Raw genomic sequence first — 143,788 nt, forward strand, 5'->3', positions numbered from 1 at the left:
CTCAGTTCAATTAAGAATATTCCCCTCATCCTCTTATTTTGTAGCCCTGTAAGAAAAAGACTATGAAGCCCCTCTGAGTTTCTCCCTCTGGTCCGCAGGGAAGAAGGGGCCACAGACAATCAAATATGGAAGCCAGGACATCCTGGTTACCAGCAGAGAAGGAAAAAGTGCAGCTACAGTCAAAGGTTAGCACATACTTAAAGGGAAGAAAAACTATTAAAAAAATATTGATAATATGCAGCTTAAAAAAGATCACAGCATTTGGCCAGGAAAACTATTAGGTTTTATGAACAAACCACTGTACTTGTCCAGGAAAGTAAAACTGCAAGGATCTCCTTGTTCATTAAGTTTTTAAACTTAGAATACATGGTATGATCACTTGGCTACTAAAAAGGGATAATTTTTGTCAACACTGGAGTACTTCTAGTTTTCCTAAAACTCGTTTGTAAGCTATGGCTTCCCCGGTGGCTCAGTGGTAAAGAATCCGCCTGCAATGCAGGAGATGCAGGTTCAATCCCTGGGTGGGGAAGGCCCGTGGAGAAGGAAATGGCAACCCACTCCAGTATTCTTGCCTGGAGAATCCCATGGACAGAGCAGTCTGGCGGGCTGCAGTCCATGGGGTCCCAAAGAGTCAGACACGACTTAGCACACACAGACACACACACAGTTTATAAGCTGACACTGGTTTTTAATCAAAGTCCACTCACATCTCTGCTCTTTCCCATAATTTTCTGCTCAGAATGACATCTGATCATATTTCCCTTATGTCCAAACGATTCCCTAGAAACAGATGCTAGCATCTGACAACTTCATCATGGAGTGTTAGCTTCTACTGATAAGTAACTCATTACCCTGAAATGTGGTGGCTTAGAACAACATTTATTATCTCACTTTTTTCTGGGTCAGGAGTCCACGTAGAGCTCAGATGGTTCTTCTGCCTCAAGGTCTCTGGTAAGCCTGCAATCGAGATATCTACTGGGGGACTTGCCTGGCGGTCCACTGCTTAAGACTCAGTATCCAATGGAGGGGGCGCCAGCTTGGTCCCTGGTCAGGGAGCTAAGAGTCCACATTCCCAGGGGCAACAACTAGAGAAGTCCTGAGCACCCAACTAAGACTTGAGTCGGTCAGATAAATAAATATAAAATAAATAAACAGCTTCAACCACAAGGTTCTTGGACATTCTGAAGTGTCATTTGCTAAGAGACTGCTTTTGTGAAGATATCTGTGCTAGATTCTTTTTGCATTCTCAAGGAGCTTATCTTTTATAAGAAGAGAACTTTGTCTTTTCAGTTTATGCCCTGCTTCTGTGGGCTTCCCTGGTAGCTCAGACAGTAAAGAATCAGCTTCCAACGCAGGAAACCTGGGTTCGATCCCTGGGTCGGGAAGATCCCCTGGAGAAGGGAATGGCAGCCCACTCCAGTATTCCTGCCTGGAGAATTCCATGGACAGAGGAGCCTGGTGGGCTGCAGTTCATGGGGTTGCGCACAGATTCGGACACGACAGAGTGACTAACACTTTCACTTTCACACTTTCTGTGGAAGCAGAAGTCAGCATTCTCTCAAAGATCCAGATCTTACAGGGCAGAAGTTACCTACTAAAATGATGACCATATGAGGCAAATGGACAACGTACCATCAGAGGGCCAAATTACTGCTTCATGCAAAAATATGTATTGGATGTCTTCTGTTGCCAGATCTGTGTTAATTATTGGACACTGTGCTAGAGGCTAGTTACAATTTTCATAGCAAGCTATTATCTGAGTGAAACTAGGTCAGGGAGACAGAGGAATTAAGTAGAACATTTAGCTCCGAAAGTATCAGACACATGACAGACTGGAATCTTGGCAAAGGTTAACAATGACAGCAAAGTCTCCTATTTGACACAGATGTGGACACTTTTCCTCTCAACACCCAGCAATGAGCACAGAGGAACTGTCTTGGGTTGGGTTGCTAGGAGCCGAGCCTGCGAGAGGTTATCCGCTCAGGAGGTGTATTCAGAGTGACCTTGGGAGAAGGGTCAGGGTTAGTACCGGAAGTGGGACAGAGCAGGAGGAAAAGCTAAGCAAGAATGTATGACTCCTCTGAGATAAGCCCTCAGTGAGGCCCAGGGTGGAGATAGACACAGTCTTGTCCTACCTTGAGGTTATCTATGCCCATGTCACTAGGTCAGGGGCCACGGTCCATATGGGTTTAGCAACACGAATAGCACTCAGACCTTAATGATAGCATCAACCAGTCAGTCCTAAAGGAAATCAGCCCTGAATGTTTATTGGAAGGACTGATGCTGAAGCTGAAACTCCAATACTTTGGCCACCTGATTCGAAGAGCCGACTCACTAGAAGAGACCCTGATGCTGGGAAAGACTGGAGGCAAAAGGAGAAGGGGGAGGCAGAGGATGAGATGGTTGGATGGCATCACCGACTCAATGGGCATGGATTTGAACAAACTCTGGGAGATGGTGAAGGACAGGGAAGCCTGGTGTGCTGCAGTTCATGGGGTTGCAAATAGTCTGCTGTGACTGAGCCACTGAACCACAATGATGGCAGGCTGGGTAGTGAGGCAGGAGCACAGACCTGCGGAGTGTATTCAAGAGAGAACAGGAAGGGAGGAACTGCACCCAGCAGGTGCAGCTCCTCCAGGAAGCACCGCTGCAAATGGGGCAGAAAATGGATTTGCAGCCAGACAAGTACACAGGATCAAGGGGACTTTTCTATAAAAAGCATTATTTATTTGGCTGTCCCAGGTGTTTGCTGCAGCACTGGGTATCTTTGATTTTTCCAGAATCTTTTTTTTTTTTTTTCAGTTGTAGCATGCAAACTCTTAGTTGTGGCATGTGGGATCTAGTTCCCTGACCAGGAACCAAGCTCTGGCCCCCTGAATTGGGAGCACAAAGTCTCAGTCACTGGACACCCAGAGAAGCCCCAAGGAGGTATTTTTTAAATGGAAAAAATGTTTTTTTGTTTGTTTTTTTTTTTTTTTTTTGCTAATGGGGATGATCTAATAGAGAAGAAACACGATGATGCCAAGAGGAAGGATAGTTTGGAGGGCACTGGCAGGTGGGTCCTTTACCACTGAGCCACCAGGGAAGCCCAGGTCACCTCTGCGAACAGAGGAAAAGACAGACTAAATATAAGGGGGTATACTCAACTGAACAGGAGGGCAGGGGCGCCGATGGGAGCCTCCGGAGGTTCTCTTCTGGTTGCTTTCCATTTCCCCTGAACTAAAGGAGGAGAGGAGACAGGACAGGAAAGGGGTTGGAGGTTTGAGGCATGCAAGAAAGTACATGGGATGAGGAGGGGCTTCCCCGGTGGCTCAGCTGGTAAAGAACCCTCCTGCAATGCAGGAGACCTGGGTTTGATCCCTGGGTCGGGAAGATCCGTTGGAGAAGAGAAAGGCTACACACTCCAGTGTTCTGGCCTGGAGCATTCCATGGACTGCAAAGAGTCGGACACGACTGAGTGACTTTCACTTTCACTTTGCTTTCAAGCAACTTGACTGATTCATTTTTGGTTGATGACTTCAGATTGCCTGAAATCATGACTTCTGTTCTTTCCATATCGCAGCATGTCCTTTATTTCTGTTCCATTCGTTTTTTAAAAAAATATATGTATATTAAGTTTTTTTTAAATGTGGACCATTTTTAAAGTCTTCACTGAATTTGTTACATATTGCTTCTGTTGTATGTTTTGGCTTTTTGGCCACAAGGCATGTGGGATCTCAGCCCACACCAACCAGGGATTGAGCTGGCACCCCTTCCACTGGAAGGTGAAGTCAACTACTGGGCCACCAGAGAAGTCTCTAAAATGAGTTTTCTGTCATTCTGTTGGGGTTTGGGAAGGGTGTGCTGTGCTAAGTCGCTTCAGTTGTGTCCAACTCTTTGTGACCGCATGGACTGCAGCCCTCCAGGTTCCTCTGTCCACGGGATCCTCCAGGCAAGAATACTGGAGAGGGTTGCCATTTCCTTCTCCAGGGGGTCTTCCCAGCCCAGGGATTGAACCCAGGTCTCCTATATTGGCAGGCAGGTTCTTTACCACTAAGCCACCAGGGTACTCCTTTGGGAAGGGTATGGAGATTGTTATTTACGTGTTCACTGGGGTCGCAAAGAGCCAAACACGACTTAGCAACTAAACAACTGTGCTTAAAGGAAAAGTCCTATAGTAAGTTCTAACTGGAAATGAGAAGGGAGATTGGGTAGTAGTAATGAAGAAACCTTATTCCCTCTCAATTGGGATAAAGTTTTGCTTTTATTCCAACCTCTAAGTTTTCTAAATAAATGCTCATGAAGGCACACATGGGCAATCCACCCACACACCCTCCCCCAGGCCTGCAGAGCTTCGGTGACCAACCACGGAGGCCCAGGTTTAAAATAAAATGACTGCGGACTCAGTGGTGGTGCCCAGCGTGATAAACAGCTTGTTTAAGCAAAAATAATAATGACTTTCCCCACAGATATAAATGGACTCTACCCATGCATGACTTTGCATTTTAATCCTATCACTATCGAGTGGAACCAACCTTGAGGAAGCCAACTTAAGCCATAGCAAGAAATGTCAGATATTTAAAAATGAGCTGGAGTCCATACTCATCCAAGCAAATAAGACAATCATAGACTTAAAGTTCTAAATGGCCTCTCTTTGTTCTGACCTTCAGATATCATGCAGGTGAATCTTTAAAGCGGTGTTGTCTGCCAAACGCCAGGCTTTCAAAGGCCACTGAAGCTGCCAGTCTTATTCAGGTCCTTCCTGCCTTTCTCCCTGTCTCCCTCGGCAAACACACACCCCATTCAGAAAAACCAGAAAGTGTTGATGAGCCAATAGCATTTGTTTGGGTGCTGCTGCTGATCAGAGAGGTGAAGACTGTTTAAATAAGGCAGGGTTAGTACGAGAAGGCGTCTTGCAGAGATAATTCCCAGGACGTTGGAGAAAAAATAATCCTTAATTTTTTTTTGGTAAAAGACAATGAACTTGAAGAAGAACGTGGATCCTCCAAGTTGAGCTCCAAAGTGGAAGTGACCAAGTAGAATGGATACTAAGACTGTTTTATCCTTCTGTCATTGGTCTACAGGGTCTGCTGCAGTGTTGACACACACATTTTTTGTTGGGATTCTGTACCAGCTGAGCCACAAGGGAAGCCCAAGAATATTGGGGTGGGGAGCCTGTCCCTTCTCCAGGGGATCCTCCCAACCCAGGAATTGGGGTCTCCTGCATTGCAGACAGGTTCTTTACCAGCTGAGCTATGAGGGAAGCCTGGGTAAATAAACAGAATTATTAAAGGAAAATAGTTCAATAACGATCCTGTTCATGTGCTCTGGAATATTATGTAGTGTTTAAAAAACATGCTCAATCTCTACTTTATTGACAGGCTAAAACTCCTAAGACATGTGGTTAAGTCATTTTAAAAAGTAAACAAATAATATATTTGATAAATACAGCAAAACATCTAGAGGTATAAGGAATAAACATAATAGACGTTATCTCTGTGGAAAAAAATACTGAGGGAGACAGTCATCCATGCGTGCTGTGTGCTAAGTCGCTTCAGTCGTGTCCGACTCTTTGCAACCCTGTGGACTGGGGCCTCCCAGGCTCCTCCGTCCATGGGAGGCAAGAACACTGGAGTGGGTTGCCATGCCCTCCTCCAGGGGATCTTCTCAACCCAGGGGTCGAACCTATGTCTCTTACATCTTTTGCGGTGGCCGGCGAGTGCTTTACCATTTGAATATTTTCAACAAGAGTATATTTTTATTATATTCAGTCAGTCAGTTAAGTCGCTCAGTTGTGTCCGACTCTCTGCGCCCCCATGAATCGCAGCACGCCAGGCCTCCCTGTCCATCACCAACTCCCGGAGTTTACTCAAACTCATGCCCATTGAGTCAGTGATGCCATCCAGCCATCTCATCCTCTGTCGTCCCCTTCTCCTCCTGCCCGCAATCCCTCCCAGCATCAGGGTCTTTTCCAATGAGTCAACTCTTCGCATTTGGTGGCCAAAGTATTGGAGTTTCAGGTTCAGCATCAGTCCTTCCGATGAACACCCAGGACTGATCTCCTTTAGGATGGACTGGTTGGGTCTCCTGGGAGTCCAAGGGACTCTCAAGAGTCTTCTCCAACACCATAGTTCAAAAGCATCAATTTTTCGGCGCTCAGCTTTCTTCACAGTCCAACACTCACATTCACACATGACCACTGGAAAAACCATAGCCTTGACCAGACAGACCTTTGTTGGCAAAGTAATGTCTCTGCTTTTTAATATGCTGTCTAGGTTGGTCATAACTTTCCTTCCAAGGAGTAAGCATCTTTTAATTTCATGGCTGCAATCACTATCTGCAGTGATTTTGGAGCCCAAAAAACTTTGCTGGAGCAGCCATGAAGAGATACCCCACGTCCGAGGTAAGAGAAACCCAAGTAAGACAGTAGGTGTTGCGAGAGGGCATCAGAGGGCAGACACACTAAAACCACAATCACAGAAAACAGCCAATCTGACCCCAGGACCACAGCCTTGTCTAATTCAGTGACACTAAGCCATGCCATGTGGGGCCACCCAAGACGGCCGGGTCATGGTGGAGAGGTCTGACAGAAGGTGGTCCACTGGAGAAGGGAATGGCAAACCACTTCAGCATTCTTGCCTTGAGGACCCCGTGAACAGTATGAACAGTATATTTTTATATTAGGTGTGTAGAGAAAAGATAAAGCAAATGTGCCAATTACCAACTGATATTTTTCTCTTGTACACTTATGATAAATTTTCATATTTTACTTATCTTTTAAATGTCCTATTTACATTTCATTTTTAATTTAAAAATTGTAAATTAATCTTTAGTAGTTCATATTTTTCCTACTAAGAATACTATTTTTATTGTACTAGCATACTTATTTTGCTATGATTTCATATAATAAACATGTAAACAAACACACTTAATAAAAATTAACAAAAACTGAACAATAGTATCAATGTTTTTCAACCATTTCTTTACTATATATATTTCCATATGAATATTATACATCTATCAGTATTCATGGTGATTTCATTCTATTTCATTGGATATATATTATATGGATATATATCATCATCTTATAACCCCCCTCTTTTTGAATGTGTATACTGTATTCCTGTTTTTAACTATTACAAACAATTCCAAGAAGTATACATTTGAGCTTGATTGGCTTGCATTTTAAAAAAAAAATTTAGTAGTGCAAATTATTGTCCAGAAAAGTTGCACTATTTTAAACTTGCAGTGAGCAGGAATACATTTTCCCCTACCAGTAAAATAATTGTTGACGTCAGCACTTAAAAAAACCTTCATTATATGGTAAAAAATAGAATCATTTACTGTTTAAATGTATGAGTCTTTATAGTTATTAGTGACAATGTTAATATCTGTCTTTCATTCTTTAGTGAAATTCCTGCCCTTTCCTTAGTGGGATATTCACTTTTGTTATTGACTTATAAGCTCTTTTTATATTTTAAGGCTATTTGGTCTTTACAACATGTGTTGAAATCTTTTTTACCAAGTCATTTAATTTTAAACATTGTCTTAAAACTTTCATCATAAGACTCTTTAAATTCTTATTTATTAAAATTTACAAATATTTCCTCTTACCACTTTTTCCTCAGTCACATTTTGACAGTTTCCCAAAATATACATGTAAGAAAATAAAAATCCTTCAAGCATGAGTACAGTTTCATTTTTAAACTTTAAAATATGTAAAATATGAATAAAAAAGAAAATGTGTGTCTAGGTGCATAAAACAAAAACATTAAGACTTTAATTCACCTTATATTTATTGATTTATTTATATGCAAACAGGTAGGACATGAAATTTATTTTTTCCCAAGTGGTTAGTTAGCTAATCATCCCAGTACCAATAAACAAATATCATTTATTGGCTGTTGCATAATACCACCTTCATTATATCAATAGAATACAATTATAAATAAACATGGACTTGTTTCTGCATTTTTATTCGTTCATTCGTTTATTCATTCAGCCAATCTTGACTGAGCAAATAGTATGTTCTGGGCTCCGCTTAGGCACGAAGAACACGGCATAAGTGAGACGCACAGGAGCCTTGCCTCTGGGAGCTTCTGCTGAAGTCACCGGCACAACAGCGAAGGAACGGTGACCAGCAGGAGGAACATACGGCAGAAGTCAGAGCTTAGCGTGGGAAGAGGGGCGGGAGAGAAAGCTCACTAAGCGCGATCGGACGCGGCCGGGAGGACGGGGGTTCTCAGCACACCGGAAAGCAGCAAAGGGAACATGAACGACGCGCAGAGCCCCAAATGTAGTGAGGAAATAAACCTGTGACCGTCTGGGGGTGGAGAAGCAGCCAGTGCAAAGGCCCCGGGGCAGGACGGGGTGGGGAGGGGAGGCCAAGGCAGCTGGACCGAGATAAACCAGCACCTGTTCAGAGATTTAGAGTGCTGGGGGCCCTTTGCAGCTGTGGATGAAACGGAAAGTGAAAGTCACTCAGTAGAGTCCGACTCTTTGCGACTCCATGGACTATACAGTCCATGGAATTCTCCAGGCCAGAATACTGGAGTGGGTAGCCTTTCCCTTCTCCAGGGGAATCTTCCCAACCCAGAGATGGAACCCAGCTCTCCCGCATTGCGGGCAGGTTCTTTACCAGCTGAGCCACAAGGGAAGCCCAAGAATACTGGGGTGGGTAGCCTATCCCTTCTCCAGCGGATCTTCCCGACCCAGGAATCGAACTGGGGTCTCCTGCATTGCAGGCAGATTCTTTACCAACTGAGTTACTAGGGAAGTGGCTGTGGATGAAAGTTCTGTAGGCAGGAAGTATGCTCTGACTCCCATCACTTAAACAAGTGCCTTGGTAGTTGTGTGGAAAACTGATCACGTGAGCCAGTGACAGGACTAGATTCAAGCTGTGAAGCTGAGCTGGAGCTCACAGGACTTGGTGACTGACTGGACACGCAGGAGAGGAAGAGGAATGGCTGGAACAACTGAGGTGGGACGAACTGGAGACGCATGAAGGTTCCGTAAGGAACATCAGGAATCAGGAGTTTGGTTCTGAACAGGTTCCGGTTGAAATTCTTAGGACCTCTCCAAGTGGAGATATTAAGCAGGTGGCTCGATATACAAGCCTGAACCGCAGGGGAAAAGGTCAGGCTGGAAATACAAGTTTGGGAGGGTCAGGAGCATGCAGGTGGTGTGGTATGCAGGGCCTGTGGGATCTCCAGGGCAGACAAGATAATCAGAGGGTCTGGGGGAAGAGATGGAGAATGCAAAAGAATGGCCAGTGGGGGAGAGGGTGCGGTGTTCTGAGACGGAGCCAGGATGGTGTTTTCAGGAGGACGGCAGGATGTGAGTGGTGACTCAAGGTCAAGACTGCAAATGGACGGTTGGGTTCCCTGAGCTCAGGGCCATTAGTGATGGGGACAAAGCTCTTGCCGTAGAGGAGCAGGGCTTCCAGCTGAAGAGAGCTCGGGGCGGGAGGAATAAGGGTGAAGCTATAAGAGACAGAGGCTGTTCCAGAAGTGTGCATAAAGGCACTCGCATTTTTTTTTTTTCCCATGGAAGTTAATTCAGTACCCTTGCACACTGACGAAGTAACCCAGGAGAAAGAAGAAATTAACCATGCAGGTGAGGGGGATAAAGGCAGGAACAAGAGGAAATAAGGGGCTTTTCCTGCTGGCTCAGACGGTAAAGAATCTGCTTGCAATGCAGGAGACCTGAGTTCGATCCCTGGGTCAGGAAGATCCCCTGGAGAAGGGACTGACTACCCACTCCAGCATTCTTGCTGGGAAACCCCACGGACAGAGGAGCCTGAGGGGTTGCAGTCCACAGGGCTGCAAAGAGTCGGACATGGCTTAGTGACGAACAACAACAGTTCTTGCTTTATTGGCTACTTTTATAAATATTACACTCACTTTTGACGCTTACATTGTTAAGTGATGTCTGATTCTTTGCAGCCCCATGGACAGTAGCCCACCAGGGATTTCTCAGTCCATGGGATTTCTCAGGCAAGAATACCAGAATGGGTTGCCATTTCCTTCTCCAGGGCACCCCCAACCTATGGCTCGATCCCTTGTCTCCTGCATTGCTGGGGGTTTCTTTATCGCTGAGCCGCCAGGGAAACCCCCAAAGAAGGATGTAAATAAATAAAGACTCTACAAAAAGCAAAGAAAGCAGATACTATAAGTGAAAGACTTTTAAAAAATGTTCTAAAACTGGAGACAACAGAAAATAATGTGACAGATAAACATCAGCTGTATAATGCAAACTGGAACCTGTAACATTTCAGTTGGTACAATTACAGGAAGAACTATAAAACCACAGCTCTGCAGAGGAGCTGGGGATCTACCTAGTTCAGCCCTTCATCCCGCAGTTGAGGACAGTGAGGGCTGGAGAGCTGCAAAATCTTACTCAAAATCAAACAGAAGCCTGAGAGTATCTCCCTTCTAGAATGCAGCACTACTTTCATTACATGTTCTTTGAAACATTTATTCGTGAAGGGTATCATGATGATTTTTAAACACGCCTGCACATTCTATGAGTGCTCAGGAAGAGGCCTCTTCCCCTGAAATCTGCACCAACCCTGGTGACTCAATGGTTACAAACAGAATGCAGCAGAAGTGATGGCATGGCTTTGGAAGTCATGTTGAGAAAAGGCGTGGGGAGTTTCTGCCTCGCTTGTTCTCTTGGGTCACTAACACTGGGGGCACCGAGCTGGCACAAGGCCCCACGCTGTGCCCAGGCCACAGGCAGGTGATGTAGCTGAGTTTCCAGATGATGCCTCTGGCCATTGAGTCATGGTCCCCCTTCTGCCTTCTGCCACTGAACCTTCCCAACTGAGCCCCCAGACAACCTGGAGCAGAGACAAGCCACTCCCACTGTTGTTATTCAGTCACTCAATCGTGTCTGACTCTTAACCAACCCCTGGGCTGTAGCACACCAGGCTTCCCTGTCCTTCACCATCTCCTGGAGTGTGCTCAAACTCAATGTCCCTTGAGTCAGTGATGCCATCCAACCCATCTCATCCTCTGAGATGGGTTGGATGGCATCTCCCACTGTACACAGAATCTCTGTGCATAATAAAATGGTTCTTTTAGGCCAAAGTTTTGGGGTGGCTTGTTGCAGCAGCATGAAAATAAATACTATTTTTCCTCCACTACTATGAGTTTTTAAATGGAGAGCAAAGAGGAAAAATCTATTCCTAGTCTATTTTATCTTCGAGTCCAACTAAAGCCAAAAGGCTGTACTTGATTCGAGAAGAGAGATGAAATAAAACTTGGTTCTCAATTTTAACTTTCTGCAGCACAGAGGAACAAATTATAAGGCTAACCCAAGAAGTTTTTCTTTTCTAAATGTCACAAGATTTTCAGATGATAAACACTTGCTTAGCAGCACAGGACTCAAGCAAATATCTTGGCAATTAATCACATGAATACAAGATTTTTTTCCCCCCCTGGGGAGAAATTTTTTGTTGTTGTTGAAGAATAGAGCTGTACTTTAAAAGTATTTGAAAGCAAAAGCAAACCAGAGGCTTCTCTGCTCTTAAGTACAATACGGCTGATTTACTTTCATAATGTAAACATCTTATTTTTTTTTTTCTAATTAAGCAAGTAAACAAAGCAGGATGAGGGCTGGTGTTGGTGTCAAGGGCTCTCGGCAGCCCCTGAAGTGCCTGGTGACAATCTAGCCTGGTAGAGACCCGCGAAACCAAGATACTGTATTAAGTGTTTCTGTCAGTTCCCTATGGCTGCTGTAACCAATTGCCTCAAAATTTGTGGTTGAAAACAACAGAACTGGACTTCCCTGGAGGCTCAGCAAAAAAGAATCCGCCTGCCAATGCAGGAGACACGGGTTCGATCCCTGATGTGGGCAGATCCCACATGCGATGGAGTCACTACAATTATGCACCACAACTATGCAGCCTGTCCTCTAGAGCCTGGGGGCCACAACTCCTGAAGCCTGTGTGCCCTAGACCCTGAGTTCTGCAACAAGAGAAACCCCCGCAATGAGATGCCCCCACTCGCTGCAATGAGAAGAGCCCACACTGCAATTAAGGCTCAGCACAGCCAAAAAATAAAATAAAATAAAATAAACCCAGCATTGTATTGTTTCAGTTACGGAGATTGTTACCTTTACTGCTGTGCTCCAACTCTTTGGAACCCCAACATAGCCCACCAGACTCCTCTGTCCATGCAATTTTCAGGTAATCCTGGAGTGGGTTGCCTGGTTTCCTCCTCCAGGGGATCTTCCTGACCCAGGGACTGAACCCAGGTCTCCTGCGTTGGCAGGCAGAGTCTTTACCTTCGAGCCATCCACAAAACCCACTGTTATGGAGGTTAGAGGTCCTAAATTAAGGGGTTGGAATAGCCATATCCTCTCCAAAGCCTCTAGGGGAGACTGTTTCCCTGCCTTGGAGACAGGCTGGGACTAGAACCCTCTGCTTCAGAGCTGCAGTGTGGGCACCTGGACACATCTCTCCTGGAGCTACAAGGTCCAAAGAAGCTGTCAGTGTCTAAAAATAACCACACGCATGCACAGTCGGGCCAAATTCTGGACAAAAAGATACAGAGTCTATAAAAAGCCCAACTGTCACTTCTGCAGAGCCTGGAGCAAAAGCCAGTGTGTACGTTGCTCAGTCGTGTCTGACTCTTTGTGACCCTAAGAGCTGCGAGGCTCCTCTGTCCATGGAATTCTCCAGGCAAGAATACTGGAGTGGATAGCCTATGTCTTCTCCAGGGGAATCTTCACCACCCAGGAATGGAGCCCAGGTCTACCTCATTGCAGGTGGATTCTTTACCAGCTGAGCCACAAGGAAGCAAAAGCAGAAGGTGGGGGGGGGGGGAAGCAGGAGGTGGGGGGAAGAAGCAGGATACCACACATGCCCTGTGCACACAACACGACTGGAAGGGAGGGAGCCAGAAGGGGAGCCTGTTACTTGTTCTCATTCCCACTGCTGCAGCAAGCGCCCCAGTAAAGCCTTGTCGAAATTTCTTGTCTGTCCTCTGATCAGTTTCCATTGATTAGGAGGCCAAGAACCCTGATTGCCAACACTTCTTCCCGCTCCTGGTGGTAATCCTCAGGGTTGCTTAGTCTGAGGCTTCATCACTGCAGTCTGCCTCAGACCTCACGTGACCTTGTCCTCTGTGTCTGTCACCATCCTCTTCTTATAAGGGCGCCCATCATGTTGGATTCAGGGCCCCCTACTCCAGTTTGATCTCATCTTAACTTGATTATATCTGTAAAGATGCTATTTTCAAATAACATCACATTCACCCATAGGGGGTCGGGGTTAGAGTTTGAATATATGTTTGTGGGGGGACATTCAACACTGGTAACAGTGTCCTAAACAGAAATCTAAATAAAGGGCTGTGATTGTGGGGGAGATGGGATAATTAACTGCAGGGATCCCTGGGCCACTTCTTTTTAAGAAGTCAAGCGCTCAGTTGCTTAGTCGTGTCCAACTCTTTGCGACCCCATGGACTATAGCCCGCCAGTCTCCTCTGTCCATGGGATTTTCCAGGCAAGAATACTAGAGTGGGTTGCCATTTCCTCCTCCCTTTGCAGTCAAGAACCTGGATTTAAATACTGACCAGCTGTGAAGCTGTGCAAAAGCCCTTTCACCTCTCCAGTCTCCCAATACTTATCCGAGAGCAGGGATTAGCCAAGGCAAATGCAGTCACAGACCAGCAACCAGGCGTCACCCAGCGAGGGATGCTGACACTCAGGCCCCACCCTGGACCACCTGAGCCAGAATGTGCATTTAAGCTGGAGCCCCAGATGCTTCCAGTGCGCCTTAACGCTTGAGGAGCACTTAGCACAGTTCCTGAGGCCTGATGATTTGGCAATAAACGCTAATCCCCCCTGCCTATAAACCCCACAAAGGCACTTACACAAAATGGCTGAGTTTGCATTTAATATAATAACTGAAGACTAAAAGAAAGGAGGAGGGTAGGCCATTCTTAAAATGTCTCATTCCAAAAAAAAAAAAAAAAAGGCTAACTAGGAACAGGCTGGTACTGAAACACTAATTTCTGGGACTCTTTGGTATATGTCAACTTTTTTTTTTTTTTTTTTTAAGAAAAGATTGCTCACACTACATGGGGAAAAGAAATCCAGATATGAGTCACAGCTCACTCACATTTTTTTAAGGCTGTATTATCTGAAACAAACAGGTGAATTCCTAGGTTACTGGTATATGATTCTTGTGGGAGTTAAAACAATTAAGTGTAAAAACAAAACAAAAAGCTTGGAACTCATGTCACCATCCCTCAGAATGAGAAAAGAGCTGCATAAACTGAAAGCGTGAAAGTGTTAGTCGCTCAGTCAGGTCCAACTCTGTGCAACCCCATAGACTGTAGCCCACTAGGCTCCTCTGTCCATGGGATTGTCCAGGCAAGAGGACTGGAGTAGGTTGCGATTTCCTTCTCCAGGGGATCTTCCCGACCCAGGAATCAAACCCAGGTTTCCTGCACTGTAAGCAGATTCTTTACTGTCTGACCTACCAGCAAAGCCCTGCACAAACTGAAAGTCAATGAATTTTCTTAGCTCCATCAGAGAATTGAAGTCCTGGGATAAGCCAACACCCTGAAAACTACAGAGAGGTGAGGACCGGGAAAACACGACCACACAGCAGAAGCTCTGGGACCAGGAGCAGGGCTTTTGTGGTTCCCACAGCACACTGCTAGACACTCACGAAGGGCTAACAGATGAAGCAAGAATCCCCCACATTTTCATGGATTTTATCTCCAGCACTCCCATCAGGTTCTCAAGGTGAAGATGGGAGAAAAACCCCCTTGTTTGGCTGGTGGGGGAGGTAAGTAGCCATTTCAAAATATGTCATGACAGAAGTTTAACCAAGGTTTGTCTAACACACATTTGCTCCCATTGATCAGTGCGGACAAAATAGTTCAGCTCATTTAAGAGATAAAGCATGGAAATTTGGAGGGTCTGTGTCTGGCCTTTTCCTAAGTAATCAAGGTACTCCTGTAAGTCTCATTTAGTCTTATGGGGGAGACAGGTTCCCTGCAGTGAGCTTTTTCTCCAAACACAAAGTATGAGAAATCTCTTAATTGTCACTGTTTTCCAGGAGTATGGGATTCAGATAACAGTCAGCACCATTAACAGTAAGGGCTTCCAAGGACAATCTAAGATTCTTTACTATTTCTTCTCTGACTCTTCTTTACGTAGATCTGAGTTTCTGACCCTTATCCTTTTCCTTCTCCCTGATGAACTTTTAAAACTGTTTCTTGCAAGGCAAGTCTACTTTTGCTTCTCTAAGAAGATCTGTATTTCTCTTTTACTTTTGAAGGATAATTGCGCTGGATACAAAATTCTAGGTCACCGTTTTTTTTTTTTTTTTTCTTTCAAAACTCTGAATATGTCACTCCACTGTCTTCTACTTATGCATGGTTTCTGGTAAGAACTCTGATATGATGCTGACCTTTGTTTCTCTCCGTCTAAGTTCATGGAGTGTGCAATGCTGAAACGTTGATAAAGTGGACAACCGACGTGTGTGTGTCCCTCGTTGCTTCAGTGCATCCTCAAAGACAGTTCCCAGTAATTCGAGTGGCTTTGATCCACTTTTCTTTTCCACAAACTGTTGCTGATGGAGTGCCTCCAAGAGAAGCATGTGGGGTGCTCACTAAAAATGCATACTCTTGGGTCCAAGCACTCTGTGAGAATCTCTGGGGAAAGGACACAGGATTTTGTATTAAAAACAAATCTCTAGGTGGTAAACCCATTGCTTCATAGTTACGTATTTTATGTCTCATATAATTATTTAAGAGTGATATTTTATGCTTTCGTATATATTTATATTTCAATCCATCTTAATTTTCTTTGTTATGATGCAAAGGAATTCCTTAGTGACTCAGATGGTAAAGAATCCGCCTGCCATGTGGGAGACCTAGGTTCGATCCCTGGGTTGGGAAGATCTCCTGGAGGAGGGCATGGCAACCCACTCCAGTATTTTTGCCTGGAGAATCCCCATTGACAGAGGAGCCTGGCGGGCTACAGTCCATGAGGTCACAAACAGTAAGAAATGACTGAGTGACTAAGCACAGCACATGATGCAAAACTCTAAATTAAATTAACTGTATTTTTAAGGTTTTTACTTTAATTATGTCAGCAGCATTTATTAATAACCCATCTTTTCCCACTAAATTAAAGCATCACCCTTATGATAGATGGTGGAGTTTCTCACAGTTTTTAAAAAAAGACACATCCCTTTATTCTTTTTGTAAAATATCATGCACTAATCATAAAGAATTCGTGACATGCAGAAAAATAAGTTTAAGTTTTAAAAACCCGGCTGTCTTAGATTGAATAGCATCCCTCCAAAATTCATGTCAACCTGGATTTGTGAACTTACTTGGAAATGGGATCTTTGCAGATTACATTACATTAAGATCAGACCATATAGGATTAGGGTGGGTCCTAATGAAAAGAATTAGTATCTACATAAGAAGGGAACCTGGGCTTCCCAGGTGGTACAGTGGTAAAGAATCGGCCTGCCAATGTAGGAGACACAAGAGACACAGGTTCAACTTCTGGGTCAGAAAGATCCCCTGGAGAAGGAAATAGCAACCCACTCCAGTATGCTTGCCTAGGAAACCCCATGGACAGAGGAGCCTGGTGGGCTACAGGCCATGGAGTCATGAAGAGTTGGACACGACTGAGTACACATGAATAAGAAAAGAACAGATGCACAGTGAATGCCATGTGAAGACAGAGATTGAGATTGAAAAGCCAAAGAAAGAGAGAATACAACTACCAGAAACTAAGACAGAGGCATGGAATATGGTCTTCCTCCAAGCCTCCCAAAGAACCAATCTTGCCGACATCTTGAGTTTGGACAGCTGGACCCTCAGAGCTCCAAGTGATTAAGTTTCTGTTGCTTTGTGCAACCAGTCTGACTGTGGTACTCTAGGAAACCAATATATCAACTACCACGAGATAACTAACTTTAACATCAAATGGCCCTCATTCCAGATGTGTTCAGTTCAGTTGCTCAGTCGAAGATGACTGTTATCCCATGGGCTGCAGCACGCCAGGCTTCGCTATCCTTCACCAACTCCTAGAGCTTACTCAAACTCATGTCCATCGAGTTGGTGATGCCATCCAACCGTCATCCTGTGTTGTCCCCTTCTCCTCCTGCCTTCAGTCAATTCCAGCATCAGGGCCTTTTCTAAGTCAGCACTTCACATCTGGTGGCCAAAGTATTGGAGTTTCAGCATCAGTCCTTCCAACGAATATTCAGAGTTGATTTTCCTTCAGGATTGACTGGTTTGATCTCCTTGCAGTCCAAGGGACTCTTAAGAATCTTCTCCAACACCACAGTTCAAAGCATCAATTCTCTGGCACTCAGCTTCTCTTTATGATCCAAATTTCACATCCATACATGACTACCTGAAAAACCAATAGCTTTGACTAGACGAACCTTTGTCAGCAAAGTAATGTGGCATTTAGCATGATGTACTCTGCATATAAGCTAAACAAGCAGGGTGACAAACAAGCAGGCTAAACAAGCAGGCTGTATAGCCTTGGTGTACTCATTTCCCAATTTGGAACCAGTCCATTGTTCCATGTCCCGTTCTAATTGTTGCTTCTTGATCTGTGTACAGATTTCTCAGGAGGCAGGTAAAGTGGTTTGGTATTCCCATCTGTTTAATTTTCCAGTTTGTTGTGATCCACAACATGCAATAACCTTTGACTAAGTCAAAGGCTTTGGCATAGTCCATAAAGCAGAAGTAAATGTTTTTTTGGAACTCTCTTGCTTTTTCTATGATCCAACAGATATTGGCAATTTGATCTCTGGTTCCTCTGCCTTTTCTAAATCCAGCTTGAATATCTGGAAGTTCTTGGTTCAAGTACTGTTAAAGTCTTGCTTGGAGAATTGTATGTAAGCATGAAGTGTAGTGTGAAAGTGTTAGTCACTCAGTCATGTCCAACTCTTTGTGACCCTATGGACTGTAGCCTGCCAGGCTCCTCTGTCCATGGGATTTTCCAGGCAAGAATACTGGAGTGCATTGCCATTTCCTACTCAAGGGGATCTTCCTAACCCGGGGATTGAACCCGGGTCTCCTACACTGCAGGCAGATTCTTTACTGTCTGAGCCATCAGGCAAGCCCATAATATGTATACACATATTATACATGTAACAGACTGAGAGAAATATTTCCAGTACAAGGTAATTCTGTACACTCTATATTATTAAATGATGGGGAACACATGTACACCCATGGCGGATTCAAGTCAATGTATGGCAAAACCAATACAATGTCGTAAAGTAAAACAAGTAAATTAATTAATTTAAAAAAAAAAGAAAGAAAAAAACTGGATTTGTACTATTAGTCTGCTGATGGTTTTTCCTATTTCTGTGCTAACAGGTTGGTGTTTAATTTTTTTTTTATTACTCCTTTTTTTTTTAAGGGTTTTCTTGATCATTCACAACTGTGTGATCCTCTACACAAAATTAAAAATTAGTTACGTTTAAGTCACCCTCGAGAGAATTTGGGATTCTGTTGTCAGTTGTGCTAATTTTCAAATTTGACTTGGGAAGAACTGGCCTATTTTTGGTACTGACTTCTCATCCAAAGATCTGGCACGTTTTTTTCATTTACTCAAGTCTTGTTTTCACCAAGAGTGATGGATTTATTTCATCACCAGGATCTTCTAACTCCTTAAACTTTATTCCTAACTACTTTACAGTTTTTGATGCCATTGCAGATAAAATAATTTCCTTTTTAATAGGTTATTACTTGTTCAAAAGGAAAACTGCTAATTTTCCCTCTGCTTATCTCTCTCGAGTTTTAAGCCTCTTACTAAACTCAGTTTTGATGGAGACATCTGAGTTTTTGCACTTGGCCTTTGAACCGCTGCATTAACCCCTGGCTTTCCTGTATCCCAGCCTCCTTGCCAGCCAGTGAGCAGCACAACCGCGTCATAAAGTGGGGTGTCTCCAGGGCACAGCACCAGCGAGCTCAGCTCAGAGGAAAGTGGTCTATACCCAGGGTCACTGACACCATTTTGGCCTGCTTGACGAAACCAGCTCCTAAGAAATAACGCCGTCAGTCAGTTCGTACTGAGGCAAAACCAAACGAGCCCAAGATCACATTAGCATCTTACCAGGAAGAAAAGAGCGCTGGAGCAGAGGCCAGGAGGTCGGCCTCCCGCGCGGCGGGCCGGCGGAAAGAGCCGAGCGCGCTCCGAAGTTGCGGCCACGCCTTCCGCAGGGAGCGTCAGGGGGCGGGGCTCGCGCGACGGCGCGTTGCGCGCGGGGCATTGTGGGAGGGGCGGCCGGTGCGGCCGCGGCTGCCATCTTAGCAACTCCTGGCGTTGCGGCCTTGTCGTGGGAGGCGGCCTTCGCGGCGGCCCTCGACCTCACGGAGAGACGAGAGAGTCAGCTCGCTGACCAGCTTTCCTTCCCTCGGCCTCGACAGGCCTGCCGGCCCACGTCCGGAGGCAGAGGCGTGGGTAGCCCGGCACGTGCAGGGCCCGAAGCCAGAGGTTAGTCACAGCGTCGCCCGGAAGGATGGGCCGGTCTCGGAGCCGGAGCTCGTCCCGCTCCAAGCACACCAAGAGCAGCAAGCACAACAAGAAGCGGAGCCGGTCCCGCTCGCGCTCTCGGGACAAGGAGCGCGTGCGGAAGCGCTCCAAGTCCCGGGAAAGTAAACGGAACCGGCGGCGGGAGTCGCGGTCCCGCTCGCGCTCCACGAACACGGCCGTGTCCCGGCGCGAGCGGGACCGGGAGCGCGCCTCGTCCCCGCCCGACCGCATCGACATCTTCGGGCGCACGGTGAGCAAGCGCAGCAGCCTGGACGAGAAGCAGAAGCGAGAGGAGGAGGAGAAGAAGGCAGAGTTCGAGCGGCAGCGGAAAATGTAAGGTTCCGCGCGGGCAGGGGTGGGGGTGCGGGGGGGAGTGGTGAGGGGAGACAGTGACGGGGGGAGTGGTGAGGGGAGAGGGGTGGTGAGGGGAGTGGGGTTGATGAGGGGAGATGGGGTGATGGGGAAGAGGGGATTGGGAGAGTGGTGAGGGGAGTGGGGGTGGTGAGGGAGAGGGTGACGGGGTCAATGGGGGGTGGTGAGGGGAGAGGGGCTGACGGGGGAGTCGGGGGTGGCAGGGGAAGAAGGGGGTGACCGGGTCAGTGGGGGTGATGGGGGTCAGTGAGAGGTAGCGGCGGATGGCGGGGACACTGGGGGTGCCGGTGAGGTGCGGGAGTGTGGGGCGGCGAGGAGGCAGGCGATGGCTTGGTCGGAGTGGGGGGAGGTGAAGGAGGTTAGAAGGGTCGCTGGAACCGGGCCCCGCGGGCCTGCAGCTTCGGCGTCTGGAAAGGCGGGGGGGTCAGGACCTACCCGCGAGTTGGTTGGGAAGGAAGACAGCGGGGACCGGCCTGGGAGGGCTTGGAGGGGAGAGCGCGTTTTGGCGCGAGAGGCGGCGGCGGCGAGTCCCGGAAGTGGGGGGTGCAGTTCCGAGCGGGCGGGGAGCCGCGTCGGCCCCTTGGCTGACGAGGGATGCGGGCCTCTGTCGCGTGGGAGACGTAGGACCCGAATTCTCGGGGATAAAGAAAAACACTCCAAAGCCAGGCGCTGAACTTCGGTGTGTTCCTCCTGTTGAGTGATGTCGTGGTCTCTTTTCCCTTCTTGAGCCTCTTTTTTTTTTTTTTGAGGTGTAAAAGCAAAACGCGCGTAGCTTAAGTGTACAGTAAGTTCCTTTTGCTGTGCTGTGCCAAGTCGCTCAGTCGTGTCCGACTCTGCGACCCCGTGGACTGCAGCCTGCTCGGCTCCTCTGTCCATGGGGATTCTCCAGGCAAGAATACTGGAGTGGGCTGCCATGCCCTCCTCCAGGGGATCTTCCCGACCCAGGGATCAAACCCAGGTCTCCCACATTGCAGGCGAATTCTTACCGCCAGAGCCACCAGGGAATTGCACTGTTGGTTCATTTTGCTGTGTGGTTCTCTGTAGCACGCTTTGGTGCACGCCTGTTGTTTCCCCTTGTGGCGTACTTGCTGTGGAGAAGACAGTAATTGCTTTCACTGTTGCATTGGTCCAGTGTAGAAGAGGCGCCTCTCGAGGGGTGCGCATAGTCCCAAGCCAATGAAATGGCTTGGGATAATATGGTCTAATCATGAAATTTTGCTTTTAAAGTGTAGGGTTTTGTTTCGGTTCAAGACTGTGGTACTCTGATGCTCTGGGTGTTCTTTCCCACCCAGAGTTGCCTTGCTGAGTCGACCTGTTTAACCAGCCGTCTTCCGTGGCTCTTGAGTGCATGTTCTGAAAGTGCCCACATGAGGCAGGACAGTTACTGAATGTTGAATTTTCCTAAGATAAGTTTATCTTGTGTACTGATTGTGCAGAGGTTTTAACTTTCTCTGCAGTGTGGCTTGTTTCTAAAAGCAAATCATTAAGAGGTCAGGGAATAGAAAACTAATATTACCGTGGAAGCATTACCTGAGGAGTTCCTTCGCTCCGTTCCTTTAAAACACGCGCAATGCTTTGATTTTTCCTTAGAAGTATCAGTGATTGTATGAACACCAAGTACACGTAATTGTGTTGGAGGAAATTTCGTTTACATAGAATCCAGTTTTTTGGTCTGGAACAAGATCCTTAATTGTAAAGATGGAGTTCTCAAATAACTATCAACATAATGAGCATTTAAAAAAACTGACGTCTCTGGGATAATATTTACAAGAGAAGCCAAAGGATACCTCCAAAGAGTAATGGTTTGCCATTCACTAGAAAGCTTAAGACGTATAGGAACAGTATTTAGAAGGATTTAGCAAACTTCACACGAATAGCAGAGAAGAAATCCAGAGATGAAATGAGAATTTAGAGCAGTTATATAGTTCCAAGTTGATAGAGGAGGCATACTTCCATTAGCATGTATGAAGGGAGGAGGGGGTAGAACTAGCATCCACCTTACACTGAATTCCTGTGTGTCCTGCCAATAGTCACTCAGTCATATCCGACTCTTTGCGGCCCCATGGATGGTAGGTAGCTCACCGGCTGCTTTGTCCATGAAGTTCTCCAGGCAAGAATACTGGATGGGTTCAGTTCAGTTCAGTCGCTCAGTCGTGTCCGACTCTTTGCAACCCCATGAATCACAGCATGCCAGGCCTCCCTGTCCATCACAAACTCCCAGAGTTTATCCAAACGCATGTCCATTGAGTTGGTGGTTTTATCCAACCATCTCATCCTCTGTCGTCCCCTTCTAATCCTGCCTTCAACCTTTCCCAGCATCAGGGTCTTTTCCAATGAGACAACTCTTCGCATGAGGTGGCCGAAGTATTGGAGTTTCAGTTTCAGCATCAGTCCTTCCAGTGAACACCCAGGACTGATCTCCTTTAGGATGGACAGGTTGGATCTCCTTGCAGTCCCAGGGACTCTCAAGAGTCTTCTCCAACACCACAGTTCAAAAGCATCAATTCTTAGGTGCTCAGCTTTCTTCACAGTCCAACTCTCACATCTGTACATGACCACTGGAAAAACCATAGCCTTAACTAGACAGACCTTTGTTGGCAAAGTAATGTCTCTGCTTTTTAATATGCTATCTAGGTTGGTCATAACTTTGCTTCCAAGGAGTAAGCGTCTTTTAATTTCATGCCTGCAATTACCATCTGCAGTGATTTGGGAGCCCAAAAAAATAAAGTCAGCCACTGTTTCCCCATTTATTTGCCATGAAGTGATGGGACTGGATGCCATGATCTTAGTTTTCTGAATGTTGAGCTTTAAGCCAACTTTTTCACTCTCCTCTTTCACTTTCATCAAGAGGCTTTTTAGTTCCTCTTCACTTTCTGCCATAAGGGTGGTGTCATCTGCATATCTGAGGTTATTGATATTTCTCCTGGCAATCTTGATTCCAGCTTGTGCTTCTTCCAGCTCAGCGTTTCTCATGATATACTCTGCATGTAAGTTAAATAAGCAGGGTGACAATACACAGCCTTGAGGTACTTCTTTTCCTATTTGGAACCAGTCTGTTGTTCCATGTCCAGTTCTTAACTGTTGCTTCCTGACCTGCATATAGGTTTCTCAAGAGGCAGGTCAGGTGGTCTGGTATTCCCATCTCTTTCAGAATTTTCCACAGTTTATTGTTATCCACACTGTCCAAGGCTTTGGCATAGTCAATAAAGCAGAAATAGATGTTTTTCTGCAACTCTCTTGCTCTTTTGATGATCCAGCAGATGTTGCCATTTTGATCTTTGGGTCCTCAGCCTTTTCTAAAACCAGCTTGAGCATCTGGAAGTTCACGGTTCACGTATTGCTGACGCCTGGCTTGGAGAATTTTAAGCAATACTTTACTAGTGTGTGAGATGAGTGCAGTTGTGCGGTAGTTTGAGCATTCTTTGGCATTGCCTTTGGGATTGGAATGAAAACTGACGTTTTCCAGTCCTGTGGCCACTGCTGAGTTTTCTAAATTTGGTGGCCTATTGAGTGCAGCACTTTCACAGCATCATCTTTCAGGATTTGAAATAGCTTAACTGGAATTCCATCACCTCCACTGGCTTTGTTAGTAGTGATCTTCAGCTTTCTAAGGCCCACTTGACTTCACATTCCAGGATGCCTGGCTCTAGGTGAGTGATCACACCATCGTGATTATCTGGGTCGTGAAGATATTTTTTGTACAGTTCTTCTGTGTATTCTTGCCATCTCTTCTTAATATCTTCTGCTTCTGTTAGGTCCATACCATTTCTGTCGTTTATCGAACCCATCTTTGCATGAAATGTTCCCTTGGTATCTGTAATTTTCTTGAAGAGATCTCCAGTCTTTCCCATTCTGTTGTTTTCCTCTATTTCTGCATTGGATGGGTGGCCATTCCCTTTTCCAGGGGATCTTCCTGACCCAGGGATCGAACCTATGTCTCTTGAAGTAGGCACTGCTTAATATGGTCTAATCATGCAGAAGAGGCAAGTGAAAGGTCTAGGTTTCACAGCCGTGGGAATGGGCAGAAGTAGTTGTCTATCTACAAATTGTGTTGGTTAGCTCATTCAGTTAATACTTAGGTAGCATTTGAGAAGTGCCAAGCACTATGCCAAGAGCTGTTATTCTGAGAGATGATTGACCCTCCAGGATCTCAATCTAGCTTGAAGATGGGTAGATGGGTAGGTAGTAATACAGTGTGGTAAATTCCGTGATAGTGATGTGACTGAAAAGAACGCATCCTGGACAGCTCAACACCTTAGTTCTCTTGAAGAATGAGTGGCAGATAAAGATAGGAGACTGTCAGGCTCTCCATATGAGGATACATTCTGACCCAGGGAGGGAGTGCCCCCACCCCTGTCAGAATAAAGGGAGAGGTGCCAATGGTCTTAGTGTGGAGTAAAGAGGTGAATGTGGACTTGAACAAGAAATTCCTTAGGTACTAAAGTCATGGAGTACTGGAAAGGTAGGTAGAGGCTGGGAATCATGGGAAGGGTCTTATAGGCTGAATTACGGACCTTGGATTTCATCATAGAAACCAGAAGGGTTTAAAGCAGGCAAATGGTGTGGGGTTGTTGGTTGGTTTGTTTTTGAACAGATGTTTGTTTTTAAACAGATCGACTGCTGTGTAGGATAAATTGCAGTAAATACATGTAGGAGTAGTGAAGGAGCAGTTGTTGAAATGGACAAAAGGGGCAGATTTAAGAAACATTTAGAGTAAATAAAATTCGATGTGAAACAAAAGGGAAGTAAAGCATTATTCTTGGCTCTTAAGTTTATATTGTGGCCATTGCACCTTAGCTACCAGATGTTTAAGTCATGACACTGTGGGTCAGACTGAGATAAAATGTCAGAAGCCTGGTGGATGGTGGAGGGGGGAAAATAAAGGGAGTTTCCACTTGGCACTTCCAATGTAGGCACTAGATTTTGGATATAGTGAGTTTATCCAAGCTTGATAGTGCGGGACTGAAACCTGAGAACCCTTGAGCGTAGATAGAATGACCCAGGGTGAGTGTGGGGAAGAGCCGTGGTCACAGCGATGTGTGTGTTTACCTTTGGACAGAAGGAAAGGGCATGGTTGGGCAGTGAGTGAAGAAGGAGCAGAAGACACACTGTCGAGTGTACCTTCTTGTGCGAGGTCCAGTGTGAGGTGGAGAGACAGAAAATTAGAATTGATTGGGCTTTAGCAATTAGAAAGTCTCAGATTGGAAACTAGGTTGTTTTGCCATTTACACTCTGAGACCTTGAATAAACTACCTACCTTTGAGCTTGATTTCTTACCTGTAAAATGGAGATACCTGTCTTGTTTATTGTGAAGGTTAGAAATAGTGCATTTGGGGTACCTAGGTGATATTTGTCATGTATGCAGTGAGACTCAATAATGTTGTTTGTAACTTACATACGTGCAACCAGATTGAACCTGGTGAATTTAAGAAGTGACCTTACAAGTCATAATCTTAATACAATAAAAGGCAGACCTTAAAATTAAAAAATTCTTGAAATTTTGAGGTTGATGATTCAGTTAGAAAGAGTTCCTCCTCCTCATGTCCCAGTCATTCAGGGTTGTGCTCTCTCTCCGCTTCTGCACCCTTATCATTTTTCAGGTTTTATTTTGAGATGCTTTATGCCCGATGTAATATCTGTTGGGGAAAGAGAAAGAGTGACTGAAAATGACTTGCAACAAATCAGGATAATAGTGGTATAGTAACTTTAGTGTTCAACTGCATGACATCTTGAGTGCCTTCTAAATGAGAGTATCTGAAGTAAACTGGGGTCTGTCTAGTGATTCTGAGAATACTTAGGAGCTTATTGTGAGAGCAAATTCAATGTGTTGGAACTGCATGTCAGGGTGGGTAGGGCTTTGAGACGAACTTTAGGGAGAAAGGTCAGGCTGATGTTGAAAAGAATTTTATCAGTCTTTAAAGTAATTATTTTGTATCTAAATTTTTGTGCATACCTGTGCCTTCCACATTTGTCTGGAGAAACAGTGCAGCGTAGTAGGTCATTACCTGTGGAGTAGCTAGGTTGAGGGTCACTCCTCAGTCACCTGCTTTGCCTCAGAGGCCATCAGAGATGGACATGATGCTGTGGTGTATAGAGCTTTGGGCAGAGTAGTCAGTATGAATAAATACTGTTTGCTAATGTTATGAAGCAGTTCCTAGAATTAAGCTCCTAGCACTGAGTTTGTGCATTTTAAAGACTTAGAAATCATATTCCTCGATGCTCTGTGCAAAGTCCCACTTGAATTAATGGTGCTGTGTTGCTGGGCCTTTGTTGTTTGTTCTAGTGGTTGCCATTTTAAGGTTGATTGTGATCAGTGTTTTTAAAAGACCTGAGACAATGGAGAAAACTTGGTTTTGATTCACCCCTTTCATGTGTCACAGGTTCTTAACAAGGGGATGAATTTAGCAAAGGACTTTGAGGAAAAAAATTAGAGAAAAGAATCAAGAATGATAACTCCTATGACCAAAGTTTAACAAAGGGATATGCAATAGTTGTAGTGATACGTTTCATAAGATACTAATGATGAAATTGGGTTGTTGTTTTTTTTCTTTTCTTGATAAAGTTTCAGTGCCTCTTTGGAAAGTCAGCCTAATAGCTGCCTTATCAGCAATTATGATAATAAATTTGTTTGTCATCAGTAAAAATGAACTCAATTTTTTAAGAGCTGTCCACCCACCCCACCTTCCTTCAGCCGAGTGGCACAGGAAAGCTACGCTGCACTGCCTTTTATTGAGTTTCGCACTGTGTATCAGGGGCCCAGACATGAGAAGGGCGAGGTAAAGGCGCACAGAGGCACAGCCAGGGGTCCAGGCTATGGCTCCAGCGCAGCGCCTGGCGCCCCGTGGGCGGCTCAGCAGGGGCTTGTCCGCTCCCCTGTGCTTGTGCCATGGAGGTTCTGGATTCACGTGTGTGCAGGGAGGGGCTTTTAACGATTTCAGAGCTGGATCTAGAAATTGATCAACTTTTTCTGATTGCTGAAGTAGCTCTTTTAACCTTGCTAAGAATAATAGCAATTATATTGTTGATAGTCCTTGTAGGGGGCGGCTTTGCACTCGTGCCCTGACCTTGCCTGTCTCCTGGCAGGGCACGGCAGCAAAGCCTAATTACAGTCTGAGGTGGGGGTGCCTGTTCCTCCAGGAACAGAAAGATAAGCAGCCTTGTGAGAAAGTCCACTGGGCGGTTTCCCATCTCCTGGTTTCAGTTAAGCTTGGCAGTTTCCGCTTGCCCTCCCCTCGAGACTGTGAAACTGCTGAGCTGTAGTTAGAGTTGACTCCTTAGCAGCAGCCGTCTCTTGCCTACACTGCTTGTCACAGTGTTTAGCCTGTCACCTGGCCCCTCTGGTTTGGTGTCCATCAGTGGGAGCAGAGACCCAGGGAGCTGATACCGTGCTGGTGTGGCTTTTGCTGTAAGTAATAACACTGAATTTATTTAGGTTCATTTTGTGCTTACTGACCAAATCTGTGGAAATGTGGCCCCGTCAGCCATTGTGCTGTATTGCTGTCATTTAGGGATTGTTTGCTTGTCAGAAACACTAAATATATGTCAAATCTCTTCCACCTTTACCAAACTCCTTAGTTAGTCAGCTTTTTTACTGATAACCTAACTCAAAGCCTTATCCCATTCTTTTCCCTCTTTGCTACTTTGTGTGGAAAGTTTTAATTGGAACTTGGTTTATAGTGTCCTTCTTTTAAGAGTTGAGTTGTACTGTTTTTGAAATTTTAAAATGAAATTTCTTCTTACACATTTATTAATTTTATAAGAGCCAGCTAACAAAAGGTGTGCAGGGTATGTGTATACTTTTAAACTTGGTGTTATGAAAGCTTTCCAGTTTACTAAAATGGAGTACTATAATCCTCATACATCATACAGGTTCAGCAATTGTTAGCCTTGCTTGTTTCTTTCATATTTTCTTTCTCTTGGGATAAAGTAGAGAAACAGCATGTTTATATTTGAAATGTAGTTTTAATTTGTATTGAAGTCACTGCCTGATTTCCTTTAGATATTCTGGTCACTCATTTTTAGTGCTGGAGTAGATGTCTGTTCTCTTTTACTGAGCTGCTGTAGATGAAGGCTTATTGGAACTGCCTTAATACTATATTTTGTTGAAACTAAAAAAAGGAAAAGGAGCATAGTTAGAGTACATGTTAGGCTTTCATGTTTTCCCCCCCAGTTATAATCACTAATAATATAATGTTGGGAAGAGATAGTTAAGAAACAAGCAACAGAATCTTCAGAGTGGTTATTGCAGATATCTGGAACCTAATAGAAATTATGCTTTTTCAAGAAGCTGCTATCTCCCTGGCAGAAATACGTAGAGATTATAAATGCAGAAACATATATGAATCGGAATGTTAGATATGCTGGTGTTGATATGGTATCACTGAATAAATAACAGTAGTTAAGAATGAAAGCACCTTAGTGGGAGTTGAATCACCCCCCAGAATAGTTGACTTGAAGTGGATTAGGATATTTAAAGGTCACTTAGAAACTATGAAGTCTTAACTAAACAGATAAATTGAATGACTTCATACATACATGGGAGTCATCAAAAGATAGAAAGGTTACAGATTTTGTTTAATTTTGTGGTTGTGAGAAAGCTGAAGCATTAATGGATTGACCTCTTAGGATTTAGGTATACTTTCAGAGTTTTTTGCATTCATTTCAGCACAGATTGTCTCAAATAATGCTGTTCAATAGAAATGTAACGTGAGCCAGATTAAAAAGAAACCAGTGAAATTAATTTTAATATATGCTGTATCTTTATTTTTTTCTTTTTACTAATCTTCAGTTCAAATTGGATGCATGTGACTAGTGGATGTCATATTGGAGATCACTGGTATAAAATGTGCGAGGTTTCCAGCATGGTGCCTTGATAAATGTCAGTATCTTCAGCACTGAATTTCACCTTGAGTAAATAAGTTCATATATAATATCTAAATGGGATTAGAATAATTAAGCAATATCATGCTTCATTCAACTTTTTAGAAGAAGTGATGATAAAAATGCATTTCATCCACTTCCCCATATCTGGAGAAGGAAATGGCAACCCACTCCAGTATTCTTGCCTGGAGAATTCCATGGACAGAAGAGCCTGGTGGGCTACAGTCCATGGGGTCGCAAAGAGTTGGACACAACTGAGTGACTAGCACTCCCCATATTTGGTAGAGCTTTGAATTGACAGTCAATTAATAAAAGAAAGAACAGGTTTCATTAAAGGGTAAAAGTTTCGAAGCTAAGTAAGTTTGTGTTTTCTCTAAAAGCTGCAGTACTACTGCTTTCACACTCTGAATCTCTGAATCTGTATTTATTCTGACCTTGCTTGTAAGTAAGGGTGGGGGGGGGGAGGTCTGTAGCTGGTCTGAATTGCTTGCTACATAAGTTTCTCCTAACTTTTCTGTAACTCATCGCTTAGATTAAATGGATTGGCAGATGAGCAAATCGTATATTTATATAATAGTTTGTCCTTTCATTATAAAGCTGATAATGAAAGTAGATTTCCTGTTTCAGATTTACTCTGCGATTCCTAAAGCTAAGGCATTAAGCTCTTTGTATATACTAGTCTTTTTGTATTTACTTTAGAAAGTGACAGAAGAAAAAACCATGATCTTATATTTATTTGAATTTTGGTATCATTTAACCTCTTAATATCTATCTTTTCCTTGTATGTTACATGAGAGTGAGTTGTAAAATCATAGAAATATATAATCGGACTCTGTTTTACAGACTTAGAACTAGTTCTTTTTCAACTCTTGGTTTACTATATTATCAAAATCACCTTTCCCACTTTGTTTGCTAGTCGGCAGCAGGAAATAGAAGAAAAACTCATTGAGGAAGAAACAGCACGAAGAGTGGAAGAGCTGGTGGCCAAACGGGTCGAGGAAGAATTGGAGAAACGGAAGGATGAGATTGAGCGAGAAGTTCTCCGAAGGGTGGAGGAAGCCAAGCGCATCATGGAAAAGCAGTTGCTCGAAGAACTCGAGCGACAGAGACAAGCTGAGCTTGCAGCACAAAAAGCCAGAGAGGTAACGCTCGGTCGTTTGGAAAGTAGAGACAGTCCATGGCAAAACTTTCAGTGTCGGGTGTGCCTCCTGCTCAGTTCAGAAAGAGATGGAATACAGACTCATTCCTTTCTCGTCTAAACTTAACATTGCTGTGAAAGTTAATTTTTTAGCCTATTCAGATGTGCTGACTGATACTTAAAAGTTATTTCCATAAAACTATCCAAGGATACTTTTTGATTGAATGGAACTGGCTTACATATTTGAGAAGTGTTTGAAACTTTTGCCATGGCTGCAGGACTTATTTTCTTCTTTGGGAGGGTGGGGGGAGACAGAGAGTGGTAAAGGAGAAGGTTAATAATCCGCCTGTGGTTATGTGTTCTTTTCTGTTCATCACTCTTACTGCCTAGACTGTGAGAGGCTTTTTGCCTTCGGTCAGATTAAAAAGAGCAGGGCCTAACGTTGAGTGACAGCACCTGCTTTTGATAAATAGGTTTTCTTGCTCTTCTTTTTTTCCTTCTTTTATTCCTTGCCCCCTACCCCAAATCCTGCTTCAACACAATGGACTAATTCTAGCATTCTGATCATAAGGCCCTCCATTTTCCTAATGTGTTTCAAGGATCTTTTTAGGAAAAATGTCCAGATTATTCATCCACTTTTTTAGTACCTACTAACAACTCGTTTTTTCCTCTAGAAAGTTATGAAGGAACAGGTTGTCCTTGTCTGGAGTCAAGCTAAACACACGATTTGTTTTATCAGCAGCTGGAGCAGAAGTTGAAAATGTCTTTCTGTGAGACAGTAATTTGCTACTGAAGCTTTATAGCTTGTTTGCACTGATTACTCCAGGATCCTAAAACTTCCTGAAAGTCACTGAAACACTCGAGGCAAATTACTTTACAGAACTGAGTGTCCCTCAACATAGTTGCATAATAACTGAATTTCATTGATAGAAAATAGAACCTGTAGTTCTATTTTGTTGAACTTCAATGTTTTACTCAAAATAATGTGATTCATTGTCATTTTTAATCTTGGCATTATTGTGGACAAGTTGATTTTACATTAAATCTCTGTTTTCCAGTAAGCTTAGTTTTTCAAATGCATTTTCCCTCATGCTGTCTTTAACTAGATATACCTGTCTATATTTAGTGGATGTTACAGCCTCTGCAATTGAGTATATGAAATTTTGATTAGTGTTTTTCATGACGAAGATACTTTTGGAGTAATGGTGCTGTCTTGTAGCGAGTTATTAATCATAGGAAGATTTTTTTCTCTTCGTTTGCTTTTTGTTTCATATTAACAAATTTTTTTTTTTACACGGACACAACCCTCTTGACAGTCTTCCCAAATATTAAAATCATTTGAATATGTATGCTGTGATCTCAACACTGCCCAAACCATCAAGCAGTCTTCATATAGTTTGCATTATAAAATCTCATTAAATTCTCCAAGAAAAAATAAATTACAGAATTTTATTTCCTGACCATGCACCCTCTGGATTCCTGATTTTCAGTTCAGATTGTAGATGACAAGATAAGCTGCCTTTAGAAATTGTCAACAATTCTGAATGTTAAGTCCATTTTCCCCATGGAAGAAGCCCTTAGTTCCATGAAGTATGGATTACCATTTGTATTTTTCACTAACAGTAAATGTATTTTTCTTATTAATTGTTTGCCTTAGGAATGATGAATTACATTTTTTGTTCCTTCTTACCATAAACATCTGCACTCCTCAGCTCAGCCTTGCTTGTATGTGCTCCTTTATAAATGGTTGAGCTGCTGATGCAGGTTTGCCACGCTCACAGTACAAATCACTTTAAAGAGGAAGCTGGCGCGTGTGGCAGCCGAGGAGCTCACTCTGCAGGACACTGGACCAGACAGTTTACTCAACTTTTAATGCTGATTAAAGGAGGATAGGTAAAGAATGCGTAGGTATACAGATTGGTGAGACAAATGTTCACTTTATTTATCTTTTATGTATTATTTTTTAATTTGGTAAATACTATCCAGTTTTGTAGTTGTCCTTGTTGATTTGTGTGATGTTAAAGTATTAGTAGTAACGGCCAGGAACCTGTCATTAGGGAGGGTGTAGTCGGTTGCTGTTTGGACTGGGAGGGATGATTAAATTTAGTGCTAGAGACAAATGCTAGTGGCTGCACAGTTTACCGTTTGCCAGACAGAAGGTGGCTATACAGCTGCCCTGTTAAGTCAGATCAAAAAAGTTCAGAGGAAGATTAGTAAGTATTTACCAATTAAAAAAACAAACATTTTATCTTTCTAACATCTTAACATGTCCTCCCCTTTAGGAGGAAGAACGTGCAAAACGTGAAGAGCTAGAGCGAATATTAGAAGAGAATAACCGAAAAATTGCAGAAGCACAAGCCAAACTGGTATGTATAAACCATACGTGACAAATAGTCCACAGAGTTCTCAGGACTGTTTTAAGGAATTTGAGGCAGGAGTAGGAATAGTTCACTAGAGTTTAGCTGCTATCTTTAGAGGAATCTCTTTCGGGCAAGCCAGAAATTCTGGTTAATCTGGAGAAAATTCCAGAATTCACAGTGGTTTAGAGCAGATTTTCTAGGGGAAATTGAACTGTCCCTAATTTTTTTCTATCCTAACCTCGTTCCCATTTCTTCTCCACCTACAACACAAAAGCAAAAGTCTGAAGGTATTTACACGCACTAATATGCAATATTTCACTTGGCATAAGTTGCTGTTATCAATTACTAGACAGAATAAGTAGACAGTATTTGATAAAGTGTACCAGGTTAGTAAATGTTCTGTGTTTTTCAAGTTTATAATCTAACAAGGAATAGAGACTTAAATAATTGCATTATGAAATAGGCATATGAAAGGAGATACAATTTTTACATTTCATTAAAGTCAACATAAGAATACCAAAGTAAATTCTTTTAATAGAAAAGCTGATACACATCACTTCTGTTTTTCTTTCCCATTCTGTGTTTTAGTGCTCCAGTTTTTTGTGTTTGTAGCATATACTAGCGTTTAAAAGTAGATAAAGGTTTTGTTGTAGTAGGATTTTCCCACTTAAAAGTGTGAACATATTTTGAAGCATACTCAGTATGAGAAGGCTAGAATTAAAGGAGTATAGATATAAATAAATCAAAAACAAAAAAGGATAGTCAGACATTATAAGGGAAAACTTTCTTATACAGATGGCACATAGGAACTCTACTTCAAAGTAAGAATATAAATCAAGGATGGAAGGACATGTACATAACGATGAATGAGCATTAGTGGTGGTTCCTGCCCAGGAATGAAAACATGGCCCAAGAGGGACTTTTGATTGTAGACAGGATTTGCCTAGTTACAAATGGTTGTGAATAATATAGCCATAGGAAAACATTTGCTACTAAGTTATGCTGTAGACTGTGGGGGAAGCAAGATGTAGGTTCCATTTAAGTGGTTTAGAAAAAAACAAATTCTGTGACTGTGTTTATAAAGGCACAGAAAAAGATCTGGGAGTGTCTAAGCAATTTGAGTTTGGGCAAACTCCGAGAGATAGTGAAGGACAAGGAAGCCTGGCATGCTGCAGTTCATGGGGTTGAAGAGTGGGACAAGCACTTAGAGGTGGATCCTCATGGCCAGGTGGGGGTGAGGGAAGACCGCAACTACTTGTTTATAATGCGTAAGAATGTGACAGTGAAACCACCAGCAGTTGGTCTTAGAGCATGATCTTTTACAAGATAATATACCTCACATAAGAGCCAAACTCGAAATACTCTGAACAACTTACTGAGCTTGACGTAAGGATTCTTGCTTAATGTCACTGTCCTGGTTAAAGTGAAAGCCACAGGGAAAGGGGAAGACTCACTTCTGCTTTACCAAGGAAAAGAAATTAAAATCTGCTTAGGTAGAAAAGACACCATGAATGTGAAGTGGATGAGAAGTTATAGTAAGATGTATCACTGTATGCTGATGAACAAGTATGTGATAATTTTTTTTTTTTAATAATTCCACATAAGGAAATCTCAGTACAAATAGAGAGTGTAAGTTGGAAGTGTGCCTCTTAATTTAGTTTTGCAAGTTGAGCTTTGAATGGTACATGCAGTCTGGTTTGTAAGGCATGAATTTTTGCAGAAGACAGGAGCAGTGTAGTTTAGGTTGAAACACTGAAGCAAAATTACCCAGCAGATGAGGTGGCATTCCTTTTAGAACATGGTGTAAGAGATTGGATAGTAAAGGGGTTTGGGTTGTGGATGGCCTGAAACGCTGGATGCTCACTCTTGAAGTAGGCATATGCTGCAGAAGTCCTGATCCCTCCTGACCCGGGCTATCTGGGTGCCTAGGGACAGCTCAGGGTCCAGTGTTCCTATGGGAGTGTTTACCCACATGAACCATAAATTCAGAGTCTTCTGTTTGTCATTACTGGGAAAGGATGAGCAAACATACTCTGGAGCAGCTTCTCAAGTGGTAGTAAAACTGGCCAGATTTTATTTTTGTCTTCTAAGCCTGGTTTGCCTCAGACCCCTATTTTTACAAAACGACAGTTAAGATGCATTATTAGAAAAATGAGGTCAGAGTGCTGTAGAAGTTGCTGAAATGCTTACTGGCTTCTCTCTTGTGGGTCAGTGACAGCCTGCTCGGTCCTGGGTGCCTGGACCATACTTAGACCAGTGCTGCTCCAGGGCAGCATTAATAGCTTGTGCAGTGACACTGCTGTTAACTGCACATGGCCAGTGACACTTGGGTGAAAAGAAAGGTATCGTACAGGGCAAGAAGCTTGAATTTCCGGAAAGTTGGTAAGAATTTGGACATAATTAGTTCATTTGCTTCTTGGGTTCAGTAAAGTTGCAAGTATAAGTTACTGTTCATGTTGGAAAAGATTAAATTTTACTTATTCTCTTGGTGAACATTTTCTTGCAGGGAAAGTAGAGTATCCTTTGTGTAGGAAGAGACAAAACATATTTTATAAAACATTGAGTTTCTTTAACTTTTGTTTTCTCTCCTCTTCCTTGGAATTTTGAGTACAGTTCTTTAATCTTCATACATATTTACTAAGAAATAGGCTTACTTGGTGGCTCAGTTGTAAGGAACTTGCCTACTAATGTAGGAGACACAGGTTCAACCCCTGGGTCAGGAAGACTCCCTGGAGAAGGAAATGGGAACCCACTCAGTAGTCTTGCTTGGGAAATCCCAGGGATAGAGGAGGCTGGCCGGCTACAGTCCATGGGGTCACAACAAGTCAGGCGTTACTAGGGAATTCTACATGGAATATATTGAAAATCCTCTTAAAATGATAGATATAATGTATAAAGAGCGATATGGAGATAAAAAAAGAGTCAAGTCTCTTAAAAACTTGAATGTATTAATTGTGGAGACAAGGACAGTTCCAAGAAAAGTCAACTAATAATATGGAACTGCCTGGTAAGGAGTATGAATTATGTGAGACAACTGACATAATTGCCCTGAGACCCTTCCTGGAAGAGAGACCCCGCATCTGGACCCTGATGGACAGTTAGAGTGAGGACAAGAGTGTGAGGAAACGAAGTGTAGAGCAGAGGCCTGTGGGGGAGTAGAATTGGAGAAATCTCTTTGGGGGATCTCTTGGAATAATGGGAAGAGCAGTAGTAGTCGTGGTAGTAAAAGCACTTTGTGAGTAGCAAGCTGTGTGATAAGTGATGGGAGAGTAGGTGTAATGGGTTCCATAAAACCCTTCTTAGTAGGGAAGCAAAGAAATGGCCCTCTCTCTGCTCTTTCTCTGACACGACGTGCCCCATTTGAAGGTCTTCTCCTCCTGTCAGTGCCCAGTGCTGCTGGCAGGGATGTGGTCACAGGGACCCTGTGTGCAGAGCGCTGTCCTGGGAGTGGCAATGGGCATGACCATTTCAGTTCAGTTCAGATCAGTCGCTCGGTCCTTTCCAACTCTTTGCAACCTCATGGACTGTATCCCACCAGGCTCCTGTGTCCATGGGCTTCTCCAGGCAAGAATACTGGAATGGGTTGTCATTTCCTTCCCCAGGGATCTTGCCAACCCAGGGATCAAGCCTATGTAATACAGGGAAAGTAGCTAAATACAAAACTTACATACGTACTTTGATTTTCCTAATTTGAAATGTACATTTGCACATTTAATAGAAAAATATGCCAAAGTGCTGAGAATAGATCTAATTGGTAGGCTTGTAAGTGATTTTGTACTTTTCTCCAGTGTCTACATTTTGTCCAAGAAATACATGTCACCATTGTGATCATGTAAGAGTAACTAGTAAAGAAAGTAAACTTAAGCCACACTTTACTTTTTAGTAGGTCCTCGTGACAAAACTACAGAGATAGATCCCAGTAATGTCTGTAATAAGGAACACATTAGCTAAGCGCTGGGCTCTCATATGTGATAATCATGTTAAGTGGTCTAGACTAAGAGTAATTTTTGCTTATTTCGATTCCACATTATCAAGATACTTGATTTTATCTGTTCATAAGGAGACAAAATATTAACCAACATACACACTTGATTTATAAAATCAAATGAAAATTAACCAGAATGTGAATTGACTTGGCTTGGCTTTTTGGCAGATTGGGTTCAGTTCTTGGGTTAGTATTGGCAGTGCACAACTATCATCAAATATTTGCAAGGCTGTTAGCACAATGAGATGGCGAATTTTAATTTTCTTCAATGTTAAAATAATACTTAAAAACTGTGTGAAAGTCTTCTTTGCACTGTTTTTTAGTTACGTGTCTGGGAAGAGCCCAGATACTGTTCTGGAATGTATATGAATCTTACGTATTCAGAAAGGGAAAAAAACTAAATGAAGGTGATAGGTGTTGGCATGGAATAAAATGTTCTAGGAGGTTATGTCAGTAGGAAAAATGACACTCAATCGGTTCCCTAAAATTGTAGATCTATCGTATATTTCCTGTCTTTAATGTTGAAATAGTTTTCTCCTTTTCCCCTTATCGGAAAGGGAGATTTAAGACAGTTGGTATCTCACCAGTTTGAGAGATTTAAAAAATAGTACCATTGTTTACTATATATGAAATGTATCCATATTCTTAAAGTAAACCGAATCTTAATTTGCAGTTAGGAGAGACTCTAAAACAGAGTTTTTAGAAAGGTGCAGGGAAGCGCTTTTTTAAAGCATGTGTGTGTATGTATTGAATATAGTTGGCTCTCAGTGTTTCAGGTGCCCAGCAAGGTGCTTCAGTTACACATGTACACATGTATTAGTTTTGAAATTATTTCCATCACAGGTTATTATAAGATATTGACTATCTTTCTCTATGCTATACAGTAATAAACCTTTGTTGCTTGTTGCATATCTATTTTTTAATTAGAAATCTAGCATTCCATTCATACTAAGACAAGTGGAATCACAGTGTCATAATTTTTTAGGCAAAAAGTCAAAAGTTTTCTAAAATACATATTATGCGTACTATGTATGTATACAAAAACTTTTTAACTATACTTGATAAAGGCTTGCTTGAAAAAGAACACAGAAAAAAGAAGAGAGATGGAGAAATTTGAGAACAAACTAAATGAAATGGGAGTGCTGAATATGAAATAGAAAAATAGAAACAAACTAGATAAAAGTAAAAGATCATCATATAGTCCAGTTGTTTAAACGTGACTGCTCATTAGAAACATATCTGGAGCTCTGGAGAAAAGGCAATACCTGAGCATTTGTATTTTTCAAAAAAATTTCAAGATAATTCTGATATACATGTGGATTTTAAAAAATGTTTACAGCTTTTTCTATTAGATCCTAGTTTTGATGATACGGAGTTCTGTTATTTTTCTGTTGACCAATCATGATACAGTGGTATTGAGTAATAGTTAAAAATGTTTTTATCAGTAGCCAGACCCCCCCCCCCCAAATAAAGATAATTACAATTACAAGCCACAGTGGAAACATGCTTAATAAATATAAAATAATCACATACAATTTGGGGTGTCAGGCAGAGTGATGTGGTAAGTGGAAGTGTGTGCATGCACATGTCTTCATCCCCTCAATCAGTTAGTGTCTTTTGGTTGGTGCATTTAATCTGTTTACGTTTAACATAGCTATTGATATATGTGATCCTGTTAACAATTTCTTAATTGTTTGAGGTTTATTTTCTGTGTGTCTTTTCCTTTGTGTTTCTTTCCCAGAGAAGTTCCTTTAGCATTCATTGTAAAACTGGTTTGGTGATGAATTCTCTCAACTTTTGCTTGTCTGGAAAGCTTTCTATTTCTCTATCAAATCTGAACAAGAGTCATGCAGGGTTGTGTACTCTTAGTTGTAGGTTCTTCCCTTTCATCACTTTAAATACATCATGCTATTCCCTTCTGTCTTGTAGAGTTTCTGTTGAGAAATCAGCTGATAGCCTGATGGGAGTTCCCTTCTATGTTGTCATTTTTCCCTTGTTGCTTTTAATATTTTATCTCTGTCTTTTAATTTTTGTCAGTTTGATTACTGTGTGTCTCAGTGTGAGACACCTCCTTGAGTTTATCTTTCCTGGGACTCTGTGCTTCCTGGACTTGGTTGACTTTCCTTTCCCATGTTCAGGAAATTTTTAGCTATTGTCTCTTCACATATTTTCTTAAGCCCTTTCTCTCTCCCATCTCCTTCTTGGGACCCTTGTAATGCAAATGTTGGTGCATTTAATTGTCCTCAGGTTGTCCCAAAGGTCTCTTAGGCCATCTTCATTTCTTTCATTCTTTTTTCTATATTCTGTTCTGCAACAGTGATTTCCACCATTCTGTCCTCCATTTATCCGTTCTGCCTCAGTTATTCTGCTGTTAATTCTTTCTAGTGTATTATTCGTCTCTATTTGTTCTTTAGTTCTTGTAGGTCTTTGGTAAACGTTTCTTGCATCTTCTCAATCTTTGGCTCCATTCTTTTTCTGAGATCCTAGATCATCTTCACTGTCATCATTCTGAATTCTTTTTCGGGAAGGTTGCCTGTCTCCACTTCATTAGTTGTTTTTCTGGGATTTTATCTTTTCCCTTCATCTGGGACATAACTTTCTGCTTTGTCATCCTGATTAACTTTCTGTAATACAGTTTTTGTTTTAGCCGTCGTGAAACTGTGCTTCTTGCTGCTTCTGTCTGCCTTCTGATGGAGGAAGCTAAGGGGCTTGTGTAAGCTTCCTGATGGGAAGAATGGGTAGTGGGAAAACTGGGTCTTGCTCTGGTGGGCAGGGCCTTGCTCAGTAAAGCTTTAATCTGATTATCTGCTGCTGGGGGGGTGGGGTGTCACACTCTGTCCCTGGTAGTTGTTTGGCCTGAGCTCACCCAACCCTGAGGTCTCCAGGGCTCTATGGTAGGGTTAATGGCAGACTCCCAGAAGGTTTACACTACTGGGGTCCTTCCAGTGCCCCTGTCCCTGTGGTGAGCCCCTGGTGACCCACGCCTCCACAGGAGACCCTCCAACAGGGCCTCCAGTAGCAGGTAGCTTTGGTTCAGTCTCGTGTAGGGTCACTGTACCTCTTCTCTAGGTGTTGGTGTGTGCAGAGTTTTGTTTGTGCTCTCCAAGACTGGAGTCTCTGTTTCCCACAGTCTCCTGGGAGGCCTATGACCAAATCCTGTTGACGCTCAAGGCCAGATTCCCTGGGGATTCCCAGTCCCTTTGTTGGATCCCAGGCTGGGAACCCTGTTCAGAACCTTCACAACAGTGGGAGATCGTCTTTGGTATTATTGCTCTCCAGTCTGGATCATCCACCTGGCAAGGGGTTTGATTTTATGGTGATTGCACCCCTCCTGCCATCTCACTGCGGCGTCTTTGTCTTTAGATGTGGGGTGTCTTTTGTTGGTGGGCTCCAGTGTCCTGTTGATGGTTGTTGTACAGCTAAAGTTTTGTTGCTCTCGAAGATGAGTGCACTTCCTTTTACTCTGCCATCTTGAACCAAAAGCACTTTTTAATGTTTGTATTGTAGATTGAAAAATACCTCCAACCCCCTAAAAAAAGATATCCATGTTCTAATCCCCAGAACTTGGGAATGTTATCTTATATGACAGATGAAGAGTTTTACAGATATAAGTTCAGGGTCTTGAAGTGGAAAGTCTATCCTGAATTATTACTATGCCCTGAATGCCTTGAGGCATTCACCAACTCATCACTGAATCCATGGACTTGAGTTTGAGGAAACTCTGGGAGTTGGTGATGGACAGGGAGGCCTGGTGTGCTGCAGTCCATGGGGTTGCAAAGAGTCAGACACAGCTGAGCGACTGAGCTGAACTGAATGCCTTCACATGTATCCTTTCAAGAGGGAGCTAGAAGAGGTTTTACCACAGAACACACAGGAGATGGAAGGATACTAGCCTTAAAGACAAGAGTGATGTGGTCAGAATGCAAGAAGTCCTCCTCTCCTCGAAGCCCCCAGGAGCAGGAAGAAGCTTGCAGTGGACTCCCCTAGACCTTCCCGAGGGAGCACAGCTGCCGACACCTTGGTGTGGCCTAGCGATGCGGATTTTGGATTTCCAACCCTCAGGTGAACTTTGTGTTTTCAGCCGCCTAGTTTGTGCTAACTTGTTAACCTTAAAATGTGGGCATATTTTTGGAATTGGACCATGGATAGAGGCTGGAAGAATTTTGAGGCACATGATAGAAAATGCCTGGACTGCTTTTGAGAGACTCTAGGTAGGAATATGGACTTTATAAAGTGCCTCTGGGCACTTCTGGTTAGGGGTGGGAAGAAAATAAATAGCATGTTAATGGAAACTAGAGGCAAGGACTTCCTTATTATATAGTGGGAGAAAACCCAGCTGGGTTGTATCCTACAGTTGTGTGAGAAGCAGAACTTATGTAATGATGATCTTCATGTATGATTGAAGATACTTGTAAGTAAAGTGCAGTCTTGTTTCTGCTCATAATTTATGTAAAATGAAAGAGAAATTGAGCAAAGAACCAGGAAGTAAAATAGATGAGAACTTGATGTTTGTTCTAGAAAGAAGGCCAAGGGTATGACTGGACATCTTCCTAGTGCTGAAAAGGTTACGCATGTAACTCACAGACTACCTCAGCCATTTTACCGGAAGCCAGGAGTAGGTGAGATTATCTAAGAAGGACCTGTGGAAGAGCCTGTTGGCTCATGGCCAGATGTACCTAGGAGATCAGCAGAAGCACTGCCAACATGGACTGATAGAGAAGACACCGTGGCAAAAGGCTTTCAGACTCCATAACAGATGAAAAGGTAGTATGAAGTCAGAACAGAGATGGAAAGATCCTGGTGGAAGGAATGTGGCCCTGGAATGTCAGCACCTTGGTTCTGCTGCAGTGATGACTGCCTGCCGGATTCACTTCTGTCATTTTAAGCTATCCAGTTTGTGGTAATATGTTATAGTGCCTACCGGAAACTAACAGTTGTAAAGAGAACGGAACGTTTGTAATAGAGCTGAGTGTATGTAAGTTGACTAGTAACGACATGTTTATACATTTTAAGAGATGGGAAAACACGGTATGGCATCAAGTTTAAAGGTCAATTTAAATATCTTCATTTGAGGTGGGATGGTGGGCAAGTTAGGGTTTTCAGGCATTGAGAGGCTTGTTCCCAGATGATAAGGTAGAAAACTGATTTAATTATGTTGTATTTTCGGCAACAGTTTTTTAAAAAACTGTGAACATTAAATGTATTGACATTGTGCACTGTGGTGTGAAGGACAGAGGCTATAGAAACAAGAAAGCCACTGAGGTCAGTGAAAAGGTGGGCACTTGATAAGGTGGAAATAGAAATAGTAAAGAGAGAGAATAGCTGAACTTAGTGAGTGATGAGGGTGTGCAGAGGGAGGAAGAAGAGGAAAAAGGAAGAGAAGGAAGTCTGCTGTAGGAACCTGGAAGGCCGAGTGTGATCATGCTAAGAACCAGGGGTCACCAGGCATTGAAGGAAAACTTTCACAAAAGGAATGAGTATTGAACAAGACAAGAAGAACTGAGTAAAAGAGCAGAGAATTTAGGGCACAAAATTAAAAGAAGTGCATCTAGAAGAGTAGTTTCTTTTTTGTGAAATTTTAAGACACGAATGGTGGAATCCTGAAAGTGTCAGCTATCTCTTTTGGCAGTAACGACGAGCAGCCTCTCTGAAGATCTGGAAGGCAGTGATTTCTGTACCCAGGGTTGCATACCGTGCTCAATTACCAGGCAGTACTTGAAGCGATTGTTTGTGCTTTAGGTAAAGTGAGAGAGGAGATGTTATCTAACATTGAAGTGTGGAAAGTATGTTTGTCACAAAGGTAGCAAAGGGGAGTTAAACTGAGCAGAAAGGGGACTAGAGGGGGAGGGTGGTTATTGTTCCTCTTTAGATGAGTAGCTAATGATACAGTGATGGTATATATCCTCAGAAGGTGTCTGTCAGAATAACTAAATTAACATGGACCCCTGGGGGTAAAGAGGGTATTACTTTTTTCAAGCTCCGCCCCCCCACCTTTTTTTTGGGGGGGGGGCTTGTACATGAATAACATAAAATAGTTTGCTGAAGGTCAAAACTAATTACATCAGATTTTCTTTTTAATATTTTTTTACTCATTTTTTAATCTAAAATGGAACCTATGTTATACTTGTTAATAGAGGGAAGGGTGTGTTAAAATTGAAAAATGGCAAAGTGAAACATATGCTTTGGAAGGTTAAAATTCAGAAATTCACATTTCCAAGTTAGGGGCATGATTCCTAATTGTAATATTTTTTTATTTTCTCCTATTATTCCTGTTATCACTCCTGATACATATTTTGTAAAAATTCATATGTATTCCAAGTAGAGAGTGATGGTTTTCAGTGTCACTGTTTGCTAAAGAAATTGTAGCTAAGAACCTTGATCCAAAATTGTAGACAGTGTAAGGAGAATGCTTAGAAAGGAGTTAATTTTTAAAAAGGTAATAGAACTTCTGGTTAAAGAGGGACAGGGAGACAAAAGATCCTGGGAGAGGGGCTAGGTAGACCCTTCCATTATGGCAGTATATTCTGCTTTTGTGTATTTCATCTCAGCAGCCGTTCTTTTGAGTGGGGTGAGGGTTGAAAACCTTTCTGAGACCAAGAGGGGCCTGGGTGCAGTGGCCGGGAAGGCTGGCCCGCTGTGACGACTGGCTTCGTCGGGTGGGCCTTTCTCTCCGGGCGCCGTGGTGGGAGAGGGCTTGGTGCTGTCCCATGGTGTGAACACGCCCGTGCGTGCCCTCCCCCTCCTTGGGAATGGTGGTTTCTTCTGTGCACAATGAAAATGAAGAGGGGAGAGGAGTCGTGTGCACTGCGCCTGTAGACGGGGTCGTGAGAAACAGAGCCACAGGCCAGTTACCTGAGAGGGGTGCACGGCTCCGAGGAAGCCCTGGCCAGGCGGCCGTGGAGTGCGCCACCCACAGGGGACAGTCAGGCTTCATCTCTTGGACGCCACTTCGTTAACATGAGCGAACACTGGTTTTTCTCAACTAGCCTTTTTTAATATGAAATGTACTTTATTGTCAAGGTTTATCAATTTACCAACATACTCATTAACTTGCAGTTGAAAAGGACTTTGTAATTTTATCAGTTCAACATAGTTTTCTTATTTTAGAGCTAAAATAATGGTTTTTCTTCTTTTGTCACTGTACTTAGGCCTCAGATATTTTTTATTTGACTTAAAGGATAATTTCTAGCATTTACAGTGTGCTCTCATAATTATCTTGTTTCATCTTGTGATTACCCTGTGATATCATTACTCTGTGATCATTTCATTGTTACTGTCATTGCTATTGGAGTCATTATAAGGGTCAAGAAAAATTAAGATTTCCCCAGGATTATTGAAGTACTGAATCTTAAAAACCAGCTTTTACGCATGTCAAATTCTTCTGTGTTTTACAAAAGCCTTGAGTGCTTTACAAGTAGGGAGCCTTCCTTAATATATTACAATTGTTAAAAACCTTATTTCAGGCCACATTTTGGGATACATGTTCTTTACACAAAGACACTTATTTCTGCACCATTTTATTTGAAAATGTCTGTTTTGTTACTCTTTATTCTTCTTGCAGTTCTGTTGTGATATAATTGACATACAGCACTGTATAGGTTAGTGTATAGCCTAAACATATGGCTTATGAAATGATTACCATGATAAGTTTATTGAAAATTCTTTTTTCTTTTTTTGCCAAAAAATATGCTTGGTTTAAAGCTGTAATGACAAACTAGGAGTGTGTGTGCATGAGGACAGGAAAGATGTGCTTCACGGCTGTGAGAATCGTGCCCTGTCTGGTGCTGGTGAGGGCGCCGTGCTTCCCTGGCCCTGGGCACCGTGCCTCGGTGCTGAGCGCCGCCCCAGCTTAGTCATGCTCCCCGCTGCGTAGACTCTGCCCTCGCCTGCATCTGTAGACTTAATGAAAATGAACCTTTTCTTTTTCTTCACTCAAATCCGAAATTAATTTCAGTACAGTTGGAATACTTTTTTCTGTCTGTGAAGGAAGTTGCTTTTTAAATCTTGTTTAATTTCTTTGGTTAGGTAATATCACATGATTCTGGATTCAACAGCTACACAGTATTTTCTTTTATAGGCTTTTTCCAGTCTTTTACAAACCATGTTGCAATAAATTTGTTCAATTTTGCATGTATGCAAGTATATTTATAGAATAAAACTAGTAGAAAATGAAATTGCTGGATATAAAAGTGCTATGAAAATGTAGTTTGGGGTAGATAGTGTCAAAGTGCTTTTCATAAATTTCTCAAGTGGGTGGTTGAGGTTGTGATATAAAATCCTTCAATCCCCAGGGTTCTTTGTAATATGCTTTCCTCAAGGCTGAGTTAGAACCTTAGGGATGTTTGTATTGGTGAAAGTTTCCGGAAGCACAGGCATGCACCCTAAGAGTCTTTACTGCACCTTGATTCAGCTGCATGTGCCATGCCCTGGCCATCTAGAAAGCAATTTCAGGAGAATAATGGAGATGAAGGCAATGAATTTTTGACTTTGGAAATATAAAGGCATTCAGATGACGCAGTGAGTATTTTGCGATCAAGGTCAAATAGGGAAAAAAGGACAACTCAGTGATAACTGAGATTCAGAAGTCAAGGGTTAGAGCAGGTTTTCTAAACCTTGGCACTCTTAAACTTTGGAGTTAGACAGTTGTTTGTTGTGAGGGCTGTCCTGTGCCTTGTAGGGTGTTTGGCAGTCTGTTTCCTACCCACGAGATGCCAGCAGCGATCTCCCAGTCGTGATGACTCAAGTCAGCACCATACACTACCTGATGTCCCCTGGGGGAGAGTGGAGTGGAATTGCACCTAGTTGAGAGTTTAAGGAAGTGGATATGGTATCTCTGGAGAGAAGAGCAGCTTGAGGAGGAAGGAGCTGGTGAGAATGGCCTGAATTTTCCTGATGCAGAGAGGAAATCTTCTGTAGAGAACACAGGAAGTTGGTTGCTTGAGAGACTGAAGGAGTTGAAGGCATTGCAGGAATTAATTTTATTGGTGTCTATTGAAAATAGCCAAGGAAGCCCAAGAATACTGGCGTGGGTAGCCTATCCCTTCTCTAGGGGATCATCCTGACCCAGGAGATATACCTTCAGGTTAAAGATAAACCTTCTGGTTAATTTTCTTGAAATTGGATGGCAAGGAGGTCAAACCAGTCCTTCCTAAAGGAAATCAGTCCTGAATATTCATTGGAAGGACTGATGCTGAAGCTGAAACTCCCGATACTTGGGCCACCTGATTCAAAGAACTGACTCATTGGAAAAGACCCTGAAGCTAGTAAAGATTGAAGGCAGGAGAAGGGGACAACAGAGGATGAGATGGTTGAATGGCATCACTGACTCGATGGACATGAGTTTGAGCAAGCTCCAGGAGTTGGTGAAGGACAGGGAAGCCTTGCATGCTGCAGTCCATGGAGTCGCAAAGTCAGACACAGCTGAGCGACTGAACTGAACTGATTGAAATTCACATTTTATAGTCAGTCAAGTCAGAAAGGTTTTGTTATTTTTCTCTCCAGAAAATTGATTATTTTTTGGTTGTCAATTTGACAGTATAATGTAGCACCATTGAGGATTTTTTTATGCCTTTCTAATTACAAATTTAATTAAAACAAATTGGTAGATAGCATACTCTTTAGAATTCATGCCTCGATTTGTAATTGACAGTTTGTTAGTCCGGTTACTAAAATGGTAAATAAAAATAGGTAATAGGACAAAATGTATACTGAGCTCAAGGCATGATTATAGAAACTTCTTTTCATCTTCAAAATGTTCACGTGCTTTCCTAACAATTTGTTCATGTACTTTGCATAAAAAACAATTATCGGAAAATGTGGGAATAATTTATAAGGAGTTCTTTTCTACTTTGTCAATATTTTTCCCTGATACCTTCTATATCATCTTAGGCAAGATTTTTTTAAACATATACTTTTGTACACCCCTTTTGATTAATTTTCAGAAATATTACAAATATAAGATTCTAATTTTTTACTTTTAACTTAAAGGCTGAAGAACAGTTGAGAATTGTTGAAGAACAAAGAAAGATTCATGAGGAAAGGATGAAACTAGAACAAGAGCGACAGCGTCAACAAAAAGAAGAACAAAAAATTATCCTGGGCAAGGGGAAGTCCAGGCCGAAACTGTCCTTCTCGTTAAAAACCCAGGATTAGACTGCAAACTCTGAACTTTTTACAAAGAAATATGGAAAAACTTTGTATGGTAGCTTCATGTTGAAGTGGTTTTTTTTTGTTTTGTTTTGTTTTTTTTAATTTGGAAAATCTGGAAAGTTAGCTTGTTTTAATAGGGGCTATGCTCTACAGTTCCTTTTTTCCCCGCCCACCCCCCCAACCCCCTCTTAATGTCCCTTAAGTCAGATCCTTATCAGATCATTGGTACCTTCTAAAAAGCGATCTATTTTTCACCTGTTGGACTGTTGTGTTAGTGGTCTGAGGAAGAACAGATCACTGGGAAACTGGATGGTCTGATAAGGTTTTTACTGACCCACTGACTTTAGAGTTATACTCTGTTTACTATGTCATAATGCTGGTTTTGCTGACTTTTTGTTTTTTTATATATTTATAAAAAAAGAAAAAGTTGGTGATTGCATTGGAAGCCCCAGGGTGTCACTGGACCTTTGTGGTGTATTGTTAACCAGTGTCTCATGATACCGTTGCTCTTGGTGTTCCTGACACAGGTAAGGAAACAGTTGGTCAGCTCTGGTACAAAATACATATACAATTCAGTATTGTCTCTGTTCACCTTGTTTTTATTTCATTGACAGAATCAAACCAGCATTCCCCACTGTGTAAATAAATGATTTTGCTGAATAAAGTAAAGTCTTAAATTCATATGTTGAAGCAATTTTTTTTAAAGTTCTGTTAAGTCTTAAAGAGGGTGGTTTACTTTTTGATGTTAACAATCTAGAAATCCTAGGACTATGCTATATATTTCTTCTAGCTTATACTTTTAACATAGGATTTATATGTACTTTAAATATACTTGAGAATTAGTATTTAATGGCTATTTTTACAGATACCTAATTTATGCTGACACAAGAAATTATGGCAGCAGTATTACCTTTAAGAAAGATTAAGCACCCAGAAAAAGATTCAAATTCTCAATCCTGCACCTCTATTTTAGAATAAGTATTATCACCACAAATTATACTTAATAAAGACTAGAAAAATGCTTCTAAAATTTACAGTATCTTAAATTATTTTCACAGTGGGCCATTAGAAAGAACTTAGCTCTGTTCTTTTACGAAAGGCTAAGGTGGTCAGATCACCCTCAGTGGAGGGTACCTGCACATTTATTTTTGGGAAAACACATTTCAACTTAAAAGTTTTTTTGTTTTTGCATGTGGTATCTTATAAATGACTTTTATACACTAGAATCTGCCTCAGTTATCTTTACATATGTTTAAGTCAACTGGCATTACAACATTTATTCAAGAAAAGGAGATGGATATAAAAAAGCTGCCTGAGATGCATAGATATGTCATCAAAGTAGAGAAACCTTCCAGTATTTTTGAGACAGTTTGACCAGTCTTTTAAAAGTGAAAACATAAGTTAATGATATGACTAAATGCTAGATTATTTTGTGTGTGCATGCTTTATAGTTTGAGCTCTTCATGAGTCTTAATTGTGCTAAGGAACAATAAACTAGGTTTAAATATCTTTAAAGATAGAATTTTAAATAGGCATGAACTGTAGTGAGAACTGACTTTTAGTAAACATGGTACCTTCTACTCTTAATAAAGCATTCACTTTATCTACCTAAAGAATTTAGGTTGCATATGAATCCTTTTTTTAATCTCTAAATTAGGTTAGCTCTAATTATTTTATGATTCTTAACACTTTTTTTAATGTAACTTTTTTTGGGGGGGTGCAGATCCATTGTTCTTAAGTTGTGTATTCAAGTTTTTGGAAATGTTTATTTAAAAATTGTTTTGCTATACAAGTGTTCTAAACATTGTATCTAAGAGAGTAGCCTGGACTTTAGAATATATGAAATCAGCTTATGCGTGCCTTTTTTAATTTTTAAAAAATTTCTTCCTGCCTCATATGGTGTGAAATCACAGTGAGTTGCTTAGTAACGTATTGCAGTATCCCTTTGCTGTTGGAGACTCCCGTCCAATAATGAAATTGTTCCTGCTCCAGGCTGCAGGAAAGAGGATGGAATTGTTAATAAAGTACACCCAATCTTCTCTGTGCGACAGCAATGTGTAGATTTGTTTTCTTCATTTCCACTGCTTTTGTATACATATTATAAAAGTTCAGATTCTTTCCCAAACTATTAGCAGTTCAGATGTTCCTTAATTTATTAAGTATGCTTTTCTTCATAATTTGTTTTTTAAAGTTATAAATTCTTACTGCATTACAGAATTAACTAATGACTTTGTTTATTTTTATTACAGTATTTAAAGTATGTAGTTATTGCCATTGATATTGTGGAGTTTGCAGAGTGAAGTCAGTTGTATAAACTAAGCCTTGAACTTAGCTGTGTGTGAGGACTCTCCAGTGCTTGCAGAGAGGGGGAGGGGCTTGTAGTTAAAGCTACACTGCTGCAGTTTCTCTTGTGAAGACGGCAAATTAGGCTCTCCCTGTCCTCAGTTAATTTCTGAGTTACACTGGCACTGTCCGTAGCTTCTCTGTGTAGCCACCAGTACTTTGAAGAATTTGCAAATAATTTCGTTCACAAAAAATAAAATTTTTTTGCAAAAGAAAATTTGTACTACTTTTTAAATTTTCTGAGGTAAAATAAGCATGGAATCCTGTTCAGTTGAGGTGTATATATTGTTTCCAAGGCTTTGTTTTATATGAGAGTTCTCAACTAAAATTTCTCCAAATATATTAATAAAACCAGAGTGTCTGCCATCGGTTGTCTCAATTTTCTGCTCGCTTACACCCAGAGCCATCCATCTGTTTTGTCTGTTGGCCATGAGGAATTCTAAGACGGTATCAATTTTTGAGACTCCATCCAGGAGGCTTGTGAATGCTCAGGTACCAAAGTACGACTGATTAGCGGAAGGACCAGAACCAGTGAAGATACAAGCTCTGGGAGGAGTGTGAAGGCCAAGCAGAAGGCCCACTCTCATTGGTTGAATTGCCACTTGTGGAGGTGTTGATTCTTCACCGTCACCTGTGTTGTTCATAAATGTTTTTGTTTACCCTTGTCTTTTGAGTGTTACTATTTTTTTTAAACAGTCTGTGGCCCAGTGTCAGAGTTGCCAGTGGAGCTGTAGTTTGTTTTATACTCTGTGTTTCGCATTGTATGTTGTGTAGCAGATAGCCATAATTGGTTTTCAGATGGTTAAATCACATTGCCTGATCCATTTACTGTGTATCTATAATGACTAGAATGAGTAATTTGCAGCTAGGAAGCAATGGAAAGGGGGATACAGACAAGCCAATAGGATTTAAAAGTTGGTGTGTGTGTGTAATTGAACTTCTTGGGAAGTTGTTTTACAAGATTGTTCCTTTCCTGAGCCCCTGGTGGTTGACCAAGGGATGCTGGAACAGTTTCACTATTTATCCTTCCACGTCTGAAGCCAGTAAGTTTCAGAGTAAAAGTAAAATCAATGTTCAGGTAGTTTTCACTGCCACTTAAGCAAAGGTTGCGTGTCTGTGTGTGTGTGTCTGTGTCTGTGTGCAGTAGCATCAATAACCTTGTAAGATTGCTGTAACTGCTGATCACTAAACCTGGTTTATTAGGGTTAGAACTAAATGGATTCTTTGTATACATTTGGTAATGATTGTTGCCTTCCTCATTTTCCAGGCTTTCAGGATGATTTAAATTAATGACAACATGAATTAAAGGAATATATAATTCCAATTGGCTCTAGGTACTATGAAATCTCTTAACTGCTAAGTGGGATAAAGGAGCAAAAATGGTTTGATGGAGACTGCTGGTCAGCAATACCCCTTACATGTTGAGAGCAGAATTTATTATAATACACAGTATGTCTGTATCTTACTGGTGCACAAAGTGGGAATCTCAGCACGTTCAGTCACTAAGTCGTGTCCGACTCTTCCCAACCTCAGGAACCATAACCTACCAGGCACTTAGGCCCTCCACTCTCTCCCGAAATTTGCTTAAGTTCATGTCCGTTGAGTCAGTGATACTATCTAACCATCTCATTCTCTACTGCCCGCTTGTTTTGCCTTGAGTCTCAGCATCAGAGTCTACCAGTGAGTCAGCTCTTCGGATCAGGTGGCCAAAATACTGGAGCTTCAGCATCAGTCCTTCCAATGAGTATTCAGGATTGATTTCCTTTAGGGTTGACTGGTTTGATCTAAAGTGAAGTCTTGTGCCAGGTTCCGCAGGTAGTTGGAGCCATACCTTTCTTTCCACATACAGTCCTTTTGCATTAATAATATAAAAGCAGTGATCATTTGAGCTAGAGATTTATTAGATTACTATATGTTTGCCCAGTCGTGTCCAACTCTTGGTGATCTCATGGACTGTAGCCTGCCAAGGCCCCTCCATGGAATTTCCCAGGCAAGAATACTGGAGTGGGCTGCCATTTCCTTCTCCCCGGGATCTTCCTGACCCAGAGAGCAAACTCCCTTCTCTTGCATATCCTGCTTTGGCAGGTGGATTCTTTACCACTGGAAAGTCACCTTGGAAGCCTTCTGTAGTAGAAAGGAATGGTATTTTGGTTCTTGAAAGAATATGTTAGGGTCTATAAGGTATGAGTTGTCATGAAACTTCCCAAAGGGAAAAATAACTCTTTTGACCAAGAATCCTATGTAATGACTAATAACTTTTTCCTACCAAACTAGTAAGTAGACACTAACAGCATGCTGCAATGTGTAATAATGAGAATTTTACAAGCTGATAAGGCAGGAATGTGTGGCAAAGTTGATCTAAGAGTTCTGTTTTGAAAGGTCTTGCCAGGGAATAGACCAGGCAAAGTGTCACTCTGGGGAAGAGCTCCCACAACTTCAGTAACTTGTATGAGGTGAACTGCATGTAGTGATGCAGACTTCCAGCTGTGTTGGAAAATTCATGGCTTTGACAACATTTAATCAAGAATCAAACGTCAGCAATTTTTCTGTAATGTTAAACTTAGATACAACATTTCTTTATAGTTTTTTGAAAGTTAAAGATGTCTTTCAAAGTCTTAGAATACTATACAAGGAATATGTAAGAAAACAAGTTCTAAAGACCAAAGCTTAAGTATGAACCCCAAAGGGATAGGAACATGACTAGTAAGGTACATTTACTGGAGCAAAATTCATTGCCCTCTTATTTTTAAAACTACAACTATCAAACTTTTTTTATTGACCACTTTGTTCTATGTTTATTCAAATTTACATCCAACTTTTATATTTTGGTTGTCTCTGAAATCCCCCAAAGTTTGATTAGACTTTTAAAAATTTCTTCCTTAACACTGGAAGTAGTTGAAGTAATGTTTTTTGCTGAAATAAAATGTCATTTTTAGATGTAGGGTTAAATATATGCTGGTAGAATTACAGGTTTTCAAAAACCATGTTTCTCTTAAAATTGTAAAGAAGTCCAAATACAAAGAGCTATTAAACTGACCAGTCCAGCCAGATGGGACTGTTTTTTTTCCCTTGTATGATAGGTGTACGAGAGAGACAAGTGACTTGGGGTAATGCTTTTAATTATTAAAATTAAAGAGCAGTGGTGTTGCTACTGCTGGTACTTTAAACATAGTTTCTACAGTTATTTTATGTTTACTGAAAGTAAGTTAATGCATAGTCACACTAAAGTTATGTAATAGGAATCTTTTTGTGTAACTTTATTTTTTAAAAAGGAAGCCATTTAAACGTGCATTTACATTTCCCCCAAGGTAAAATTCTCTGGATGTGAGAATATTTGATTGACTAAAAATGGAAGCCAGGGTTATTTTCAGAAAAGGCAAATTTCCTTTATTTCCTCTGGTTTGCTTGGAGAGAGGATGTAGGCTCTAAGAGGTCACAACTTAAATTTCACAATTTCATAAGTTTGCTAAAGGTGAAACAGCTATCGAGACACTCGGTTTTAGTACTTTTTAAGGGTTATAAGCTAGCTTTATATTAAATTTCAAATGACTACCTTAAATGTTTGTGAGCTTATTAAAAAAAAAACAAAACTCTTGCTTTTGTGAAATATATTGCCTGTTCACTCCGGGTTTTTCAGTCCTCTGGGAGTCAGGATGACTTTCAATAGGTGTGCTGTCTTCAAGACTAAAATATTTTCTCAAGTTGGAGTCTTTCATTGAAAACTAGCAATTGCAGAGAATACAGTTGTTTTCTTCTTGTAAAGACTTGTTTGGAATATGAATGTATTGGGTACCTCGCCTGCCTTGGTGTTTTCAGCCTTAACAAAGTAGCCTTCACAAAAGTTTTAACATTCCCAGTTGAAATGTACGTTCGTAATGTCCAAAAAACCGAATACGAATGCACCATAAAACTCTTCCAAAGTTATTACAAAGAAGAGGGAAAGGGAAACTCATAACTATCTAAACGAGATTTTTAAAAACCATTTAAGTAGTTATGTTTTAAATTTAGTGGATAATCCGTCTTAAAAATTTAGAATTCGTAGCAATAGTAGTGACTGGTTCTTTGCATTTATTTAAAAAATTTTTTTGGAGTATAGTTGATTCACAATGGTGTATTAGTTCTTTGCATTTAAAACATTAAGGGCACCCTGGTGTGGAAAGGAATTTTTTAAAGCATGCTGTAGGTAGGTCTACAACACACATTTTTCAAACTGAATCGTTGGAATCAGTACAGCGCCTGGTCCCCGCCGCGCTCCCGAGGCGGTTCCTCACTCGGGTGATCTCGCCCGCGGCCCCTCTGCGCGGCGGGGCGCGCGCGCGGAGTACGGGCCGCCCGAGGGTCCCGCTCCTGCCGCGGAGCGCGCAGACCGGCCGCTAGTGGGCGCTGTGGGTCCGCGGAAGCCGCGGTGCGGCGCGTCCCGGCCGCTCCGGGGGCCCGCGCTCCGCCGGGACTCGGAACGAAGGATTCCCGCCGCCCCTCCGCTTCGGCGCTGTCTGTCCCGGTCACCCCCGAAATTCGCGATCACCTTGGGGAGGTGTGAGCGTGTCCCAATCAAGGAGACGGTTCGGCGGCGCGAGCGGGGAGAGGCGCTGCCTTCGCGGGGCCAGCGCCCCGGGGCTCGGCCGCCCCGCCGGGTCCCCGGCAGACGCGCTCTGCCTCTCCCGGTCCCCGCGCACTGGGATCGGGCGCCCCGGCCAGCGTTTGGCGCAGAAATCAGGTGTGCGAAGTGTCACAGACAGGCCCTGGAGAGGGGGTGGCTAGGGGCTGCGCGAGGGGCCTCGAGCCCGTCTACGCAGTTTGGGGGGTGGGGGTGTCCCCGCCTCTTAAGGAGGAAGACCCTCGGGAAACCCACCGCCTTCCTCTCCGCAGGGAAAAGGGGCGCCCTCGCCGTGATGCCTCTGCCGAACTTCAGGGCGCTAGCGGGGCCCTGAGATCGCGGCTGCTGGGCGCTGCCGGGCGCTGCCGGGCGCTGTCGGGCGCTGCTGGGCACGGGGACAGGTGGCCCGCGCTGTCCCCGCTCCCGCTCGCCCGCCGGGCCGAGCGTCTCCAGGCCGCCGCTCGGGGGGCGCCGGGGGCTCGCGCGCGGGCGGGTCCCCCTTGGCCCCGGCTCCTCAGCGCTGCTGTGCTCGCGCCGCCCGCCCGGGGCTGGGGGCGGGGCTCACCTGTCAGCTGGCACCGCCTACTGTCGGGTGGCGGCGGGACGGCGGCTGACGGATAGGCCGGCCGCCCAACCGAGTGGCGAGGGCCCCGCGGCGGGCCAATGGGCGGCCCGGCGCGGGGCGGGGCTCCGCGTTTATAGCGCTGTGACAGCGCGCCGGCCGAGCGGACTCTGCTCGGCGGGGACGGCGGCGCCGGCCGGAGCGAGGAGCCGCGCGCGGAGCTGCTCCCGGCGCCCTCCCCGCGCACAAAGGGCCCCCCTCAGCCCCCAGCCCCGCGCGCGCGTTTTGGCGCCCGCGGCGAGGACCGAGCCACCCGCTCCTGCCTGCCCCGCGGGCTGGGATCCGCGAGGACTGTGGAGGCTCCCCGTGCGCCCGGAGGCGCCCCTAGCCGCTCGCGCCCCGCGCGCGCTCCGGGACATGGAACGGCGCCGAAGCGGCGCCCGCGCGCTCGGGCCGCTGCCGGGCCCCCTGGATCTATAGTGCGAGGCGGCCCCTCTCCGGGCGCCGCGCCCGCCACTGCGTCGTCTCTCCGCCTTTGTGTCCCGGCCGCGCGCCCTCCCCGGTTCTCGGCGTCCGGCACCCTGGAGCCGCACGGGAGCCGGCTGTCCGAGCTGCGTCCGGCGCGGCGCCCCGGAGCCCCGAGCCCGCCGCGCCGCCGCGCTCCGCGCGTGCGCTCCCGCCCCGCGCTCTGAAGGGCCCCCGCGAAGAGCGCCCCCGGGCCTCGGCGACCGCTGGAGCTGCTGATCGGCGCGCCCCGGAGCTGCCTGCGGTCTCCCCTGTGTCTGCCCGGAGGATTGGGGTTCCCGGCCCGCACTTCGTTCCTCTGGCGCCAGGAGCGCGCGGAGCTGGGAGCGGCTTGGCCATGGCCGCGAGGAGGGACTCCTTGTGGAAGTACTGCTGGGGAGTTTTGATGGTTTTATGCAGAACTGCGATTTCCAGATCGATAGTTTTAGAACCCATCTATTGGAATTCCTCGAACTCCAAGTAAGTAGCGTCCACGATGCCCCTCTTTCGCCGCCCCGGGATCCGCTGCTCCGCGCAGCCCCGAAGGGAGGATAGGTCGGGCCGCCGAGCCTCGGACCTGTTTCTGGATACTCCATATCTCGAGCCCCCTCGTCCCCCACCCCCGCCGCCTTTCGCTTTGTGGTGACTCCGCTCGGCCTTGCAGCCGGAGTGCCGGCCCCGAGGGGCGCCCTCCTCGTCCTCTTCGCCCTGTGAACAGGCCCCCGGGCGCTTAAAAAAAGCCCCTGTTGACTTGGGTGTCACGTCCGGAGAGGTGTCCGATGGCGATCCCTGACCCTGACTTCTTCTCCAGGGCGGAGAACGGGGCTAAAAACAGGGCCGGCTGGCGCGCTGAGGCTGGCGGGCTCCGGAGACGCGAGGATGCCGCGCTCCCGAGGAGCGGCCGGGCGCGGGCCGGGCCGGCTGGGCGGGCGGGGCAGGCAGGCCGGGGGGCAACGGAGCGCTCCCCGGAGAAGGGAGTCTGGGGTCCCTGGGCCTCCTGGAGCTCACGCGCCTGGGCGCCGCGCCGCCTGCCCAAGCGTGCGCGGGGAGCTCGCCCGCCTGGGAGAAGTCGGGCGGCGAGCCCTTCCCTCCCCGCCCGGGAGACTGGCCTTCGGCTGCTCCCGGGGAACCGTCTGCAGATCGGCCTCTCCCTTCGTTTCTAAACCGATGGCCCAGACTCTGTGGTCCCGAATGCTAACTTGATTTTAAAGATGCTTTGCGCAAAAGCTTCATTAAGGCCCTGCCCAGTAGCCACACAGCTCCTGAAGCCTTCGCGCTTGGGGAGCCTGGGCGGGAATGGGAGCCTTGGGTCCGATTTGCTTTATCGAAAGGTGCAGCCGGGAGAAGCCAGGCCTGGCAGAGATTAAGTTTCACTGTGAGCAGCCCGAGTACGTTTAGCATTTAGAAAAGGCTATCCATCTCGAAATATATATATATATATATATTATATATATATAATATATATATACACACACACACATATATGGCTGTGACTGGTAATTAGTCAGCTGTGCACTCAGTATTGCATTATAACTTCACTCTCGGGAGACGTTTCGAATCCTAGCCAGAATTATTTTACAGAACCATGGGATTTTTTAACCTTGGGAAACTTGGGGGGTAAGTCTGAAGACATTGGTTGTTCCCGGAGTCAGCATTTGACATAAGAAGCAAAATCAATGACCTAATACGAAGTTGAGCTGAGTCGGCCGTGGATTTAGGAATATAAAGGGATGGGGGTGGGGGTGGGGTTGATTTGAAGATCACATCTCAATCAGAGAGTTATCAATCCACGCTTTTAAAAGTGGTGAATTTCAGATTCACCGACATGCTAACCAAGAATTCCCTGGTAAAGAGCGAAAAACGTCACGGCTATAAAGCGGATGAAACCGAAATTCTTGCAGGAGGCTGGATGGCTTTTTCCCAACACTGCTCCCGTGTATAATAAAAGTTACTCCGTGCACTCCCTTTCCCTGTAGCCTGATCTTTATGGACTTCTGTTTCCCTTTCCCCGCCTCGGCGTAAGATAATGGATTTGCTGAGAAAATGCTGGCAGTGAGAGCTGGTCTCCGCTCCGGCAGCGTGAGGCGCCGGGCGGTGCGGGAGAACGCGGGGCTGGGAGACTCGGCCCGGGCACCGGGGACCGGGGAGCCGGGAGCCGGGCCAGGGCGGCGGGCCCCGTGGAGCCGGCCCAGGGCGGCCGGCGCTCGCTTCCTGCCTACAGGGGTCACTCTTCCCTGCGCTGTCGCCGAGCTGGCCCTCGCCTCCTCCCCGGGGCTGCCTTGCACTTTCACTCACCGACTGGCTTTGGGGGGCTGGTTTTGGGATTTGAGTTTCCACTCCCCTCCTCCTCCCAGTAAGATTTAATTTTTACATTCCTGTCTTTAAAGAAATTCCCATTAACCCCTTCAGGTTTCAGCTCAGTAAAAGTCACCTTTTTGCATTAGTAACTACTGGTTTGTAGGCTTTGCAAATAGCTACTTGGAAACAATAAAGGTAGCGCAGTAATTATTACAGCCTACGGTTTCCTTGTGAATATCTTCTTCCTCCAGGATGCTGGGGGAAGGGGTGACTGATACTCACTGGCCTGATAGGAGGATCAGGCTGCTCTTCTGAGCTGGGCTTGGGTTTAGAGCCCTCCCGGAGGCCTGGTTGTGGAGAAGCCTGCCTCCCTGCACTGACCCTGTTGCTGTTGGTGTGATGGCTCCGGCCCCCAAGAGAATTTCTTTGACAATCCTCACGATAACGGCTGGCCTGGAGGACGGGATCGTTTGTCCCCTGGCAAAAGTCTACTTAACTGAGTTATACAGCTGAATGCTAGCTTGAGAGATCAGAAAGATTTCTTCCTGGAGGAATGCTATAAAAGAGCCTTTTCTAAGTTTGAGAATGAATTTTTTTTTTTAATGGGTGCCAAGGAGTTGCTCTGTTTGTTGGGGGGAGTTGCATATTTATTTCCAGGGGGAAAGTTTTTGGTCAGTAAATGTGACGTGGCAGAGAGTAATCAACTGCATTGAAGTTGCCCATCAGTTTGTCCAAGTGTAGAACAATTCACTTGTAATGAAGCGGCCATCAGTAATTAGGTTTGTTTCACTCGGAGGTCAGCTTTTTTAGCAGGTGGTGGACAGAGGGAGCACACAGCAGCTGTTTGGAGACATAGTCCAGAAAATCCTTTGTAAATTCACCGTCTCCATAACTACTTCAATCACACTGTCTGCTTCTCCCACCCCTGGAGAGTTTTGAAGAAGTTTTACTGACTGAAAAGTTAGCCACTGCATCCACAGGTTCAAGGAAGAATTATGTCAACTGTGGCCATTTCGTTGTGTAGCTTTTTTTTTTTTTTTTAACTCTGGAGAGAAAAGCAGAGCCTGGCTTTCATTGCTAATTAACGTTTCAGTAGAATAATTTTTTCCAAGCATGATGTTTTTGCCAAAAAAAAAAAGGTTTACTCTTTAAAATATATATATATATTTATTTATTATTAACTTCACTTTAGAGTGAGCAAGTCCGTATTGGTATGGAATTCTGGAGTGAATTACTAGCTTTGTTGAATTTGGAGCATTCATTTCTTCTATTTGTTCCCTAGTATATCCCCCATATACTAGTTAACCAAGCGTTTTGCTTTTCTCAGGTCATTTTTTCCCTACATAATGGTGAATTCCTGATATTGATTGACTTGATACAAAAGAATGGCTGGATAATGTCCAGATAACCTATAATACTTAGGCTCCGCCACAGTCAGGCTCTGAATAAATACAGACCTGTCAGAGATTGATAAAATAAACTACAATGGATAGTGCTGTTTAAACAGTCCATTCAATACCATATATAAGCCGGCCGGCCTTCCATTGTGTCTGAAATTCTTATTTTTGTAGGTAAACAAATGCACATTCAGCAAGGATTCAATAGCCCCTTGAACTATGCTCCCCAGTTTGCGTTTGGGTTAATCTTGTCGGTTTTAATATAGGGGGGGGGGGGGGGAAGCACAAAGCAGCAGGGGTGGAATTGTTAGTGCTTTCACATCCACAGCCCTCACATTTTGTCAGAATGATAAACTGTAGGTAATGGACTGTCGCGGTTGCACAGGACGACCGAGCCAGGGCGAGCACAAAGCCGGGGCGGCCTCGAGATCTCACCGCAGGCTTGGGAGCCTTCTTTTCAGACCAGGAGAGAATTGATTTGGGAATCCTGTGTCCAGGGACTGCACTTTTTAACCTCAGCAATTACAGCCTCAAGCTTCAGAAAGGGAGCTGGAGGTTAAGATGATTCCTTAAGCACTTGGTTCAAAATCTTTCACAAAGGGTAGCTCTTGACACTTGTCCTAGGAGGCAAAGGCATGCAAATGACTCCCGCGTCCCGAAATGTGCCGGGCTGAAGCCGGGGGACAGGTAAATGAGCCATCAAGCCCCGGACCAGCTGAGAACTGCTGATGGGCTTGGTTGCTCCATACAGAGTCAGCTGAAGAGTCAGCGGTATATTTAGAATCATTATCGTAAAACCTCTTATCTGGAAATAAGAGGAATCCTCTGGTTGGTGGGTCAGCATGATTACCTGCAGAGGGACTTTGCTACCTGGCCCCGCCCTGAAATAATTCAGGTAGTAAAGGGAGCGGCTGAGAGTGACCTCCCCCCGTCCAGCCGGCTAAGTCTTCCAGCGCCAGCACCTAATGGGAAGCGATTCGAGATCCCAGCGTGACTGCAGTGACGCGTCACAGGGATGGGAGTGGCAGGGGCAAGGATATACGGACTGAGACCCTCATCAGAAAAGAAAGAAAAAAAACAAGCAGGCTATTTCTTGAGCATTCCACGAAAACTTTATTCTTGAACTCTCCCACTGCAAATGAGATGAGAAGGAGGGCTCTTCTAAGGAAAATAATCGTCGAAACGGTCCTGGGGGCCCGCCTAGTCTCTGGCTGCTGCCATAAAAACCTGTTTTTCAGGTCACTTTTCATATATCTACATAGATTTACTTAGGAGCTTGCTCTTGGTGCAGTAAAGTAGAGCCTTAAATGGGGAGTGTTCAACTGCTTAAAATATTTTCATTAACATATGCAGACTAGAAGCTGCTAGTCAGGAATTAGGTCTTTTGGGAAAGAGCTCCCCCCACTTCTTTTTTTTTTTTTTTTAAGGGGAGGGATTAGAATGGGGCTGGGAGAGAGGAGGAGAAGAAAAGCCAAGAGGGAAGGGTAGGGTAGGGAAGGGACAGAGTTTCGAACAGCTTGGAAAAACTCCTGTGGCTTCATTGTCTCTCTAAAGCCAAAGAACACAAAGACATAGGCAATTCAGCCCTTCTCCCATGATGGAAAATGTAGACCGTGGACGTGGCTCTCCTGTTTGACTTGTTTAATTCTCATTTTAAATTCAGTACTATACGAGCCGTGTGAACTCTGAAGATTTCTTTAGTAATCCATTTTGTAGTTCCGAATCAAAAACAAAGTGAAAGGGTCTGACACAATTTGCTTTTATTTTTAGGCAAATCAACCCTGGTCATAGTTAATAAGGGGATTACAACCCAGACTGGGTCTTTACAGATGTAATGTAAATCAAGGGCAGAGTAAAAAGACACGGATCCCTTTTGATTGAAGTATGGTAAAAAGGCATAGAGAAAGTAGCAGCGGTAATCTGATTGTATGGCAATAAAACCACCATTTTCTGTCTTTCAGATAAAAATAATGTGGTAAATCCATGCAGTTCATAAGATGTAAAGGCAGATAAAGGGTGAAGCCATGGCAACATATAGATTAGCTGGATGTGGGGAATGACACGTCTCTGAAAAGAGGGTAGAAAGGAAGGCCCTTGCTTCAGGCTGTTGGCTATTATGTGGGAGCCATACAGACTTGGAAACTCGGATTAGAAGGTATGAAAGCCCCCCTTGTGGCCTGGGTTGGTTGAAGCCGGGAAGAAAAGATGGCTCAGTTCTTGCTCATTGGTGGCGGATAATATGGCCAAGGTAGGTTCCCATTGACCGCCTTTTCCAGAGGTTGAGGTTGCGGCTGATTAAAACCTCGGCTCACTGCAGTGAGTTCAGGCCTGCAAGCTTTTCCTTTTTAACTCCTGGCCTAACAGCGGCCGCCGTAATGTAGGATTAGCCGCCCTTGGCGGTACCTGCCTTCATCTCTTTGGGCTCCAGGCAGGGACCTGCTGGGGATGAACAGAGCCCAGAGGGGCTAGGAGGGGCTGCAGGGACCTGAAAGGAAAACAGAGACCTTTTGATTTCAGCCACCTTTCAGCCCCAGCCCGGGCAAAGCCGAGCTCAACATTTATATATCACCCCCCACCCCCCGCCTCTGCCAGGGAGCGCCTCTCTGAGTTTTGTCTTTCCCACCCCCTGAAAAAAAAAAAGTATAATTAAGCAAAATCACAGGACGAATTGGGTTTTCACTTGGATAGGCAGTAATCCAATATGCCCCTACCGGTGGAGATGACATTTCACTCCTAACCATGAGTTGAGTTGAATGGGACAGGCCCCCATTGGGGAAATGGTAGGATTGTGAAAGTGTGATTGCTGCCAGCTTGAAAGTTAGAAACGGAAGAGGCTCTTGCTCTCCTGTGCCCTGAACAGCTCTGTCCATGGGCCGGGCTTTTGTCTTGGAGGTCCACACTTTGCATTTTAGTCATTAACCAAAATCGGCCTTTGAAGCCACTGTTGGGTTCCAGGCAGAGTGGCATCGGCAAGTTAAGTCAGGCCAGAAAGGAGATTTTTGCTTTTTCTGCCTCCTACTTGGGTTCTTAGAAAAGTCTCAGCGTTTCTTTGGGAAAGTCTGAACTCTTAAGAGGCTGAGAAAACTGAAAGCTATAAACACCCTAGGTTGATGACTTGCTGGAGTGGGTGGGGGGCATTTGGGGGCCGTCCTCTAAAAAACAGCCTGGCAACTTTCTAGACGAATGCATCCCGTGTCTGAAGATCTTCACTAAGTCGAAATTATTCTGTTTTAGACCCATTTCGTGGATTTTGTTCCTAATTCTCAGAAAGGCAACTCAACGGTGTGGAGCGATGGCTTTCTGACACTTGTTGTCTGCTTCTCTTCACTGCGGTGTAGCTTTCACCATTTCAGAACATGTGAGAGAGGGCCCAGAGACCTGTTCGCCGCAGGGCCTGCTGCTCTGCCTTCCTCTCCAGTGCAATTCAGAAAGCGTTCACCCAGGTTCATCTAAGAGAAGGGGCACCCCCTCATTTACAAGCTGGTCACATCCCAGCACCTTGCATTCTGCATCTGACAATGAGCGCTAATGGTCCATTCAACGAAAGTATTTGCTTGTTAGCGGGGAACAGAGCATGATAAATGTCCAGCAAGCTTGCGGCCTCCTTCAGCCTTTCAGACGCAGGCTGGTGCATATTTATGGCAGACAAGTGACAAAAGGAGCCGCTGAATTGCCCTGGCCTCCAGCTTTCTATGAGGAACAGGGTTAAAGTGATTAAAGAAATGATGCAGGCAAGACCTGCCACTTGTTTACGAACCAGCATCCAACCCACAGCTTCGCATCCTACCTTTGAGAACCCCCCGCAGGAGCATTAGGGATCAGGATGTTTGGATCCAGTGGCCTCATGGAAAGAGAAGGTGATCCCCTTATGAACTGTTCTGCACGCGAGCTGAAGGCCAGGTGCACCAATTTCTGTGGCTCCCGCAGAGAAGCAGCAGAGGGTCTTTATTCCCCTTTTCACGTATAAATATCAAATATGTAATTCTAGTCCAGAGCATTTTGTGACTGGTGAGTGCAGCCATGCTGGTTTCAAAGAAAACGCCATCGTAGGAGAAGGCACCATGAAAGGCAAACAGGTTGTTTCTGCCCTTAGTAATTCCCCCCAACAAAATATGAAGACAAAATTGGCAGTAGTGAAGTGTTAATAGTTCGCTCTTTCCATTCTCGAGAGCACGGGCAGGTGAATGTTCTAACTGCCTGGTATTGGGCAGGCATTCAGAAGACCGTGAATGAACCATGCTCTGAAAACTTCATCTTCTTGGTGTTTTCTGTATGAAACTCGAAAACCATCCAGATTTTTCTTCTCAGTTTATGTTTGGTGGCATCCACTTTTAATTACAGTCCTTGGATCCTTCTACAAGTATTAATGTGCATGCGTGCTCAATCGCTTCAGTCCTGTCTGACTCTCTGCGACTCTCTGCGACTACTCTCTGTAGCCCACCAGGCTCCTCTGTCCATGGGGTTCTCCAGGCAACAATCCTGGAGTGGGTTGCCATGGCCTCCTCTGGGGGATCTTCCTAACCCAGGAATCGAACCCATGTCTCCTGCATTGGCAGGCAGGTTCCTTACCACTGGCACCCCCTGGGAAGCCCACAGGTATTCATAGATGCTAGTTAAGTCTCTCTTGCTTCTGAGACAGAACTTTGCTTTTCACCTACTGAGTACTCCCGCATTCCGCCAGAGTGGTGATGGGTGCTCCCCACCCAACCGTGCTCACCTCAGTAGCTCTGAGCTGCAGAGCTCATGTCTGAAATGGCCCTCCTAGCATCTCTGCAGCGTCTCCTGTGCCAGCTAATGAACCTGAGGGCCAGCGTGGTGCTCTCATCTGAGGAAGCACTTCTGAATCTCGGTCCTTGCTTTTTCCACCTATTAAACTGGCTCACTGTGGTCTGAAACTTTTGTCCCGAATGGGAGCTGTCTGATGAGTGAGTGGGGCCAGGCTGCTCATATTCCAGGCCAGCTCAGAGTGCCTCTACCTGCAGAAGTTAGAAGAGCTCAGTTTTCACTTAGCTCTGTTGCTGTTGTTTAGCCGCCAAGTTGTGTCCAACTCTTTTGTGACCCCATGGACTGTAGCCCGCCAAGCTCCTCTGTCCATGGGATTTCCTAGGCAAGAACACTGGAGTGGGTTGCCATCATCTTGCTCCAGGGGGTCTTCCCAACCCAGGAACTGAACCCCGTGTCTCCTGCATTGGCGGGCGAATTCTTTACTGTTGAGCCACTATTAGCTTACCAGAACTATATTTGGGGTACATTTTTTTTTTTTGCAATAAACATAGTGTATTTTCATCTCTGTTCTTTTATATTCAGTACAAATATATGCATAGTCAGTGTTAGGAATATCATCTAATGTGTAATGCCCTTCTCTTATGTTAAATACATGACCTTTAAACAATAAGTATTTTAATCTTGCAAACTCCAATCAGCAGAAAATAAATGTCTAATTGTATGGGGGAAATAATTAAAAATAAGATTGACCTTCTCTATGATTGCATATTGTGGTTTTTTTTTTTAATTAATTTTTATTTGGAATATTGTTCCCTGGGTTGGGAAGATCCCCTGGAGAAAGAAATGGCAGCCTACTCCAGTATTCTTGCCTGGAGAATTCCATGGACTGAGGAGCCTGGTGGGCTACAGCCCATGGGGCCACAAAGCGTCAGACGTGACTTAGTAACTGGCACTTTGGCGCCACATTCATAGCTGGCTTTGCACTGTTGTGTTAGTTTCTGCTCTACGGCAAAGTGAATCAACTGTATGTTTACTTATAAGCCCTCTTTTTTGGATTTCCTTCCCACTTAGGTCCCTGCAGAGCATCAGGTAGAATTCCCTGTGCTGTACAGTAGGTTCTTGGGGGCACGTTTTTGATAAAAACAGGCTCTCCTAAGCCCTGCACCCTACTTTGGGAGGGGAGAGTGGATCTTCATGAGAAATGGACTGTCCTTAAAGGTCACTGTTTCCCCTGAAATGACTGCCCTCTCTTGATGGCGTAGATCAAACACAGTTTCTTTAAATCTTGCCCCTGTAATCCCATAGCACTTTAGTTAAATACCCAGGGCATGGAAAGAACATGATACACAGCACTGTCATGATTCATATGCAAGTCTTAATCCCCCACCACCCAGCCTGTCCCTAAAAGGCAGGGAGCAGAATTCTTTCATGTCATCAATCTCTGCCAGTGAGCATTGACATCCAATAAGTATTAGTCGAAAGAGCACTCGCAACGCTGAGGTCTGTGTCTGACTGCCCCTGTTAACAAATCACCTGATCCTGGAGCGCTCCCTCCAGCCCAGTGGCTCTAGAACCATCAGAATCACCTGGAGGACTTGTTAAAACAGGCTGGCCGCCCGCCCCCAGAGTTCCGGATTCCTGAGGTCTGCGTGGGACTTGAAATTCACATTTCTAGCAAGCTCTCAGCTGATGCCACACCTTAAGAACGGCTGCCCTCTTTCCAACTTTTCTTTTTGGAAAACGGCTAAAGATTAGATCACCATGCTCTGAAAGACTGATAAGGATCGCTGAAGAAAGCCCTGGATCGCTGAAGAAATCGGAGGCCCTTGTCTCCCAGCTCTTGGCCTCTCTCCTTGCCTGGTTGATCACTAATAGTAGCTAATTCATTGATTTGTTGGATGAGCATCTGTGAACGGTGAGGTCTGTTAACGCTGGGCTCTGAGAATACAGAAAAGAGCAGTCTCTACCCTCGGGAGACTTAAACCCTAGAGGAGTAAGGGTATCCCCCGGGGAAGGCAAACATGGTCTGTGCAGTGCTGCGTGGCCGGGGTGGCTGTGGGCACAGAGGAAGAAAGGGATTGGAGTTCCTCCCACGGGAGGGGAAACTGAGTCAGGACAGACAACAGTATCGCTCAGCAACGTCCCGGGAGATCTCCGAAACAGAACCACAGCAAATCAAAGAAACACATTTCTAAGGGTGGCCACTGTCTACACCATATGTCTTTAATAATCTGCCTCATTTCCTATGTCTCAGTGGAGCTTGAAGACAGATTCCCACAAGTGAACAAATAGACCCGGCGGGACCGCTAACCCAGCACTCCTAGCCCCCTTACTCTCAGGAGAGCTAGCAGCACCTATTGGTTTTCAAAAGGTCTGTGCTGGTAATGGAAAGGTCAGGTGATTCAATTCAGCAAAGTGAGCCAGGCCAGGGCTATTTTAGTTTGCTTAAGAGGACGGGCCTTAGAACCTGACCGTAGGCGCCCACTCCCACGTTAGTCATTTTTTTGCTGTGTAGCTTTGGGAGCAAAACCCGCCTGTGTTTCTGACTTGTCCCATTTCTAAACTGGGGGACAATAATCTAACAGGACTGAAGAAGAAGCTTGCTAGAACTGTGGTCAGGATTGAAGACTCTAGCTCTGGACTTGGCACAGCGAACCGATACATGTCAGCTCCTGCCGTTGAAAGTGAATTGAGCATCTACTGTATGCCCGGCTGTCTGGTTCAGTTTGCCTTTTACATACAGATGCCAAGTAAATAAAAAGAAAATGTTCGTAAGGATCAGGACACGGCGCTGCACCTTCTGATGTCTCTGCTTAGCTGCCTGTGTCCCACTCCTGTCGCGCGCTTCACTGCTCCTGGAGGCACCTTTTCAGCTCCCTTCCGCTGCCACATCGGATGTGCGCTCCTCTGCTTCCTGCCCTGGTACTGTGTTGTAAATTTATACCCTGGATTCACTCAGCTTCTCCACCACGCCTGGGGAAGGGCTGGGTCCTGGGCGAACCCCCTTTATGGGCAGGACACGGGAAGCCGTTGGGTTGTTGAATGAATACTCGAAGGCAGCCGGTAGGTAGCCTTTTGACATTAACGTGCCCTGCGGTTGCTTATTTAGCAAGCTCCTCACCTGGCGGGCACAGTCTGTTTCACTGAACGACAGTTGCCTGCAGCACACGCTGGGGGCCAGTGGCTGTTCTAACTGCCCCACAGAGACTGACTCGTTCAGACTTCATAATGACCACTTGAGGAAGGAACTCTCATGACCCCCGTGACAGCGATGGGGAAAGCAAGGCAGAGCCTGGCTCATCATCTTGCCTCAAGTCATATAGCTCATAGGTGGTACAGTCTGTATTTGAACCTGAGTGTTCTGATTCCAGGATCCTTCCTCCAAATTCTCCAGCTCTCTTTCTTAGGCTGTTGCGTGGAGTGGTTAGAAATCACATAACCCAGTGAAGCGTACGTGTGCTCAAAGCAATACCCACAAGGTGGGCTGAAAGAAGGTTGGGGTATCACTCTTTGCTTGTCCATCTTGATTTATAGACTTTCCTGTGATGGACATGCGATTCTAAATGGATCCTTTAAATTTTTGATAACAAGGTTTTACCCAATGGAAGCTAGACAGTTACAAAAGTCCATCATATTAATAATGCATTTATTGAATATTACTCCTCTGACTATTAACATTTTCCTTTTAAAAATGGGAGCATTTGATTGTCTCTTTGCTGGGAGAAGACAAGGTCAGGTTTGTGTGGAGAGTTCCATGGGGTTCGATGTGCACGCGTGTCAAGCTAAGGAGATAGGATGACATCTTTTTTAGAGTCTAGTCACAATTAAATGCCATTTTATTTTGGATTTTGGGATCTGAGCCAGCTTCCATCTTGTCAGAGCTGAGAAGACTCAAATCAAGTCCAGGCCTATTTCTACTGCAAACTGGGCTTCTGGCTTCCTGCCTGTGGATTCATTCAGTGGAGCCCATCTGGCTTTTGATGTTCGGCGAGTTTGGAGCAGTTTGTTTCAGGAAGCGAGGCAGGGAGGATCTGTGGGCCTGGGATGCTCTTGACTCCCGAGGAGATCCTCCCCAACCCCGTTGCCTCCCCTCTGGGCTCAGGGTCTGCTCACCTGCAGCCCTGGTGTGGGTTGGGGGGTGGTGGTGAGGGGCTCTCACGCCCCCAGCCCTCACTCCTGCCCGAGTTCGGGGCCTCCTCTTATCACCATGGTCCAGTTCCCCTCCTGGGGTTCAGTAGCAGCCTGGGTAACTCAGGGTGCTGGACTCCCCTTGTGTTTGTTTTACGGTCCGGCTCATCCCAGGCTGCTGGTGGCAACCGAGTAGGAAATATACTGTCCCCAAAGCTACGGCGGTGCACCACCCACATTTTTTCCCCTAATGTACACACCTGGGGGGTGATCTGCAAGGGAATTAGTCACCCAGGCTGGTATTCCTCCTTTCTGAGGATCTCCCGCCCACAGCAGACCCGTCCCTGACCCTCTCTGGAGCGAGGAAGGAGGAAGCGTCCAGAAGGCAGCCGTGTAGGTGGCTGTGAAGGGCTGGCATGCAGCCTCCTAAATTGTGTTGGTAGATGATGCTTGCCTGGCAAGGGGCTTCTCTGCTCGTGGCAGGAGACCTGGAATCTCGCCTCTTTTTTAAACCTTACTTCTGAAAATGCTTTCTCCAGTTACACAGACACTCACTGAGCCCTCATTGGACGCGGGGCAAACTGGGGCGGGGTCCCCGGGGTCCAGTGCTGAACCGTCCTGGGGTCACACTCCAGCCTGGAGAGCAGGCGTCCCACCCCCGTGGCGTGTGCTTTCTTTTAAGGCTGTTTTCCCCGCCAAAGGGGAGCGGTTTCGTTCACCCATGAAACGTGGCTGGATGGTCTCTCTCAGTAGGCCCAGTTCTCTGAAGTTAGAAGAAAAGGTGTGTTGCTGGAAACGAAAGGGATGCTCAAGAGCCCTCGATGGTGGTGCCGCGCTGAGATCTCAGGCCCATCTCCTTAAGGTGCCAGCCTGCTTCTGGACGGCGTCCTGCTCTTCCTCCTGGTGGTGTTCCCCCTCAGCTGAGAACGGGGGCTCCATACTTCAGTCTGAAACAGCAGAGGCCCAGCTGGAAATGCCCTTCGAGTGGCTTTCTGTAGGAAAGCTGGTTTTTTGAGTTTTCATTCCGGGCCCTCAGCTGTGAATAGAGAGTCCCACCTTCCTTTATAGACTCTTGCTAAGAGCATAGTTTGGAACAAGACCGTACAGGTGCAAACAAATTACACTTGGGCAAGAAGCTTGCTCACACCAGCTCTCGCTGTGAGGGTTATGAAATTCCTGTTTCGATAATGGGGCCGCGTGGTCGGGCCAGCCCGACAGAGGTTGGCCTGGGTGATTCACCCCCCGCCCCCCACCAGCTGCTTTCCCAGGCACATCCCAGTATTTCCAGCCCTCCCTGTCTCACCCCCCAACCCCCAACCCTTTTGCCCCAGCTAGTTACAAAATTCATGGCATGATTTTTTTTTGGAAAGTTTTGAGGGAGGAGATGTTTGGGTCACTTCCATAAATAAAGACCTTGATTTTTTTTAGTGTGTTTTGGGCCCAGTGGTTGATTTTTGTTTTTAATTCCATGCTGGAGATTAACTAGCCTCTGTGAACCTGGGAAAGGGAAACCATGATCTCTGCCCTTCCCACTCTTAAATTCTAACTTAACTGATAAAGACATATCTAGTCCAACCTTGGCTCGTTAAAGGCCAGCCTTCTGTGAATTGGAGGGTTTTGTTATGGTGAAAATTATGGTATGGATCAAAAAATTAAATACCTACTTGTGTTATTTTCCTGAAAGAAAATTTAAAGCTTGAACATCTTCTCTTTGAGTGCTGGAGACTGAAATTCACTTTTAGCCACCAGTGTTTTGAGCGTTATATCACAAATAACAAACAAGATTAACATCAAAGGGAGTCAGTTTTCGTCCCATTGTGCAGCCTTGGAGGCTGTGAAATTTGATATTATTTTGACTTGTACGGTAATTGTAGAATGACAGAGGGAAATGGATTAAGTTGAAATGAAAGGATACACGCCGTGCACACACATATTGCCAAATGCAGGTTGAGGTCTTTGGGCCAAGAAGGGGGTCCCGAGCTGTGTCCTTGCAGATTAGGATTTTATAAATAAAACTTTGCTTCAGCCACCGAAGTTTACAGTTCTTTCAAGTGCCTGCGTAGATGAGGAGTCCGCCTCCCCTAGGAGAGTTGCAGAACTGGATCAGGCACCTGTGCTCACCGCCCGTGTGAATTTCAGTGCTTCTCATCTTTCCTTTCGTTGAAAAGATGCTGCCTGTCCTCGGTGTGAAGTTTGAGATGTACTCTCCACCCCCACCCCACCCCCCATCAGCTCTTGGATTAAGACCTCTGTAACGGTCCAAAGTGTAGAGCCAGCTTTTATGTACCTTTTCTTTTCCTTGAATAAATCAGTTTCATGTTGCAGATGATATTTGTTTCTAGAAAAGTGTGAAAGCAGGGGCACCTGTGAAAACAGACAATTGTCCCAGCACTCATACATATTGGAATCAAAAGCTGCAAATGCCAATTAAGACCTCCAGTGACTACCTTATTTCTTAGAGCTTTAAAGCCACAGAGAAGACAGTGAATGGTGCGTTTACTTGAAGTTTTAAGGTAATTACTTGTTCCTCCAAGGTGGGGTCTAGTAACCTAATTCTGTATCAGCCTGACACCCCATAGCGACACCCCACTATCTCTCTGGTTTCAGAGTAAGTGTGCAGACACTTGTTCTGATATTAGAGTGCAAAAGGGGGCAGTAAAGTGCTGTCCACAAAAACAGCACAATGGTTTCCCTGAGTATTTCTTGTGGTCGATATTGCCTAAGTCTTTCTTGGGCCCTGCTTTTATTCATTTATGACAAGCTCTTCTGTTTGGTGTGTTTGGAGTTGATCGTACTAAGCCAGAGCAGCAATCTAGCATTAAATGGAAGTAAGGCAAGCCCAAAAATCCTGCCTGTTTATGAAATGTGCCATCAAATTCACAAACTCATGAGTTTAAGTCATTTTGGGGGGTGGGATTTATGTTCCCAAGTGCACTGAGCATTGCTGGAAGGAATCTCGGGGTTCTGCGTTAATGCTGTTTTAGCTCCACCTCTGGAAAGCCCCAGGTGCATGGGGAGGTCACGGGGTCAAGGGTTTGGGCTCACCTCTAGTATTGAGTATGTTTTTTTCAGGAGGGAGCTAGGAAGGTGTGCCTTGGAGGACAAAGCAATGGCGGGCTTGTCCTCATTCAGAATTTCAGACACAGCGATTTACACACCGACTGCTCTTCTTCCTGCAGCCTCTGACATTTAATTAAAAATAAAAGCATTTTCTGGGAAAAAAATGCATGTTTTCCAAAACATGGTAAACTGAGAGTGTACTTGATGCAGAACTCTGGCTTGTGAATGAGCCTATTCTGTGGTATGATTTGGGGTGTGCCAACGGCTAGGGTAATAAAAACCTGTTCCTAAAGCTGGGACTCAAGCGTGCCTGAAATGTTAGCCAACTCCCAGATCTGTGCAGTTGAATGATTAAGCAGAAACTGTATCCTGTAGTTTTCATCTGTTTGAATAAACTACTTGTATGTGACTACATATGGCTTTTGTAGACTCAAGAACTGCTTCGTTAAATAGACCGCAGTTCTGGAGAATGATAATTTTATTTAGTTGCGTTCTCAGGAAATGCATCCCCCAAAAGTGTAAAAGTCTACAGGCCTTGAAAATCTTGTTTTAAACTGGAGTCATGAAAGACTGCTCCAGAATGTAGTAGTTTGTTCTTGAAACTGGACCTTGACCCATAATGTTCTAATCAGATTACAAAAGCATTTGATGTTTATCGCAGAGAATTCTGAAAAAACACAGAAAGCTGCAGTCACCCCAAGTCCAGCATCCAGTAGCTCAGAGCAGCCTCAGATAGAGGCCGTCCGTGTCTGTGTTCTGTCTGGTCCGCAGAATGAGCAGAGCAGCACGCTCTGTGTGTGTGTGTATTTTCAACTGAACTTAGCCATTTACTTACATAATCATACACTCTAATGATGTAATGTTTTTCAAATCTTTTTATTTTGTGTTGGGGTATACCCTCATTAACTATTAACACCGTTGTGATAGCGTCAGGGGAACAGTGAAGGGACTGAGCCATACCTACATTAAACACATGTATCCACCCTCCCCAAACTCCCCTCCCATCCAGGCCGCCCATGACATTGAGCAGAGTTCTCTGTGCCCTACAGGAGGTCCTTGCTGGCTGTCCAGTTTGAATATGGCAGTGTGCACATGTGCCTCTAATGATGTAATTTTGAAACGAAAGGAAAAATAAAATCAGTCATACACACGGGCTTCCCAGGTGGCTCAGGAGGTGAAGAATCTACCCGCACTGCAGGAGACCTGGGTTGGATCCCTGGGCTGGCCAAGTCCCCTGGAGGAGGATGTGGCAACCCACTCCAGTATTCTTGGCCTGGAGAATCCCCTGGACAGAGGAGCCTGGTGGGCCACAGTCCCTGGGGCCGTGAAGAGTCGGACACGACCGAGTGACCCACAGACACAGATGGCAGGGTGAGGTCTGTTCACTCAGACGCGGAAGCTTTTGCTTTTGCTCGGCGTTTTGTTTCAGAGGGAGAAGAGTGTCACCTGCCGGTCCCTTCCCCCCAGTTTGCCCATTGGCAGGGCTTGCGTGGGTTCTGATACATGAGTAACTTGCTCCTGCTCTCAGTCGGAAGATACCTGCCACAAGTAGGCGGAAATATTAGATACCCAGATAGATGCTGAAATCCTCTGTGTGCCACCGCACTCAGAGAGGACCCCGGGTCGGAGCCGACGCACTTCAGAGCAAGAAGCTCAGTGGTCATGCCCGTCTGGAGGGCGTTTGCCCGACCCGGTTATTCGTTTGGACCCAGGAGCTGGTCGTTCCTGCCTACATCCTTTCATTCCCATCGCTTCTGCTCTGGGTCGGCGGGATGTTTTTGCGTTTGGCAGCAGCGTATCAGTTTGCCCTTATTACTGTGGTAGCTCGATGTGTTCTCCGGTCATCTACCTCGACGTGCTGCTGCCTTCAGGAGAGCAAGGGCTCCTTATTTCAAGTCTTCTCAGACTCTTTGAAGGTCAGGGGGGCCGCGGTGACTCGGCTGTCCTAGGTTCAGCCTAGTTTTGGCACCTCGAGGAAAAGTGTGAGAAACCCTTGCATGTTTGTCCCGAGGAGCATATGTTACGACGGGGGCATGAACGGAGGAGCGGGAAGGAGAGAGAAGAGAAGCGAGGGAAACGGAGTGTCCGTGAGGGGCTGGGGAGCGTCGCTGCAGCCCCGTAACCAGCCAGCCCTGAGCATCTCAGCTCCTCGGTCCCGTGGACCTCGCTGTTCCCTCGGGCCTGGTTTGGAAGTCAGGCAGGCAACCATTGCCCCATCTGATGTACCCTGTGAAACCTGGGAATGCGATTGCAGGCTGGAGAGCGTGACGTGAGATACTCTGATCTGTAGTGACCCCTAAACGCCTAAGTGGCAGGTTTAGGCTTTTAATGCATTATGCTAGGTTTTTTAAACAAGCATGGGATCCTAGTGTGGATTAAAACATTAAGGAAATTTGTGTCACCAGGGAACTGTATTCAATATCCTACGACACACCTCATGGAAAAAATATGAAAAAGAGTGTATTGTGTATGAATCACTGAATCCCTGTGCTGCATAGCAGGAATTGTTGTTGTTTAGATGTCTGTCTGACTCTTCGCGACCCCATGGGTTGTAGCCCGTCATGGGATTTCCCAGGCAAGAATACTGGAGTCAGTTGCCATTTCCTTCTTCAGGGGAGTCTTCCCAACACAGGGATCGAACACGTGTTTCCTACACTGCAAGTGGATTCTTTACGCCTGAGCCACCTGGGAAGGAACGCACAGCAGAAATCAACACACCTAATCAGCTCTACCCCCATAAAATAAAGTTTTAAAAAATGCTGTGTCCCATGATGGTTGCATTATTTTAAAAGTTTCCACAGTGATGAATATGGAGTTGGAGTATGTAATTGAGATTATTAGAGATCTAATTTAGATTATTAAACATTAAAGTCTAATTTAGGTTATTAGATTGATTCAGAGTATTCCCTGTGGAAGTGTTAGAGTCTAGTTTGGTGAATAACTTTTGAAAACTTGGATTCAGGTTGATAGGTAATCAGAAGATAGAAACAGATCCTAGTAGCAAAGCATTTCATATCAGGGACTTTCTGGGTGGTCCAGTGGTTGGGACTGTGCTTCCACAGCAGTGGGGACAGGTTCGATCCCTGGTTAGGGAACTAGGATCCCACAGGTTGTGCGGTGCGACCAAAATAATCATACTAATAATAAATTTCAGGCAGGGAAACTTCAGAAACCCTACTCAGAGTTTCCATTTTGTCTCACATTATAGTGTCCCTGTGTTTGGCTCAGAGCCATCTTATCTTATTGTCTTGCTTGGGAGTGATTCATTGGGAAAAACTGAAAAACCATAGGAGTTCCCTGTTTCTGCTCGGTTCACCCCACTCCTGTGCCTTCCCACGGAAGCCCTCCAGGGAGAGACCCACAACCACAGCTCCGACACTCCCGGCAGCCGTCCCGACCGTGAGCTCCCCTGATGGGGCTGGGCCGCCCCCTCCCAGGAGGGCAGCAGGGTGACTCGCTCTGACTTTGAGCCCTGGGCCCGAAGGGGATCTGACCCACTGTGTTTGCTCTGCTATATAGGACGCGAGACCGTGTGAGCCGCCTTTGTTCTTTGTTTTCAATCAAAAGCCAGCAGATATTATTGACCAAGACCTCTAACCACTTTTTTTTCTTTTTCTTTTTGGATGTGGTTGAACGACAACAACCTCAGCTCTGTGGTATGGGTTACGAATGTGGGGATTTTCCCCTGGGCTTCTTTGGATACAGAAATAGATGTGATCTCAGCACACAGAAGGAAACCTGCACTTAATATTCACTAGGCAAGGTCACTAGACTTCCCTGGCAGTTCAGTGCTAATGAAATCTGCTGACCAGAGCAGGAGATGAGGGTTCGATCCCTGAGTAGGGAAGATTCCCAGGGCAGGAAGCTCCCCAGAGCACACAAAGGCAGCCCAGTCCAGTATTCCTCTCTGGGAAGTCCCATGGACAGAGGAGCTTGGCAGGCTGCAGTCCATGGGGTCATGAAAGAGTCAGACACAACTTAGCAACTTAACAACAAGAGGCAGAGTCAGTGTAGTAATTTTAAATTAGCCAGTTGTCCCCACCCTAATTATTCTTTAAAAAAAAAAATTCCCAAGTCAACAATAAGACAAGTGTCTTACTATTACCAAATGTTCAGGGCACAGATGTGCTGTGCAGTCTGACTTGTTAACATGTCTGAGCAATCCTGAGGTGATAAAATGCAAATATAAGTGACCTGGCTTCAAAAATAGAACTCTGTGGTTACTTCCTTGGCTTTAACCTATGGGACAGACACATTGCTTTCCATTCAGAAATGATAGTATCAGGACATCCACCCCGTTTTCTTTCCACATACATCCTGCGATTCTCCTGAACTGTCCAGATCGCTCTGTAACACCACACTGGAAACAAAAGTTCCACCTCTGGCCCGTTTTCGCCTCCGACCCTGGTCTCTGACGCCTGGGTAAAGGCGTGCACGTGGATTGACGTTCTTTGTCTTGATTCGCCTTTAACTGCGTGGCTTTTCTATGAAAAGCTCAATTGAGAGAAAGCTGCGTTTCCCCAAACCTGATTTTCGCTTTAATGCCATGTAGCCGGAGCTGAGAAGTGTGCAGGGCGGGGGCTTTTCCTGTTGCGTCTCATGTGTGGCACGAGGCGCATGTCTGGTCTGCGTGTCAGGTCCGGGTGCGGGGACCGAATGGAGACCGTGGTGGAGGGTGCTTTGATCCGTGTTCACTTACCAAAGAGTCAGTGCCCAGAAGCCGCCTCGCTTCTGGGAGTGGCGCACCGCTTTGCGTTGTAACCAGGAAAGGATTGCAGAAAACCACCGATATTCATGACTGGGGAACAGGAGTCCAGAGCGCCATCTGCAGTGCCCCTGACTGTCCAGAAACTCATCCTGCCGGGGTGGTTCTGCTCCGTTCTCAGCACCACCACCCTCCCGCCCATCTCCCCAGCCCCATCCCAACTCCTGTTCATCCTTCCTTCAGAGTCCCTTCCGTTCCTGCGATCTGCAGCTAGTTCATGGCACTAGATTTGACTTAAATTGATTGTGTGTGTCTTAGCTGCCGCTGGTTCTTTAAGCATCTACCAAATGTCAGCACTTGGACGTTCTGTGTTGAGTCAGCCATGCCTGGGACCTGCTGCCCTCGGGAAGCCAGATTGTAAAGTCCTGACATCCGGGTCCTACTTTCCTGTAGCATCTCTCCTAGCATCTCTCAGGGAGATGCGGGTGCCTCGGTTGTTACCCTCACTTGATTCCACTTGCTCCATGTTGCCTTAGAGACAGTGAAGGTGCATGGATAGACCCAAAGGGTATCCTGCCTGCTTAGTAAGTAAGACAGAGACAGATACTGTTTGTGATCCCTTACATGTGGAATCTAAAAAACAAAGCAAACTAGTGATTATAACTAAAAAGAAAAGTTCACAGATTCAGAGAACAAACCAGTAGTTATTAATTGAGGGGGGTGGGCAGAGGAAGGTGGGAGGAGCAGAGAATTAAGAGCTACAAACTACTATGTATAAAATAAATAAGCTACAAGGTATATTGTACAACACAGGGAATATAATCAATATTTCTTAATAATTGTAAATGGAATAGAACCATAAACATTTTGAATCACAATGTAGTGCACCTGAAAGGAATATAATGTTATAAATCAACTATATCTCAATTAAAAGAAAACACAACAATAACCGTGAAGTCTCCTGGGAGACAAAGGAATTTCTGGGCTCAATAAACTTAGTGGTAACATGTGCAGGAAATTCTGCCCGAGTCATTTGTCTACTGAGAAACCATAATCTCATCAATTAAAGAAACAAGTGTGCTAATTGCCAGTATATCTATTAACATATACCAGTATAGGTTTAAAAAAATCAACCTCTAAAGTGCTCAAGTGTCGGGTCCTGTTGTATGCATTTAAAGAAGGAATAATTTTTTTTAGGAACCCTTGAAACCACTTTTCAGAGTGAAGGAGCAAATCCTTGCCTGACTTTTTGCCACAGTGTCCTCTGAAAAGTGAACTGATGCTTTTGCAAGCATTAGGAATAGTGGGTTTTATCAGGATTTACTTTTTATGAGTGCATCCAATACACTTATTGCAATTGAGATTCCTCCCTTTCAAAAAGCATCCCCTGGGTTAACTCCTCCCCAGACATGGCTCTCCTGTCATTGACCATTTAAGCTTTTTGTGTGATCAGTACTTTCTTCCCAGGCGGTGCTACTGATAAACAAGAGATGAGGGGTTGATCTCTGGGTCAGGAAGATCCCCTGGAGAAGGGAAAGGCAACCCACTCCAGTATTCTTTCCCAGAGAATCCCATGGACAGAGGAGCCTGGCAGGCTACATGGGATTGCAGAGAGTCGGACACGACTGAAGTGACTTAGCACATATAATCAGGACCTTCTGAGAACCTGGTCTTAAACACAGAGATCCTTGTAGCTAAACCCGTTCATGTTCTTGACTTCGCCCTATCAGCTCAGCAGAAACTGGAACTTGGATTTGGTGAGTGAAGAGAGAGTCACGTGGAGGTGCTCACGGGGGCGGAGAGGGAACCAACAGCGAGCCTTCGGTTACGCAGGAAAAAATCATCTTCGTGAGGGGGACAGGATCTGGGTAGCATCTTGAATGAAGAAGAGCTTGGTGAGCCAAACCTGAGACGTAGGCGTGATGTGGCAGAGCTCGGAGATGTGCAGAGATGATACACAGCTTTCGGGTGGAGCTGGGCCTGATGTCTTAAAGGAACTGAGTGGATGGACAAGAGGATGGGTCCGTCTGTCTCAGGACCCTGAGGTCCAGAGCCTGGTGGTCCAGGGTGAAGGTTGCTCAGCGTGGAGGTCAGAGCAGAAAGGAGGCAGGTCCGGGCATCCAGGCTACAGATTTCACTCCAGCTCACGCAGGTGCTCGCTGTGCCGACTGCTCCCGGAACAGGTTTAGGGGAGAAGGTGTTTGGAGCGGGGTGGGAAACCCCAGGCAGGAGTCTGCCCTTGGTGCTCAGATGCAGTGAAGATTTCCCAAGAAGGTCCAGGAATAAGACATGAGAAAAATGATGTGTCAGGAAGGTGAGCAGCGTTAATACTCAGTGTATCTCATCTTTATGGACCAGCAGGCTCCTTGCCCCCACTTCCCAACCACAGCAGAATCACTTAGTAAAGACTAAACAAGCCTCAAACATTCAGATTCTGTCCTTCAGTCTGTCCACCAGAAACCAGAGTCAGGTTTTAGCCACAGGAAAGATGGAGACCCCTGACTCTCAGGGTGGAAAGAGAGCCCTGGAGGCCCGCAGTCCCCTGGAGTCCAGTTTTCCAAGCAGCTCTCCAGAAAACTGCAGGAATGGCCCAGAATTTCCCCGAGAGGCTCCTACACAGTGGTGATCTACATTTGTCAGCAGTTCTAGAGAATTCTTCAAGGGTGCACAACATGGTTGTCTGAAATTTGTCATTCATTTTGAGTTCTGCTTCAAGGAAAGATTTTTGTCATCCACTTTCATTTTTAACTTTAAAAAAGTATCATATATCCCTGCTTTAGGAATTTCAGTTAAGACAAAATAAGAAAGGGGCCACCCTCTCTTGGGGATTGTAAAAAGGCACATTCCCAGGGAAGAGTGACAGACCATTGTGTGCAACTTGCTTTCTTTTTTTCCTCCTGGTTTTTCATATAAATCTGCAATCTAGTTTTTGTTATGTTCTGTGATGCTTTATAATCAACCTCATGCACATTTTAGAAAAATTCATACCACTCATTAGCACACATCATCAGCTGTTCCTTCAGTATCGATTTGAAATTGGGGACGCCCCATCCCTCCTGCTTTCTCCCTCCCTCTCTTCTGCTTCTTTCTCAGTGAATTATGACCCATTCATGGTCATGGCTGATGGCCTTCCCTGGTTCAGTAAACGTTGGATCAGACATGATGCTTTGTTCCCAGGCTTTAATACTTGGATGAGCCTGCAGGCTTGGTTTCCTCGGAAGGAACGAGATGGGTTTCCTAAGTGTGTTTTTAACGTTAGCACTTGTAGAAGGATGTTCACTGAGAAGCTCTTGTTTCAGGTTCTCAGAGGAGCTCCCCGATAGGAAAGATCTTCCGGCAGCAGGGCTGGGAAGAAAGAACGGGGAGGAGGGAGGTTGTTAGCGGTAAGCATTGTGGGGATCGTGCATCAGGAGTTTGGATTCTGAAGATCTGCTTCTAAGAATTAATTGAAGCAACTGTATCTCAAGGGAGGGGGAAAATGGTTTGTGGGGCCAGGACAGTAGATGCTGTCCTCCTGAGCCGGGGACTTTTCATCTTGCAGCTGAATCAATACTCCAACTAATTATTTCTGGTTAACTTTTTATGGGTTTGTAAGACGTTTCTTTTGTTCAGGGTAATAAAGGAGCCATTGTTTGATCAGTGACTGACTAATTATGATAAGTAATTTGAAACATTCTTGATGAAACTTGTCTGTTAATTAGCATCAACAGCAAATGGAAACTAACAGGACAGCAAAGTCTTCGGGCATCCACCACTCCATGGAATTGAGGCGGTCTTTCTGTGGCATGCCCAATAAACGGAGGCTGCCAATGGTTAAAAAATAACAAACAGGTGGGAAGGTCTGACTCACCATCAAGGAAAAGTCACTGTGGAGTTACACAAAGGAGCCCTGAAATGTTACAGTGAGGGGGTGGGGAAGGAGTGTCAGCAGGGTGACTTGATCCTACTGGGTAAAGAGAGGAATGGGGTTTCTTTCTTTTTTCCTTTAAAGCTTAGTTCCTAAATACATGCATCCCGTATTGATCTGAATTCAGATTGTTGTTCAGTCACTCAGTGGTGTCCCATGCTTTGTGCATACCACACTCCCCTGTCCTTCACTGTCTCCCAGAGTTTGCTCACACTCACGTCCATCGAGTCGGTGATGCCATCCAGCCATCTCATCCTCTGTCACCCCCTTCTCCTGCCTGCCCTCAGTCTGTCCCAGCATCAGGGTCTTTACCAATGAGTCTGCTCTCCGTCCACATAGGTGGCCAAAGTATTGGAGCTTCAGCTTCAGTCCTTCCAGTGATATCCAGGGTTGATTTCCTTTAGGATGGACTGGCTGGATCTCCTTGCAGTCTGCGGGACTCTCAAGAGCCTTCTCCAGCACCGCAGTTTGAAAGCATCAGTTCTTCGGCATTCAGCCTTCTTTATGGTCCAGCCCTCACATCTGGACATGACGACTGGAAAAGCTATAGCTTTGACTAGACAGACTTTTGTTGGCAAAGTGAACTCAGATACTGTTGATCAATAAAAGTGTGGAACTATGAAATTGCAGTTTGGAATTCTTGATGTTGTCTGACTATATTGTCATTATCATTAACACGGTTAATTTTTTTAAATAAACTCAATGGTACCTTTTCTTTTATGCTTTTAGATTTCTACCTGGACAAGGACTGGTACTATACCCACAGATAGGAGACAAATTGGATATTATTTGCCCCAAGGTGGACTCTAAAACTGTTGGCCAGTATGAATATTATAAAGTTTATATGGTGGACAAAGACCAAGCAGACAGATGCACTATTAAGAAGGAAAATACCCCTCTTCTCAACTGTGCCAGACCAGATCAAGATGTAAAGTTCACTATCAAGTTCCAAGAATTCAGCCCTAACCTCTGGGGTCTAGAATTTCAGAAGAACAGAGATTATTACATTATATGTAAGTATAATTCTATTCATTTATTTTATAGAAATTAGGGTAAGCTAAATAGGTTTGTATCCATTTTTGTTTCCTGAAAATTATTACTGTGGCAAATAATTTGGTGGGAATCTTTGCTGAAAATTGTCCATTTTCTTTTTTAAAGAAGCCTTAATTGAATGAAGGACCCTGTACTAGTAATACCATTAATATAAATACCTAAAGAGAAAGAGCCTCCTAGAGTTTTTGTAGCATTGAAATAAGTGGATATATTTGAATATACTCAGCATCTCTACTGACAACCATTTTTAAGAAACATTGGTGAGATTTTGATAGGTGAATCTTGTGTGATGACTTTTATCTTTATCCATCCATCCATCCATCCATCCATCCATCCATTCATTTAGTATTTACTCTGTGCCAGAAACTGCATCAGTGCTAGGGGTTCAGCAGTGAGCAAGATGGTAAAATGGTACCCATTCCGCATGGAGTGTGTAGGTCAAAGGATGGGCGTTCCAGGCAACCACTGTCATACATGGGCAGGCTAAAACCAGATTTGGAAGAAAAAGAATAAAGTTAGGTTTGTTCGATGAATTTCTTTTTTTTTCTCCCCATATAATTAATTTGACACATCCGTGTACCTTGTGGGTTCTGTCTGAGTTCCTGTTCACTCCTGAGGCTGTGCAATCCAGTGAGGCAGGCTGTGCCTAGTAGGTACAGGAGTTAGGGTTGTTTCGGGCCCAGGGTATGTCAGAGCCCGGTCTGGGTGCACCTAGGACAGCTGTTCACATCAGGCAAGCAACGCAGTCGTTTTTCTCGGTTTCTTGGGGAGTCTCCACTCACTCGTCAGGAGGGGCCCCAGTTTGTCGGGGGTGCTGAGCCGCTGTCTACTGGGAGATGGGCTCTGGGTGATCAGACTGAAACTCTCTTGGCTGCTCTTGAGAAATTGCAAAATCAACAATTCACTGACTACTTATTAAGTACTCAATAATGTATTGTTTTCTGTTTTTTATTACAGTCATTAGTAACTAAAACAAAGATATGGTCATAACCGTCTAATCCTTGTCCTTTGGTGTGAACCTGAAATGCCACAGCGACTGAAAGCCTATTTTTAAACCATGGTAATGCACAGAGAGTGGCTTAGTGAGAATAAGCAACAAAGAAAAAGGGAAAGTGGTGAATTACAGATTTAAAAGCACAGTGATCATACAATGAAAGTAAAAGTGTTTTTGAGGGATGGGACAAGCAGATGGGTATGAAATAAGAGGGAAATCTTTGAAAATATAAAATAGTCATTAGGTAAAATAAATGGAAATCTTAAGCTTTTGGAAGTCCAACAGTGTCTTCAAAAAAAAAAAAAAAGCTTTTTAAAGTAAGACATCATTGTTGTTGTTTAGTCACTAAGTCATGTCTGACTCTTTTGCGACCCCATGAACTTTAGCTCTCCAGGCTCCTCTGGCCGTGGAATTTCCCAGGCAGGAATGTTGGAGTGGGTTGCCGCTTCTTTCTCGCAGGGATCTTCCTGACCCAGGAGGGATGGAACCTGGTCTCCCGTATTGCAGGTGGATTCTTTACCTCTGACCCACCAGGGAAGCCCGGCAATGTGTATTACATGAGTTTAACTCCAAATCTTAGCATCCAGCTAGTAGGCACCTTCATAACTAAGAGTGTTAGTCCAGTCAGCGTCATTGCTGTATCCTGGTTTCTGTCCGTGGGTAGAAAGAAGAGAAGTGACACTTTGGAGCAGTTGTTCAGAACCCCAGAGAAGAACAGTCCAAGTTGCCAGTGGACTGAATTGGAATTGGTGTTGGGTCATTCCCTAGGTGAACTGATGCCAGGAGCCCTGACACCTGGGTTCTAGTCCTGCTGCCTAAACTTAATGAGGAAGTTACTTTATTTCTTTGAATTTTGATGTCTTCTGTAGGAAACGGCTTTTATTGTTATTATTGTTCTTATTCTGGCTAACGGTAGAAGCCTCCAGTTCCACACCATTTGTGGTTGGATGGATACATCTGGTCTAGCATCTCTTGTCAGAGTGGCTCTTCTCCAATTGAATGGACAGGATCCACTGTAAACTCTTTAAAGACATGGATTTGTAGTATTAACAGGTTTATAATACAGGCATCACACTTTTTTTAAGTTTTAGAAGTCAATATTAACTTTTAATTGGGAGTGTATTTTTAAACCTACCAAGTATCCGCTGACTTCCCCTAGGAAAGGACATGACACAATGATGCTCATCCTAATTAGTTTTTCTCCTAGACGAGTATTTGCTTTGACATGGGGCAAAATGATATATACGGGTTTTCCTCATGTTGGGAACTGACTTTTTCAGGTGACCTGGGTCAGTCATTAACCTTGGGTTTAATTTGCATAATAAAGTCTCCTAATCTTTAATCTTCCAAAGGTGAGGATATTGCAGCCATTGGGTCTGTTTTTCATTACATTCTGATTCTTAATTGCCTCAAAGATAAGCATTTATAAGCTACATGGTTTTTTTTTCTTAGTATGTCTTTACATTTTTTAAAAAAGTTTATAAAATAACTATCTGTTCTGAAGTGACCCATTGTCAAAAAGGAAGCTTAGTCTCAGAAAAACACTCCAGTGAATACTAGGCAAGCATTCCTAACTGTGTCCTCAGCCTTATTTGTGTCAAATTGATGCTTGGTTTCCAGTTTCTTTTTAGAAGTGATAACCCAGAGGGATTTGCTTGCTTCCAAATATCAAATCGGGCGTCATTGTCACTGATTTCTTTTAAATTGTTTAATAGCTCACTTGCATTATCTCTGGGTCTTCCCTGGTGGACGGTAAAGAATCTGCCTGCAGTACAGAAAACTGGGATTCAGTCCCTGGGTTGGGAGTCACATCCCACCCCAGTACTCTTGCCTGGGAAATCCCACGGACAGAGGAGCCTGGTGGGCTATAGTCCGTGGGGTCGCAAAGAGCTGGACACGACTGAAAGGCTAACACTTTCACTTTGTATTCTCTCTGCCTTCCACGGCAGAGATTCAGCTTTTGTGGGCTTGTTAACCAGGATATCTCTAGATCTGAGCATGGTATGCGCTGCGTGGTTGGTGCTTAACAGTCATTTATTTCTGTATTTGTTTTTATCTTTTATCAATAGTTATTCATGAAAAGAGAAGAATAAATAAACAAATGGCTGAACAATTTGAAAAGTTAAAAAAAAGGGGGGGAATTAATAATTCAGAGCTGAATGAATCAGCAGTTTTGGTGTGGAGGCCATTTGCAGTATTAACCCTCACGAAGGTCCCTTGGGTTGGTCAGCCAGCCACAGCGTAAAATCTTGCAAAATACCTGCAAAGAGGTTTTCATCACACTACCAGACACCTGTGAGTCAGAGACGGTGACAATGAATGCCCTTGTGTGGATAATTTTTAAGTGAACCCTGTCCACAGCTCAGCTGTTAGGAAGAACGCCGCCCGCCCAGGGCACCTCCCAACTTACCCTTGTGTGGTTGGTACGTTCTTTCACCACAAATCCATAGCCAAGATGTGGATTTGTGGAACAGTTTAAAAGACATCATTTCTAACGATTGCTTGATTGATTAAGCGCTGTTCTGTAACTCCACCCTGCTGTGTTCACAGTGGTCCTTCCAAAAGCCACCCCTCGGGAAAGTCTTCCTTGAGAAACGCTGAGTGAATTTGAGTGAGTCACCATTTCATAGGCTCATCATGGGTTTCATTCTCCAAAGCAATTTTTTTTTTAATGTTATCAGAGCATATAAAATTGGAAAGCTCCTCAGTCAGCTTTGCTATTTTTTAGGCATAAACTTCACTTCTGAGCAAAATTGCTAAATAAATTAAAGTGTTTGCACACAAATATAAGGAAACACCATTCTTAAAGAAGCAAAACAGAACAGCAGATTCCATTCCTGTATTTTTGTGGAGTGTTTTCCTTTTTCCTGTTTGTTTTTCTGTTTTGTTTTTGGTTTCCCTATTTCTGGGAGTCAGTGTAGCAAATAGCAGTAAATATACTGAATAGAGACTTCCCTGGTGGTCCAGTGGTTAGATTTCTTGCTGCCAGTGGAGGGGGCACAGGTTCGATCCCTGGTTGGGGAACTAAGATCCTATATGCTAAGTGGTGTGGCCAAAAGATTAAATATATATATACATAAGTGAAAAATAAAATATGCTGAATGTACCATAAGCCCTTTCCCTAACAAAATCATTATGGGAGGTTTCAGATGTCCTTCTACACATAGATTTATTTTAGAATATATGTGTGGTCTCTGCAGTTGATTATGGGCTTTAGTTGATGACTTATTTACATGATAAAGGTGGCAAACGCTGTATTTCCATCACGGAGCATCATCAAGTTCTAAAATATGACAGTATGAGCCCTGTCACTTATCTAACTTTGGGGAAGGGATTTATGTTTGATACCTGGCGTAGAATTGCCTTGCATATAAACTCAAGAATTAAACACATTTTTATTTTTCACCTACAACTGCTGGCTTCATAGGCTGGCATGCTGCAGTCCATGGGGTCGCAGAGTTGGACACAACTGAGCGACTGAACTGAACCGATTAACTTCATCATAGAATGCTCATCGACTCTGTGACCCCGTGGACTGTAGCCCACCAGGCTCCTCTGTCCATGGGATTCTCCAGGCAAGGATATGGGAGTGGGTTGCCATTTCCTTCTCCTGGGGGGGTCCTCCCGATCCAGGGATTGAACCTGCATCTCCTGCATTGGCAGGTGGATTCTTTACCACTGAGCCTCCTGGGAAAACCCAGTTGGGAGCTTGGAGTCAGGCACAGCTGGGTTCTCGAGTGCCCTTCAACAAGGAACTGAACCAGTCCCTGCCTCAGGCCCCTGTCTGTCAGCTGGGGACGATGTGCCTTTAAGTGGGGTGTTGTATGTGAACTGCTTACTGCCAGGTCGGCCCCCAAGTAAGCACAGCTGGGGGTCTCTTTGCGGAGAGGCAGGGGGTGGAGGGATGTGAGAGGCAGGAGATTAAAGGCAAGCCTGTGCGCTGGAGCTGGCAGGCGGGAGGATGTGCTCCAAAAGTGTCATTTATTTGAAAAACCGTCCACAAAATGAAACTCCGGAGACTTTACAAGCTTCAGTAATGCTGCGTAACTTAATTATAAGACCTTCCCTCTTTTTTGTCTTCTTGGAGTGTTATAAAAGTTCTTTTGTCCATGGGCTTTCCTTACCGAGAAACATGCATTTATGGATTTTTTTGTCCGAGGCATTGCCCAAGCTTGTTAGCAGATCCTCTGTAAGACCAGAAAGAGACAGACTGGGCGGAGTCTTCTACACGTATAATCATCTCCCACTTAGCATCTCACCAGCCTTGCCAGGTCCATTTCTCTGTTCCCTGTTACACAAAGGAGATGTTGTGTTTTTATTGATCATTTCCACAGCATCCCCACGTGGTATACATGTTCTTCTAGAGCAAACGTAGGCGTCACGGTTGGCTTGTCACTGAGATGAACTGAGACCGTATTTCCTTTCACTGGTCTGACCATGAGAAGCATCGTTTCTGTTATTTTCAGCGTAACATAAAATCCTTTTATGATCGTATTGGAGGCTCTCTAGTGGAGTCCACCAGTAAGGCTCCTTGTTCAATTTAATATGAATAAAGCTTAAATTCTTTATAATTTCAGGAATAAAATCTCAACTTCTGCTTCATTGGAGTTTGTGCTGGGAAATGCCTGGCCTGCAGGTCTGATGGAGTCATTTCCACTGGGGTGTTTATCCCGAATCTCTTGGGGTTTAGGAGGATTAGGCTGTTGTAGGCTGAGACTCTGTTCAAGTTCAATGGCGTCACCTAGGTGGTAGTGACAGCTTATCTTATTTAAAGCTAGGCAGAGATTGTCTTGTGAGCACCATTACTTTTTCCCAAAATAGCCTATGAATGGACAAGATGACTCTGGTCCTTAAAGCAATGGGGAGAAACTAAAAGCCTCTCATGTAAAATAAGAGTACATGAGCAGTGAAGGCAATTCCTTGGAAAAAAAGAATTATTTAGGAATTGCTCCGAATAAAACTGCCTTTACTGTTTCATAAAATACATCTTAACTTCCCTAGCACCTGTATTTATAGCTTTTGCAAAGTTTACTTAGACTTGTAAATAATTGAACAGTCCTGGAGACTTTGTGGAAGCATGAGAACGCGTTTCTTTCTTAATAGCCTTTAAATATTTATCATGAAAATCAAAATTTAAAGCAAAATAAAGTACTTCAAGAAATAGCCAAGAGGCATTAGACAGACATGAAAAGATTACTTGGCAAGAACTTATTTATATCATTCTTAAGAGTCCCGGGTTTGTTCCTAACAGACTGAAATCTCAGGCTCTGGGTGTTTGATCACTTGCAAGAAGGTGTTATGGCCTCACGTACTCTCTGTCACTGTGCAGTCTCAAAACACAGGTGACAGAGGAATTTTTATCGCCGTGAGAAAACAGAAACTTGGGACGTGTGAGAAGTTTAGTCCAGTTCACACGATAGTGTGAGGGGCAAAACTGAGACCAGACTTTTCAGACCCTTAGACCAGCATCATCAGATTATGACAGAGCTCCTTGGGGTGGCCAGGCACATACATGTGTGCAGATGGAGAGGAAAGACAGTCTCCAGCCAGAGCATAGTACATCCTGGGACACACAAGACTCAGACATAGTGACAGCAGAGACAGCATGTATACATACCAAGCGCATGCCTAGTGAGCAGGCGTGGATCCCCAGACACCCAAGCATGGATCCTCACCGTGGATACCCAGAGACCTGTTGGACCAGAGGTGCTGGCCTCTGTTGTGCAAATGTGTAACTGCCCTCTGGCTTCCTGGGGGCTCAGACGGTAAAGAATCTGCCTGCAATGCAGGAGACCCAGGTTCCATCCCTGGGTTGGAAAGATCCCTTGGAGAAGGGAATGGCAAACCACTCCAGTGTTTTTGCCTGGAGAATCCCCATGGACAGAGGAGCCTGGCGGGCTACAGTCCATGAGGGTGCAAAGAGTCAGACACAACTGAGTGACCAAGCATGATCACAACGATGGCTGACTTCAATCATATGCCCCGAAATTGACCTATGAAAATTCTGTAGATCAGTAGGGAAGGAGAAAGGGCCATTGGCTAACAGTGGTTGTAGTGGCAATGTGTCAGATCATCCGAATTTTCGTTTTTCTTTTTAGAGCTACTATCAGTCAATTCCATTTCTCTAGTAAGATGGAGCTTTGTGTTTTATCAAGTACAGTTGACCCTTGAACAGCACAGGTTGAACTCGTTGGATCCATTTACATGCAGATTTTTTCAGTAGTAAATATTCCAGCACCGTAGGATCTACCGTTGGTTGAATTCGAGTATATGGAAGAACCACGGGTACAGAGGGCCCACCGTAAACTAGACTTGGATTCCTGACTGCTTGGGGGTTAGGGCCTCTAACCCTCATGTTGTTCAAGGGTCCAGTGTACTTTGCCTGTCAGTGAGAAGTTGATGAAATTGTAAAATTAAAAATAATAAAAAAAACTCTCAAGTGTACAAAAGAGGTAATGAGACTTCAGATTTCCTTAGACAAGTATAAGGGTACAAGTTTGTGTGGATGGATGGATGGACGGGTGGAGGAGGGATGGATGGATGGATAGAAGCATAGATGCAATGGTGAGTGGATGGATGGATGGAGAGAGGGATGGATGGAGCAAGGAGTGGCTGGATGGATGCAGGGAGGGATGGATGGATGGATGGATAGATGGATGGATGGAGAGGGGAGGGATGGATGGATGGATGGAGGGAGGGATGGATGGGGGAGGGGTGGATGAATGGAAGGAGGGAGGGAGGGAGGCATGGATGGATGGAGGGAGGGAGACATGGATGGGTGGATGGGTGGATGGATGAATGGGCAGGCAGAACCTCTGGCAGGAGCACAGGTTGATCACTTCACAGAGGGGCCAGGCTGTGTGTCCTTAAAGACTGTCCCGCTTTGCAAATGGCTTTTTGCCTTGGTGGAGTAACCCAGTTTCATCGTTCCTGATGTTAAACCAGGAGCTGAAGGTGTTCTTTTATTGACGCAAACATGTGGAAAATGGCTGTGGCTTCTTGGCGTCTAGGACGTGTCCCCGGAATGGAATTAGGTTCATGTGTAGGGCAGATTTAGGCAGGGCACTTTATCGGGGTTCCTGCTGGTCTCTAGGCAGTCAAAGCAAATAATATCATGTCCGTCTGAGCTATTTTGCATTTTCTCATCTGCAGTGTTATGCTCTAAACTGTCAGCAAGCATTAATTCAGGCACTGGTGAAGCCCTACCACCCAGAGATGAACTCTGCCTCAGATGGAAGTTTTCCACTTCAATGCCACGGTCTCCCAATTACTGGGTCATTAATATCATTGCCTGTGATTAGAGACGAGCAGGAGGCTTGTGGGCTGTGCCCGCCCCACCATCAACTTTTTACTCTGACCCTTCACTATCTAGAGGTTTCCGCATCTCCACAAAGATATTTTAATGATGAAGACCGTTAAACACTCAAGAGTGGGCTAGAAATCGTGTGCTGGAAATAATTCACCCAAACACACGCTTCTTCATGGCCAAAATATTTTTATTAGATATTATCACTCTCTCTTGACTGGGAAGTCTCATTTTTATTAAAAAAAAAAAAATCAGAATGCCAAAGCTAATATAGACAATAGGGCATTATGTTTTATTTATCTTTAGAACTCTGACCTCATTCTTTTCTTAATCTGAGTTTGGTCATTCTATTGAAGTGATCATCTGGCCCCCTAATTTTTGTTTTTGAACCAGAGCCATGGCAATGAAAGTCTGCAATCCTAACTAACCACTAGGCCACCAGGGAGTTGGCACCCTATTTTTAAAATGTGATTCCTCTTTTGAAGTAGAATTTGGCCCATATTAAGGTTGACTCTCACGTGTAGAAGGTGATTGTTCTTTTACCTTTAACGATCACATTCTCTCAATTATGAATCTTTGTGACACTCTCTTAAAGCACACTTGATGCAAAGCTTTTTCTTTTTTTTTTTTAAAATCTTGTTGAAATTTTTGTTTTGCCTAATGAGAGATCCTACCTGCATAAATCATTATCACTTGTAGCAATAAAATTTTAGACTCTGAAAGGAATGTTTTCCCACAACAGAATTTATGAAAAATCAAGACATCAAGGTGTGTTGCAAGCCATATTTTGAGGAAAATAAAGTAAGCCACTCATAAAGGACCCCCATGTGTTTAAGCCTGCCTCTTGTAAAAAGAGGGGGCCCGTGATTTATTTCCGGGACTGTTTGATCTTTCTCAGCGAAATGTCAGAGCAGCCGTTGAGCCTGGGAGACACTTCTGTCATCGACACACACCTGCGATGTGTGCCCACACGCACACACACATTCTCTGCTGCTCCTTTTCCCGTGTTTTTCCACTCTGGTCTTACGTGTAGTCAGGGGCTGCTCAGGGCTCTCTCATCAGAGGTGACTGTGGCTTTTAGCATCTTCATCCACTGTCCCTACCTTGAACTTCGTATATACTTCCTCATGGCGAAGGGGTTTTATGAGTAAGCTGTGATGAAATTTCTTATGCTCTGAGGGTCATATTTATTATTTTCAATTATTAATGTTCTCTCAATTGGCTGAATTCTCTCAATGTCCAAGTCTCGTCTGACATAGGAGATAGAACATATGTTGGCACCTTTGGACTCAGTTCTATGTAGTATCTTTGTATTGTCCCTCTTTCCCCAGGGAGTAGTATGTGGAAGTGTAATAAGTCATACAATTTTTTAGTGAACGCACAAACAGAAGCAGTTCACTAAACTGTTTCAAAGTTGTTACATTTTTCAAAACTCATTACTGAGTTGTCAGTAGAATATCCTATCACTGTTCATGGTGAACATTTAAAATTGAGGAAATAAAATTATACCATTCTATTCAAGAGCATTCATTTATACTGGATACTGATATCTTTGTTGCTACATGCATGCTAAGTCACTTCAGTCGTGTCCAACTCTTGGAGACCCCATGGACTATAGCCTGCCGGGCTCCTCTGTCCATGGGATTTCCCAGGCAAGAGCACTGGAGTGGGTTGCCATTTCCTTCTCCAAGGAATCTTCCTGACCCAGAGATCAAACCGACGTCTCATGTCTCCTGCATTGCCAGGAGGTTCTTTATCACTAGTGCTGCCTGCGAAGTAGATATCTTTACTCGTATTTTAATATGGTAGGAGGGGCTAAAGTGTGACTCTCGTTTTTAATTCATTTTTCCAAATCATTCTGTCTAATGGAGAAACTAACTGAATGTGTTGTATAGAAGTTACTGGGGCTAAGCCCGTTATTACCTCCAAATGCCTGATTTACTGCTTTAAAATGTCAAAACACACCCAGAATGATGTGGGGTTAAGTTCAAGTGACTCTTCCCATTGTTACTGGAACCATGTTTTCTTGGGTGAAAAACGCACACATCCTGTATCTTCCTTTGTATTTTTCTTTCTTCAAATCGAGACTTTTAGAAGTATCTATAAAACTTTCACTCTAAGATCAGGCATTCTGGGAAGAAATGCCATATGATTTGAATTAATGCTGAACTTTTTTTGATACTGCACCAAGCAAAAATAGTGAGGACCTTGGGAAACCACGCAGTGTATTCACCATTTCTTTAACTATAAAACCACAGAGGAAAGCATATAAAAAAGAAGTTAGAAGTGATTTTTCTTTCATCTTCCTTTTGACACATCATACAGATATTTTTGTTTCAAAAGTTTTTATTAAAAAAAAGTTTTTATTAATTAAAGCAAAGGGCAAGTCCCTTTTGGCATTTAGTGATTATCATTTCCATGGTTAAAATTTTTCTTCGAAGTTGGCATGTTAAAGGATAACCATGATACTCAGAGCATTAAACTACCTTGAGTTCTAGAAATTGAATCCCTATCTCTTTAATATATATTTTGAATATGCATCCTATGTTTTGAATTTGAATTCATGTCAGGGTGCGAAGTAGGTAGATCTTAGCTCCCTGGGTTGTATGTTCATATTAAGTAGTTAAATTTTTCTCAGCCTTCTGGTTTTCAACTTACATAGCTCAGTTCTTTTTTACTTTTCTTTTAGAAACTCAAAATTTTGCTCACTCTGCTGGAAGAAAACAGTAACCCAGTCTATGTGTCACATGCATTTCAGTGTCACCACTTTACTTTTCAAGTTTCTCACTTGGTTTTGCTTCCTTTAGTTCCTCAGTTTCCCAGGTAATTGGCTTCCAAGTTCTTCCAGTTCTTGAGTTGAGTTTCGGGAGACCGTGTGTAGAAGGGCTGCCCGAAGAAGCCAAAATTAGCACAGCCAGCATCAGATGACAGGGTGGACACGAGTAGTGCCAAGAAGATGATGTTGGTAGAGGATTCTCATAAAATGCTCGTTGTTTCATAACCAAATAAGAGCAAATTATGTCATGTGCAGTTTTATATGGACACAAAGTTTTTATTCTTTCTAGAAAACTGAACTCGCTCATTTCCTGACCCTGTATGCTTATTATCTGTCTCTCTTTTGTGGGTCTCTCCGATGAGAAAAGGATTTGCTTTAGGGATGTCCATCAACGCCCCCCCCAACTCCATCCCAGCCCCATCCTAGTAATCCACATTTTAAAATGGTCTAGGGACTTCCCTGGCAGCCCAGTGGCTAAGACTCTGTGCTTCCAACGCAGGGGCGAAGGTTTGAGCCCTGGTCAAGGAACTAAGATCCCACCAACCAAGGAAACAAATAAATTAAATAGTATGAAATACTCTGCATAGGCTATCTCGATGTTTCCTTCTTTCCTTCATACCCTAAAAATGATGGATCGCTTCGTCGGGAGGGGCCCACTCTGCAGAATTTCTTGGCGCGGGCCTCAGTGCATGGGACGGACCCATGTATGCGTCGGCACGCAGCCAGCAGTTAATGCCCCGTCCAGTTACCGAGGTGGAAGACTGAAATAAAAACAGCCGAGATCCAGGACTCCAGCTCACCCTCCCCCGGGTGCGGAGCCGTAACCACCCAGTGAAGACACATTAAAATGCGATAGGACTTCCTCTCCGTGGGCACAGCCTAAAAACACCGCCAGAAACGCAGTCTGCCTTGCCCACTGGGTCTCCTCTGTTACTCAGATCACCAGCACGCTGCCTACCTGTAGGGAGGGAGAAACCGCAGTTAAGTCCGCCTACAAATACACGGGCAGGTACAGATGTTCGCGGAGTAGTTTTCAGACCTGAAGAGAACTTTTAGGCAATATGAACTCAGGGTTTCCATCCACCACCCCCCCACCCCTGCTAAGCCATGATCTCCACCCACTTAAAATCAGGCCCTGGGGGAACAAGCTAGTGATTTCAATACACTCAACTCAGTGCAATTAGATCCCAGAAGCAAAAGCTTTTAAAAGCAGGCTATAAAATGCCCATGTATCTTTATGAACCCTCCTTTCTAACTAGATATACTCTTCTGATAATTTTTGATTTGATAAAATCTAGTTTTTCTCTTGAGTCAAGGGGGGAAAAAAAGTCTGGGCACTAAAAGCTTAGATATAACAATGTTCTTTTTTCTCTCTCTAAATGAGTAAATGCAATTTCATCCATTTAGTACAGTCATACTATGATTGTGGCAGCATTAGATGATGCTGGTTGAGAGATGCAAAGAAAAATTAAGTAGAATGAGGTTAGCAATTTATTTTTACCTTCTCCCAGTTAAAAATTCACAATACATTCAAATCAACAATAAGAATAATTGCAAAACTGTCTCCTGAAGTAGAAGTAGATTTTACTCCCAAGAATTAGCACTTTCTTTTTTTTTTTTTTTTTAGTTTCGCTTTGAGCACTTTCTTATTGTGTTTCAAAGTTGGCCACTAAGTCTTTTAAAGCTTGTTGGTGACTAGCTGTTGCATCAGAAATCAGAATATTAATCTTGAGGCTTTATTTCAAAGTTCAAGGCCAAAGAAGTCTTTCAGCTATGCTATTTCTCAAGGTTGGGGGGCGGAGGGCAAGGGAGAGCAGGGGACACCTCCAGAATTAGGACCACATGCCCTACACTCCTCGATAAGAAGGTCCTGAGGAAGACAGACATTAGTTTTTACTGTGAGATTAGATGTAAAATAAGTTGAAGTTACTCAAGTTATTTTATAATTGAACTTGCTATGAAGTTTACCTTCTGAAGTTTCCATTGGTACTCACATCTTAAAACAGGGTTTTCCCAGACAGCTTGCATCATTCCTAACTCAGGGCAAAAATCCTTTCATGGTGGAACATATAGCTACTTTTTTTTTTTTTTTTGACCGAGCTGCATGGTTTGTGGGATCTTAATTCCCTGACCAGGGATTGAACAAGGGGCCTCATCAGGGAGAATGCCAAGTCCTAACCACTGGACTGCCAGAGAATTCCTTCTTAACTGTATTTTAAAGTTTAGCCCCCTTTTATTTATTTTTTAAAAGGTTTTATTAGAGTATAGTTGCTTTGCGATGTTGTGTTCATTTCCACTGTACAGCAAAGTATATCAGCTCTGCATACACAAACCTCCCCTCTTGTTTGGATTTCCTTCCCATTTAGGTCACTGAGTGTAGAGTTCCCTGCACTGTACCGTGGAGTATCACCAGCGTATATGTGTCAGGACCTACTGTAAGCGCAGGGAACTCTGCCCATTGTTACGTAGCAGCCTGGATGGGAGGCGAGTTTGGGGGAGAGTGGAAACCTGTAAGGCTGAGTCCCTTCACTCTTCACCTGGAGCTGCCGCCACATTGTTAATCAGCTATACTCTGATACAAAATGAAAAGTTAAAAAAAGCAACAGGGTCTCTGTGTCAATTCCAATCTCCTAATTCATCCCACCCGCCCCCCACTTGGCACCCTTTTAAAAAGCCACATATCGGGGATGCTAAAACAAACGTTAGGAATGAATTTTTCAGTATCTTTCAGTAACTTTGCAACTTCCAAGTGGACTTCGAGCGGAGGGGTGCAGAGTCCAGAGTAGAGAGAAGAACCTTCTGCAGTCATGGTGTTCTGCTCCTGGCCCCCCCACCCCAGCAGTGGCCTTGGCCTCAGGAATTTAGCCAAAGCTGCATCTTCAGGTTTCCTTCTGGGAATCTCCAGGGCTTGAGGCTTTGTTTTTTTTTTTTTTTTCCCTCACCAAGGGATAAAAAAATGTCCACGGTTGGAGATGCAAAGCGGTCTTCTCCCACTACACATTTTCTGCCTGCCGTGTGTAGTCTGTGGATGCTCAATTATAGATTGCTCTTTGAGTTGAATACTTCTGGAGTTCTTTATGTTTAGGGGTTCCTCAGACATCACTCTGAGTAAACCAGAGGGAGCTCTCCACGGAGGCACTGGTATTCAAAAAAGGTACTGACCTATAAATTAAAATCAAAAGAGAAGTCACTCGAGTTATGTGCACCCCTCCTGCATCCAGACTGACAAGGTGGAAGTCAGCTGTAGTTTCTGCCTCTGCAGATGCGGTTCTGAATGTTATTCACCAGTGACTCTTCTCTGCTGTGACTTCCCTATCCTTTCTTGTACTCCTTTATTTTTTTTACTTTTACACCTGAATCTTTGATCTTTTTACATCAAGGTTAAAATAAATAAATCTATATTACTTCCCCTTATCTGTTTTTTTTCTTCTTCTTCTGTGTATCAACCTTCAAATCTTATTTTTATCATTTGTCAGCTCAGTATTAAAGTTTTAGCAAGAAACACTTAGTCATTGAACTTTGCATTGGGGTGCATTTATGTGTGCATGAATTAGAAAAGATGGGAATTCCACTTCAGTTAAGTAACTAAACCTTTGAGACTGTTAGCCAGATAAAGACATCAGCTTTTCACCATTTTTTCTGTATAAAAACATATCCTAAATTTTGAGAAAAATCAGATGAGAAAACTTAAGTGACAGTTATAGCACTGCTCTGATATTGCTCAGAAAGAGTGCCTGCTGACACTTACCCATGCTATTCTAGCCCTTTGGGAAGAAAAGATATTTTGAAATTTAAGCCCAGGTTTGGAAAACACAAAAGGGAAAGAAGACAGAAAATGGAAAGAAAAAATAAAAATTTTTTTAGAGTTGCCAAAGCATGCAAGCTTCTTGGGTATTTGTTCTGACTTATCGGCCAAACATTTTCTCAGTCATCTACAAGAGGATACTATCTACTTTTTACTCTTAAAAAAAAAAATTCTGATGGCAATTTTTGTCCAGTTTCCCAGGAGAAACTCAGTGTCAGCAAGAACAGAAGAGTAAGATATGATTGTGAGCCCGGACTTTAAGGAAGCACTCAGATAAGCAAAGAGATATTTATACACACAAGAGACAGCCATTGTTATTACGGAAAACAGTGAACGTGAAAGTCCGTAACTCAAGAACACAGAAACGAGTCAGCCCAGGCCTCGTTTTCCAGCTCAGATACGCATCCACGCATACATATTTCCACGCACACCTGTCCTGATTTGTCTGCTGCCCTGCCGTTTGGGAAACAAACAGCCCATTAAAAGAATGTCTTTGGATGTATTTTTATCAGGAAGTCTGTCCCCTTTTCAGTGCTTTTAAAAGTATAGAGTTAGTAGGCATGACTTTGGTCATTTGGAAGGGAGAATACTCTGAGGGTCCAGTGGTTAGGAATCTGCGCTTACCATAGGGGCCGCAGATTTGATTCCTGATCAGGGAACTAAGATCCAGAATGCCACACAGCATGACCAAAAAAGGAAAAAAAAGAAAAGGAAAGAGGGAAAAAAAATAGAGAAGGATTTATATGGCAGAATTGGATATGAAACACTTATGTTCCCTGCCCCTTGAACTGTGGAGGAATAGAAATGTCTCAATGTCCACCTTCTTTTCTTGTCTGGAACTTGACCTGTAATTTAAATCCTGTCCCTCAGCAAGTTAGCTAGCATAGCAGCCTGTCTTTTTTCGGCTTTAGTTACAACGCTCTTCAGAGAACTCACTGTCCTAAAGAGATAGACCTTTGTCTTCAAATAGAGTAGGGCATGGACTGTTGAGAAAAAAGAGACACTGAGAATGGTTAAACATCCTGCCTTCCCCTCCTCCTCGAGGTGGAAAGGGAATCGAGCTAGGGGGCCTGAACCAAGTCCTTGCCTTATGTCCCGAGCTGCTCCAGGTGACTCACAGAGCAGTGGGCACGTGTGGGTCCCTCTGTCCATCCAGAGTTCTGCATCAGGGAGTCTGGTTGATGAGTCTGACCAAGGTCGATGGCGGTGGTCAAAGTGCATCCATTCATTTGGGTCGAGTACAAAATGTTAGGAAAACTCCAGAACTGGAAGATGCGAATTCTAGTACAACCTTTTAAGCTCCAGAAAGGCTGGGGAAAGAAAAAGGGGCGTGGGAGTCTCCTCTCTGAGTGTTTATAGAACTTGGACGCTTGACAATCAGGGAGCATCAAGGTAATTGTTCTTGAGGCAGGAAATCAGTAGTAGAGGAAGCAGGTGCTGGGTGATGATTACCGCGGTTTGAAATTACCGTATTTACTGTACTGCTCTTTGGAGGCTGAACTCCAAAATAGTCAGCTTTTGGAAGATGCCGTTCTTTTTATCTACAGACTCAGGTGAAATCCGTTGATTATAAAGGGAGGGGAAAGCGCTTAAGCCCATTGGACACCAGAGGTCATACGTGAAGCAGTGTGGATGACATCCATCGCTCTTTGTTTCTTTATTTTTTTCGTTTTGCCTTTCAGCATCCCATACTTTCAGCAAACCTGTGACTAAGAGTGAATTCTTATTTTCCAAATTGTTTTCAGACATTTCATGTTCATGTAAACTTGGCTTATTGATTTCCTGATTTTTTCTTTATTTTTTTGTTTTGTCCATTTTATTTTTGATCAGCTACATCAAATGGGTCTTTGGAGGGCCTGGATAACCAGGAGGGAGGGGTGTGCCAGACAAGAGCCATGAAGATCCTCATGAAAGTTGGACAAGGTAAAAAACCGTCTGCTGATTCACGGAGCCTCTGATCTGGTTGGGCCCCCAGCTAGTATGGCTGCCCCCAGGGCTGCGCACACGCGCCTCCACTCACTCTTCACCTTAGTTTCCAAAGCAAACCTTTCAGCGCACCTCGAGCCACTGATCGACTTCCTTAAGTTGATGCAGCCCACTTCTTTTTATTGGAGACACTTCTAAAAGTTGAGGTCAGCCAGGTTCAGTGTCTATGGCCATGTCTGTATCTGAAGATAAAATTTTCCTTCTTCAAAGCAAAACACCCCCTTTGGTTCACACTTAAAATATCCAGAATGCAAATTAAAGTTTCTGCCATTTTGCCCATTTCTGCCTCTTGTCTACGGAAAACTTGTGTTCACTGAGCCTTTTCACAAGAGATGGCCTCTTGTGCAGAGAGAATTATTCTTCTAATTAGAAATTGGGGTAGTAGTCAGTCAACTCGCTCAGTTAAATTAAAATGTCATCTGCAATGTTCTGCCTGCCAAATGCAAGAATCCCTATAGTTTCCACAGATGGCCTCACTAGCTAAACCTCTGAAGTAACTAGTAGAACCGTTGTGCTTTCAAACGAAAATTATATTCTTGCATCTCACAGTACTTTGCATAAAGAATCTTATGTTCATTGCTATTCGTGCCTCTTGAGATTTAGATCCTGCTCCTAAAGGTAGATCCTGTCAGATCTCTGTGCTGTAAGTAACTGCTTGTTTTTCATGTAGATGCAAGTTCCGCTGGGTCAACCAGGCATAATGATCCAACGAGACGGCCAGAATTCGAAGCTGGTACAAATGGAAGAAGTTCAACAACAAGTCCCTTTGTCAAACCAAATTCAGGTACAGCAGCGTGACTCGTGTGTGTCTAGCCTGCGTGGACCGCTCTTACTGTGTATCACACTTATGGTGTCACACTCGGGGGAGTACCAGAGCGCGGGTACTTCTGCCCCAGAACATACTTGTTCTTCCCGCAGTCAGTAATCTTTGCTCTCAGTTAGTTGTTATTAATTACCCAATCAGAATACAATAATTCACTGCCACAAAAGTCTTAGATTTAAGAGAGCAGAATCCATCAAATGTAAGTGCCAATTATTAGCACTGCTCTTTCAGATCAAAGTTATTTTCATTGGCTGACACTTTATCACGCTGGTTGCAACACTAGCTTCAAGCCGGTGTTAATGTATATATAATTAAAGCTCTAATGCCTCATCTAATTATATCTAATCCACAGAGAGCCTGATTGATCCTCTTCTGCATTTAAGATGGTAACGTCTTAAAATATTGCACAATGCTACATTTTTCAGGTGGTTCCGTCAGTTTTATTTTTCTTTCCATGAATTCAGTGTAAAATGAGATATTAAAGGGAGTCCTGGCAAAAGTTTAGAATACTGGATAAAACTGACTGTTGTGTAACTTCGCTTTTTTTAGCAGTCTTTGAGCAAATAGCTATGTGTTTGTTACCACTCGAATGAACTTGTTATGTGGTGGTCGCTGAGCAGACGTCAGCCGTTCCGTATTAAAGATCCGCACGTCTGGTTGGTAGTCGCGCGAATTTAGCCTCTGTAGCAATATTCCATCTCTTTCCAAGCGTCAAGGAGGGAAGTTGTTATTTCTAACTTTCAATGACAAGATGTGTCAAATTCTTATGACAAACTGATAAATGGATAATATAATGATGCCAGGCAGTTTTTTAATGCCTAACATTTGGGTTGGCAGTCTGTTCCGTGTGAGAGTTTCTACTGCCTTCCAGATATATTTTAAGTGTAAATCAAGTAATACAAACTAGTTACGGTTTGAACGTTTTCCCAGGCCCCATCCCTCTTCGCGAGCGCTCCCGCCATTCTGCGGGTAGGCGGGGCTTGTCCTTCATGACAGGCGGTTTGGAGCATAGGCGGGGCTTGCCTTTAATGACAGGTGGGTTGGACGGTAGGCGGGGCTTGCCTTTAATGACAGGTGGTTTGGACGGTAGGCGGGGCTTGCCTTTAATATCAGGTGGTTTGGACGGTAGGCGGGGCTTGCCTTTAATGACAGGTGGTTTGGACGGTAGGCGGGGCTTGCCTTTAGTGACAGGTGGGTTGGGTGGTAGGCGGGGCTTGCCTTTAATGACAGGTGGTTTGCAGGATAGGCGGGGCTTGTCCTTAATGACAGGCGATTTGGAGATTCCCACCGAAAACTTGGTACAAGAGCGGGGCCGCCTGAGCGGCAGACGCCGACCTGAAGACCGGCCACTTGCTTTCCTGCGCCCTGTGGTGGCTGCAGGCTGGCTGACCTGGGCTGAGACATAGGGCAAGATCAAGAGCTGCCTGTCACAGCCCATTCTCGCGGCTGATGGACGATGATGTATGGAGGGAAAGGAAGCAGTCTGGAAGCAGCATCAAAGCCCCACCTGGAGTCCCGTCTCCCCCCCCAGGGCTGGCTTCTGCCGTTTGCATTTAGCTGTTTGTTTGTTTAACTGAAGTACAGAAGTGGCTCATTGGTTAAAAAAAAAAAAAAAAAATCTGCCTGCCAATGCAGGAGATAGAGATTCAATCCCTGCATCAGGAAAATCCCTTGGAGAAGGAAATGGTAACTCATTCCAGTATTCTTGCCTGGGAAATCCCATGGACAGAGGAACCTGGTGGGTTACAGTCCATGGGGTCGGAAAAGACTCACACGACTTAGTGACTAAACAAAACGTAATTTACCATGTCGTGTTAGTTTCAAGTGTATAGCACAGTGTCCAGGTATGCATATATAGTCTTTTTCAGATTCTTTTCCTTTATAAGTTATTACAAAATACTGAGTGTCATTCCCTGGGCTATCCGTAGTTCTTTTATTGTATTGTTAGTTGCTCAGTGGTGTCTGATGCTTTGCAGCCCCTTGGACTGCAGCCCATTAGGCTCCTCTATCCATGGGATTCTTCAGGGAAGAATACTGGAATGGGTTGCCATTTCCTTCTCCAGGGGATCTTCCCGGATCCAGGGATGGAACCCGGGTCTTCTGCATTGCAGGCAGATTCTTTACCTTCTTAGTCACCAGGGAAGCCCACAGTAGGTCCTTGTTGGTTTTCTAATTTATATATATAGTAGTGGTTGGTCAATTCCAATTTTCTGATTTACCCTTGCATTTGGCTAATAAACGAGGTGATTGGTTTACCAGAGTCTAGCTGCCAGGGAAGTGTTTGGCCCCCCGCTGAGTTTTCCCACTTGGGCACACCCCCCCCTCACCCCCAGCAGCGCTCAAGAACCACCCCCCCCCACCCCACCCCCACCCCCCGCCCAGCGGTGACTCTTCTGACCGCTCTCCCTGTCCCCATCCTCCCCACAGGTTCCAGCACAGACGGTAGCAGCGCCGGACATTCTGGGAGCAATATCCTCGGTTCCGAAGTGGCCTTATTCGCAGGGATAGCTTCAGGATGCATCATCTTCATCGTCATCATCATCACGCTGGTGGTCCTGCTGCTCAAGTACCGCCGGCGACACCGCAAGCACTCGCCGCAGCACACGGCCACGCTGTCGCTGAGCACGCTGGCCACGCCCAAGCGCGGCGGCAACAACAACGGCTCGGAGCCCAGCGACATCATCATCCCGCTAAGGACCGCGGACAGTGTCTTCTGCCCCCACTACGAGAAGGTCAGCGGGGACTACGGGCACCCGGTGTACATAGTCCAGGAGATGCCCCCGCAGAGCCCGGCGAACATTTATTACAAGGTCTGAGCCTCGGCGGTGCCTTCGCTTCCGGAGGAAACTTACTGTCCCCGCTGCTGCCCGCCGAGGGTCCGAGACCCCCTGTGTCTGCGACGGACTGACGCGCAGCGGGGAGCGGGGACACCCCTTCTCGGAAGAGCCCCGTGGAGTTGGACAGCCTTCTAGTCTGTAGCGTTTCGGCCGCGGTGGCGTCGGCCGTCGGAAGACTCGCGTAGAAGATGCGCGCGCGCGCCCCGCCCCTCTCCTCCTCCGGGTACCACTGGGTACCACGAGCGCCCGCGCCCGCGGGCCTCCGCAGGAGCCGGGAGACCGAGCGGCTGGTGGGCGGGAGCGAGAGCTGGGAGCATCCCAGGCCCCTGGGTCGCCGGGCCTGGCGGGGCCGCCCTCTGCCTGGGGCGTGACCCCGACCCCCCACTCCTGAGCTGCACCCCGGACTTGTCTTGTCGCACAGACTCTGGCTGCGTGAGGCCTTGGGCGGCCGCTGGCTTCTCGTCTTCACTGTTGCACACGCTCTGTCATCCAGGGCTCTGCAGGCCTTCACCAGAGATTCCCTCCCCACGCCACACTCGCATCACTCATGGGACATTAACGCTGGGCGTCTCCTACTCCATCCTTTTGCAGCAACAGCCGCAGCGGAAGGGGTCATACGTTGATAAGAATGGCGTTTGCGGGTAAAAGGAGCCTTCCAGCTCGATGCTCGGCTGTCAGCCCAGGAAGACGAGGAGTTTCGTGAGAAGGAGTTTCGTGGGGGGAGACGCAAACGCTGTCTGCAAAGGCGGTTCCGTGCTGCCGCCTCTGAAACAAGATTTGGGAAGGGAAAGCCCCAATTAGCACAGCACTTTGGTTCTGCTAAGATTTTTTAAGAGGCAAGTAGGAGACACAACGACACTCACAGTAGATTAGGGTGCATTTGAAGGAATCACTCTTATCAAATAGCAATGCACAGGAAAAAGAAAGAAATAGTCCCTCTCTAGCCGGGTGGAACAAAGGGGCATTGATGGTAGAGGACCAGGCTTGGAGAGAAGGGTGATTCGGGCAGGACTTTCTTGGTACTGGCAATAGACGTGCAGCTGTGAAGCTGCAGGGAGGCCGTCGGTCTGCTTTGGATGTTATTTAAAGCGGACCCAGCTGCTATACTTATCACATTTTATTAACACAGGGAGAGCCTTTAGCAGAGAGCCAAATCTGACCTAGCAGTTTAAAAAGCCAAAGGTCACACGGGCTGTAATTCCATCATCATTGACATTATTAAGGCATCTTCATATCCTTAAGGAAGGTCAGATCCCCCCGCCCCCCCATCGCCCCTCCCCTGCCGCCCCCCTCATCGCGCCTTGTGACACTTTGGTTGACGGCGGTGCCGTCCTGGCCTGGGGCCGCGGGGTGGGTGCTGAGCGAGACTGCGGTCCCTGGTACCGTGTCTGGGTGAGACACACGGCAACCCTCCTAGGAGTCCTGAGGACCCAAACGATGATGCCGAGGGGGACGGAAGGTAGGATGTGTTTATAATAGGTATATAGAACACAAGGGATATAAAGTGAAAGAGTTTTACTAATATATATTTTAAGATTGCACACAATCCACACCAGAAGATGTGAAACTCATTTGTGACGATTAAGTGGTCTCAATCGCTCCGTGGTTTTTTGTTTTGTTTTGTTTTAATTGGACTGCTACTTCTGGGAAAAACGACATTACTCCAAAAATAACAATAATAGGAGCAAACACAAAAATAACCAAGTCCTCTGAAGGCATGTCACGTCACCATAGATTAGGAAGTGCAAGCCCCAAATACCAGGAAATCAGTGTTCACTGCATCGTGTTTTCAACAATGAGAAGATGTGCTGGCCTTTAGTTTCTGTGCTGTGTTTTCCCTCGCCTCATGGGCTGAAGTGTTCGCTAGAATCCACCGGGTCACGTCGAGGGGGCTTCAGCTGAAAGTTCAGCCTGACCCCCTTCCTTCCTCTCTCCCCCCTCCCCTCGCCCCTTCCCTGCTGGGAAAAGAAGCGAGTAAACAGGAAACCTACTTTTTATGTGCTATGCAAAACAGACATCTTTAACATAGTCCTGTTACTATGGTAACACTTTGCTTTCTGAATTGGGAGAAAAAAAAAAGAAATGAAGCAACAGCATTTTTAAGGTTCTCAAACCTCCAGTGGATACCTGCAAAAATGAGTTGTCACAGAAATTCTTCTATTTCCTGAACCTGAAAATGATGTTGGTCCAAAGTGCGTGTGTGTGTGTGTGAGTGGGTGTGTGGTATACATGTGTACATATATGTATAATATATATCGACAGTATATATTATATATATCTATATCATAGTTCTGTGGAAGGTTGCCATGGTGACCAGCCACAGTACATATGTAATTCTTTCCATCACCCTGGCCTCTCCTGTTACGTGCATTCATACAAGGTTTTCTTGTAAGCCATCGAAAATTGACCTTTAGGATGGGGGAGAGGGGAAAGAAGGGGAAAAAGGGGAAACAGTCTGATTTTAATGCAGTCAAAGGTGCGTCACCAGTTGGCTACATTTTGAGGATGTGCTGAACTGTGAAAGAAATCAGATGAGTTGATGAAGAGTTGCCTGCAAGCAGTTGACAAGTAGTCTGCGTGTCTGTTTGGTGTGTGGTGCAGAATATGACAATCTACCAACTGTCCCTTTGTCTGAAGTTGGTTCAGCTTTGGAAAGTTACTGTAAATGCCTTCCTTGTATTCTCATCCCTAGTCACCTGACTTTGGAATTTGCACCATAATGTTTAAGTGAAGATGCTGTAAATAAGTTCAGATTTTACTGTATATGGATTTGGGGTGTTACAGTAGCCTTATTCACCTTTTTAATAAAAATACACATGAAAAACAAGACAGAAATGGCTTTTCTTACCCAGATTGTGTACATAGAGCAATGTTGGTTTTTTATAAAGTCTAAGCAAGATGTTTTGTATAAAATCTGAATTTTGCAATGTATTTAGCTACAGCTTGTTAAACGGCAGTGTCATTCCCCTTTGCACTGTAATGAGGAAAAAAAAATGGTATAAAAGGTTGCCAAATTGCTGCATATTTGTGCCGTAATTATGTACCATGAATATTTATTTAAAATTTCGTTGTCCAATTTGTAAGTAACACAGTATTATGCTTGAGTTATAAATATTTTTTCTTTCCTTTGTTTTATTTTGATAGCCTGTCATAGGTTTTTTGATCTGCTTTAGTTCCACATTGCAGTTAGCCCCCAGCCAATGAAGTCACGTTCCAAACCTGTTTCAAACTGAATTTGTTCTTAAAAAAATAAAATATTTTTTTCCTATGGAAAAAGCGCCTTCAAAGTATTTTCCTTTCCTGCTTGTTTTCTTTTCCTTTGGCTTTCTTTTTTGTTGGTTATTTTAATTTGCCTCCCATGTTTCTCTGTGATTGCAGTTACCCAAACCCTTCTGCCCACAGGCGTGCACGCGCCCATTTTTCAAACCAGGCGGTGCGCACGATGTAAAGGCTCATCTTGCCCCACACTGGTGCATGAACCCCTTGGCTTCCCTGTAAAACTTTTGATCTCACGTTTTAGTATCAAGTTTTATATGGTCTCCTCTTCATCCTGAGCACTTTGACCTGCACAGTGTGAAAACAGCCGTAAGAAGAAGAGAGACTTTTTTTTTTTAGAAGAGAGACTTTTAAAAAATATTTTTGTTTATTTATTTGGCTGCACTGGGTGTTGGGTGTGGCTCACAGGACCTTTCGTTGCAGCGTGGGCACTCTTAGTTGAAGCAAGTGGAATCAGGTTCCCTGACCAGGGATCAAGTCGGAACTGAAATGAAGTGAAAGTCACTCAGTCGTGTCCGACACTTGCGACCCCATGGCCTGTAGCCCGCCAGGCTCCTCTGTCCATGAGATTCTCCAGGCAAGAATACTGGAGTGGGTTGCCATTTCCTTCTCCAGGGGATCTTCCCCACCCAGGGATTGAACCCCAGTCTCCTGCATTGCAGTCAGATTCTTTGCCGACTGAGCTATGGGGGACACCCATCACTTACCTGGAACCGGAGCCCCCTGCATTAGGAGAACAGAGTCTTAGCCAGCCCCTGGACCACCAGGAAAGACCCAGAAGAAGGACTTTTATGCCAACCTTAGTTCCGGATTGATCTGGTTTCCATTCAAACAGAGCAGTTTGCTTCCCTTTCCTTCACAAAATAATCCCAGGAGGAGGGAAACAGTCAAATGTTCTTTGTGAAAACGTAGCAAGGGTGAAAGCGAGTGTTGTGATGCCGGACAGAGGCCAGTAGTGAGTTTAGCTTTAGCCCTGCTTGCTGTGTGCCTCCTGGGAAAGGTGCCTGCTGCCTGAGTGTCTTACCCGATCCTGTGGTCTTTGAGGTCTTAGGATTGATCATCAGACCCCCATGTGGTCATCCTTCAATTTCTGAGGGCAGAGCTGTGGTCAAGCCAGAAGGCGACTGGCTGCCACAAAGGGCTCAGCTCTCCAGTTACGCTGGGACTATGCAGTGCGTGAGCGTTCAGTTTCTCGGTCGTGTCTGACTCTGCGTGACCCCCTGGCCTGCAGCCCACCAGGCCCCTCTGTTCATGGTCTTTCCCGGGCAAGATTACTGGAGTGAGTGGCCAGGACTCCAGAGCCTCACTGGAGTGAGACCCTCCAGGGGATCTTCCTTGCCCAGGGATCGAACCTACGTCTCCTGCACTGGCAGGCGGTTTCTTTAGCACCGAGCCATCTCGGAAGCCCTCACTGGCTGTATTAACTCTGGTTGATCCTTGCCTTAAGGAGTGAAGCCTTTTAGGTTGAGAGGATGAGAAGGGGCCCCTGAAGTAAGGAGCCAGAGATCGTTGCAGCCCACGGTGATTTGCCCCAGACCACGGCCGCAGCAGAAGAAGAATCCGAGTGTTTCAGTAGTCAGGAAAGTCTGCGTCTGCAGCCTTGGCCCCGCAGACTTGGACTAAAGGCGTGTTTGTCGAGTAAATGCTCTCTTTCCAAAAACCGGAAACAAAATTCTCCGGAGGCCCACAGTTTCAGGTGGTGCTTGAATAGTAGCTTCATCTTCCCGATCAGGTTATTGCACTGCCCCTCCAGTGCAAATCCAAGATTCGGGCACAGTTTACAGCCATGTCCCCCACCTGAATGCTCAACCCCAATCACAAATGATTAGTGTGAGTAAAAGAAATCAATAACAAAATACTGTGTTTTCAACTTAGCGTTGTGACCTCTGACACAGTTTCAATGATCACATGCATAGTACTATTTTTGCCACTTTGTTTTTGAAACCATCCTTTCCAAACTAAGTCAGCCTCAACTGAGAAAAGTAAAATGTGCCCAACAGTTATTGTTCTTCTGGATCAGAGAGAAGGAATGTTGCACACAGAAACGCCTCACAGAGGCTGCAAAAGCAGGAGCCCTGCGTCCTGTTTGAAAGGTAAGCCCGAGGCTGCGACTTCCCCGCCTTGTGTCCCCAAGTGTTGTCCGGCCAGCTGACGACTCTTCGGAACGACTCTCATGGTTGTCCGTCTCCTTTTTGGTAAAGCAGCTGTCCATTCAAACCCTGTGATAAAGGCCCACAGTGGAAATGAGAAAAAAAATGAAATAAAAGATCAGTCTCCGGCCGTGCGGCTTGGTGTCAGTCTGTGGCCCCAGCCCAGAGAAGAATCTGGGGAAGAAGAAAAATTAAATAAAATTCAGAGGAATAAGACTGACTGCTAATGTTCGTAGAAAAGACTGATTACCTCCGTTTGGTTGGGTAGAAAACAGGTCTTCAGGTGGCTCAACGGGAGGCAAAATTGCTCCTGCATCCAAAAGCCCAGGATGGTCTTCTGTTCCTGTTTTCAGTGAATTTGGGATAATGTTTGTGATATTTACACAACAGATGCCCTTGATGACACAATTTCTGTATTTCCTAAATATCTCCTCTTTCTGTATTTCCTACCTCATATTTCCAGGTAGTGAAGCATTTATCAATGATTGAGGGGATGTTAAAATATTATCTTTTTTTTCTAGCAAAGTACAGATAGATGAATTCACTTTTTAGTGATGGAAGTGTGCCCCCAAAGCTGAAAATGTATTCACTTCAAGGTTTTTATACCGTGGTAAATGAACTAACAGACTCTCTTAGAAATAATTCCTCACATGAAGCTAATTATATTTGTGTGTATATATATATATATTTTTTTTTTTTTTCAAGAGGGGGGTATTCACTGGTGGCTCAGACAGTAAAGAATCTGCCCGCAATGCAGGAGACTTGGGTTCGATCCCTGGGTTGGGAAGATCCCCTGGAGAAAGAAGTAGCAACCCACTCCAGGGTTCTTGCCTGGAGAATCCCATGGACAGAGGAGCCTGGTGGGCTACAGTCTTAGGAGGTTGCAGAGAGTCGGGCACAACTGAGCAACAAATACACACACACATTTAAAAAAACAACCGAACTCCTCAAAAAAATCTCTACAGACATAAGTGTGTGACCTGAGAAATAAGGATACCCGCACAGTTCATGGACAATTGTAGATAGTCGATAAATGTGTCAAATGAATGAAAGTAAGAGCTGGCTTCCTGCTCTGTCTCTGCTGCCACTGACTCCATGGCCTTTGAGCGAATTGCTTTGTGCTCTGCGCCCCAGCGGCCTCACCTGTAAAGTGAGAGGGCGTGTCTCCAACACACTGAAGGTCGCTTTCAGCTTTTTACAGGATTTGCAGCAAAGCTGTCAGTCTTCTGTACAAAGGGATCTCAATGCAAGCTCCTATTTATCCTGGCATCCCACAGGCAGCGCTCTGAAGACTGTGGCAGTCAAACTCCACCCCCCTTGGGGCTGCACTTGACCGTTCCCCCCGCCGCAGTCAAGAGTCCACCTCCGGCTCTGAGCTCAGCAGCTCGCCACCCCTTCCTGCCATTAAAACTCAGAAAGATCCAACCTCTGACAATCTCACACACTGATTGAACTGGGAGCCCTGCTCTTGTGTGTTCAGCCTTTTAGCCATAATTTTTAAGAACAGGCACATCTCAGAGATAGTTGGAGTTTGGTTCCGGACCAAAACAAAGTAAATACTGCAATAAAGGCAAGTCACATGAGTTTTTTGACTTTCCAGTGCATATAAAAAAGTTATACTTACACTATACTGTAGTCTAGCACCAATGGCCCAGTGGTAAAGAATCTGCCTGCATTGCAGGAGAAGCAGAAGATGAAGGTTCGATCCCTGGGTCAGGAAGATCCCTTGGAGGAGGGCATGGCCACGCACTCTGGTATTCTTGCCTGGACAATCCCACTGACAGAGGAGCCTGGTGGGCTACAGTCTGTGGGGTTGCAAAGAGTTGGACATGACTGAAGTGACTGAGCATGCACACACATAATCTAGTAAGTGTGCCATAGCATTGTTTTTTAAAATGTACAGACCTTAATTTTTTAAATTGTTTTATTGCTAAAAAATGCCAAAACAATTACAGCAGTAACATCAAAGATCACTGACCACAGATCACCATAAAAAATATAATCATAATAAAAAAGTTTGAAATATTGCAAGAATTACCAAAATGTAACACAGAGTCACCAAGTGAGAAGATGCTGTTGGAAAAATATTTCCAACAGACGTGCTGACTACAGGGTTGGCCCAAATCTTCAATTTGATTTAAAAAGAAAAAAAAGGCAATCAAGCTAAGCTCAGTAAAACAAGGCATGCCTGTAAATCTTTTTTTTTTTTTCTTTATTTAAAAACATTGTCAGGTCACTCTGAGCAGGCTCCCAGCTTCTATTTAAAGATTTCACTAGGGGCCAGGCAACGTGGTAGCGATTGGCCATGTTCTTTTCCACCAGTTAACTGAGCCCAAGTTCACTTTGATTTCCTTGTACTTGAGATTAACTTGCTCAGTATTTCATTCTTTCCGTCCTGGTTGCTGGAACACATCTTTATTATTAATATCTCCTTTTTGATTTACACCTCTGATTCTGTAGTCTGTGGCAGAGAATTACCTAACTGAAGAACATCTTTTGGTTGTTAAGAGCACTATTATTCCCTAAGTATCATTCATGCATAATAAAGACATCACAGGTTTTGTGTGTTTTGTTTTTAAACCCATCCGCGACTCTATCTTTAAAAACTCAAGAACAGTAGAGGAGATAATGGTCGTCAAAGAAAACTGCTTAAAATTGACTGAAATCTGAAGATGCCTTTGAGGTGTATCATTTTTGTACAGTAGCCTCATTAAGGCAACATGAAAGGGAGACCAAAAAGTGGTCGAGAATAATGTCTGGCTCCAGGACATATCAGGTGGGAAAAGTAACAGGAACACTACAGGAAAATTTCCTGCGACAGTTCTCATTTGAGTCTAAAAGATTTTTGGTCCCTTTGTCATCCTGGCAATCTGCATATTGTTCAAGATGCTGAGAAGTCTGTAAGAGGTTTCTACAAACATCACCGCAAATTTCTTTGTTTTACATGTGTCATTTACTGTGTTTGGGTTTCTTCACATCCTTCTGATGAAGTGTCATTTGCCTGAGAGAATGCATACAACTCCCACAACTGGGGACACCTGTCTGGAGCTTCTGGTTCCTTGCAGGATTCCCCTCCCCACTCCCCCCGACCCCCAACCCGCCCCCGCCGCCCTGCTCCAGGCAAAGTGCATAGCTGTTCCTTCCTCCTCTGAGGCCAGTCATCTGAAAGTGGGTTTTTTGGAACACTCACTCATAAGGTTTAACTTAATTCTGTGCATCCCATTTTGATGTGTAGGTTATAAAACACAACAGATCAAAACCTATTATCTCTGTAGCTTATCTGGAGTGAATACTTAGAGATTAGCAGATAATCATGACATAGAAACAGAATTGGCAGTGACTTCAGCATCCTCAGAGAGATCCTTTTTATTGGACTGGTCCCAGATGATAACAAGGGGCCCAGTAGACTCTACACAAGTCTAGAAGCTTCTGTCCACTGAACACACCCACACACACACATTTAACTTGTCCACTTACCCATCACGAATCTATTTAACACTTAATATATGCCAGGTGGGGCCCTAAGCCTTGGAAATGACGACATGAATCAGAAGATTCCTCCTGTTAGGGAGCTCAGAGTCCAGTCAGCAATTCAAAACTTTCACAAATAAAAATGAAGCATCTCAAACACGTGTAAAGAGGGGAGTAACAACTCTAATAACCACTCTATGATTTATTCCCAGAGCATCTTTTGTAAGAAGTATTTGTCCATTAGCAGCCTATGTCTTTGTTACTGTGGGTTACATTTCTTTCCTTTTAAATCTTTCATTACATATATGCCAACGGGCTGGTTCAGATGCTAAATTTAGTGTAACGTTTCTTCAAAACATCTTCAGAGTCTGCCTCAAGCGCCTGCCTCTGGCCTTAAAGGGCAAATCAAAACGTTTCCAATTGGTTTCCAGCCCACATTACAATGTGTATGTGTATTTGAAAGACTGTTTCTTGGCTATAATTGGTAGTTTTCTTGTAGCTAGTTCTGAGGAAAGAATTGCAGAGAGCTCTCTGTCTGCTAACAGTAGTTAGCGCTGAGCTCAAAAACAGCAGGAAAAAAAATGAAGTCTGAGTATCTGGGATGCTTGCCAGACTGACCTCCAGAGTTTCTTGCAGCAGAAGGTTTTTAGCAGAGCAGACACAGGCCTCCTCCTGTTGAGACCAGGGCTCTGCCTTTTAACTTCTCTCCTTGTAATGGAGAGAAGAAAAGATAACCACCGACTCCTTTAATTCTCTTGCACAGATCTCACTGTCATCAATGACACGTCACACATGGATTCCTCCATGCTGTGGTCAGGAAAAGACAAGATTGTACCACGCGTGTTCTTTCTAGGAGCACGTGTGTCAGATTCAAAGAGGAAGTTACCGTTCGTCTTGTCGGACGATGGAAGGTAGCCCGTGATGGTTACTTTTCTCCTGCTCCCTCGGCTCTGTGCCGTGGGGACGGGGTTTGGCTGGATCGGATTGCTGAATGTGGGAAACGCCGCAGTTTGAGTGGAACGCCACGGGTAAGAGTCTGTGTGTAACATCCTTCGGGATGCGGAGAGAGGCCGCCAGCCATGGGATGGCAGCTTCGCTGCCTCCCCGAGGGTGTCCTGAGGGACACACCTTCTCGTAAGTCACCACCACCTCAAGGATGCAGGAGAGAATGAGTTAACCGTCACTGGGCTTTTCATCCCCCTGCATTGTTCTTAAGTCTCCTTTAGGTTGACTTGAAGAATAGATTCCAGAAAACGGTTTGATATAAGGCAACCGAAGTTTTCAAGCAGCATCTCCAGCCAAGAAGGTACCATGATTATGACAGCGACAAAGCAGTTGGAAGAGTCTCATTACCCTTACCAAGGTTTCCCAGCTTCTTCTCCTAGGCCTGAACAGAAATCCTTTCAGAGAGCTCCTTCCATCAGACCATGGTCTCCACTCTTTCTGTGATGTGTCTTGATTTCAGATTTTGATGCCTGATTTCTGATGTTTTAATACGGCAACCTGTGAACGCGGCCTACATCAGGAAGACGGGAGATCTCTGAAGCTCTCTGTCCTAAAGTGCTAAGCTTTTTAATCATTTCATTTTCCTTAGCTTTTTACCTTGAAAATCCTCAGATATACAGAAAAACTGAAAGACCAGAACAGTAAACTGCCATGGATCTACCACGCAGATTCAACAATTCACATTTTGCACATAAGTGTGTGTTCTGTGGCCACGTGTGTGTGCGCGTGCACACGATTCTTTGGCTAAAACATTTGAAAGTGGTTATAGACTTCAGGCAGAGAAGGCAGTGGCACCCCACTCCAGTACTCTTGCCTGGAGAATCCCATGGACGGAGGAGCCTGGTAGGCTGCAGTCCATGGGGTCGCTAAGCAGACACGACTGAGCGACTTCACTTTCACTTTTCACTTTCACACATTGGAGAAGGAAATGGCAACCCACTCCAGTGTTCTTGCCTGGAGAATCCCAGGGACGGAGGAGCCTGGTGGGCTGCCGTCCATGGGGTCGCACAGAGTCAGACACGACTGAAGCGACTTAGCAGCAGCTGAGCAGCACAGACCTCAGGACATTTCCTTTCACCTCTCAGCATCTAAGAAGAGAGCAACCTGGGACCTCCCTGGAGGTCCAGGGGTTAAGACTCCGAGCTTCCAGTGCAAGGGTTGTGGGTTTGATCCCTGGTCAGGGAACTAACATCCTATGTGCTGTGCAGCAAGGCCAAGAAAATATTTAAAATAACAGAACAAAGATTCCCCCCTCATGGAACCAAAGTACCATGATCAATCTTGAGAAAACTAAGAATTTCATAATATTATTAACTAGTGTGTTAGATTTATCTTTTTATCTTTATTATTTTAGATAAAATTAGTACTGTGCTTGCAACTGGCAAAAATTATCTTTCCTTTCCTGACCCTTCCTTCATTCCTCATAGCAACCATCATGAGCAGAATCTTGTCTGTCTGTTTAGAAAAACACTGTATGTATATACTTGCATATGTGCATTCTCTAAATGATGTCTCTAGAGATCACACTTTGCACAATTGTTCATATTTTCTTTCTTTTTTTTTGCTAAATAATACATCTAGGAGGTCTTTCCTTATTAGAATATACAGATTCACTTTTTAAACAATCACATTATAATATATCACAGCTTATTTAAACCATTGGCCACTAGCAAAATTTGGTTTTTAAGCTTGGACACACAATACATCACACGTAGCTCTTGGTTAGTGGCAGAGACAGTGGGGTTCATTGGGTAATTACATACTCCTCTGCTTTTCTCAGCTTTATTTGCAATTAGGTTGAAGGCAACGGGTGGCGATGGGGATGCTGCATGAAGGACAGAAGAGCAGGTGAGGGGTTCATGCTTCCCTCCTCCCCGGCTGTCACGACGAGGATGTCACAAGTGCCAGGGGGCAGAGTTCAAAGGTGGTGGAGGCTGGGTCTGGTCTGCCTGGATCCCGAGTGACCATATGGAGCATAGCCTCCTGCTGGTCTGCGTGACTGGGCTCTGTGTGTGATGACTCAAATTTACGTGGTAAGCCAAAAGATCTGGGGAGCGGGGGGTGTTCGTTACCACAGCCTGTGCCCACCTACCCTAATTTATACATCCTCACCATCTCGAGGTATTTTTCCAAGTATACCCATAAGGTAAATTCCTAGTGGCGAAATTGCTGCACAAAAGGCAATGCACATTTGAAATGTTGATAAATACTGCCAGATTGCCTTCCAATTACCTTCCTCTTTTTTTTTCCTGACTTAAATATACAACTTCTGCTCCACTCCATTGCCTCCCTTCCCCTAGTTTGTTTACATTTTTCCTCTGTGATGAGCTTTAAAACCTGCAAGAGGCAAATGGGATGAGAAAGATTAATACCACCAGGAGCTTTCTGCTTGCATGTGGGGCTGGGTTTAAAGTACCTTCTCCTTAGGTAGCAATTGTTAAGGCACTAAATATCGCTTTGGTGCCAAGCTCTGGGAATTAGAAATATCACACACACAAATATGCATATTTATATTTACATAGGACGCTGTACCTTCTAGAGGGCCCAGAACCGTCAGTCTTGCTTTATGATCATAATGTAAGGAGACATATTTTGCTCCTAGTAAGAAGATGCCTGGGCTATGACTCAGCTCTTAAAGAACCAGCCTGCCAATGGAAGAGACACAGGAGACGTGGGTTTGATCCCCGGGTCACAAAGATCCCCTGGAGGAGGAAATGGAAACCCACTCCAGTATACTTGTGTGGAGAATCGCATGGATAGAAGAGCTGGATGGGCTACAGTCCACGGGGTCACAAAGAGTCAGACACGACAGAAGTAACAGCATTATCAGAGCGAGAACTTAGATCTCAGACTCCCTAGATCGAACTGCCTATGTAGTTGTCCGCTTGGACTATGAGTAAAGCTTGTCCTCATTGTCAAAAGTCTCCGTTTATGGGCAAACACCTCCTCTCCAGGCCTCTTCAATATTCACCTGGGCCTCGCCTGTCTGCGCGAATTACAGATGATTCAGAAACATAAACTTTACACAGAGGGGCGCGCAAAAGGATCAGCGCTTAGCAAGACAATGACGTTGGTTCTGAACGAGTTTGATGCCCTTCTTCTTTCTGCTCTTGTGGGGCTGTATTTAAAGTACCTTCTCCTTAGGGAGCAATTGTTAAGACACTAAACCTTTGCCCATCCTCCTCCCGGTGAAGCGGGCTGGCCCTCCTTGCCCGGATCCCTTCTGTCCATCACGTCGCTGCAAACTTCACTCTGGCGGGAACCACACCCACTGACGTCGCCCTGTATCTCGGTTCCTCCACTCCCACATTTCAGCAGCCTAATCTGACGAGCGGTTTCTGCAAGTGAGAAGGCTTTGCTCAGGAAACACATGGTTTATTTAACTCGGGCCTTCTGAAGACAATGCCCCTGTTTTTCTTGTTTCTCCCAATAAAAACCAGCTCGTAGCAGGTCAATACAGAATTATTTTTTTGGCAACAAAAGCTTCTCTGTAACATTCAAACTATGTGTTTCCCTGTCCAGAAGTTGGGTTGGTTTTGGCCATGGTTCCTTAGAACAGTGAGAACAAGCATAATGGTTTTTCTTTCCTTCTCTCCTCTTTTGCATGCCATGAACATTCCCAACTTTTTCAGAGGCAGTAGAGACTGGGTGAGTCTTTCAACTGTTTCAGACACACACACACACACTCCATAGCTAATGGTGATAACCGAGAGAACACGAGGCCTGTTTGTTTTCTTTTGGGCTCTTTCCCTTTCTTTTTTGCCAGTTTCCACAGGCTGGGAAGGAGCTCACAGGACTGGCGCTCCGTGGATCTGAGCGACGGGAGGCTGAAACAGAGCATTAGCAAAACACATTAGGGAAAGATCACGTTGCGAGAAGAGCAGGTTGAGCTGGGAGGGCGGCCTCCCCCTGAGTTTGGAATCCAGGGGTGTGCAGCTGGGTGCGATGGTGCTCACCCCAGGGATGTTCCCCTCCCTGCATTGTGTAGGATCTGCCAGGCGGGACCTGACTATTCAACCCACATTGTGGTCCGAGGAACGTGGTATAAAGGGATCTTTCAGAAAAGCCCTGCTGTCAAGAGCTTCCGTGAATCCTCGCTCAGGCGCATTCCCATTGGCTACGGGCGGGGGAGGGACTCCGGCCCCGCTGCTGATTGGCTGCGCGTGTGGGTACTGACGCTCCCGGAATCTCTGGTTTCTTCATCAATGAAAAGAGGTCCATTAAAGCTGAAACTTCAGTACTTTGGCCACCTCATGCGAAGAGTTGACTCATTTGAAAAGACCCTGATGCTGGGAGGGATTGGGGGCAGGAGGAGAAGGGGACGACAGAGGATGAGATGACTGGATGGCATCACCGACTCGATGGACATAAGTTTGAGCAAACTCCGGGAGTTGATGATGGACACGGAGGCCTGGTGTGCTGTGATTCATGGGGTCGCAGAGAGTCGGACATGACTGAGCGACTGAACTGAACTGAACTGAACGCCCACCTTGAGAGCTGTTGTGAAGATTAGTGGAAATACCAGACGTCAATGGGTCTGGAAGACAATAGGCCCCGCGCAATGACCTCTGAAGGGTGTCTGTATCTAACGGCCCATCCCAAGGCTTGGCTTTTGATGGATTTTACTCTTGACCACAAGTTACCCTGTGTTGCTGATTTTTTTCTTTAAAGTCTCTGTCTCAGTGGACCTAGGAAACCTTCATATTAAAGATGTTACATTACATAGGTAGCATCTTTGTATCCCTCTACCTGGAGATAGTGAAGGACAGGAAAGTCTGGTGTGTTGCAGTCCATGGGGTCTCAAGGAGTCAGACGTGACTTAGCGATTGAACAACAACAAAATGAAAGGGGAAACCATTAGCAATGTTTCGCCAGAGAAAGGGGAGAACAAACTTTCTTTGCACTTTACTTTTCTGCCTTGAGTATTTAAGCCAATTGGCCATGCATTTATACTTACAGTTGAACTTAAAGCCAGTGCCATATATATATATATATATATACACACACATATACATACAAGTTCAACTTAATGGACTTAATACATATATACTTAAAGCAAAGAGTCAAGCATGACTGAGCACACAAACACGTATCATCCAAACAGGAACCTCTCAGATAACCAGACATGATACTTGTTTACTTTTTGTTGTTGTTGTTTAGTGGCTAAGTTGTGTCTGACTCTTTTGTGACCCCATTGGTAGCCTGCCAGGCTCCTCCATCCTTGGGACTTCCCAGGCAAGAATACTGGAGTGGGTTGTGATTTCCTCCTCCAGGGAATCTTCCCAACCCAGGGATCAAACCCATGTCTCTTTTGTCTCCTGCATTGGCAGACAGATTCCATTAATGAATTAAGTAAAAACTTTAATGTGTGTCTATTATCTTTAATATTAGAGAATATTTATTTCTTTCCATCTGTGACTATTTTCTTGAAGAGCCTATATCTTTATCCGTATGAGTAATATATTTAGACTTCATTAAAGGAAATATCTCTTTTCTATCATTTACCCCTCTATGTGCCTTTGAAATGGAATATTAATTATAACTGTGTGTCCATTTTTATATTGATTATGGAAGCATGATTCACTTATTTTGGGAAAAATTGTGCTTTAACACTGGGTAAAGGGACTATGTTATTTGGGCAGATTAAACCATTGGCTATATTGTCCTACGAAAGCATCAAGAAGCCCCAGTGTGAGGGGCAATAAGTTATAAAGTTTTAATGCTGCAGGCTGTTCCTTGGTGCTGGGTTGCTGGGTGTCAGCCCAGGAGTTGGACATACAAACAGAGCGATGCAGAGCTCAGAGCAGGGCCTGGAATCCCGCAGATCTTGGTCTGCCTTCCAGATGACAGCTTAACTGTTGTGACCTTGGAAAGCCTTGCAGCACTCTGTTTTCTCCCCATAAAATGGCCATAGTCATAGTAAGTACTGCATAGGACTGAAACAAGCCAATGACTGCAAGTGGCGTGTCATAGTTGAAGAGCATGTGCGAACAGCACGATGAATAATAGCATGTGAGCTGATGAAATGCAGGCAATTATTGTTACGAAGGCAAAAAATGAAGAGTTTGACAAGAAATGTGACTCAGGAAGAGGTTTTGCCCTGTTTGTCTGGGTGGCAGCATCAAATGTTTGGGGGGGATTTGACAGGGAGGTGCTGTCATGGCCAAGGGTATATAAGTCTTCCATATCTCCCAACCTGATAATGGCTGGGAATTTCCTTGGACGTTTTCTGCCAATGATTCATACTTGAAAATTTTGTGATAAATACGTAACAAAAACACAGTCACAAGGCTATTCCCACAAAGGGCTGGCAAGTGAACAGCCTGTGTCACTGCTGGGTCCGGCACCGCCAGAGAAGTTTCTGGGTCCTGAGAATGAATGAGGGTCAGGTTGCGTCAGGCTTCAGCATCAGGCTGAAGCAATACAGCTTAAGAGGACACAACGTTTTCTGTTCTTCAGGATGCTTTTTATTCTTTAGCATAGCTCTCTGGGAATGATGAACCCAGCAAGTCTCAAAGCATGCTATGTATTATGCTATGGATTACTTCTTATTCATTTTCTTTCATTTTAGTTCAGTTCAGTCGCTCAGTCATGTCTGGCTCTTTGCAACCCCATGAAATGCAGCACACCAGGCCTCCCTGTCCATCACCAACTCCCGGAGTCCACGTCCATCGAGTCGGTGATGGTATCCAACCATCTTATCCTCTGTTGTCCCCTTCTCTTCCTGCCCTTAATCTTTCCCAGCATCAGGGTCTTTTCCAGTGATTCAGCTCTTCGCATCAGGTGGCCAAAGTATTGGAGTTTCAGCCTCAACATCAGTCCTTCCAATGAACACCCAGGACTTTAGGATGGACTGGTTGGATCTCCTTGCAGTCCAAGGGACTCTCAAGAGTTTTCTCCAACACCACAGTTCAAAAACATCAATTCTTCAGCGCTCAGCTTTCTTTATAGTCCAACTCTCACACCCATACATGACTACTGGAAAAACTATAGCCTTGACTAGATGGACCTTTGTTGGCAAAGTAATGTCTCTGCTTTTTAACATGCTGTCTAAGTTCAAGTAATTATTAATTATATTTTAAAAATAACTCTGTCCAAATTATGTTTCAAAATGTCTGCCTACACCAGAAGCGAAGTCTGGCAAATTCAACAAAGAAGCAATAAACAACAACCATGCCAACTTCTAAACCAGAAGTAGAAGGGATACAGGATGTAGATGGCTTAGCTAATCACCAAGAAGCTTTCGAACCTTGGCAAGGATGCTCCTAATTGTGACCCAAGGGAGGGTGAGACAGGGTCTCCATAAGGGTTGCTGCTCCTGGGACCTTGACCACCAGTAAATGACATTTACAAAGGCTCAAAACAGTCAGGATCTAGCTGCCACTTTAGTGAGAGTCACTTTAGGCTAAATGCCGGTGCAGATCTGTTCAGGAGGGGTGATGGGAGGGAAAAGGGCAGGAGAGGAGCCAGTTGCGATCACGCTGTGTGTGTGGCTTCATTTCTTGGGGTTCTGTGTTTAACTCCTGCCATGACGATAATATGCTTGGCTCTTACCAGGACAAACAGATAGCTGTCATTGTGCTCCAGAGGCAAAGGGGTAGAATACCTGAGCTCAGATCAGCGTAAGGAACCAGTTGAGCATTTTCAGGCAAGGTGCAGTTAATTCAGCAAGAAGTCTCACAGTGCTGCCCCGGGCTGAATGCAGGCTGGTCACATAGCTTGTGAATTTCTTTCCACTGTAATGCAATTATATGGTTACTTCACACACACACACACACACACACACACACACACACACACACACAAACTGAAGGAAAGTTTCATGAAACATTCACTATTGAGATGCAATCTGCTTTTTACATAACTTTTGTTTTGTTTCATTTAAAAAAATCAAACTCGAACTGGTTATCTATTTTTATATATGGTCATGCCTATGTTTTGATGCTAGTCTCTCAAATCATCCCACCCTCTCCTTCTTCCCACTGAGTCCAAAAGTCTGTTCTTTGTAACTCTTTGCAACCCTATGGACTGTAGTCCGCCAGGCTCCTCTGTCTGTGGAATTCTCCAGGCAAGAGCACTAGAGTGGGTTGCCATGCCCTCCTCCAGGGGATCTTCTCCACTCAGGGATCGAACCCACGTCTCTTTCATTTCCTGCATTGGGAGGGGGGTTCTTTACCCCCAGTGCCACCTGGGCAGCACAAATATACCAAATTACACTTTCACAATTTTATATAAATCCCATATTATGTACTTGCCTTCAGTATCATAGGAAATGGAAGTTTTTAGTCTTGCTATGTCTGTTTATATTGTATGGAGATCTCTATATTTGACAGTTTTGTTATACACCATTACTTCTTCCATTTGAGTTAATAAGCTTAGGTTTCAGTGTACAAGAACAATGAAAAACAATAAAGTATGAACTAGAAGGCTGAACAACAACAACAACAAAAAGTCTAACTCAATACATTTATTTTGCAACTTTTCCCAATTTCCTATGGGATCAAAACCCACAATTTGAAAATCACTGATAGAGGAGTTTTACAGTTTTCAAAAAGAGTTCAAGATAAGATGGATGTTAAGAGAAGGCCATCAGAGCCGTGAACCAAGAGAAATATTCTTGCATCCACATGGTTATATTTCTTCAATCTTGGCTCACAATGAGTACAGGTTTCTAAATGGACCCCAGCCTCAGCTTTCCCACCTGTAAAGTGGGGAAACTGAAAGTACCAATCTCATAGAGTCATCATGATGGCAGATGGGTTAATATAATAAAAAAGGAAATTTCCTAAAATAATGTTGTTGGGACTTGCCTGGTGCCCAGTGGTTGAGGCTCCAATTCAGGGGGCACAAGTTTGAGTCCCGGTCAAGGAACTAAGATCCCACATGACTCACAGTCTGACCAAAATAAAATTTAAAAGAATCATTTTGCCTATAGAAAGATTGATAGATGTTATTGCTATTCTTATTGTTATATTTCCATGCCACAGATTCAGTGAATTTGTAAAGATATAGTTATTTATCTATTTTTTATGGAGACATAACTGAAATACAGTAGTTTCAGCTGCACAACATAATGATTTTAAAAATCAGAGCTGAGGATGAATGCTCTTGCTACCTTATGCTTCTCATTAAAAACTGTTGTTGTGTTAGTCACTCAGTCGTGTCCCACTCTTTGAAACTCCATGGACTGTAGCCGGCCAGGCTCCTCTGTCCATGGACTCTCCAGGCAAGAGCACTGGAGTGAGTTGCCATTCCCTTCTCCAGGGGACCTTCCCAACCCAGGGATTGAACCCACGTCTCCCACGTTGCAGGCAGATTCTTCACCGCCTGAGTCACCAGGGAAGCCCCATTAAAAATCAGGCAACCATTAAAAATTGCACTTAAACGTAAGAGCAAGTCAGAAGCTCCCACAGCGCTTGTCTTAATAATCAACTTACCAACTTACAAACCGACACGGCTTCCAAACCATCAATTATTAGCACAATATGCCAATGAGAAGAATATTGGCAAGCCTTCGCTTTACAGAAACCACAAGTTCCATGTCTGTTATGAAGCGCTCCTCCAAAGGCTCCGCCGACTCTGTTCTCTGTTTAATTGAACTGCAGGGCCCTGGAGGCTGGTTTCAGGATGCTGCTTCATCACGCCAGCATGAGGTGGTACCGGGCCCGGGCGTGATCATCACCCCAGGGTGCGGGCCTGTCTAGGGCAGCTGGAGGGCCGGGGGCGCTGGCTTATGTCTGCGATGAGCCGAGGAGCTTCCTGGGGAAGGACTGTCAGCAAACCAGCACGAGATGTGGCTCGGCTATCTGGTCCAAGGCCCCAGGCTGAGGTCCCGGTGAGGCCTGATCTCGCCCGTGACAGTCTGCCCCCTCTGGAGGCCCCTGGCCTAACCCTCACACGCTCCTGTCAAAGTCCTGGGCAAGCGGCCAAAATCAAAGCAATGTACCAAATGGAAGAGTAGTTCGGGACTTCCCTGGCGGCCCAGTGGCTAAGACTGCGTTCCCAATGCAGGGGGCCTGGGTTTGATCCCTGGGCAGGGAATTAGTTCCCAAGTGCCTGTAATGGAAGATCTTGCATGCCGCAATGAAGAGGGAAGATCCTGCGTGCTGCAGCTAAGAACTGGTGCAGCCAGATAAACAAAAGAATACTTAAGAAAGAGAAGAAGAACAATGTGACTGAATTCTGCGCTGCGTGGTGAGAGCCCAAGGCCTCGCTTCAATTCTGAAAACATCTCAGCCTGCCGACCACCCACCGGGCAGTGAGCCGGGAGCACCCCGGAAGGCCACGTGGGCCCTGACCAGCACAGGCAGCAGGCTCTTCCACGGGGGCGGCAGCACCGCGGGCCCCTCTCAGGCGGCTGCGCTGGCATCACCCTGGGCGGCTGTGACACGGGTAACTTGGCCCCAAGGAGGAGATGTTTCAGGGCAGCTGTAGCCAAGGCAGGAAAAAGCGTGATGAGCTCCTGGTCATCCAGAGGACTTGAGGAACCCATATCACACTCCCCCGGCAGCCACCCACTAAAGGGAGCTTAAATGAGCTTAAGAGGGAGGCAAACCTGCGTCCCTGTGCACATTGACTGTAGCCCTGAGTTTGAACGACCCCTGCTCCTTGGGAGAAAAGCCACGGCAAACATAGACAGCATATGAAAAAGCAGAGACATTACTTTGCCAGCAATGATCTGTATAGTCAAAGCTTTGGTTTTTCCACTGGTCATGTATGGATGTGAGAGTTGGACCACAAAGAAGGCTGAGAGCCAAAGATTGATGCTTTTGAACTGTGGTGTTGGAGAAGACTCTTGAGAGTCCCTTGGACTGCAAGGAGATCCAACCAGTCCATCCTAAAGGAGAGCAGTCCTGAATATTTATTGGAAGGATTGACACTGAAGCTGAACCTCCAAAACTTTGGCCACCTGATGTGAAGAACCAGAACCAACTCATTGGAAAAGGCCCTGATGCTGGGAAAGATTGAGGGCAGAAGGTGAAGAGGGCGACAGAGGATGAGATGGTTGGATGGCATCACCGACTCGATGGACAGGAGTTTGAGCAAGCTCCAGGAGTTGGTGATGGACAGGGAAGCCTGGTGTGCCACAGTCCATGGAGTCGCAAAGAGTCAGACACGACTGAGCGACTGAACTTTACTGAGCCAAGTTTACTGTGCTGCATGCTTGGGGCTTCCCAGGTGGTGCTAGTGGTGAAGAATCCATCTGCCAAAGCAGGAGATGCAGGTTCGATCCCTGGGTTGGGAAGATCCCCTGGAGGAGGAAATGGCAACCCACTCCGGTATTCTTGTCTGGGAGATCCCACGGACAGAGGAGCCTGGAGGTCTACAGTCCTTGGGGTTGCTAAGAGTTGGACACGAGCGAGTGACTGAGCACTCACATATACACATTGCCTACTTGAAAGTTGCTAAGAGACTAGATCTTAAAAGCTTTCACCACAAGAAGGAAAAAAGTGTGTGTAACTAAGTGTGGTGATGGGTGTTGACTAGGCTCATTAAGATGATCATGATGTTGTACATCTGAAACTAATATAATGTTACGTGTCAATTATATCTTTAAAAGAGAGAGAAGTCGAGTTGGTCAGACGTGTCATTTCTAGAAAGATGGGCTGAGTCAAGGAGCAGGCGGGCAGCAGAAGTCAGGCCTTGGGAGATGAGTCAAAGCCGAGATGGAAGCTGCAGACTGGACAGACGGGAGTCAAACTGCAGCTGGGAAACCAGAAGTCAGAGGCAGAGCAGGAGACGCGCGGGGGGAGCCTGGGGTCTGTGAAGGCGAGCCGGGGCCCTCGCCTGTCCTCGCCACGGCAGGGCTCCGCGGACTCTGTGCCGGGCAGGACTGCACTCCCAGCTGAAACCAGGAGGACTACAGATGCGGCACGGCCCGCCCCTCACCCAGGCTGGTCTCAGGCACCAGACAGTCACCCACCCAAGGGAAGGAGGAGGAGCCAGTTGCCCAATTTCAAGAAGACTGCTTCACAGCTGAGGAGGAGCCACTTTTGTACCAGTGAAGAGACTTAACCAATTGTTGAGCCAAAGACCCTTCTAGCAATCTGGTGAAGCTTAAGGGTCCCTACTAGGAACAATATTTTAAAACCCATCGCATAAAAATATAAGACAACACAGACACTGCAACTGAAAGTGGGGTCCTCCTGCTCACCCCCCTAAAGCCAACAAAGAGGCATGGTTGGTTGGCGGAAAGGAAAACTTGCTTTATTTTGGATGCTGGCAAATTGGGGGTCAGTGGGGGTCGAATGCCTGTCCAGTTCTCCCCCCTGCCCCACTGACAACCAGGGGATGAGAGCTTCTATAGGCTGCGGGAGGGGCCTCCGTGCAGAAACAGCAACGTCAGCGCTGATGCTTGTCTTGACACTGGTCATCGGCCGTCTGACCAGCATCGCCCTGATGGCTTTAAGGAGAGTTGGTCTTCGGTTCTAGGGTTGGCTTGGTCCCATGTCTTTGAGGCCAGTTCTCAGAACTGCGGCAGCTTCTCTCATGGCTATGGTCTGGTCCCCGTGTGCCTTCTCCCACCTGCTGGGGACTTCAGTGTCCACAAGACAGCTCACAGGATATGAATGTTGTCTATAGCCCATGAAGAGGAAATGAATGTCCTTGATTATTCCTGACGATTAAACTATTATTATCTAGTTTTGTTGGACTGATTTTCTTTGTTTCTGCCTTTTTTCCTTCCTCTCATTAAACTTTTTTCTTTAGCTAAAGTTTTCCCAAAGGCAAAAAGGCAGGCAGAAAACACGGCACGGGAAGGACCATAGGGACCTGCTGTTTCCAAACCAATTATATTGAAACAGAGCTATCAAAGGAAACCAAATATCAAGAAATAGAGTTAATAAAATATTAGAATAGCTGCGTTATCGTAATCTCAGGGTCTCTTCTTTATTAACTCATTGAACAGCAGGGTCTGCATGTAACTCAGGAGTAGTGATGAGTGGTGATGACATTTCAAGGTATTTGTGCCTCCTTCCGTGTGCTGTGAAAATAGCTGCATTTTCCATTGGTGATAAAGCCACACTTCATCTCACACATTCTTTCAGGGGGGGCATGTGTGTCTCCTTGCTCTCAGAATAGTATGGCGCTCACCGCTGGAGCTCACGACAAAGCAGTTTCCACTGATGCTACTGAGGCAGTTAGAGTCAACCCTTCCATCTTCCAAATTCAGAACCCCGAGGAGGAATGTTACTATTCAGTAACATTAAAAGGCTTGAACACACTGTTTTTCTTTAGAGTAGGAGCTCTCGGGCTTCCCTGGTTCCTCAGTGGTGAAGAATCCGCCTGCCGATGCAAGAGACAGGGGTTTGATCCCTGGTCTGGGAAGATCTCACATGCCGCGGAGCAATTAAGCCCTCGAGTCACAACTGCTGAGGCTGTGCTCTGGAGCCGGGAGCTGCAGCTGCTGAAGCCTGCAAGCCCTAGAGCCTGCGCTCTGTGAACCAGAGACGCCACCACATGAGAAGCCCGCGCACCACGGCTAGGAAAAGCAGTCCCTGCTCGCCACAGCTAGGGAAAAGTCCACGCAGCACTGAAGATGCAGCACAGCCAAAATAAAGAATAAACAAAAAATTTAAAACACAGTAGGATCTCTCAGAAATATCCAACCACGCACACACCACACCAAACATAATTTGCTTATCATTCCCTGTGTAGGTGTTCTGTGTAAATGTGTGTGTGTGCACAGTCGTGTCTGACTCTTTGAGGGACCCCATGGACTGTAGCCCGCCAGGCTCCTCTGTCCATGGGGTTTCCCAGACAAGAATACTGGAGTGGGTTGCCAGCTTCTACTCCAGGGGATCTTCTTGACCCAGGGATCTACCTGCATTGCAGGCAGATTCTTTACCTCTGTGCCACCTAGGAAGCCCCATTCTATGTAAATAGACTTTTAACTTATGTTAGAGGGTTCGTCACAGGAACAGCAAGTGTGAGCAGCCTCTGGGATCAGAGGGAGAGAGAAGGGGAGGAGGGGAAGTGGCCGAGGAGGACTGGGAGCTTCAGTAAATATCAGAAGCCTGAGGTTTGGCTGCGGATCCCCGAGGAGCGGTGGAAGGTCTGGGGCCCCGAGTGCAACAGAGCAAAGCAGAAACTGCAGCAATCACTACCATCATCGCACGTCAGAAGAACACGAGGCATTTCATTTTTTCAATGAAAATGTTTCCTTCGGAAATAGGCGAAAGGATGCTTGTAAAGATAATGCATTCACCATTTACATTTTGATTCACTTTAACATATTCAAAGGGAAAAGTGTTTTTATTCAACTGTCCTGCAAACAATTCACGAAATGAGGAAATCTGGGGCATAAACAGCAGGGACCAAACTGAATAGGCTCTCCCAGCCTTGCAGAGTCCCTGCTTCCTGATATTCACAAAGGTAAGCCACCCGCAAACATAAACAGCATTAACGTGGGTGAGAGATGATGGTTGTGTCAGTTTGTTTTATAGTGGTTATAATCAATAAGGTGTTATTTGCAACTAAATAAACCATGTAGTCATTCTAGAGATTTGGTCTAAAAAGCTCTTGTCAAAACTAAACTTGTATACAGAGGCAATAAAGCCAGAATATCCAGCACAGTGGTAAAGAAGAACTCAGTTGTAGGATTGACACCACTTGACTTCAGCAATTATGAAACCTAGTAATCAAGACTGCTTAGTAAAAAAAAATAGACAAAATAGGCAATCCAAGAGAACAGAGAGCCCATTCAACACAATAAATACAGTCAGTAAATCTTGGGAAAAAGGAACAATGATAATACAAATGGAGAAAACACAGCCTTTCCAGAAAAGGGTGCTAGAATCACTGGACGTGCAAAAAAAAAAATTAATTTAGACACAGTTCTTACACCCATCACCAAAATCAACTGAAAATGAATCACAGACATAAATGTAAAACTCAAAGCTATAAAACTCCTAGAAAATAACATAGGGGAAAGCCTAGCTCACCTTGGATTTGGCAATGACTTTTTACCTGGTGGCTCTAACAGTAAAGAATCTGCGCCCAGTGTGGGAGACTGGGTTTGATCCCTGGGTTTGGAAGATCCCCTGGAGAAGGGAATGGCCACTCACTCCAGTCTTCTGGCCTGGAGAATCCCATGGACAGAGGAGCCTGGCAGGCTATGGGGCCACAAACAGTCAGACATGACTGAGTGACTAACACTTTCAGATACAAAACCAAAGGTATGGTACGTGAAAGAAATAATTGACAAGCAGGACTTTATTAAAATTTTTAAATTCTGCATTATAAAAGACACTGCCAAGAGACTGAAAAGACAAGCTAGAGAGTGGGAGAAAATATTTGCAAATGGATATCTGATAAAGGACTCTTTGCCAAAATACACAAAGAACTCTTAACACTCAACAGTAAGAAAATAACTCAAAAAATGGGCCAAAGATTTTAACGGACACCTCACCAGAGAAGACATGCACATAGCAAATAAGCATATGAAAAGATGCTACACATCTTATGTTATCAGGAACACTCAGATTAAAACAGAGAAACGCCTTTAAGATGGTCTAAATCCAGATCACTGACAACGCCAAGAGCTGGTGAAGAAGCAGAGCATCGGAAGATGGGGGTTTCTTCCAAAACGAAGCTTTCTCAAACCATACGATCCAGCAACTGTGTTTGCCTCTGCGTTTATCCAAAGGAGTTGAAAACTTAGGTCCGCACAAAAACCTGCACCCAGGTGTTCAGAGCAGCTTTGTAAATGCCAAAACTTGAAAGGAACCAAGATGTCCTTCAGTGGGGGGAATGGAGAAATAAAACATGGTGCACCCAGACAATGGATATTATTCAGTAATAAAAAGGAATGAGTTATCAAGCCCTGAAAAGACATAGAGGAAACTTAAATAGGTATTAGTAAGTAAAAGAAGCTAATCTGGAAAGGCTGCCTACTACATAACGGGGCTTCCCTGGTGTCTCAGCTGGTAAATAGTCCTCCTGCAATGCGAGAGACCTGTGTTCGATCCCTGGGTTGGGAAGATTCCCTGGAGAAGGGAAAGGCAACCGACTCCAGTATTCTGGCCTGGAGAATTCCATGGGCTGTATAATCCATGGGGTCGCAAAGAGCTGGCTACGACTGAGCAACTTTCACTTTCGCACTTTTCACTACATAATTACAACTATATGACATCCTGGAAAAGGCACAATTATGAAGACAGAAAAAAGATTAGAGATTGTCAGGGATTTGGGGGGTGGAGGATGAATCGGTGAAGCATGGAGGATTTTTAGGGCACCCGAAATATTCCGTAAACATCATAAGGATGGATACATGTCATTGACCATTCGTTTGTTCAAACCCAGAGACTGTACTACACTAGACTGAGTCCTGATGTAAACTAGTCTCTAAGGGGCTATGACGCATCCACGCAGGTTTGTCCACTGCAGCAGGTGTCCCATCCAGCGGCGGAGGGCGGTGCTGGGGAAGGCTGAGGCGGAGGGATCTTACAAGAAATCTGGTAGCTTTCCCTTAAATTTGCTGTGCCTCTAAAACTTCTTTAAAAATAATAATAATGTTTAATTTTTGAAAAAGACAGGAACTTACCATTTCTTCCAGAATACTCTTCTTGGGTTTTCTTTACTCATGCCAGTGTTTTTTAAATTTTGTTTATTTATGGTTGCACTGGGTCCTCATTGCTGAACGAAGGGGCTACTCTTGAGTTGTGGGGCTCGGACTTCATTGCACCGTCTCTTGTCGTGGAGCGCAGGCTCTAGGCGTGTGGGCTTAGTAGTTATGGTGCTTGGGCTTAGTTGCTCCAAGACACGTAGAAGCTTCCTGGACGAGGCATCAAACCTGTGTCCCCTGCATTGGCAGATGGATTCTTATTCACTGGACCACCAGGGAAGGTTTTATGTTCTTGTAAGCATCCAGGCTGAACACCGTAGTGAAGAGACAGCATCGGGAAGCAAAGACAAGTCCACTGTGTGGGCTCTTCTAAAGGTAAGTGACGGGACTTCCACACTAGTCAATGGCAGGAATGAAAGCAAGCAAACACAAAAACCAGCAGAGATGACTGTGGAGGAACATGACTTCCAAATCATGACAATTGAATATGATGTATCGATCTTGTCTGGACCTTGATTTGAACAACCCAACTGTAAAAAGACATTTTTGAGACCATTGGGAAATTTGTTTATAGATTGGGCATTAGATGAGTCAAAAGACTATTGATGACAATGTTGTCGATCAACTATGTGTACATGTGTGCAAAGTCACTTCAGTGGTGTCCGACTCTTTTCGACCCCAGGGACTGTAGCCCGCCAGGCTCCTCTGTCCATGGGGATTCTCCAGGCAAGAATACTGGAGCGGGTTGCCCTGCCCTCCTCTGGGGGATCTTCCCAACCCAAGGATCAAACCCTCGTGTCTTATATTTTCTGCATTGGCAGGCATGTTCTTTACCACTAGCGTCATCTGGGAAGCCTGCTAATCAAATATTCTCCAATATAAAATAAAAATGAAAAAAAAAGAGAGACCTATTGCTGATTTCTTGGGACATGGCAGGGAGTCAGCCTTCTTGTCAGAGATGCAAAATGCAGTGACAGGCTCTTTAGGATTTATTTCTTATAAAATTCTTGAGCAAAGAAAAAGTGCAAATAAAGCTAATATCACAAAATCTTGAAAATCATTAAATTTGTGGACTGGGTGTGGACAATCATTACACTATTCTGTTTTGGGGTACACATGCAAAGTTGTATAATATGAAAAAAAAGTAACTCAGGTTTGATGCTTCCCCTCTCTGTTTAACTATTTCCTGTGTTCTATCACGCTGGATGCCCCTATAGCCTGGCAAACCGTCCTTTCCTCTTTCACTCCTGTGTCCCAGTTGCATCCCTCCTGACTGGTTTGGGCCCAGGATCAGCTGACATCCCTCCTCCGCCACCGAGCACCTGTCCCTCTGGCCTGGAGCCCAGCAAGGCCCATCACTCTTTTTTTCAGGAGAATAAAAACAAGTCTATTGTTATTTTTATTATTTCATTTTTCAAGTATAGATGACTTGGGCTTTCCAGGTGGCACCAGTGGTAAAGAACCTGCCTGCCGATGCAGGAGACATAAGAAACGTGAGGTTCGATCCCTGGGTCAGGAAGACCCCCTGGAGGAGGGCATGGCAAGCCACACTCCACTATTCTTGCCTGGACAGAGCAGCCTGGTGTGCTACAGTCCAGAAGGTTGCACAGAGTTGGACTTAGCACTAAAGTGACTTAGCACACTCATGCACACATAGATGATGTATTTCATACAATGTTGTCGTCATCACAGCTGTATAGTAAAGTGATTCAGTGACATATGCGTATGCAGTCGTTACTTATATTCTTTTCCATTATGATTTATCATTGGAACTATGCATGCACGTGCTAAGTTGCTTCAGTCATGTCCAACTCTGTGCGACCCCCATGGACTGTAGCCCACCAGGCTCCTCTGTCCATGGGGTTCTCCAGGCAAGAATACTGGAGTGGGTTGCCATGCCCTTCTCCAGGGGATCTTCCTGATCCAGGATCAAACTTGCGTTTCTTTTATCTCCTGCATTGGCAGGCAGGTTCTTTACCACTAACGCCACCTGGGAAGTCTTATACTTCCATAAAATAACAACAACTACTACAACAATAGTAATAATAATAACAAGATTAAAAGTCAATCAAACAGACTAATTTCCTCTAATTTAAGATTTCTGGAAAGTGAAAAGTTTGCATTGTATATAAAATCTGGTCTTGACTTAGTGACGTAAAAGGAGAGCTCACCTTAGCCTTACAAAGTGAGACTACTATTTGAAGTTGCTGTTTTTCACTTTGAATTCTCCAACTTGTTCCCCAAATGAAGGGCTGAATAGTCACGCCTTTGCTCTGATCAATGTCAAGGCCAACCAAGCCTGAGTCCTCAGTAGGGTTTTTAGTAGCCGTGTCTTGTTCAGCCCCGATTATTGACTATTGACCCTCAGATTCTCTCCACTCCTCTCCCGGGTGCTATCTTGGCAGCCAGCCTGCAAGAGGAGGCACAGACGTGAGTGGAGTGGTTCATTAAGAGCTATCTTCAGGCCAAGTCAGGAGCATGAGTTCCCCATGGATTTTCCGATGCCCTAAGAGCATCTGGTGCGGAGGGCTAGGTTGTCGCTAGCTTGCAGGTGGGTGTTGGCGAAGGTGCGCTGACTTTCCTGTGCCGGTCGGGCCGGGGGACACCCTGTACTCGGTGACATTTCTGGAAGCACCATTTCTGTCCATATGCCTACAGGCACCAGTGTTTCCCCCTCGGACTTGGGTGGATTGCCTGCACCCTCGTGCATAACAGCTGGTAAAAGTGCTTCCTACATCAACATCAGTTTCCCCAAGAATGGAAGCTTTGACTGAAAGAGGTCTTGTCTCCAAGGCAATGTATAAAAAGAAAATTGAGAAGAATCGTGTCACTAGCTATTAGGATAATTTTTTGGTTTTAATTCATCAACGTTTTTCAGTCTAAGATATATTTTGTCTTGCATCCCAAGCTATCAAGGTGTCAACTTGGTTATTTCAGAAACAGACATATGGGGGAGGCCCGGGGAATCCTGTTTAAGATCAGCACACAAAATGATGCACTTCCAGCAGACATTGTAGAAAAGTCAGGTCGGAACCTGCACTCCAGCGTTCCGGTCGTGTTCTCCTGGTCCCCGCAGGCAGGAGCTGGAGGGACAGCTGAGTCTGTCAGAGCCCCGGCCCTGCCTGGCCCTCAGCTCCTCTCTCTCATTCATTTCTGCTGCTCCCCATGTTCACCGCCGTCTCTCTCTCCAGATCTGGCTGTGTCGCCCCGTCTGAGGTGGCTGATGGGCGGCCTCTGTGCCAGTTGACAGGTGGCCAGCTCCGCGGAGCAAAGTGCTAATTGAAAGTCACCGTCATCACCCCCGTCATCTCCTCCACTAGGCTGATGCTCTGACAACATTCTCAGCCAAGGCTGTGGGCCCAGATTGGAGAATCGGGGACCTGTGAACCCCGTCTTCACATTGGCAGGGGGGCCTGGCATCTGTTGCAGAGCTAGGAGGTTGGCATGTGCCCGAGGCCATGAGAAATCTGGCCTTGTCTCTTGTCATCTGATTCCGATAGCGAAGAAATCGCATGGATTAAAACGCACGTCCTTCTGCCGAATTGTTGACTCAGGTCACTGGGTTTTTCTGCGTGAATCACTGGGCGAAAGTTAAAAGAAGGCCTCCATGCATGGCACGTGGGCTCCAAATCTTGTTTGGCTTCTTAAAGAACATCTTTGAAAGGCCCTTTAAGGGAAAGGTGGGTGGTACTAGCCCCCCCACGCCCCACCCCACAGAGGGTCCATGCCTGCCAAGGAGAAGGCGGGTCACAGGGGTCAGGAGGGATAAGGGAATTTAAAAACCGTCCTAAAGGAGCTGTCAGGCCCCGACACGCTGAGAGGGGAATGAAGTCCGACCTCTCCAATCTGATGTCCAGGAGTAACGAAATGATGGGTCTATTCTGCACAATGGACCTGTCAAGAAAATAGTGTCGCTTCAAGAAAACTTGGAGAGCTCTCCTCCTCCACCTTCAAAGTATCAATTTTCAGGTGCTAAGTGGTAATTAAAGTTAGCAAGTTCTAGTAGCATTCAGAGAAATTAGATCATGTCAAAGACCACGGAAGGGGTCAGGATGAGTGATGTTTCCCACGGATGGCACATTCCAACCTCAGTTGATATTTTCAATAGTGGAAAATGCTTTAAGGTCAAAAGGAGAATGCATCTTTTTATCTCACCAAAACCATGCCATTCTTAAGGCTTAAAATTCTCCTGTGAGGGAACGGTCGGCTTTATTTGTCTTTAATACTCAGTGAAATAGTTCATTGTGGAAAAAAAACTATTTCTTCATTGAATCTTTTTTTTCTTCTTAAAGTTGATTGTAGAAATTATTTTTTTCCAAATGAACTAATATGATTCCTTTACTCTATACTTAAGTTACATAACTTGTATTAATTTATAATCTCTACCTCTCTTTTCTTTTTTCTGGTCATGGTTTCTGTGAAGCTGGACTTCCCAGGTGGCACCAGTGGTTAAAAAAAAAAAAAAAAAGCTACCTGCCAATGCAGAAGACCCAGGAGACATGGGTTTGATCCCTGGGTCAGGAAGATCCCCTGTAGTAGGAAAATGGCAACCTACTCCAGTATTCTTGCCTGGAAAATCCCATGGACAGAGAAGTCTGGCCGGCTACAGTCCATGGGATTGCAGAGTCAGATACGACTGAACAACAGAGAAGGCACACTTTCTATGAAGCTAAGAACTGTTAAAAGCACTAGGGACTACCGATGCATCAGTTAGCCTTAGATATTTTTTGGTATAATTATTCCCTACCCTCTTCATAATCTAAGTTTTTTTTTTTACTGTATCTTTCTTATATGAATCATTTTATAATAGCTGTGCATTTCTTCTGAGTTTTCATTACAGAAAATAATTGACAATAGATGAGCTGAATTAATAAATAAGTAAGGGAATTAAGTAGTAGTGTGTGTGTGCTAAGTGCTAAGTCACTTCAGCCACGTCGGACTCTTTGCAAACCCTCAGACTGTAGGCTGCCGGGCTCCTCTGTCCATGAAAATCCTCCAGGTAGGAATACTGGAGTGAGTTGCCATGCCTTCCTCTAGGGGCTCTTCCAGGCCCAGGGATTGAACCTGCGTCTCTTATGTCTCCTGCAGGCAGGTTCTTCTGCCACGAGCGCCACCTGGGAAGCCCCTACGTAGTAGTAAACTCAAACAAAGTGGGTTAGGCCAGGTCCGGCCCAGGCGGCTCTGCGGACGGGAGGATGGGTCCCCGGGGCCAGTGGGCCAGCCCGGGTGTTGACGGGGAGCCTGTTTGTTTTATCGAAGAGTCAGAGGAGAGAGATGAAAGCCAGAGGCAACAGGAGGGCTGAGGTCACAGACTTGAGAGAAGGTGGATCGTGCATCATGCCAGGATGACAAGGAGAGGCATAAACAGAGATTAGGCCGGCAGAGCAGTAGCCAAGGAGGGCGCAGAAATGGAACGGGGAGCCAGGTGCGGGCTAAGTGACGTTTGACAGGTGGGGAGCTAAATCTTCCAGGGTTAGACACCCCGTTGGGTCTTTCCTTTACGTCGACCAGGCCAGATAACATCTGTATAATATCTTCATGCAGGCTGGACAAAGCAAAGCCCCCCCGGAGGCAGACTGGAGGCATACACGGGTGGGGGGAGGGGGGCAGGGCGGCTCTATGTGCATCCATCAGGAGAGTCATCTGGTGGGTGGGCGGGGCATCGCACACTCCATCTCCCGGAGTCACCCCGCCCGCTGGTACCTGTCAGAAGGGCATACTCAGAACTGGAGCAATAGGAATTTCCTTCGGAACAATCCAAGTTACCATCGTATGTTGCCTTGAATCTATGAAACTGGGCAGGTCAAATCAATTAAAAAAAAAAAAAAGAAACATGTGTATGGTCCTTGGGCCAACTGTTTGCATCACAAAATTACAGAGCTGTTTTACAGTTGAAAGAACTGGTCCAGTCTGGTCTCTGCCCCCTGGCAGCTGTTTGACCTTAGACCAAGGACACAGGGAGCCCACGGCCACCTGGGAATCCTTATTAGTAGCTGTGCAGTCTCTATCAGCATCATTGGGTGCAAGGTACCCAAGTGTATTTTGAGGTCTGGGAAGACAAGTATGGTGGTTTACATTTCTTTGATTGTCCCTTTCACATGACACTATAACTAAAACACATAATAAGAGCTTAACAAATACACGTTGCTGGGGGAGGGTAAATTAGGAGTCTGGGATTAACAGGTACATTCTACTATATATAAAAAAGGTAAGCAACAAGGACTTACTGCAAAACACGGAGAACCATACTCAATATCTTGTAATAGCCTAAACAGAAAAGACTCTGAAAAGGAATATTTATGGGTACGTACATATTTGTATATATTACTGAATCACTTTGCTGTACACTTGAAACTAACACATCATAAATCAACCATACTTCAAAACAATGCACTGCTTACTGAATACCTGTTTGAATTTCCAGACAGTATTGAGCTATTTATTTTTATATCCTCTGTAACTTATCTTTTTCCACTCTATAGCACCAGAACTCATAATTTTGAACAAATAGCCTCTGTGATTTTTCCTCATTTCTATTTTCTCGTTTTCTAATCAGGTTATTTTCTTAAATAAGTTTTCATTGGACATCCTTTTAAGTAATCATTCTAAATGATAATAAATAAAGTACCAAACTGTAAAATCCTGTCTTACTTTTTAAACAATGGATACAATGTCTCCAAGGAAGTAAAAAATGAGACAGGAGCTACAAAAGGGATCCTTTGAGTATGTTATCAAATGTTCCAACACATTCTTAAAAAGAAATGAAAAACAGCAAATGCTGACATTTGTTGATTCTGGGTATAGAGGTCCAGTTGTTTGTTGTACTCTTTTCTGTGCTTCTCTATCGCTCTTTTAAACATCATGTTATTATATTTGCTGATATCCCATACTTTTGCAATAGTATTGCTCCACGGGTTGCCTCCTCCACTGAAAATTTTTCCAGGTAGATCGCTTCTTTTTGCTCCATGGATTTCAGCTTTTCATCTGGGTGTCATCAGTGAAATCACCCGTATTCATTATCTGAAACCTATCACTTAATTGCCTTTTATTCCACTGCCTGAAACTTTAGCCCTTTAGCCCATGGCTGGGGCTGGCAAGCACTCGGTCTTACCACATTCCGTCGTTCCAAATCACCCATGTTTCATTCTCAAGTTGCATAGTGTTTACCCCCAAATCCACAGCTACTCATGGAGACTGAAGTGAAAGAAATCAAGAGTTGTCAGATATACTTATCTGTGGCTCAATGCCTGGGTCGAAAGATCCCCTGGAAGAGGAAACGGCAACCCACCCCAGTATTCTTGCCCGGGAAATCCCATGGACAGAGGAACCTGGCGGGATACAGTCCATGGGCTTGCAAAAGAGCTAGACATGATTTAGCGACTAAACAGTGTGAAGAAATGACTTTATTCCTTTTATATAGATCATGCTTCCAAACATGTAAATTATACCACTTTCTCAGACTCTCCAGCAAGCACACGGAGCAGAAAGATTCCGGGGTTCCTGCCAAGAAAGCACCCCCCCCCCCAACGCAGCTTTCTCCATGTTCTTAGATAGGCAGCCGAGGGGACGTAGAAAGTTAAGGATTGAGGCTTATGTATACTCACCACTTTCATGAAAATCTTTAATTTTTTTTTGAGGTGAGTGAGCAACATTCTGAGAGATTTCTGGGTTTCCCTTCCCACTTTTGGCTGCCACTAGTTTAGCGAAACAAAATGAGCATGTCATCTGATGTTCAGTCTAATCGATGACCACCCATCGTACTTGGCTCAGAAACCTTTCAGCTTTGACATTGCTATTGAAGTTCCTGTGGCCACTAGTAACTGAAGCCTCAAGCAAAGAAGCCAGGGAATTAAAAAAGAGCATAATAAAGGTGCTGTCTTCAACATCACCCAGCAATGGGGCAAAAGAGTCAGAAATATGAGTTGTTGGCTCATTCAAAACTGTTTCTCATACATATTTTACCATATGCAAAATAGATAACCAATGGGAATTTCCTGTATGATGCAGGGAACTCATTCTGGGGCTCTGTAATAGTGGGATGGGGAGGCAGGTGGGAAGGATGTTCAAGAGGGAAGGGAACTACATACAACTATGGCTGATTCATGCTGTTGTTTGTTCAAGCTGGATTTAGAAAAGGCAGAGGAACCAGAGATCAAATTGCCAACATCTGTTGGATCATCAATAAAGCAAGAGAGTTCTAGAAAAACATCTACTTCTGCTTTATTGAATAAGCCAAAGCCTTTGACTGTGTGGATCACAACAAACTGTGGAAAATTCTTCAAGAGACGGGAATACCAGGCCACCTGACCTGCCTCCTGAGAAATCTGTATGCAGGTCAAGAAGCAACAGTTAGAACTGGACATGGAACAACAGACTTGTTTCAAATCAGGAAAGGAGTATGTCAAGGCTGTATATTGTCACCCTGCTTATTTAACTTACATGCAGAGTACATCATGAGAAACGTTGGACTGGATGAATCACAAGCTGGAATCAAGATTGCCAGGAGAAATATCAATAACCTCAGATAAGCAGATGACACCACACTTACGGCAGAAAGTGAAGAATTAAGAGCTTCTTGATAAAAATGAAGGAGGAAAGGAGGGGGAAAAAAAAGTTGGCTTAAAACTCAACATTCAGAAAACTAAGATCATGGCATCTGGTCCCATCACTTCATGGCAAATAGATGGGGAAACAATAGAAACAGTGAGGGACTTTATTTTCTTGGGTTCCAAAATCACTGCAGATGGTGACTGCAGCCATGAAATTAAAAGATGCTTGCTTCTTGGAAGAAAAGTTATGACCAACCTAGACAGCATATTAAAGAGCAGAGACATTACTTTGCCAACAAAGGTCCATCTAGTCAAAGCTTTGGTTTTTCCAGTAGTCATTTGGATGTGAGAACTGGACCATAAAGAAGGCTGAGTGCCAAAGAATTGATGCTTTTGAACTGAAGTGCTGGAGAAGACTCTTGAGAGTCCCTTGAACTGCAAGGAGATCCAACCAATCGATCCTAAAGGAAATCAGTCTTGAATATTCATTGGAAGGACTGATGCTGAAGCTGAAACTCCAACAGTTTGGCCATCTGAAGTGAAGAACCAACTCATTTGAAAAGACTCTGATGCTGGAAAAGATTGAAGGAGGGAGGAGAAGGGGATGACAGAGGATGAGATGGTTGGATGGCATCACCGACTCAATGACAGGAGTTTGAGTAAACTCTAGGAGTTCGTGATGGACAGGGAAGCCTGGCATGCTGCAGTCCATGGGGTCACAAAGAATCAGACACAACTGAGTGACTGAACTGAACTGAACACAGTATTATTAAAGAAATTATCCTTCAATTACAAAGAAATAAATCTAATTAAAAAATTGTTTCTCCTTATCTGGACCTTTCCAATCAGCTAGGGAGACCGTCTGCATTAGTCAAATTTAGAGACAACAGTCTGTGGGCAATCAGAACTTCACCATGAGTCTTTGAAACTCTACAAGTCACTGGGGCTGCATCCTTACTCGTCCTCTACTCCAAAGCACTGAGCATCCCGTTCATACTCGTGATCTGATGGCGAGACAAGGTGTGTCTTCAGAACTGTCCATGTCTGTACCTAATGGCTGTAGTCATCTGCCTCCAGCTGTCCCACGGCTACAGAAAGTCCACGAAGACCCCGAACTCACTTCACCAGCTTTCCATGTGAAAAGCAAAGAGAAATAGACCAAGCTGGCTCTTCATCTTTGTACCCATTTTTGTACCCGTTTTTGCCTCTGGTGATGGCATTGCAGGTGCTGCAGCTTTCCTCTCCTTACACGTGCATTCAGGCAAGCACACAACTGCGCCACGTGCCAGAGCGTGCTTTCATTCCTGTGTTTCAGTCCGTCATCATCTCCTGTCTTGACTACAGAGCAGATGGACTCGACTGCCCCTCCCCCAGCCCACCTCTCCCAGAATCCATACTTGCCTGGTAACCATAGTAATTTAATTAAAACTTAAATCTGTCCACAGCCATCCTTCTTCCCAGGGTCTGCACTGTCTGGGAGCTAAAGTGTGGGCTGGTTAACATGTCACAAAAATCCCTCTAGGTTTCCACGGTTCTTAGACCCTCACCTTTAGAAAATCTCCCCGACCCCTTGGACTGGGCATGGGTACCATTTTTTTTTTTTTCTCCTACAGTGACACTCCTTTGTTTCCCTTCAGACAAACTTCTCAGGCACTTTCTATCCTTCATGTTGTTAAATCCAATGGGTAGAGTCATTTCTCCATCTTACATTAAATTCTCAGCACCATTTCACAACGCAGCCCATATCCTTCTTGAAACAACAGTTTCTACTCTTGGTTTCATGAACTCCTTCTTTGCTGGCTTTCTTTTACTTACATTTTTATTAATTTGCAGTTTAATCTGCTGACTCATGATTCCCATCTTGAACTCTGAATGTGGGGGGGATGTTCCATGATTCAGTCATGTATCCTTGACTCTGTTTATCCTCCTTCTCTCTCAAGGGTCTCTTTCTCTTTCCTGGGTTTAAAAAAGGTGCTCTTTCTTCGTCCAAGGCCTGTCCATCAGCTGGATTCCCATTGGCACATCCACCTCTGTACTGGACATCTCTGCTAGTGGGACCGTCATGTGTCAAGGGGGTGAGTCTACTGTATTAGACACAGAGGGGTTTTATGAAAGGGGTTTATATGTGGCTAATGTTTACAATCAGCTGACTTTAAGTAACGCTGTGAAAAAATGAAGGTTTTTGTCACTCAGCCATGTCCCACTTTTGCAGCCCCATGGACCATAATCTGTCCGTCTCCTCTGTCGATGGGATTCTCCAGGCAAGAATACTGGAGTGGGTTGGCATTTTCTTCTTCAGAGGATCTTCTCTACCCAGGGATCAAACTCACGTCTCCTGCATTGGCAGATGGATTCTTCCCCATCTGAGCTACCAAGTAATGCTGATTCCACTCAATAATGTGGGTGGGTCACATCTAATGAGTTGAAGTCTTTAAGAGCAAAAACTGAGGTTTCCAAGAGAGAAGAGAATTCTGCCTCAAGATGGTACCGCAGAAATCCTGCCTGAGTTTCCAGCTTGCCAACCTGCCCTATAGACTTAATTCCTTAAAATCTATCATCTGTCTATCTATGCTTCCATCCATCTGTGCATTCATCCATTTATCTCTTTCAGGTTCTGTTTTCCAGAGGACCTGGCTGATAAGAGGCTGCCTCACATCTCCTCAGTCTCAGCCCATCTCACACACTCACAGCCGGTCCCCTTCCTCCTCCGGGTCACTCGTGCCAGGTGCCCCACCCCAAGCAGGAGTCATCCTAATTCCCTCTTTCCCCAACCTCCGCCCCCTTGTCCTGGGTCCTGAGTTGCCTGGAACAGTCATGTAGACTTGTGGATCCAGGGTATCTATCTGTAGCATCCCCTTCTGCCCTCACAGTTGTTCCTGGTTGAATGATCAGTTACATGTTGGTCTATTCCATCAGCAAGTTCTGTGACTCCTCCTCTAAATGAAGGCCCTCTGGTCCATGGAGTGAGTATTGTCTTCTCCTGATGCTGCTCCATCCTTCCACATCCTTCAGTGTTTCTCCCTAACACTCCCTTCTCATCTCACCAGCTTTGCCAGGATGACCTCTGGACATGCCGAGGGGATCATTTCACCCCTTCTGTAGACGTTTCCAGCGGACCACCCATTATGTCAACATTTAGGGAAAACGAAGCCCAGCATTCTTACTCAGCAAGTAGGCTCCCATATATCAATACTTAGGAAGAAATGAAAGCCAGCGTTCTTACCCTGCAAGCCTTCACGGGTCTTTCTCTGACCACCTCCTGGTTCCCAGCCCCTTCCCGTCTCCCCTCGCTCACCAAGCTCCAGCCACAGCACATTTCTGTCCAGCCCAGCTCACCCCCAGCTAGACTGCCTTCTTGTTCCTACCTCTCCATCTTCAGTGGCCACGTCCTACTTACTGCTCAAGTCTGTTTCAGGTACTACCGTCTCAGAAGGCGCTTCTTCCCAGGAGTAGTTCTCTGACCCCCTTCCCCCGCCGCCTCTACTTTCCCTGTCTGGGGATGGCTGTGGGCTGTGACTCTGGCGGAGTGACACCCAAGTGGAAGCTTGGAGGGTGTCCCCTGGCAGGCGGACGTCACGTGTGCTGGTCCTATCCCTTCCTCCCTGCTTGGTGCTTTGGCCACCTGTCATCCATCGGTCAGCCCACAAATGTGTATCAAATGAATGAATGCGTGAACACTGTGTCTCACATATGAATCGGTCTGTGCTCTCCCCTGGGCAGTATTCTTGCCTGGAGAATCCCACGGACAGAGGAGCCTGGCAAGCTGCGGTCCACGGGGTTGCAAAGAGTCGGACAAGACCGAAGTGAGCTAGCACACACTCCCTGTGTGGAGAAAGCAGATAAAAGCAAGAGAAAAATAAAACGAAAGCTTTTAAAACCTCCTGGTAGTTAGGACTAGCTCCTCCGGAGGCAAGACACCATTTTAATTTTGAAATAGTCATCTGCTATCTACTCCCCCTTCACTCCACCACCCCCAAACCTGTAGATATAAGGCTCTAGAGAGATCCAGATGGGCTCCCTGCTCCAGAACCTCCGAGTCGACCGGGCCAGCATTCCTCACTTGTGCCGGGGTAATTACAGCCTAGGAACAGCCAGGGAATGCGCTCCTCCCGACTCTGATTGGAGCGTCTCAAGCCCCGAGGCCTTCGGAGATGGAGGCCTAAAAGGCCTCATTAGACGTAATTATAAAGCTCTCAATCTTTCAGACTCTCATGCCTTTCAAAAAACTTGCAGGGATTGTGTTTAGAATTTTTTTAAAGGGACAGAGAGTATTTTCTCCCTCCCCTTTCCAATGAATAAACACAGTTTTACCATCAGGGCGCTCCTCCTGAGGAGCCAGGGCGAGGCATCGCATTTCCTGGGCCCCTCCGTGTTTCTTGGAAGAAGCGCAAAGAGTGGGTGACATCTGACACTTCACACGTCTGTGTTCCCAGCTTATTAAAAGGATGCCATCGAGAGCTGTAAACAAAAAGGATGAGTTTTGAAGGTGAGCCTGGATAAGACACCTACCCCCAAGCCTTCAGGATGAGCAAACCATAAGCAAACAGAGAATGAGATGGTTGGATGCATCACCAACTCAATGGACATGAGCAAACCTAAGTACTGAACTTGCTCATGTGCCTTGTGAGACTAGTGAGAAAGGACTGGAGCTCAGCTCTGGCCTGGATGTGCGTAGCTCGTGAGAACCTCAAACGCTGACCTTGACATGGAGATTCTTTATAAAACTAAAAGCAGAGCTACCTTATGGCCCTGCAGTCCCACTTCTTGCCGTATATCCGGAGAAAAACATGATCCCAAAGGATGCATGCACCCAGTGTTCACTGCAGCACTGTTCAAGACGTGGAAGCACCTAAATGTCCATCGACAGAGGAGTGGATGAAGAAGGTATGCCTATACACAATGGAGTATTACTCAGGCATCAAAAAGGATGGAATAATGCCATTTGCAGCGACATGGATGGACCCAGAGAGTGTCATACTGAATGAAGTAAGTCAGACAGAGAGGAAGAAATATTGTATGATATCCCTCCTATGTGGAATCTAAAAATAAATGATACAAGTGAACTTTCTTACAAAATAGAAAGAGACTCACAGACTTAGAGAATGACCTTATGGTTGCCTGGGGAAGGTATAGTTAAGGAGTTTGGGATCAACAAGTGCACACTGCTGTATTTAAAACAGAGAACCAACAAGGATCTACTGGATAGTGCGTGGAACTCTGCTCAATGCTGTGTGGCAGGCTGGATGGGACGGGAGTTGGAGGAGAATGGATGCATGTATGTGTATGGCTGAATACCCTGGACAGTCATTGGAAGGACTGATGCTGAAGCGGAAACTCCAATACTTTGGTCACCTGATGTGAAGAACCAACTTATGGAAAAGACCCTGATGCTGGGAAAGACAGAAGGCAGGAGGAGAAGGGGGGCAACAGAGGATCAGATGGTCGGACGGCATCACCGACTCAAAGGACAGGAGTCTGAGCAAACTCTGGGAGATAGTGAAGGACAGGGAAGGCTGGCGTGCTGCAGTCCATGGGGTCGCAGAGAGTCGGACACAACTGAGCGACTGAACAACAACAAACTGAGAAAAGGAAATGCAGTTGCCGTTATTCACTTTGGGAAGGCTCAGGTTAGAGCGGATTTGGAGAAGGGGGGGGTCAGTGGTTAGTTTGGGACATATTTAAGACTGAGTTATATAAGTGGCAATGGTGATATGAAACCAGAACACAGGAGACATGTGTAGACTGTTAGAAATCTGAAATACAAAGGACTTCCAAAGATAGTTTTTCTTATATCAAACTTTTAGCTTGGTGTGCTGCAGTCCATGGGGTCACAAAGAGTCAGACGTGACTTGTGACTGAACAACAACAACGTGCCTGAGTCCCTTCGCTGTTCGCCTGAAAATATCACACCACCGTTAATCAGCCATACTCCAACATAAAATAAAAATGTAAAAACAACAACAAACAAACTGACCTCACTTAGAAGCAGATTCTGAAGCCGAGCAGGAGGAACCCTGGGCGGGGGGCTCCCTCTCAGGTAAAAAAGCCCCTCTGTGCCCCCTGTTTTCCTTTCACAGAAAAAGGCTTCCGTCTCCTAGGCCCTCCCTGAGTGCCAAAGAGCAAGCATCGTACGGAGTGTTTTCACCGTCCTTGAAAATCCTCTGGGCTCCAGCCCCTCTTCCCCCTCCCCTCCCCCGAAGCCCTGGTAACCACTGGTCTTTTTACTGTCTGCACAGTTTTGCCTTTTCCAGTATTAAATGTTTTAATAGTTTGAACAAGGTAGCCAGTGAACAGGGCCCACCTTCAGAGCAAAGTGAAAATTTTTATAACCGTTGGTATTATATTAAACAATAATATTTCCTTAAGCTTCACTCACAATAAATTTTCATTACACAGAATAACAATTTCACAACACCACATGAGAAATAGATTGTGACTAAATTTAAAAATATCTGTGTTAGTCACTCAGTCGTGTTTGATGCTTTTGCAACCCCATGCACTGTAGACCACCAGGCTCCTCTGTCCGGGGAATTCTCCAGGCAAGAACACTGGTGTGGGTGGCCATTTCCTTCTCCAGGAGATCTTCCTGACCCAGGGATTGAACCCAGGTCTCTTGCATTGCATGCAGGTGAGCCAATGGAGAAGCCATATATATATATATATATACACACACACACACACACACACACACACACACACACACACACACACACACACATACATGACTGACAAGGATTTGTTACATTTTCTAATTATGTTGAACAAAACTGTTTGGAAAGAACACCTCTGGGAAAAGGAAACGTTAAACTTTTCTAAAACATCCAGATGTCTAGCTTCAGATTTTTGCTACTTTAATTCAAGACAGTTGTCCATGTGGTGGATTTGGATTCATTATCTAGTGTCACCTGGAGAGCCCCAATAGGTAAATAGTACCCAGGTGGCGCTAGTGGTAAAGAACCCACCTGCCAATGCAGGTTTGTTCTCTGGGTCTGGAAGATCCCCTGGAGGAGGGTATAGCAACCCACTCCAGTATTCTTGCCTGGAGAATCCCATGGACAGAGGAGGCTGGCGGATTATAGTCCACGGGGTTGCAAAGAGTCGGAAATGACTAAAGCGACTTAGCATGCACTTGTGCATGTAAATATTACTTAATCTTACTGTTTTTGGGTTTCTGCTCAATACTTGTTTTCAGATACTACTCAATATTTGTTTATAGATACACAGGTGTTGACTTCCATAGCTACTTTTGAAAAATTAAATTTAAAACTTGAGAATCAAAGTATAGTTTCATCTACTAGGAAAATGGGTTGAAGGAAATACATATTTAAAAAAGAAATATTTCTGACTTCAGTAAAGTCCAAGCACAAAGTGCCTTGTTAAAGATGGCCTCGTGTAATTATTTTCACCATGAGATTTCTTCAGATGTGTAAGTATCACCAGCAAATAATTATTTTGAATTTCTCTTTCTCCTTTTCAATCTTTGCCATCAAAAAGACAATAGCCTCAGTTCCAACAAGTTTATTTCCCTTTCCTAGAAGACAGTTTATTATATCTTATATATATAATGAGACACAGTCTGATTATTTATAACGAGACCCAGTCTGATTATTCAGTTCAGTTCAGTTCAGTCTCTCAGTCATGTCCAACTCTTTGTGACCCCATGGACTGCAGCACACCAGGCTTCCCTGTCCATCACCAACTCCTGGAGTTTACTCAAACTCATGTCCATTGAGTTGGTGATACATCCAACCATCTCATTCTCTGTTGTCCCCTTCTCCTCCCGCCTTCAATCTTTCCCAGCATCAGGGTCTTTTCAAATGAGTCAGCTCTTCGCATCAGGTGGCCAAAGGATTGGAGCTTCAGCTTCAGCTTCAGTCAGCTTTCAGTTTCAGCTTCAGTCTTCCCAATGAATATTCAGGACTGGTTTCCTTTAGGATGGATATTAGCTATATCTTAAAAATTAGATCTGAAATGGCAAGTATTTTTTTTCGTAGATAAAATGTGTTTAAGACCAAGTTCTAAGTGAGCACTTATTTTTGTAGCATTTATGGAGAACCCGTTGGTGTTTTTAGTTCCTTGAGATGACATCAATGTGACATATTCACATTATTTCACTATGCATTTTTATGGTAAGGTCAGTGACTTGCTGAATGTAAGAAACAGTGTTAGAATCAGGTGTTGCTGTGTAGTCACTAAATCCTGCCCAGCTCTTTGCGATGCTGTGGACTACAGCCCGTGGCATTTCCCAGGGATTTCCATGGGATTTTCCAGGCAAGAATATTCGAGTGGGTTACCATTTTCTTCTCCAGGGGATCTTCCCAACCCAGGGATCAGACCCCTGTCTCCTGTGGCTCCTGCACGGGCAGGCAGTTTCTTTAGCACTGCACTACCAGGAAGCCCCAGAATCAGGTTATGTCTCTTATTTTCATTTTACCATCCCAAAGCATTATCCATGTGACATTTCTTCTAATTTGAACTTCTTAAAAATGTACACAGAGATATATTAATAATATACAATGCCGGCATTAATGTATAATGAGTTGTATGTACATTTAGTTTATTAATATAAAT

The 143,788-nt window shown here is 44.8% G+C and overlaps 2 protein-coding genes and 1 long non-coding RNA gene across 5 annotated transcripts; 2 read left to right on the plus strand and 1 right to left on the minus strand.

The window, feature by feature from the left end:
- Window positions 1–11,508: 11,508 nt before the first annotated feature.
- Window positions 11,509–20,463, minus strand: LOC110134512 (uncharacterized). Of its 2 annotated transcripts, none has more exons than XR_011489044.1 (2): window positions 20,320–20,463; window positions 11,509–15,650 (listed from the first exon to the last, which is right to left on the minus strand). It is a non-coding gene; the product is annotated as an uncharacterized lncRNA (long non-coding RNA). The 2 variants fall into 2 exon arrangements; XR_011489045.1 differs by lacking the exon at window positions 20,320–20,463 and adding an exon at window positions 18,551–19,080.
- On the plus strand, window positions 19,251–47,077 carry ARGLU1 (arginine and glutamate rich 1). The gene is made up of 4 exons (XM_020889072.2): window positions 19,251–19,845; window positions 29,681–29,906; window positions 32,185–32,268; window positions 46,235–47,077. Exons 1-4 carry the CDS (start codon window positions 19,499–19,501, stop codon window positions 46,397–46,399), a joined length of 822 nt encoding a protein of 273 aa, XP_020744731.1. The 5' UTR covers window positions 19,251–19,498; the 3' UTR covers window positions 46,400–47,077.
- Window positions 47,078–54,287: 7,210 nt separating this feature from the next.
- EFNB2 (ephrin B2) lies at window positions 54,288–103,478 on the plus strand. Of its 2 annotated transcripts, XM_020889070.2 has the most exons (5): window positions 54,288–54,882; window positions 79,352–79,635; window positions 96,387–96,479; window positions 97,213–97,326; window positions 99,793–103,478. In XM_020889070.2, the coding sequence occupies exons 1-5, from the start codon at window positions 54,761–54,763 to the stop codon at window positions 100,179–100,181; spliced, it is 1,002 nt and encodes a 333-aa protein (XP_020744729.1). In that variant the 5' UTR covers window positions 54,288–54,760; the 3' UTR covers window positions 100,182–103,478. The 2 variants fall into 2 exon arrangements, with proteins under 2 accessions (XP_020744729.1, XP_070327528.1); XM_070471427.1 differs by lacking the exon at window positions 96,387–96,479 and having other exon boundaries at window positions 54,669–54,882.
- Window positions 103,479–143,788: the final 40,310 nt, after the last annotated feature.

The sequence above is a fragment of the Odocoileus virginianus genome, chromosome 8 (genome assembly GCF_023699985.2).
Source record: "Odocoileus virginianus isolate 20LAN1187 ecotype Illinois chromosome 8, Ovbor_1.2, whole genome shotgun sequence".
NCBI lineage: Eukaryota > Metazoa > Chordata > Mammalia > Artiodactyla > Cervidae > Odocoileus > Odocoileus virginianus.

Coding starts and splice junctions, on each gene's coding strand:
- ARGLU1 (XM_020889072.2), top strand. CDS start 19,499: ATGGGCCGGTCTCGGAGCCGGAGCTCGTCCCGCTCCAAGCACACCAAG. Junction 19,846..29,680: donor TTCGAGCGGCAGCGGAAAAT/GTAAGGTTCCGC, acceptor TTTGTTTGCTAG/TCGGCAGCAGGAAATAGAAG. Junction 29,907..32,184: donor CAGCACAAAAAGCCAGAGAG/GTAACGCTCGGT, acceptor CCTCCCCTTTAG/GAGGAAGAACGTGCAAAACG.
- EFNB2 (XM_020889070.2), top strand. CDS start 54,761: ATGGCCGCGAGGAGGGACTCCTTGTGGAAGTACTGCTGGGGAGTTTTG. Junction 54,883..79,351: donor TGGAATTCCTCGAACTCCAA/GTAAGTAGCGTC, acceptor TTATGCTTTTAG/ATTTCTACCTGGACAAGGAC. Junction 97,327..99,792: donor CTTTGTCAAACCAAATTCAG/GTACAGCAGCGT, acceptor TCCTCCCCACAG/GTTCCAGCACAGACGGTAGC.